A 131443-nucleotide genomic window follows, 5' to 3' on the forward strand; every position below is an offset into this window, starting at 1 on the left:
GCTTTCCCATTGTCAGTTTTGTTTAGTTTCATATTGCATTTCCTGGTTTGTGCGAAAACGTAAATGCAAAATATAGTTTCAGTTTTGTTTCTTGGTTAGTGTAATAGTTTGCTTGGTTAGTGTAATAGTTTGCTTATTTGTCTGTGTGTTATTCTGTTGGCATATATGTCACTATATTATCATGTACGTTCGCCACACCACTAACCTACTGGCCCGCACCCCCACTGTGAAGCGTTCACGTCTTTTGTCTTGCTAATGAAACAGACTGCGCTGCAGCCTTCCACCCCCACATCCACAAAAAGCTTGTTCGATACTCAGAGTAGCAAAGTGAAGCCCGTAGACCGAGCTAAAGCAAGTTTGTTTGTATACTCAATGTTACGCCATTTCAAGTTTTAATGTCTAAAAGTTGTGTATGTTAGTGAATTGTAGGCTATGGTGAACATAACAAATCTACAAATAAATGTCTATAATGTTTTGTGTTAGACAAAGAACAAAAAGCATAAATAGGCAAAATAATTACAAAAATATCATTATAAAAGGTAGGCTATGTACCTTTGCGTAACAAAACGCAAAATTATTAAAATGATACGGATGGCTTCACGAATATAGTTGCCTCTGTCCTCTCTAATGTTCACTTTTTTATCTTGCCGTATTGTGTTGCCGTTTCAAATGAGGTGTTTGATCGGTGAATAGCCGATGTGTGATCCCACGTCCTAACGACCGTGTTATCACCGAGCGTTATCACCATTCTGTGATTTACATGTATCGTATATTGCATAAGTTTCGTTCCCCACCTCAAATTAAGTTCCATTTATGTAGTGAATTGTGAACTTGAGAATAAACCTCCGCCGCTGTGGTTAATGTTCATGCACTGTTTGAACAATATTTATTAATTACAGCCAGGTTTTGGAGGTTGTAGAACACAGCTACAGGCCAACAACGGGTGCATCCCGTCTCTCTTTAGCGTATATTGCATAAGTTTCGTTCACCACCTCAAATTAAGTTCCATTTATGTAGTGAATTGTGAACTTGAGAATAAACCTCCGCCGCTGTGGTTAATGTTCATGCACTGTTTGAACAATATTTATTAATTACAGCCAGGTTTTGGAGGTTGTAGAACACAGCTACAGGCCAACAACGGGTGCATCCCGTCTCTCTTTAGCGTATATTGCATAAGTTTCGTTCACCACCTCAAATTAAGTTCCATTTATGTAGTGAATTGTGAACTTGAGAATAAACCTCCACCGCTGTGGTTAATGTTCATGCACTGTTTGAACAATATTTATTAATTACAGCCAGGTTTTGGAGGTTGTAGAACACAGCTACAGGCCAACAACGGGTGCATCCCGTCTCTCTTTAGCGTATATTGCATAAGTTTCGTTCCCCACCTCAAATTAAGTTACATTTATGTAGTGAATTGTGAACTTGAGAATAAACCTCCGCCGCTGTGGTTAATGTTCATGCACTGTTTGAACAATATTTATTAATTACAGCCAGGTTTTGGAGGTTGTAGAACACAGCTACAGGCCAACAACGGGTGCATCCCGTCTCTCTTTAGCGTATATTGCATAAGTTTCGTTCACCACCTCAAATTAAGTTCCATTTATGTAGTGAATTGTGAACTTGAGAATAAACCTCCACCGCTGTGGTTAATGTTCATGCACTGTTTGAACAATATTTATTAATTACAGCCAGGTTTTGGAGGTTGTAGAACACAGCTACAGGCCAACAACGGGTGCATCCCGTCTCTCTTTAGCGTATATTGCATAAGTTTCGTTCACCACCTCAAATTAAGTTCCATTTATGTAGTGAATTGTGAACTTGAGAATAAACCTCCACCGCTGTGGTTAATGTTCATGCACTGTTTGAACAATATTTATTAATTACAGCCAGGTTTTGGAGGTTGTAGAACACAGCTACAGGCCAACAACGGGTGCATCCCGTCTCTCTTTAGCGTATATTGCATAAGTTTCGTTCCCCACCTCAAATTAAGTTACATTTATGTAGTGAATTGTGAACTTGAGAATAAACCTCCACCGCTGTGGTTAATGTTCATGCACTGTTTGAACAATATTTATTAATTACAGCCAGGTTTTGGAGGTTGTAGAACACAGCTACAGGCCAACAACGGGTGCATCCCGTCTCTCTTTAGCGTATATTGCATAAGTTTCGTTCACCACCTCAAATTAAGTTCCCTTTGTTTTGATTTGTGTGTCAGCTTCACACAACTCAACATTCAAAACACAGCTTAGGTGCAGTCTTTGCACATTTGCCACAGACCAGTCGCTTACATGTCTGGCAGATGTCATACGTTTTGTTCCCTGAACATCTGCCGACTTGGCATTGTTTTCTTTTTGAGGGCGGGCAAGGAGCTTCAGGTAAAATTCGCTTTTGTGCCACTGCCCTAGCCGCTTTCGCCATTTTCTGCTGTGCACACAGCTCCTTTACCAACTCGAGAATAAACCTTCGTCTGCTCAGGTTAACGTTCATGCACTGTTTGAACAATATATGTGCATTTATTGCAGCCAGGTCTAGGAGGTTGTAGAAAACCGCGACAGGCCAACGACGGGTGCCTCCCTTCACCGAATACAGTCGTGCCATTTGATCCATAACATCAACGCCACATTTAGTCGTGTTGTAATATGAAACAGTTTCAGGCAGTTTCTTTGCGCCATTATCAATTGAAACTGTCTGATGCATTGAGCTCAGGATGCATACATTTTTTTTAGGTTTTGCCTGGTAAATCGTTAGAGTTATTTTTCCAGCCCGCAACACCTTGGTGGAAAATCTTTCAGACTGTGCCTGTATACATGGGGGCATCTCACATCTCATTTTATTCATCGTACCAACAATAGTGGTTTTGTTCACCAAAAGGGTGTTTGCAAGTGCCAATGAAGTGAAGAAATTGTCAGTCGTTACATTTCTTCCTTTACCCGTGAAAGGCTCCATCAAACGCAACACAATATTTTCAGACAACCGTTGACCAGCCGGCCTGCTTTCATCTTTCCCTAGATAGGGAATGGCGTTCAACATATATTTTGTTTCAACATCAGCGGCCACCCAGAACTTAATCCCAAATTTATCGGGTTTATTGGCCATGTACTGAGTGAAACGACAGCGAGCTTTAGTTGGGAACAGTTGCTCATCAACAGTTATGTTCTCACCGGGCGTGTAAGAAGCAATACTGTTTTTCACAAATTTATCAAATATCTCCGAGATCATAGCAAATTTATCAGTCGCAAGGCGGGCAGCCCTTGTGCTCTTGTCATCAAAGCGCAGATAGCGCATGATATCTCTGAATGTCTGTCTAGACATTGTCTCTTTGAAAATGGGATTTCCTAAGTCAGCAGACCAGTATTCATCAAGTTTCATGCTTTTACCGGCTGTTATACCTCTCAAATAAACGAGACCCACAAATGCTGTTCGATCACCCAAACCGAGCTTTCAAGCAAACTGTGTTGCTGTTCAATCACCCAAACCGAGCTTTCAAGCAAACTGTGTTGCTGTTCAAACGCCCAAACCGAGGAGTCACGCAAACTATGTTGCTGTTCAAACGCCAAAACCGAGCTTTCAAGCAAACTGTGTTGCTGTTCGATCGCCCAAACCGAGCTTTCAAGCAAACTGTGTTGCTGTTCAAACGCCCAAACCGAGGAGTCACGCAAACTATGTTGCTGTTCAAACGCCAAAACCGAGCTTTCAAGCAAACTGTGTTGCTGTTCGATCGCCCAAGCAGAGTTTTCACTCAAACTGTGTAGCCGCGTCCCGACGAATTTATAGCTCACGTTGCCTCATGAATGCTATTGTGAATAAAGTGTTCATAACAGCACCGCCCATGCCATCATCTGTTTCGCTCGCAAAGGTATGCATTTACATACGTAACTTGCATTCTGCTTAATTCTTTTGTAATGCCAGTGTGTCAAAAGCAGCCATACATAATGTATGTATCTAACAGCTAGCCCTGGCGAAGAGGGATTATACCCGAGAGATCATTTCTTTGAGATATTGACTTGATAAGTAGGCTAATTACCATTCGCAGAATTCCTGCAAACTACTAAAGCATTTATTAGGCAAAGCAAGACGCTCTCACGGTTTGAAAACCATTGATGTAAACTTATATATAGTATATATTAAATAATATTAATAAATAAAGTATATATTTTAAGACTTTGGAAAGTGAAACACTTTCACTTTCGTTCAACGGACGAATTCCGTTTTGTCTTTACACAATAATCAGTTTGAACTTTGAATAATTTAGTTTTGAAAACTATTGATCTTTATTTAGTTATACTAAATATTAAATGACATACGAATCTTTGCGACACCCGCTGGCAGAAAAGAGAATCACAGTCTTGAAGTGTAGGCGACGACGACAATATTACAGAGATACGAGCGAAATCGATTGAAACTAGCATGTGCAGGGTTTCTTTTAACAATGTAAAAATACTAGTTTATTAAAAGGACAATTCTGGGAAAAGTCATGAAAGGAGGGTTCTGAAATTGGATCCAGTGCAAAGATATTATTATTTTTTGTGCTACTGCGGTCAAGTGACCGGTGCTCGGCGCTTCTAGGTATAATTAGGTCGACCAGAGGCGGCGCTTCTAGTAGACGTCACAGCGGTCAAATGACCGGAGCTTTGGCGCTTCTAGTGTTAATCAGTTCCGAAAGATTGGACTGGTCGTCCTTACAAGCCAGCTCGGCTTTCAAAGCGTCGTTCAAGCTACGAAAATATACTGTCTTTAGAGCTTGGACGTCCCAGCCACTCTGGGCAGCGAGTGTCCTGAATTTGGTAGCGTATTCTGAACCAGGTGTTCTGTCCTGGTGAAGTTGAAGCAGTTGATCCCCAGGGTCCTGTCCACTCTGAGAGTGATCAAACACATCTCTAAATAGTTTCTCAAAACTGGAATAACTTTGGATCTCTGGAGCTTGTGCCTCCCAGATGGCCGTAGCCCAAGAGACAGCTCGGCCAGTGAGCAGTGACATAACAAAGGAAACTTTATTCACGTCGGTGGGAAAACTTTTTGAGTTATTGTTGAAATAGAATGAGCGTTGTAGTAGAAAGCCTTTACATAGCCTTTACATGGCTCTGTTACATCATATAAAGGACAGTTTGTGTATTGTAGGGTTTTTACCTACTCTGTGTTCAACATATTCAAACACCATCTGGTGAGAAAAATAATAGATAAATAGTTTGTGTCTCTAACACACAAACATCAATCACTATATTTACCTCTGTTTGTGCGCATGTGTGTGTGTGTGTGTGCATGTGTGCACATGGACGAAATTTTGATTTCATAGGTGGGGGGGACACAAATGGCTTGAGAACTGGGGCGCAGGGTTTACCAAAACCGGCTTTTGAAAAAGTGCAGGGGACATGTCCCCCCCCCATCCCTCCCAAATTACGTCCGTGTGTGTGTGTGTGTGTGAACTGCAGGTCATGATCACCACAGCAGGTGCTGTGTGAGACAAGAACTCTGAACAGCACATGTTGAGCTCAAGATCACATGATCTCCATCCACCAAACAACAATCATTCCCAGCATCTCAGTCCCACTCAGAGATCACAGTGTACCATAATTTGCTGTGTTTCATTTACACTGTTCCACTGTTTTAATCTACACTGTGCAACTCACACTGTTCCATTTACTGTGTTTTAATCTACACTGTATATCTTACACTGTTCCATTTACTGTGTTTTTAGTACCTCACAAAGCTTGATTTACAGTTTCATTTACACATTACTTATTTACGAATGTTTAATGTAAACCTCTTATTTTGCATAATTTCAATGTAGAAATAGCATACTTTTAGACTAACAGATCCAGGCCCGAGGTCCAGTTTTCATTGGCCCGCAGCAAATTCTTTAAATAGAGTTGAATATGGCCCACACAAGAAGCTTGAGCTCAACTCTGTTGCACTTCTCAGTTTCAACACTAGTCATGGAAACGGTGCTTCTCCACTAAACAAAATTAAGCAAAGAAAAAAAAAAATTCGCGAGTCACCAGAAATGGCAGCACTGAAAAATTCAAAATATCAAGTGGATGTAGAAGATTTCAAACACGGTGGGAAAGAAATCAACAGAAAGTATATCTGTTTAATTTGCAATGAAGCTGTCACTGTGATGAAAGAGTATAGGCCCTTTTCACAACAAAGCGGAAATACGTCACCGCCGGCTAAAACATGTTCCGGTACTCACAGAAGATAGTTGTTGTCAGTTCACCTCAGCATGGAGCGTGTATTTACTTCATCCCTGTCGTCGCTGCCGAGACTAAATTTTGAAGACGTTTTCAGGATCGTTGGAGAACATTCAACAAAGAAGGGTTCCAAGTTGAATATAGGCTAAAAATTGTTTGTAGAAGAATTTATTCACTCATACCAGGGTAAGGTGACACCAGCTAGCACTAGCGAGGTAACTATTATTTAACGTATAGCTGGTTCCATTAGTCATCCTATGGAGTGGTAAAACAGTCCATATTATGATATACATTATAATATTACGAATGATACTGACAGCTTTAGTGAACAATATCTAGCTAGGTTAGCAAGCCGAGTCAGCTATTGATTGTTTGGTTTACATCAGTAGCCTATCAATAAAGTTCATGACACACACCAAGTTAATAAGTGTTGTTGTTTATTCAGTGTCCAATATAGTTGACAGCAAAGTGGTGGTCAGAGCTAGATGAGCTAGATGCTAGCGGATCACAGCTAGATGCTACCGATCAGAGCTAGTTTCAGAGCTGGTTTCAGTGGAACAGTTGCTGTCCGCATTTGAAGAGCAAACTCTCGGCTGGGAGTACACGTACGTCCACCACGAACATGTACTCCCAGCCGAGAGCTTGCTCTTTTCTAGCTAGATGCTAGCAGATCGGAGCTAGATGCTAGCGGATCGGCGTTAGATGCTAGGGCAAATGCTCAAATCTTCCATAACCTCCACCTCTGGTGGACGTACGTGTACTCCCAGCCGAGAGTTTGATCTTTCAAACGTGGACAGCAACTGTTCCACTGAACCCGGCAGGAAACAGTAACAGTACCGGGGACAGTAACCAGGAACAGCACCAACTTTTAGCCGTGAGCTTCCTACTATGTAGTCTACAGCAGTGAAATGCTGGCTACACACAAAGATGCTCCGTATCACAAAGTTTTCCCCTTCATCTCTCCTAATTGCACAAACCCATTTTCTTTTCTGCTTGTCGTCAGCCAGAAAACCATGGAAACTGAGATACGGCTGTTTTTGCTTTGAGATCGAACACCCTGGTGCACTGCAAAAGCTCTTGTTATTGGACTCTGCCATTGTTTAGTGTGTAACGGAAGTAACTTTACCCTGCGACGAGAGCTTCCGGAAGAAAAAATGCGGAAGTGTGAAAAGGGCCTATAAATGTTCGGCGGGATTATGAGACCAAACATCAGTTCTACACATCGTACACCAGTCCAAAACAAACACAGAAAGTCTAGCAAATGACAGCTAGCCTAAGAGCTCAACAACAGTTTTTTACGTACTAACAAAATACAGGAAAACACCACAACAGCAAGCTATGAAGTCTCTAAACTTATTGCCCTGCATGGTAAACCATTCTTAGTCAGTGATTTCATAAAGCAGTGCCACATCAAAGTCACAGAAATAATGTGCCCAGAAAAAGTGCAGATTTGTGCAGATTTCAGAACGTGCAGAACATGTTTGTTCTGCATTTGTGCAGAAATGCTTAGCAGCATTTTAGATTTCACCAAAAGATGGGAGTAGACTCGAAAAAGCTATTTTATATTTCATCAGAAGATGGCAGTGTATACTATACTAGACTATAGCGGCAGATGGGAAAATGCCATGGTTGGACATCCCTCCCTGTCCCCAGAATGCCAGGCTGAATGTTCGGCCCCCACACATGTTCACCTCACCAATTCTGGCCCTCATTGCAAAAAGTTTGATCACCCCTGGACTAACTGATTTCAAGGATGAATGCTACAGGTTTAATTTCATTCTACTACAGCACAAATAGAAAATAATGAAGAAAAAGTACAAAATTAGTATATTGTACAGTTTTCACATTAATGTTTTTTAACCCAGTATTCCTAACTAACTGTCCACTTGTCATACAATAATATTTGGCCTAATAAATCTTTCTAAATAACATGTCTAACAATCCATTGTCACGTTACAGCCCCGGACCCCTCCCTTCAGGTGTGTGTATGTGTAGTCCACGTCTATATATGTACTTCCTGTGGGTGTGACTGTTTATGTGTTCACCTGTCTCATTAGTCTAATGTGCTACACACTGTGCTCGTTATGTGTTGTGTATATATTGTGTGAGTTAGTTTTGTCCCGTGCTCGTTTTTTGAGTCCTTTGTTACGTTTCATGTTCATTCCATGCTACTTGCTGTAGTCGCCAATACGATCATTAAACTACGTGTATTCCAGTAAACTCTAAAAATTATGTGTGTTCCAGCATACTCATTAAACTACATCTGTTCCAGCGTATGTCTCTACATACCAGAGGTGGGGACTCGAGTCACATGACTTGGACTCAAGTCAGACTTGAGTCATTAGTATTAAGACTTTTGACTTGACTTGAAAAAATATTCAGAGACTTAGACTTGACTTGGACTTTTACACCAATAACTTGGGACTTGAATTGGACTTGAACCTGTTTACTTGCAAATACTTGATTTTTTTTTTACCCCAAATCTAAATTTTAAAACGCATATTAATATTTATAAAGTGCGCCCCAGTAATTTCATTTCCGTCCTTCTGACGCAGACCGGCGTTACACCAGATTCTGTGACCGTCGAGTTTTGTGACCACAGGGGGTGCTATTTCACAGTTTCTGTTCAGAGGCACAAACGCTTTACAAATGCTACGTAAACTACGCTGATGCACTTTCTTTACTCGTTTTGTTGGTGTCCACGAGTCAAAATATGACAGATGTTTATATTTACATTTATCGTCTCTTAATTACATAAATCTACTTAAACAAGATTTACCATCCCCTCACCATTGCAGCCAACAAAGAAATCATGAATGGGATGTACAGGTGAGCCTTTTTAATTGGGGTCACCAATTCTGACGGCAGCCATCAGAATATGTGACCCCACTGAATCTCCAGGTAACAATAGTAGCCTATACCGTGACCCCACAATAACAGAAAACAATGAAAAAAATAACCCTAACCTTTTATTAGTCTATATTTAAACATTTTATCCAAATATTTAGAATAACCATTCGTAATGACAGCATCTTGCTTACGATGAAGCTTGCTATTTTCGTGTAAAATGATGTAACGAAACATTCTTGTTTAAGTGCATTTATGTAATTAAGAGAAGATAAAATGTAAATGATCTGTCATCTTTTGGCTGGCGGACACCAACAAAACGAGTAAAGAAATGCATCAGCGTAGCATTCGTAAAGTGTTGGTGCCTGTAAAAATAAAGACTCGAAAGGACTTGAAATTCCAAGTTTCAGACTTGGGACTTGACTTGACGGTTGCCTGTCTTGACTCGAGACTTGACTTGAGTTGACTGTCTTTGCTTGAGACTTGACTCGGGACTTGAGGATAAAGACTTGGACTTACTTGAGACTTGACTCGGGACTTGAGGATAAAGACTTGGACTTACTTGAGACTTGACTCGGGACTTGAGGATAAAGACTTGGACTTACTTGAGACTTGACTCGGGACTTGAGGATAAAGACTTGGACTTACTTGAGACTTGACTCAGGACTTGAGGATAAAGACTTGGACTTACTTGAGACTTGCAAAACACTGACTTGGTCCCACCTCTGTTACATACTGCCTTACCTCTATCGTGACATCCATCTTTTAGATTTTCTCCTCTTGTGAAAACATATACAAAATAATTACCTTATCTACTTTGATATTTTTTAAAAAGTACTCAGTCGATTAGGTTCATTTCTCAGATTAGAATCAATATTCTCAGAACTGTTCATTCCATCTCCACATCTCCTTGTTTCTTGTGCACATCATAATTGCATTTCTCAATGTGTTCCAAATTTTGCAAATGCTTTTGTACATTCATGCACATCGTCATGGACAATTATCTGCTGTTTTTCCCATTATTAATTGTTTCTCATGTTTATCAACTTGTGTTCTACTGATTGTCTATTGAACTGTCTTATGCGCCAAAACATTTAGGCTTTAGGTCATCACCTAGGACATTATATGCAGAAGTGCTGAACATTGTCATAATCTCTCAAGCATCATTTGTACTTTTCTTTTACACTTTTTAAAAACCTTTTTGTTAAATTTTAGTAATTTATCCTAAATTGTTTCAAACTGTTCATTCAATCTCCACATCTCACATTTGTGAACGTTTAGATCAATCAGTGGTCTCAACCATAGGTCAGAGGCGCATTCGAACTTGGAACTGTTCAAAAGAGAAGATTCACATTGGCCAGAGACCTGCAGCTGGTGACTGGGTGCAGCTAAATATTGGAATTTCATGGAGAAAACGTATGTAATTCAGAAATGTGCATTTTGCTGTAATGCTGCACATTGACATCAATTCTGAAATGTTATTCAATTTTAAGTTTTGCATAAAATTATACCATATAGAACATCAAGACTCACTCATGTGTTTGAAATTCTGAAACCCTTAAATGGTGAGCACAATAAAAGTCAGAAGCAGTTGGGTTAGATAATAAAGTACAATGATTTATTTTAACAAAGCATGGATTAACCCAGAGATCTCATTTACACACACACAAGGTGTCTGTTGCAGAGAGCTAATTCCCCACTCCGAACTATCATCTTTTATACTTTTAATCATCAATACACACGGTGTCCACGAGGTGAACATGAGGTGATTAACTAAACGTGATTGGACAATACATGAAATAATTAACACTGATTTGATGCCCCCTCCACGCTCAGCATCTGTGCTAGACTGGATGTCGTCGTAGTCCCTTCCAAGTAGAGATTAGGCGTCTCCAGCGAGGTCAGTTTAGGAACACCAGAGGAACATCAGATTAGGACTGAGCCGAGGCCGTCCAGAGAGCACACACACACACACATCTGAGGCCTACTGAAGTCACGAGAATGGCTTCAGTGCCATGATCAACACACGTATATGTAAAAGATCTCTAACCCCTATATCTAATGTGTTAAATGTATACTAAGAAAGCCTGACATAAATGGAAATCACCAAATTTCCATCACATTTCCCTCCTTTTTGTCCTTTACAAATTACAACGACTACAGATCATTCCAATACAGGCTTTCGATCGTAGCGTCACTTACAGGAAGTACATGGATGGTCAAACAAATGACCTCATTACAACATTGTTCAAAAATTAGTTAACTGTATCATCATCATCATCATCATCATCATCATCATTGACAGTAAATGAATCAACATCAGGTGGTAGATTGGTGACCTTGACATTTGTCCTCATCGTGAGGTCCTTAGGTGTTAGCGCCGTGTCTGCAGCCTGCAAGACACAACTCCTCAGGTGAGACAGCAAACAAGGTACACAGAATAAAATCAATAGTTAAACAACAATCACTGGGGTACACACAGTCGCCAGCCAGGATCCCCAGTTTGCTACTATGTTCCCCCTCCCACAAAGTTACGGTGTCTTGTTTACCTGCTCTTCCCTCCTGGGGAGGTGCCACCACCCCCCACAGGATGAGCAGGAGTATAGGGTTCATGGTGGGTGATCATTGACCTTTCTTGACAGTTGCTGTGCTTGGAGTGCGGGCACGCCCAATCTGCACTTCCTCCCACTCAGCTGAGGTGCCCGAACACCCTCCTTTCACCCTGTACAAGCTGGGATGCATCAGGGCTGCTCTTTGTCTGCTCAGGTACTGGAACCTTCTTGCAATGGCTGGCGTAAATCCACGTTGCCCTCTCGGCCACCATAACAGCTGTCGGAGTTGTTAGGAGGATCTGGAATGGGCCTCTCCACCTCTGTGCCCTCTAGTTCTTCCTCCTAAAGTCTTTCACAACCACCCAGTCTCCGGGTTTAGGTTGTGTTGTAGACCTTCCCGTGGCTTAGTCAACGCCTCCTTCACCGCACTGTGTACTTGTGACAAGACAGAGGACCGGTTTGCACAATAAATCAACATGACATCATTGCACTCAATCGTAGTGAGAGAGAGAAGTATAGGGGGGCATATTCAAAAACTTAAAAAAAAAAGTGATTTACGACTTTGACCTCTAGTTGACCCCGCCCCTTACCCCCCCCTCCAACCCCCCCCCCTCCACCCCCCCTCCCCCCACACTCCCCCTCCGCCCCTCCACCCCAACTCATGACATCATCATCCCATCAATCACGTCAAGACGACCAAAGAGTATTAAGTTGTGCTTTGAAATTTTGCTTGATAAGGTTATTTAAATCATTATTGTGATCTTCTTTGATGTTGACTCACCGGAGCCGTATAACCCTAGACACCTGCGACACACACACACACACACAAACAAACACGTGCACAAACCCTAGTCACACAGACCAGCGCTAAAAGATAGGGATCTCAGACACACACACACACCCGTAGTCTCACACACACACACACACACACACACCCACTCCCCTGAACAGAACAGGAGGATCTCAGACACACACACACACACCCGTAGTCTCTCACACACACACACACACACACACACAGAACCGCGCATGCGCACACAAATATGCTTACTTTGAATAACTTCAAACAGTTAACAAAACTCTGATGAACCAATGAGGAGGCATTCTCAACACACCAATCCGGGGTGCGTGTTTAGCGCGCGAGCATTTAAAGAGAGAGAGGGGAAACGTTTCCTTGAGGAGTCACCATGCAGTCTATGGTGGTATTATCCATACAAACCATTTTTTTCCTGAGAGAGGCCTCAACCTCTCATACTGACTTAAAGCTGTAACTCTGAGGGTCCTCGGCACGCTGAGTTGACCTTGGCACCTTTCTCCAATGAATTAACTCAGGTCTTCCCACACACACACACACACACACACACACACACACACACACACACACACACACACACATACCGATGCACTCGCACATGACCTTGACTCACGCTGTAGGGAAACCTCCGTCCACTGCCCGCGACACACACACACACACACACACGCGCCCCCTAGTCACACACTCCCCTAGTCACACAGAACAGCGCACACACAAATATGCCTACTTCAAAGTAGCGTACTTCAAACAATTAGCAAACTCTAATGAATCAATGAAGAATCATTCTCAACCCTATTATGCAGAAGCGCCCCCTAGTGGGCCCGCCGGCGGGCCCAGCTCCTTTACGGCGATATAAAACATATTAAACATTAATGAATCTCCGAACAAAAGCGCTTAAATCAAAATTTCCTATCCCATCTACATGCCTACCGAGTTTCAGCCGTCTACGTGCAGCCGATCGCGAGATATCCGGCTTTGAAGTTGACCACAAAAGTGCACCCCGCGAGGGGGTCTCCCGACATATCCATTTACAAAACATATTTATGTTGTGAAATGTCTTAATGTTTTGTCACCTAAAAATCGTTTACTAATAAGGCTTTAATTTAAGACCTTAACAGCGTAGATCCGTTGTGGTTAAGTACCTTAAAAAGCTTGCTCACCTCACTGCAAAATTTTCCAAAATCCGCTTCCTGAATGAGACACTCCGACAAATCTGCCCCCTAAGCGTCACAGAAGCATTCTTAACGCTGATTTGACCCCTCATTACAAAGCTGCAGCGGTTCTGCTTTGATTTGAGTGGTTTTTATTGGTCTAAAGTGGGGTAGTGACTTTGAGTGACAGGTTTTACAACCTCTCCCACGGCGAGGTGCGAAGGGGAGGGGGGGAGGGTGAACCAATAAGCCCACAGAGACAAGCTGGCGCCTCAGAAGTGATTGAAAGCTGTTCTAACCAATAGTGTACATCCTTCCGAAGCTAGCCAGCCCTCATATGACATGATTGGTCAAGTATATTTTTAAATTGAGCCCTCGGAAACTGGCGCTTCATTTCCAATTTCGGCCGCTAGCATAGCAACATAAGCTAACCCTTTGCTAACCTAAGCTAAGCTCCCCAGAACACACTGTTCGGCGAAACTGAAGCAGCCATGGATTATTTTGTTCGTTTTTATGCGGATTGTGGATACTTTTGAACATAAACGGATTACTTTGTGTGGAATATATGAGCAATTTTCGGAATTTTCGCCAACCCGGAAGTGAGACGGTACACCGGCTACGACGCGATTCTACGTACTGTGAGTAACAATGGATAATTTTTCATAAGCGATATTGTACAAAATATATATTCTAATACTAAACATTAACTAAGCGTTAGATTATAAACAGTTTTAGAGCGTTTGAGTGCTGCAGCACTCTGTATCGTGTCGGATGCTACCGGAGTTGGCTACGGTAACCTAGCTTATGCTGTCGGACTATATTGGACATAAATATGATATCATAACGTTCATATTTGGACATGAAATTTAGTCATTGGAATTTTCTGGTCTTGCTGTAATATGTGCAGCATTGTTGTTTGTCGTAGCTCCTCGGTTTCGTGTAAGGAATTTGTTGGCATGTTAGCTTAGTTGGCTAATGGTGTGTGTCGGGTGTGGCATATTTAGACATGGGTGTGGTGCACTTGACATACCTTGGATAAAGCTGAATAACTTTTCAATGCTTGCATGGATTTGCTCCATTTTTTCTGTGTTGTTAGAAAAGACCCTAGCGAAATTTATTGTAATTTCTGATACCTAATTTGAATAACTATGTGAATATACATTCCAGTCATGTTCAAGTTCAAGTCAGCATTTGTGACATTCCTGGCATATTAGCATCTGCAATAGAGGCTCTAAAATAAACCAAATTATGTGAATATGATACTGAAGTGTATTAATATGTTCCCCCAACTGCCTACTTCAGTTTGAGCCATGAATGATAATTTTCCTATATGTACAACTTGAGATATCTAGTTTTAATGTGAACTATGTCAAAAATGTTAAAAATGGCCACCGGGCGTGCGAATCTGCAGTATATTTGCGCATATTTGGGGTTCAGTAATACACTTCAGACTTTTCAGTTCAGTTGTTATCTGGAATATTTACACATTTATTGCACAGTAGGAATGAATTTGTGCAGTGTAATATATAATGATTGGAAGATCATCTGAAGCTTTTCATCACTTTGACAAAGAACATAGTTTTAAAAGCATACCCCGGCATTTGGAGGAATTCAAGCTCGGTTCATGGGGCATATTGTCACGTTGAGGACCCCGGCCCCTCCCTTTTGGGCGTGTGTTTACGTAGTCTACGTGCATCGTCTGCGTCTGTGGATATTTCGTGGTGATAGCTATGTCATGTGATAATCCGTCTCACCTGTGAATCGTCTCGTAATCACCTGGGGTTAATGTGGTTTGTCTATTTAATGTGCGCTCGCGCAGTGTCCTGTGCTCGTCGTTGTCTAAAGTCTACCCGTTGAGTGCTTGTATGTGTTTCTCGTGCGCTATTGCGCAACTCCAGTGCGACAATAAAGTGACGTTTGCCACTAAAGTACGGATTCTGTGTCTCGTCCGTCTACCGCCGCCCAGCGTCACAGAACGACGAGCCGACCAGAGACACCCATCATGCCGGGCTACAAAGGCAAGCCCAAGAAGGGCAAGAAGCCTAACAAGCGGCATCCCCGCTCTTCGTCTTCTTCCCCACGCCGCGGGGTTTCGCCGACACTGGCGCAGCTCAGGGAGGACCCGGAGTGCGCGTACCTGCTGTGCGCAGCTCGGGAGACCTCCATACCCGAGCTGGCAGCGGAGTATCGCCAGACGGCTGCACGGGTGTGGCGGGAGAGACATCCCTCGCCTGCCCGTGAGCTCTCGCCTATACGGGTCAGCGTCCCCGAGCTCTATGGCGAGACAGGGACGTCATCAGAGGGCGAGCTCGGGGAGGACCCTCCCTGCAGTGAGGAGGAGGGAACACCCCCGCACCGCGACGCCGCGCCAACGCCAGGACAGCTGGAACAAGACCCGCAGTGCGCCGCCCTGCTAAAGATGGCTCGGGAGACCTCCAGCCCCGAATGGGCGGTGGTGTTCCGCTAGGAAGCAGTGAGGGGCTGGCTGGACAGACACGTGTCTCCTCCCCACGCCCTCTCGTCTCAGAGGGTAGACACCTGCGCCGTCAGCGCTACCGCGTCAACCCCGGAGGAGGAGTTCGGTGAGGGGGATTCCCCTGGCGAGGGGGAGGAGCAGGAAGAGGTGGAAGCCGCCTACCCTCCGTCGTTCGATGACGCGTCCACCGTGGACTACGGTGGAGAGGGAGCGGACTACCCCCCCTCGCTCGACGACGCGTCCACCGTGGACTACGGTGGAGAGGGAGCGGACTACCCCCCGTCGCTCGACGACGCTTCCACCGTAGACTACGGGGAGGAGGAGGAGGAGTCCGAGGAAGAGGACTATCCCCCTCCGCCCGTAGGTCCCTCTTCCGTCAAAGAGGGCGGGGAGGAAGACGACCGTCCTCTGTCCGTGTACTCAGGCGTCTCTGAGTACACGGACAGCGAACTGTGCTCGGAGGAGGAGGACGGTCCACCCTCCTCTGAGTGTTCTGCGGGGACTGTAAAGGGGAGATGGACCCCGTCCGCGGATCGCTCAGGAGGAGAGAGCATGGACTGCTCCCGGGGTGGCAGCCCGGAGCAGCCCATGGAATGGAGCCGTGGCAGCGAGACGGAGGAAATGGAGGTGGACCTCCCAGAGGGCCAGCCGAGGGGAGAGTCCGTCCGCCGCGCTGCAAGGGGCGCGCCAGCCCGCCGCGCCGCACCCGGTGGAGGGAACGCAGCGAAAGCAGGAGGAGGACTGCCCAATGCAGCACCAGCAGCGCCGGATCTCTCTCCTCTGCTCGCGCTCCTCCTGGCGCGAAGCCTGGTGCCTGTATCCTGTTTGTCAGTCCCAATGTTTGTGAGTGTTCCCGTCTGTGTGTCAAATCCCCTTTTCCCGTTTATTCCTCTGTGTGTGAGCGTGCCTGTTTGTGTGTTTGTGAATGTGCCGTTGAATGTGTTTAACGTCTTTTCCCCCGTCTTCCCAGGGAGGGTGTGCTAGGCGATTCGTGATGGACGCTTCGCCAAGGGCAGTCACCTCCCAGACGCAGGACTGAGCGCGTCGGATCCGCCCATCGTCGTGGGTTCGGGGCACTCGGTCCTGTTGGCACCCCGGGACGGGTAGTGCCCTTGGAGGGGGCGTCTGTCACGTTGAGGACCCCGGCCCCTCCCTTTTGGGCGTGTGTTTACGTAGTCTACGTGCATCGTCTGCGTCTGTGGATATTTCGTGGTGATAGCTATGTCATGTGATAATCCGTCTCACCTGTGAATCGTCTCGTAATCACCTGGGGTTAATGTGGTTTGTCTATTTAATGTGCGCTCGCGCAGTGTCCTGTGCTCGTCGTTGTCTAAAGTCTACCCGTTGAGTGCTTGTATGTGTTTCTCGTGCGCTATTGCGCAACTCCAGTGCGACAATAAAGTGACGTTTGCCACTAAAGTACGGATTCTGTGTCTCGTCCGTCTACCGCCGCCCAGCGTCACACATATATGGAATATAAACTCATAAACTCCAGTTCATTTTATTTATTATTTACTATACTGTTTGTATATACTGTAGAAAAATGTAAAATATTGACTTCTTAAGTCGCTTCATTTTAGTGAAGATTGCAGAGGGATATTCTCAGGTGTAAAATGCAAATGTGGGCCATGTTTTGGCATTCCTTATGTAGAGAATTAAACAGCATCACACAGCATTCATTTAGTTCAAAATTCAGGATACATCCATCCACCCATTCTCATCCTCTTATCTGGGGCCCTGGTCGCGGGGCAGTAGCCTGAGCAAAGAGGCCCAGGTTTCCCTTTCCCCAGCCACCTCTTCTAGCTCTTCTGGGGGGTGTCGAGGTGTTCCCAGGACATCTGAGAGATATAATCTCTCCCACGTGACCTGGGTCTCCTCCCTGTTGGACGTGCCCGGAGCGCATTATTTTAACTCTCCTGTTATGACCGGGAACATGATTATAAGAGGTGCTTATGGCGAGACACGGCAGGCAAATACATAGTTTTATCATGTGCCGGTCAATTTTGAGGTTTTAGGCTATTTTGATTCCGTAACATGTCTTATTTCAAGCTGATGGAAAGAAAATGTGCAAAATAAACATTAAAGTGTTTATTTATCTACACTTTATCTGGATGCGCCTGTAGATTTTTCATAAGTTCACGAAAAGTTAGCGTTCTTACGGAGCATGAACCGCCGCTCCCGTTATCTACCTGTCATCATCATGGGTAGGGCTGCACGATTAATCGTATTTTTATCGTTATCGCGATGTGAAGTTTCACGATAAACACATCGAAAGAGCCACGATAACTCCTTGAATAACAGCAAACTCAAATTGCATTATCCTCTTCCAGCAATAGAGGGAGCTATTCGCGCTGCAGACTATGATCACGTGACGTAAGTAGGCAAGAGGCAGAGTGAGGCAGAGTTGCCAGGTTCGCGGTTTTCACCAAATTGGGCTTGTTTGAAAATCCAGCCGCGGGTAAAAATTCTGGGGCCGCGGGGTGCGGTTTTTTGGGCTAATTTTGAGTTGGGCTACTGCGGAAGTTACAAGTCAACACTAAGAATCGATCGCGATATAATACATAATTTGTCTCCATTTCACACTCGCCACCCCCCCCCCCCCCCCCGCCGACAACTTACACTCGCAGATTTTGTGCGGAAAATTTTTGTAGGACCTGGCAACCCTGGAGTGAGGTGAACACGCTCATCAGACACGCGATTTGGTTTAAGCCTGGTTTACATTTGATGCGGCGCGAGGGTCCGGGAGGCGAAAATAACGTAATCGCGGTGGCTTCGTCCGTGTGCAATTGCCTCGCGCGCTGTCAATTCACGAGGTCGTGCACCTCTCGAATTTTGTAAGTTCGCGCGCGCCGCGTCTCGGCGCAATGAGAACAGTCATGTTTGCAGGGTTCATACACCTATACAAGGTGGAATTCAAGCACTTGTACGTCACTTTCAAGGTCCATTTCAATAATTCCCAGCACGTTATTGAATTAAATATTTATACATATACTCTAAATGATTCGAAATAATTCGCTTTTTTATCACATTATTTAATGTTATTATTTATTTAAAGTTCGCGCGCGCCGCGTCTCGGCGCAATGAGAACAGTCATGTTTGCAGGGTTCATACACCTATACAAGGTGTAATTCAAGCACTTGTACGTCACTTTCAAGGTCCATTTCAATAATTCCCAGCACGTTATTGAATTAAATATTTATACATATACTCTAAATGATTCGAAATAATTCGCTTTTTTATCACATTATTTAATGGATATTTATTTTCAAAACGCCCAATCTTAACGTCTTCACGTTCTCTCATGTTTCGTCCTGGAATTACATTTGTTAACGTAATACGAGAGAATTGTTCAGTCAGACAGATATTTGTTGTGAAACGAAGTAGTTACAATTTCAAGCCTTTTCAAATACTTTAGCCTAAATTCCAGCACTTTTCAAACCTGAAACACAAAGCAACATTAAAATTGGTCAGGTAAAAGTTCATTCCCCTGTATTTGAGGGGTGTTTTTTTATACTACTAGGCCTACATATCGTCTCGGACAACACTGCAAAGAATGTGACACGGCAAGATTAAACGCTTCCGCCGTTCGCGGAGGTTAACGAGGTGTGCGGAGTCGCTCACTCGTGAAAGTATAAACCTAGATTGAATCTATTGTTGAATAAACCTGCAAAATATTTGGAATTATTCTGGATTCATTACACAGTAAAAAACAAAATAAATGAACGTGCTGCTGTTGAGAGAGACACTACATTTCTGTATTTTAATCTTAATTTATCGTGGTTCACATCGATATCGGGATATCCAACAACGTTATCGCACATCGCAATTCTAGTCCATATCGTGCACCCCTAATCATGGGTATCGTTGTAAAACTCTCTCTCTCTCCTACACGAGTACATCTGCTCCAAATATGATCATTTCCTTTCTAACAGCAACAGATCGTGAAAGAATAAAAGGGTGATTTAAACGCAAGCTTGACATCTCGTTGGCCGGTGTCGATTTCTGAGAATGTGAAACCTGAGAGCGTCACGTGGTCACATGCGGTCACACTTTCTGGTTTAGCATTTCAGTATCTTTATAATATAAAAACGCCGAAAGTATTGCTTTTAACAGCTTCTCAGAAAAGACAACAATTGTCACTTGCGAGAAGAAGCAAGGTGAAACTTGCAAAAATCAATTAGATAATGAAATGCTTACACGCATTTAGACTTTAGATAGCGGGTCGGACCAAATGCGCCGCACAGCAAAGCGCGTTTGAACTAATTAGTGGATTAATTTGTCCTAATTGTGTAGGCACAGGGCTTAAAATTAATATCAGACCACGGATTTTGCAGCAGTTTGTTTTAAGAGTGCAGTCTGTGTGAAAGAGATGGGTACCGCAAACCTGTATATACATATACGCGTCTTGGGACATGCAGGTTTACAAAAGATAATACAGGTATGGGACAGGGTTGAGATAGAGACAGTTTTATATAATGACATTTAAATAATGTCAGTTTTACCCTACAGATTTTTTCTTTAGTGGTAGAATGGACAAAATATTAATAAAAGTGAATGAATACAATGTTTTGTGACTAAAGGTTTTAAACTCATACCTATGTTATGTAAAAGTAAAAAATAAATACACCAATTAAACGTGAGGAGATGAACAGGTAGTGATATCCTATACATTTAATTGTGTTGGTAAATGCAGGGTTGAGGCAGCAACAGGTATGGCCATTTCTACCTTTAGTGAAGGTGCCTCTGCTATGATGACTGATATGGAGAGATTGTGGCTGCAGAGCCCAGTCTTACTGTCAATGTAATGAAGCTGATATGATCAGAGCCCAGTCTTACTGTCAATGTAATGAAGCTGATATGATCAGAGCACAGTCTTACTGTCAATGTAATGAAGCTGATATACTCAGAATATCAAAAGCAGAGGTTGTCGCATCTGACATGTCTGCCGGTGTGAAACACAAGTGCAAACCTGAGCACAGCTAAAAAGCTGAAAAGACATCATGAGGAAATGTGTGAGGGACATACATATGGAGCAGGGATGGATGACTAGGTTGTAAACAGGACTGGGGAACTATTGTGCAGGACAGACATACAACAATCTAAGGTAAAAGTTCTACAGGTTGCAGTGTGTGCGCTGTGATTGCGTTTTATTGAAGTTAAACTTAGTCATTACATTGCTCTGTTTTGCTGTTGTTTGTCCTTTTATTGTTGGGGATGCTCTAATGATATGATTAGATTGAGAGTAAGTAAACAGTTTTTTTCTGATTTATAAAGATATTCAGAATCTCAAAACAAGAATTTTGAACCTGACTTTATGCATTGTTTAGATTTCTGTTTTTGAAATATATGCAAATTAACATATATTTAATTAGATAACGCCTAAGTTGCATATTTAAACATAACATTTCAGAAAACTTGTAATTCTCTTAATGTCAATAATCAATGTGGTAAGTTTCATAGTGATTGCTAGATGACATTTTTACCCTATTCACCTGTAGTGTCTTACCTTAAACGAAGAGAATGTTTGGCCGCAATCATCTCAGTTACATATTGTTTGGTGAAAGGTGTGTTTGGAGGGTTTGGTTAATTTTGACTAGATATGCAAAACTCAATAGAAAAACAAGGAACGTGAGCTCATGTTCATGGTCAGGTTTCCTATGTAGAGTCACAGTAGAACGTGTGATTGATGATGGGCTACATATTAAGGGACCAAAAGATAAAGATTTAACAGCACAAAATAGCAACTATCCAGATATTGATGTTCTTCACTGCTCGACGGTAAACAGCTCACTTTTAGAGGTTGTAATGAGGGTAGAATCTACTAACAAGGGCAATTACTGAGAATATCCGTGTACGATGATGTCTTAACCACTCCAGTCATCCTCTGTTTTCTGGGATGTCCAACTACATTCAGAGTTATTTACAACTGTAGGCTCTGCTATTACAGCCTCTGGCCTTAATGAAATCAAAGATGAAGTTCCATCTGCTTACATTTTTGACTGGCGAGTAGATAAGACAACTGACATTTTCATGTCATGCACAACAGTCTGATAATTTGTTATGTAAATACCGCAGGCCCAAACTTAGTAATGATTTGTGGATGTTTTATATTTCAGAATGACAAAATGTCCAATCTGTCTTTGGTGTTTTAAAATAACAGATGCAGCACTTTGTGATGTAAAAAATGTGATGTACATTGTGACTACTATCATGGCTCCCGCTAAAGGACTTTAAGATAAAGTTAAAGAAATTGCCCCAGAAGCAATTTTTGTGAACTGCTATGCACATAGATTAAACTTGGTGTTAAACTGGTGCACAATTCATGCCTCGGTCCAGTGTTTTTTTTTTGCAACTTTCTATGGGTTTGTCACATTTATTGATAAACCCACATTTACTGTTAAAGGACGGCCTTTCCTAAGTCTTCAGGAAGTTCCCTGAAACTCTGCTACACAGTGGAGCTTCACATAACGGATATTAAGCACTATGACCCAACATGTATCATAGGCTCCTGCAGACTTTGGAAAGGATATGTTTTAAAAGAGTCGGGTGATTCCTGAGGAGATATTCCAACATTTGATAAAAAGTTATGGCAGTTTCTTTGATATAGGGAGACTGACATCTGAGTTCCATGTTTTCAGAAAAAACAGTGAATAAAACAATGTATTAAACTTTTACATATATTTACATTGTTTTAAGATTGTCATTATAAACTTGATAGTTTAACAAGCTTCTCTACATAAAATTTTAAAAGAGGTAATTTTATTGTTTATACAGTGTGGTTTAACTCGGTTGAGAATGATTCTTCATTGATTCATTAGAGTTTGTTAATTGTTTGAAGTACGCTACTTTGAAGTAGGCATATTTGTGTGTGCGCTGTTCTGTGTGACTAGGGGAGTGTGTGACTAGGGGGCGCGTGTGTGTGTGTGTGTGTGTGTGTGTCGCGGGCAGTGGACGGAGGTTTCCCTACAGCGTGAGTCAAGGTCATGTGCGAGTGCATCGGTATGTGTGTGTGTGTGTGTGTGTGTGGGAAGACCTGAGTTAATTCATTGGAGAAAGGTGCCAAGGTCAACTCAGCGTGCCGAGGACCCTTAGAGTTACAGCTTTAAGTCAGTATGAGAGGTTGAGGCCTCTCTCAGGAAAAAAATGGTTTGTATGGATAATACCACCATAGACTGCATGGTGACTCCTCAAGGAAACGTTTCCCCTCTCTCTCTTTAAATGCTCGCGCGCTAAACACGCACCCCGGATTGGTGTGTTGAGAATGCCTCCTCATTGGTTCATCAGAGTTTTGTTAACTGTTTGAAGTTATTCAAAGTAAGCATATTTGTGTGCGCATGCGCGGTTCTGTGTGTGTGTGTGTGTGTGTGTGTGTGAGACTACGGGTGTGTGTGTGTGTGTCTGAGATCCTCCTGTTCTGTTCAGGGGAGTGGGTGTGTGTGTGTGTGTGTGTGTGTGTGTGAGACTACGGGTGTGTGTGTGTGTGTCTGAGATCCCTATCTTTTAGCGCTGGTCTGTGTGACTAGGGTTTGTGCACGTGTTTGTTTGTGTGTGTGTGTGTGTGTGTCGCAGGTGTCTAGGGTTATACGGCTCCGGTGAGTCAACATCAAAGAAGATCAAAATAATGATTTAAATAACCTTATCAAGCAAAATTTCAAAGCACAACTTAATACTCTTTGGTCGTCTTGACGTGATTGATGGGATGATGATGTCATGAGTTGGGGTGGAGGGGCGGAGGGGGAGTGTGGGGGGAGGGGGGGTGGAGGGGGGGGGGGGGGGTTGGAGGGGGGGGTAAGGGGCGGGGTCAACTAGAGGTCAAAGTCGTAAATCACTTTTTTTTTTAAGTTTTTGAATATGCCCCCCTATACTTCTCTCTGTAGTGGGTGCAGAGGGTTGTTCTCTCCCGATGCCTGTATTTGGCGGCCTGCCAAATAAGATCTCAAACGGACTCAGGCCCGTTCTCCCCCTCGTCCTCATGTAGAATAACACCAAGGGTAATGCTTTTACCCACGACAAACCTGTGTCAGCACAACACTTCATCAGCTTATTCTTTAACATACCGTTCTCTCTTTCTACTGCCCCACCACTCGCCGGGTGATAGGCACAGTGTTGTTTCAAATCAAAACCCAGATGTTCGCTTACTTGTGTTAGAGCTTTATTTACAAAAGGGGTGCCGTTGTCACTACCTATCCTCTCAGGGATTCCCCACCTGGGGATAATCTCCGTGAGGAGTGCCTTTGCCACAGCTGATGCATCTTGATTTGACGTGGGGAAGGCTTCAATCCATTTGGAGAACATGTCCACTATTACCAGACAATACTTCTTCCCCTGGGCTTAACTCAATAAAGTCCATCTGTAAGTGCTGGAAAGGGAGATCAGATGCTGGGTGAGCGCTCTGAAGCGCCTTCACTCCTCTCCCTATGTTGTTATTCGCACATATCATACATCTTTCACAGTATTTCACAGGACCCTTAGCAAAAAGTAGTATACTTAAAGTTCATTTTATTAAGTATACTTCAGTATAAGTATAAGTATAGCAAGTACTGTATACTACAGACCATATACTTTAAGTGTACTAGAAAGTATAGCCTACCAATTTTATACTTTTTCGGACTAAATTGGAACGTTTCTAGTTTATAAAAGTATACTTTAAATTTCATTTTAATATTTCAAAAGTACACTTTATAGTATAAAACTAGTATACTCATCTATATGCTATCAATGTACTTGGTATATCCTTCTTGTATGCTTAAAGTATACCACAAGTACACTTATCAATATACTCCCATTGTACTAGTTATACTTCAAGTCTATTTTTATTATATACTTTAAGTATACTGCTATTTCACTAGTTTACTTTAAGTTTGCTTGGCACATTACTTGTAGCTTACTATTTATGTACTTGAAATATACTCCTTAAAGTATTCTTAAAGTTTACTGTATATAGACAAGAGTGTGATGCATTTACAAAATCACAAGACAGAAAGTTTGATATATTTTCAAACATTTCAAAACCAAATACATATGAAATAAAGTCCTTCCTTACTGGAGAAAAGAAAGTGCACATTTGCATGTAAAAATATATAAACATAATGGTCTGTCCAAGATCAAGTCCTTGTTTGTAAAACGTGGTAATGTGACGCTGGGGTGCGAGATAAGGACGAGGCACGGAGGCCTATCTTGCGGTACAAACGGTACTTTATTAAACACATGAAAAGCGCAAACAGCGCACATGAAACACTTATACATGTAAACATGATCAACTCTGACAAAGACGAGCACTGGACACTGCGCGAACGCACATTACATAGACAAACCACATAAGCCCCGAGTGATCACTAGACGAGCCACAGGTGAGACCAATTAACACACTCAGACACAACCACACCCACGAAGATCCACAGACAACTAGACATAGACAACATAAACACATGCCCAAAGGGGAGGGGTCAGGGGCTGTAGCGTGACAGGTAAAGCAAAACTTGTGCATATGCTTGTTAAAACATAAACATAACATTTTAAACTCCAGCATTATACTATTAATATATAAATTAAAAGTTAAGCATGAGTCAATGACTTGACCTTATTATGCACTTGGAGCAAGATATAGTAAGTATTAGTACTTTGTGGCAGAAAGATGTAAAAAGTATACTAAAGTATAAGTATTAATGTACTTAGTCTTAGACTTCTGTTTATAATTTTCAGTATAAGCCAAGTATACTTCACTATACTATTCTTAAGTATCTAAAATATAGTTTATAAAAAGTCACCTTCAAGTATACTTCCTCAGTTTTAGTAAAAAATAAGTATACTCATAGTACACTTGAATAAACTTATTTTTGCTAAGGGGAAACATGCTTCTAGGAAGACATGGTTTGTCATTGGGCCCAACCCAAAGGCCCCCCCTCTCCACCGCACCCTCCCACTGCCATGCAGACAGCTCCGAGGCGGTTGCTGTCTTCTGGAGTTCGCTTATCTCAGCTGTTGGGGAAACAACGGTGTTATCAGCACACAGAGTGTACATGGTGCCCAAATCCTGTTTAAATGACTGCCAGCTGCCTGCTTTGCAGCCATATCCGCCCGTTCATTACCCAGAGAAACAGGATCTTTATTGTTCGTATGCGCATCAGCAATCAGTTTATGATGTGTGATCAACTTCCCTGATGAAGTGAGAAACCCCCTGTGTTTCCAGATAGCCCCGAAGTCGTGCACTACTCCAAAGGCATACCTGCTGTCAGTGTGAATCGTCACTGTTTTACCTTGAGCCACTTTACATGCCTCAGCCAGAGCCACCAGTTCAGCTGCCTGCGCCGAATAGTGCTCTGGCAGTGGTCCAGACTTAACAGTGTTGTGTTGTGAAACCACTGCATAACCCACACAATTCTTCCCTGTTGCTGGATTACGTGATGCCGATCCGTCCACAAATAGCTCCAGATCTGGATTGTCTAACGGGGTCTCCCTCAGGTCCGGCCTTGGGGAACAAATCTCAGCCACTGCGGACACACAACAGTGTGGTTCACCGTCCTCCTCTGTCTGTAAAAGAGTCGCAGGGTTCAGAGTTGTACACCTTTTAACAGTAACATTTGGCATTCCCAACAAAATGGTGTGATACCTCAACCAGCGAGCTGCTGTCATGTGTGCTGTCTTGCGTTCTAACAGTAACTGGGCCACGCTGTGTGGAACCAGCAACGTAAGATTATTGTAATCTACAATGTCACGCGAGGCGTTCACTGCTTTCTCAGCAGCTGCCACTGCCCTAAGGCAGAGAGGAAGCCCTGCAGCCACAGGGTCCAGCTTGGCGGAGTAGTAGGCTACTGGCCGCAGTTTCCCACCGTGCGGCTGTAGCAGCACTGAGGTCATACACCCCTGCTTCTCATCTGCTGTTTGGACAAACGGAAGTTCAGAGTTAGGCAAGCCCAATGTTGGGGGTGATCGTAGCGCTTGTTTTAATGCATTAAAGGCCTGTTCAGCAACCGGTGTTCAGCTAAGTACACTATGGGCCTGTAGGCCCTGTCCATGAGCTATAGCACTCAGTGGAGCCTCGAGGCATGCATAGTCGCGAATAAAAGTCCTGCAATAAGAACACATCCCTAAGAAGGACATTAATTGTTTTTTGGTCCTGGGTTTTGGGATATTCTGAATAGCATCAGTCCTGCTGCTCTCTAACCTTTTACCTGCGCTAGATATTAGGTGACCCAGGAATTTGATCTCTGACTGTACAGTCCTGCTGCTCTCTAACCTTTTACCTGCACTAGATATTAGGTGACCCAGGAATTTGATCTCTGACTGTACAAATTGTAATTTGGACCTGTTGACTTGATGTCCTTCGGCTGCTATGTGTTGTAGTGTTACGTGTGCACTGCTCCTCTGTTGGACAACAGAGGGCGCAGTCATCCACGTACTGGAGCAAAACCGTACCTGGAGACAGTTCTAATGACTCTAGGCTGTGCTGCAGTGCTTCATTGTAAATTGTTGGTGACTCGCAGTAGCCCTGGCATAGGCGAGTGAAAGTGTATGGTCGACCATCAAACTCAAAAGCAAACCAAAATTGTGAGTCTGCATGTACCGGTACAGAAAAGAAGGCGTTGGCCAAATCAACGACTGAAAACCACTTACTGTCAGAAGGAACTTGTGAAAGAATTGTATAGGGATTCGGTACCAATGGGGCTCTCAGTACCACAGCTAAATTTACCGCCTGGAGATCTTGTAAAAATCTCCACTCCTCCGGTTTACCAGGCCCCCTAGATTTTCTCACAGGAAAAATTGGAAATCTCACTGGTGAATTAGCACATGGAACAATTACCCCCGCCTTAAACAATGCCTCAAAGACTTGTCATATCCTGTTGAGCGCTTCTCGCTTCAAGGGATACTGTGGTTTACGAGGCCTGAAGTCTGACTTAGGTGTGATTCTCACAGGCTCACCTCCCCTGATTAAGCCCACGTCACACTTGTTCTTGGACCACAGAGTCTGCGGGACTCCCTCCAGTCCCACACACACACCTTTATCTTTGGACAATGGAATGTTGGCAACATGCCCAGATGCAGCTATACTCCTCTCCCTACCCTGACTACCCAACTCAGTGGTTTAGAAAAAACGTCCATTGATGGACTGTACCGCACGCCATCACACCCACTCTCCCAGTCATGCGCACATAACACTCGCTCCAGCCACGCCCCCAAATCATCCCACTGCCAATCAGTGGGTTTGGCCAAAGAAACATGTGCCACACTGTTTACCATTTGAAACATAGCCTGCTCTCCTCTGCTCAAATCAACCTCCACCGCGCCTATCTGTTGACCCCAAAACATCTGTTTTAACACCAGCATTTCACCCTGCTCACGCTTTCTGAATAACCTACATCTGGTCCTCCCACTACATCATGCGTGTGAGCTGTGCAATGCAACATACACGGGTCCATAAACACAGTGCCCGTGGGGTTAATAGCATTCTGCGCAAATGTTATCAGTTCTGACTTAATATCCCCAGAGGGACAGGTACCCAGCTGCCACTCGTACCCATAACAGAGCGGCCCTAAAGCAAGCTGTACAGCTTGTACCGAATCAGGTAATTCAATTTTCAGGCCATCTGGCTTGCTTTTTATCTGAATACCTAGCTGACACATTAGCACTAGGACTACCAGCATTTTCATTCCAAACTTTTTCTACCTGTCTCCACCAGGGGGCAGTTCTGGGGACATTTGCATCCCATTAGGCCACCCTTTGTTATGTACATGCAGCCACTTATAGGTAGACGGGTGGGGGGGTGGAGGGGGGGGGGGGGTGATGGTGTGAACCATCAGTTCATTGTTCTGCTGGATGTGTTCACTGACTCATATAAAGAAGAAAAAACTCTGGCCTCCCCTTGGGGAGATTGTCTGTGTGGGTAAATATATGAGTAAATTTATGTTGGGATGAAGGTGTGTGGGTGTATGTGTGTGTGGGTGTGTGGGCTGAACATTTTAAGAACCTGTTAAACCAGGATGCTGATGTAGACCACACTATTTTGAATGAGCTGCCTGAACACTCACAATTTGAAAACCTTGATCAGCCCCCAACATTCGGGGAGGTTCTGTCAGCTGTCCGCTCTTTGAAGAACAATAAGTCTCCTGGCACTGACAGAATCCCTTCAGAAGTGATTAAGCAAGGGGGGTACTTCTGTACAAGAACACTCCACCAAGGTCTGGGCTGAAGAGAACGTACCACAGCAGTGGAGAAATGGCTATATTGTCACCATCTATAAGAAGGGTGACAAGGCCACATGTGGAAACTACACAGGTATATCTCTGCTTGCTGTGGCCGGCAAGGTCCTAGCAAAAGTGATGCTCCAGAGGCTGATTATTAACATTACGGAGTCAATGCTGCCTGAGTCACAGTGTGGTTTTAGAAGAAACAGAAGCACTGTAGACATGATCTTTACAGCCCGGCAACTTCAGGAAAAGTGCAGGGAACAATATAGGGACATGTTTATGGCTTTTGTTGACCTCTATAAGGCCTTTGTGGAGTGGAGTTTCCATGTTCTCCCTGTGTCTGCGTGGGTTTCCTCCGGGATCTCCGGTTTCCTCCTACAGTCCAAAAACATGGAGGTTATGTAAATTGGCAGTCCCAGACAAATTCTCCCTGAGTGTGTCTGTGTCTCTCTCTGTTCAATAAAAACAAGTTGTTGTCTGAGTGTGTGTGTGTTTGTATGCCCAGTGGTTGATGGTGCTCTGCCACTAGGGTCTGTCCTCTCTCTCCCCTTCCTGCACCCCATTCAGTCCCCCAGGGGGGTGTGGATCCCAGTAGAGAGTACGCTGTGCGCAATTGGCTGCCGCTTCTCGCCGGTGTGTGATTGGTTGTCTGAGATTTGTAGCTGTGTAAACAATTGTAAAGCGCCTTGGGTATCTTGAAAGGCGCTATATAAATTGAAACATTCATTCATTCATGATTGCTTTTTATGATTGCATACTGAGGGACTAAGAACATGTAACTGATCAATTATTTTTTATTCCATATCAAGCTTCATGTGTGTAAGTAGGAAAAAAATTTACAGCAACTATAGAAAACAAACAAAAACTGCATATAGCAGTGATCAACTTGGTCAAAACATATCAATTCATCTATACTATACTATTCTATACTATACTTTGTTAAAGTACTATAAGTAAACATTTACTACTGAACAGTCAATTTAGGCAAAAGTCAAAAACAAAATCATGACTTTTATTTTAGGAGCGGGTCAAATTTAAGTGATCAGTCTCATAAAATTACGCACAAAATGGCTCCTACAAAGATTAGATAGTATTACATTTACACAACTTTATATAAACTTAATATAACTAAAGTCCCCACTACTTGTGGTCGAATTCCGAATAATACAGTTCGAATAATAGTTCTGGCTTCAGATTATAACTGAGACAATGACTCGGACGACACCATTTAACCAGAAAAAAATTATTAAATACACTCCATAATAAAACAGTATAGCAAACAAGGGGGCAGGGGGTCGACTAGTCTCTGTATAGGCATGTGTGTGTGTCTGTGTGTGGCTGTGTGCATTCATGTAGGTGTGTGTGCGCGTGTATGTGTATTCAGGTACATGCGGGTGCGTGTGTACGTGCCTATGGGGGAGAAGGTCTTTCAGACAAATAGAAACTCGATGGCGCGAAAGCCAAATTGAGATCTCCTCTACAGCCACGGACACAAAGCACAGACAACAGATGAGCTAGATGGGGAATGCTCTCTAGTTCACACAAGGGATTGGTGGTCACTATATATCCCCAACAAGAATATAGCCAGTCACACGCGTAACTGCAATATGTGTTACACTACACTCACTATGGTATGGCATGTATATTCTACGATTATAAGGCGGTTAGCAGCAAATATTTTAGCTGGGCAAAATTAAGTATGGCGAAGCTGTAAAATTAACTGAATAGATTTCCTTGTCGGGATCTACAAGCTAATACCAGTCCAACAGGCTTTGTACAAAATATATCTTGCTGAGACATGCTGATATATACTGGGCAGTGGGGGGGGCGGAGACATGCAGATATATCCTGTGAGGGGGCGGAGACATGCTGATATTTACTGGGCAGTGAGGGGGGCGGAGACATGCCGATATATACTGAGTGGTGTTTCCCTCTCCCAGAATTCCACATTTTTATTTAGAAAATTAACCAAATAGATTTCCTTGTCGGGGATCTACAAGCTAATACAAGTCCAACAGGCTTTGTACAAAATACATATGAGACATGCTGATATATACAGTGAGGGGGCAGATACATCGTGATATATATTGGGCAGAGAGGGGGCGGGGACATGCTGATATATACTGGGCAGTGGGGGGGCGGAGACATGCAGATATATCCTGTGAGGGGGCGGAGACATGCTGATATTTACTGTACAGTGAGGGGGCGGAGACATGCTGATATTTACTGGGCAGTGAGGGGGCGGAGACATGCCGATATATACTGAGTGGTGTTTCCCTCTCCCAGAATTCCAAATATTTCCAGTTCTGTAAGTTCTTGGTCATTTGGAATCACACACACATATACCAAACACACATATACACACACAACCACACACACCACCACACAAACACTCACCACACACACTCACCGCTCTCACACTGACCACACACTCACACACACACTGCTCTCACACTTACCACACACTCACATACAGTGATGTCAGTAACGTGTTACTTAGTAACGCGTTACTCTAATCTTACCACTTTTTTCGGTAACGAGTAATATAACGCGCTACTATTTCCAGTCCAGTAATCAGATTAAAGTTACTTATCCAAATAACTATGCGTTACTATTTTTATTTTCCCTAGTAAAAATATATATTTTTGCTTTCTTCTTGGCTCAGTTCTACTTTTGCGTCTGACCGTAGCGCTCGACTCCGCACGCTGCGCGCGACCCTGTGAGAGCGCGAGCGCGTTTTACAAGTCATTTTTTGCAGTGTCCTCCCGTAACGATGTGTGGTAGTATAAAGAAACACACCTCAAAAACAGGGGAAGGAACATTTACCTGAAGAATTTTAACAGGGGAAGGAACATTTACCTGAAGAATTTTAATTTTGCACTGTGTTCCACGTTTGAAAAGTGCTGGAATTTTGACTAACGTCGCCTACTTTAAAATGCTTGAAATTGTAATGGTATTTCGTTTCACAAGCTGTCTCACTGAACAGGGGTGGGTTTCCTGAAACGTTCGTAGCGCTAAGTACTTCTTAACCTCGTACGTTTCATACGAGGTTACGAAGTACTTGGCGCTACGAACGTTTCGGGAAACCCACCCCAGTGCGCTTGTATTACGTTTACAAATAAATTTACAAATAATACCGCGCAGCTACACAAACGTAATGTCAGGAGAGTCTTGCCCTTTAAGTGACACTGGGGGGGCGGAGCCTGCGCGCGCCAGGGTTGCGTTATCAATAAAGTTTCCCTCCTCGGGATTTTTGGATTAAGCAGTTTCTGCCTCGGTTACCGAACCTGCTTCAATACATTGTTACTGTTAAAAATACACTTCCAATAAAGTGAGTATTGGAAATTTTTATTTTGCTGCTGAATGTAACTACTAAAGTAACTTGTAATCTAACGTAGTTACTTTTAAAATCAAGTAATATGTAACGTAACTAAGTTACTTTTAAAAGGAGTAATCAGTAATCAGTAATCGGATTACTTTCTCAAGGTAACTTAGCCATCACTGCTCACATACACTCTCACATACACTCACACACACACTCGCTGCTCTCTGGGTAGCCAGTGCTGTTTATACCTCCCCATCTGAATATTCAGGCTGTGCTCACTGAGCTGGTACTTCAGGAAATGTCTCTGCTGTGGGTCTTTAACAGTCAGGAGATACGGCTCCAGTCTGTACTCCGCTTGTATTGCATGGAAGCATTCTAGCTTCCTGTGTTTAGTTCTCCCAGTGTTCTAGATAGCTGTTCCTGGGTTTAGTTCTTCCAGTGTTCTAGATCAGCGTTTCTCAACCGGGGTGCCACGGCACCCTGGGGTGCCGTCTATCTTCATCGGGGGTGCCGTCAAAATATTCTGATGTGAAATAAAAAACTATAGTTTTAAAAATTGAAGTTATTATACGCTTTAAAAATCATTAAAATGTATTTCATATGACCAGATCTCTCAAGTTTGGTGGGCGTGAGCTTTTTTTCAGGCGGGGGGGATTGGAATCTGTCGCGATGGTTAGTGTAGCGGCTGTGTGTGTGTGTGTGTGTGTGTGTGGTTGGGGAGCGGGCTGGCAAAAGTCTACCAAGAAACAGCGCGATCTATATTCTGATTGGTTCAACCTGTTATAATATACAACCGATGGATTGGCTGAATATGCTGCGGTGTGCGGCGATTAGATTATTTAAAAAATAAATTAATAATGATAATATTCAAGCGTGAGAAATTCCATGTGTGGCGTGAGAGCGTGTGAAATCGCTAAATATGCGTGAGTCTCACGCTCAAAGCGTGCATATGACCTGCATATGACCAAGGTCAGCACGTGATTACGCAGGTTTCCCACTGACTGTAAGTCACATTTATCTGCTCTCTGTCTTAATAATCACTTTTTTGTGTTATGTTGGCCGGGAGATGGTTGCAGAGAGTATGTTTTCAGGGTTGCCAACGCTCACGCATTGAGCATGAGACACACGCATTTGACCGTTTTCACACGCTCTCACGGCACACTTCCGATATCTCACATCCGAAAAAAAAATCTTGTTTATTTATCTGATCCATATCTATGATTCAATGAGTTACTAGTTCGCTTTGGCGCCAACCATCCGCGATCGATAGATTGCGATATAATACTTAATTTGTGTCCATTTTACGTTCACACCCCCCCCCCCCCCCCCCCCCCCCCCCCCCCCCCGTCAACAACTTACGTCTCCACCCCCCCACCCCCCAAAGCCTGTGTTTTTAACGCATTGTAAACTGGGGTGCCTTAAAATTTTGCATGCATATAAAGGGTGCCACAACTGAAAAAAGGTTGAGAAACACTGTTCTAGATAGCTGTTCTTGGGTTTAGTTCTCCCAGTGTTCTAGATTGCTCTTCCCGGGTTTAGTTCTCCCAGTGTTCTAGATAGCTGTTCCTGGGCAGTGATGTCAGTAACGCGTTACTCTAATCTTACCACTTTTTTGGTAACTAGTAATATAACGCGCTACTATTTCCAGTCCAGTAATCAGATTAAAGTTACTTATCCACGTAACTGTGCGTTACTATTTATATTTTCCCTAGTAAAAATATATATTTTTGCTTTCTTCTTGACTCAGTTCTACTTTTGTGTCTGACCGTAGCGCTCAACTCCTCATGCTGCGCGCGACCATTGCGCACGACCCTGTGAGAGCGCGAGCACGTTTTACAAGTCATTATGTGCAGTGTCCTCCCGTAACGATATGTGGTAGTATAAAGAAACACCCCTCAAAAACAGGGAAAGGAACATTTACCTGAAGAATTTTAATGTTGCTTTGTGTTTCAGGTTTAAAAAGTGCTGGAATTTTGACTAACGTAGCCTACTTTAAAATGCTTGAAATTGTAATGGTATTTAGTTTCACAACAAATAGCTGTCTGACTGAAAAGTTCGCTTGTATTACGTTAACAAATAAATGTACAAATAATACCGCGCAGCAACACAAACGTAATGTCAGGAGACTGTACTGGAGATGACAGGAGACTGTACTGTAGCGACTACTACTGCTCACGGTGAATTCCCTAACGGACAGACACTTGGCCACTCACGGTGTCTTAGCCCTTTAAGTGACACTGGGGGGCGGAGCCTGCGCACGCCAGGGTTGCGTTATCAATAAAGTTTCCCTCCTCGGGATTTTTGGATTAAGCAGTTTCTGCCTCGGTTACCGAACCTGCTTCAATACATTGTTACTGTTAAAAATGCACTTCCAATAAAGTGAGTATTGGAAAAATTAATTTTGCTGCTGAATGTAACTACTAAAGTAACTTGTAATCTAACATAGTTATTTTTAAAATAAAGTAATCAGTAACGTAACTAAGTTACTTTCAAAAGGAGTAATCAGTAATCAGTAATCGGATTACTTTTTCAAGGTAACTATGCCATCACTGTTCCTGGGTTTAGTTCTCTCAGTGTTCTAGATAGCTGTTCCAGGGTTTAGTTCTCCCAGTGTTCTAGATTGCTCTTCCCGGATTAGTTCTCCCAGTGTTCTAGATTGCTCTTCCCAGGTTTAGTACTCCCAGTGTTCTAGATTGCTCTTCCCAGATTAGTTTTCTCAATGTTCTAGATAGCTGTTCCTGGGTTTAGTTCTCCCAGTGTTCTAGATAGCTGTTCTTGCTGTGTGTGATTAGTTGGCTGGTGTTTAGATGGGGCTGTTGGATGGTGCTGTGGTGACTTGTCTGAGGGATGGAGAGTATCAGGACCAGCTGACTGAGGGGATGTCATGCCAAGCTCCGCCCTCCTCCCTTGTCCCACCTTGTTTCCCCATCTGATCTCAGTGTGATGCAAATGCACAAATGTGCATGTGTCTGCACAAACGGTTAGAAACCGACTCCATGAGGATGGTATGAGGGCCCGACGTCCACAAATGGGGGTTGTGCTCACAGCCCAACACCGTGCAGGACGCTTGGCATTTGCCAGAGAACACCAGGATTGGCAAATTCGCCACTGGCGCCTTGTGCTCTTCACAGATGAAAGCAGGTTCACACTGAGCACATGTGAGAGACGTGACAGAGTCTGGAGACGCCGTGGAGAGCGTCCTGCGGCCTGCAACATCCTTCAGCATGACCGGTTTGGCAGTGGGTCAGTAATGGTGTGGGGTGGCATTTCTTTGGATGGCCGCACAGCCCTCCATGTGCTCACCAGAGGTAGCCTGAATGCCATTAGGTACCAGGATGAGATCCTCAGACCCCTTGTGAGACCATATGCTGGTGCGGTTGGCCCTGGGTTCCTCCTAATGCAGGACAATGCTAGACCTCATGTGGCTGGAGTGTGTCAGCAGTTCCTGCAAGATGAAGGCATTGAAGCTATGGACTGGCCCACCTGTTCCCCAGACCTGAATCCGATTGAGCACATTTGGGACATCATGTCTCGCTCCATCCACCAACGTCACGTTGCACCACAGACTGTCCAGGAGTTGGCGGATGCTTTAGTCCAGGTTTGGGAGGGGATGCCTCAGGAGACCATCCGCCACCTCATCAGGAGCATGCCCAGGTGTTGTAGGGAGGTCATACAGGCACGTGGAGGCCACACACACTACTGAGCCTCATTTTGACTTGTTTTAAGGACATTACATCAAAGTTGGATCAGCCTGTAGTGTGTTTTTCCACTTTAATTTTGTCTGTGGCTCCAAATACAGGCCTCCATTGGTTAATACATTTGATTTCCATTGATGATTTTTGTGTGACTTTGTTGTCAGCACATTCAACTTTGTACAGAACAAAGTATTCAATGAGAATATTTAATTCATTCAGATCTAGGATGTGTTATTTGAGTGTTCCCTTTATTTTTTTGAGCAGTGTACAAATCCATGATAATCAAAACACTAATGAACCAACATACAACCAAGCAAAAAGAAACAATCACCACACCCGGGAGCAAGAGCAGTTTAACAATGCTTTCTAATAAATTGCTGATAAATAACAAAATCTCCCAGACAGGTGAACAAACGAGGAGAGCCTGCCTCTCTCTCTCCTCCGTCCACACTCCAGGGAGCCTTTTGTAGCCGCGAACTTAAGTCCGACACGCCCAGAAACACGTGACGTCATAAAGGGAATGTCACCATAATCACACACAGGTGCTCCTGTAAGAGGTCAGCACACCAGTCCACACAATTCATTACTTAACAGTAGCCTACATTAAATAGACAAACCACATACGTCCCGAGTGATCACGAGACGAGCCATAGGTGAGACCGATGAACACTCAGACACAACCCACGAAGATCCACAAACACAGACGACTAGACGTAGACAACATAAATACACGCCCAAGGGGGAGGGGTCAGGGGCTGTAACATGACAATAATGTTTGGTCTAATAAATCTTATCTAAGTAACATATCTAAATATCCATCATTTACTTTTCCTCTTCTTGTGAAAACATGAAAAAAATTTACTTTTACTTACATTTACATTTGCTTTTATATTTGATTTGACATTAAAATACTATTATATTATTAATGTGATTTAAATAAATTAGTATTAGAAAGTGTTGAATATTATGATTGGTTCTTTGATGATTGTGAAGCATGAAGATTTATGTGCTTGCTGTGGAACTGAATTTATTAAACATTTAAACAAGTTAAAAAGTAAATAGTATCATACAGTAACACAAGCCTCCATGTTGTTAAAGAGTTGTTACTCTGTGGTGTTGAATGACACCAGCGTTAAGGTGGAAACATACTTGCTGTTTGCCCATGCGTTCGCGTACACAACCGGCTGCGTTGTGAACGTTACTGAGAACATACTAGCCTATGTGCAACGCGTGAAACTGGAGGCGTCCACTAGAGGGCAGAACGCAGAAAGGGCTTCGGTATTTTAACGATGCAAACATGGCAACACTCGAGGAGATTAGCCTTTGGGTAATTTTACGGTCACGGCAGAAAAAACGACGACAGCGATCCCTTCGTAGGTGGTATATAAGGCCGTTAAATCAAATACGTTGTGAGAATGGCAAGTTTGTGTCGTTGGATATCGTTGTGTCCATCTTGATGCTGGTTAGCGGCTACACTGCCCCTAGCGGTTTTGTGTGTATTGCACCTCGCGTACGCGTCGCGTTAACTTTTGGAGAACGTGCAAGACCTACGCGCCAAACCGATGCAGGATACGCGAAGCAGCCATGATGCGTACGCGAACGCGTAGTTAACAGCAAGTATGTTTCCACCTTTACACCAGCAATATTAGCAGGAGGAAACACTGCCCCCTGCTGTTCAAACATTTATTTTTTAGTTTTTCCTCACTAGCAGAAATGTGGTTGCTGCTCCATTATGTGAACAAAGGCTCATAAAGATCTTGACCTGTTTGTGTGTGAATATCTGTTCATATGTGAAATCATTCTGGTCTTTTAAATCTGTGTTCCTACCTTACACAGGTTCCCCACATTTAGTTCAGCTGTTGTCACCCAAAGACCAAAACAGTTAACTCAGACTCCACAGTCAACTCTGATTCTGACTCCAAGGTCTCCACTCAGAACTACTGCCAATCACTTAATTCACCACTAGATGGAGCCAGAACACATATACGTGTATAACACGTATATATAAGTGGACTGGACGACACGAGTGAAAAGTGAAGCCTCCGTGTGTCAGCTGCCCTCTAGTGGCTGGCTGCAGTACAACTTTTAACCGCGCCCATTCCCATGTAAGTGAAAGGGCCGGACGATAAACTTGGAATTTTTATTACACGTAAAATACGTTTTTTGAGCAATTATATTTTGTAAATTCTATAACACCCCATTGCATTAGTATCTCTCCCAGTGTTTTTCTCTACGATAAACAGATTTTATAGAAGTTATTAAGTGTTATTTAAAGGGGTGTGGCGATAAGGTGATTGACAGCTGCGTTGGTTGACATCCAATACCAGACGCTCAAACGTGAACGCGCTCAACAGCAAAACTCTCTACAGCAGTATTAAAACCCTTTATCTTTGTTTATTTTGTAAAACGTCAAAAGTGTCTATACTGGTGGGCGTATCCTAATGAATGTTGGGGCGGAGATACGGTCTCTGGCGGAGATACTGTCCTGCCTACCGGTTCTAATGCGCATGCTCTGGTGGAGATACTGTCCTGCCTACCGGTTCTAATGCACATGCTCTGGTGGAGATACTGTCCTGCCTACCGGTTCTAATGCACATGCTCTGGTGGAGATACTGTCCTGCCTACCAGTTCTAATGCGCATGCTCTGGCTCCAATTTTCATCTACTGCGCAAGCGCATCCAAGATGGCAGCGTCAGTGCGGCCATCTTGGTGGCTTCAAAAGTTCACAATGGGAGTCAACGGAAACGTACCATCCATTATATATACGGTCACTGATATTAACATAAACACGTCTTTACTGTAGGGCACAAGGTCTGACATTGTGACATGAACATCAATAAAATAATAAATAATATATATCAAAATACATATATCAAAATATAGTGTAAATGCTCAAAATAAGACTGCGTGTAATGCAGAGTTAAATGTGAAATTAGACAGATCTCTATGGATCTTACTTGACTGTGTAGAAGAGATGTGTGATCTGTGTTCAACAGTGTTGCTACTCAGTAAGGTCAGTGTATAAGGAGCTGAATTTACCTCTACAGTCTTGATATTAAATGTGACTCTTTTTTTAACATTCATGTCTTTGAACAATTTACATTGTATAATCAAACATTATTAACTTATTTGACCGTATAAACAGTAAACAAATGTAAATTATTCTTTCTGCACTCTGAAGTGCTTTTTACATTTAGTATCACTGATGAATTTTAAAAAATGTGTTCTTGAAGTGTTATGAAGGATTACAAATGTAGAAAGATGTGGAGTTATGAAGGATTAAAAATGCCAGTTACACATCTTACACTATCAAAGTGGAACTGCTAGACATGCGAGAGACAGACAGACCAAGAGAGAGAGAGAGAGAGAGAGAGAGATAGATAGAGAGAGAGAGAGGGGGGGGTAGTAGTTTTCTGATGGCTATTGGAGAATTCTCTAGGGTAAAAAAAAAACTTGTCATGTTTCACACTACAGAGGGATGTGGTGTTGTGCAAAACTAAATATGTCAGTTACACGTCACATTATAAAAGTGGGCTAAACATGAGAGAGAGAGAAAGAGAGAGAGAGAAAGAGAGAGAGAGAGAGAGAGAGAGAGAGAACTAGGAAGCAGTGTGTTTCCAGAGCTCCACACCTGTTTGAGTCTCTTGATTAAAGATGCTGGTGTGTGTGTTTCTCCTCTACTGTGGACTACAGGTGACTGCAGGTGAGTTCTACATGTGTATCTGTGTGTGTCTTCATGCTGTGTGTGTGTAGCACTGCTGTGTGTACGATAGAGGACATGGAGACAACCCCAGCACCTGGGTTTAGTTACTAGTGTTTGATATTGACCTGTCCTCTGGGTTTAGTTACTAGTGTTTGATATTGACCTGTCCTCTGGGTTTATATACTAGTGTTTGATATTGACCTGTCCTCTGGGTTTATATACTAGTGTTTGATATTGACCTGTCCTCTGGGTTTAGTTACTAGTGTTTGATATTGACCTGTCCTCTGGGTTTAGCTACTAGTGTTTGATATAGACCTGTCCTCTGGGTTTAGTTACTAGTGTTTGATATTGACCTGTCCTCTGGGTTTAGTTACTAGTGTTTGATATTGACCTGTCCTCTAGGTTTAGTTACTAGTGTTTGATATTGACCTGTCCTCTGGGTTTAGTTACTAGTGTTTGATATTGACCTGTCCTCTGGGTTTAGTTACTAGTGTTTGATATTGACCTGTCCTCTGGGTTTAGTTACTAGTGTTTGATATTGACCTGTCCTCTGGGTTTAGTTACTAGTGTTTGATATTGACCTGTCCTCTGGGTTTAGTTACTAGTGTTTGATATTGACCTGTCCTCTGGGTTTAGTTACTAGTGTTTGATATTGACCTGTCCTCTGGGTTTAGTTACTAGTGTTTGATATTGACCTGTCCTCTGGGTTTAGTTACTAGTGTTTGATATTGACCTGTCCTCTGGGTTTAGTTACTAGTGTTTGATATTGACCTGTCCTCTGGGTTTAGTTACTAGTGTTTGATAATGACCTGTCCTCTGGGTTTAGTTACTAGTGTTTGATAATGACCTGTCCTCTGGGTTTAGTTACTAGTGTTTGATAATTACCTGTTCTCTGGGTTTAGTTACTAGTGTTTGATAATGACCTGTCCTCTGGGTTTAGTTAGTAGTGTTTGATAATTACCTGTCCTCTGGGTTTAGTTAGTAGTGTTTGTGTGTATGTATGTATGTATGTATGTGTATGTATGTATGTATGTGTATGTATGTATGTATGTACTGTATGTGTATGTATGTATGTATGTATGTGTATGTATGTATGTATGTGTATGTGTGTGTATGTGTGTGTATGTATGTATGTATGTATGTATGTATGTATGTATTTATGTATTTGAACATGTTTCTAGTCGAGTCTATGAGGTTCTTCTCATCTTACAAAAGACTTTAAGAGAATGTTTATAGAAACATTAGATAACACAAGAGATTTGATATGAGGAATATCAAGGAGGCGGAGCCAGTGCTCCAGGTACAGAGTGGGTGTGGTTTATGGCCACACCCACAACCCTGTGTTGTGTGTGGGGTATTTAGTGTGTGCAGGTTCTCCTGACACTGTTCTCTCTACATTATTTCCTGCAACAGGAAGGTTGTTATGTTGATGTGTTAATCTTTGTGATACTCTGATGAACATCTGTACAAGTATTTACACCACTATGTGAACGTGTGTTGTGGTGTCTCTGGTGTGTGTGTGTGTGTGTGTGTCCACTATGTGAACGTGTGTTGTAGTGTCTCTGTTCTGTGTGTGTGTCCACTATGTGAATGTGTGTTGTGGTGTCTCTGTTCTGTGTGTGTGTCAGGGCTGGCTCGGATGCCGTGCCATCTACGTCCACTAGGGGCACCCGAGCCAGTTCTAGACTCCAGCAACGCAATCAGCAATGATCCGTCTCACCTGTTGCCATGGCTTCTTAAGGAAGCCCGTGGAGACGGATCATTGCTGATTTGTTGTGGTTATGCCGTTACGATCTCAGCCTCTTGTTTCTTTCTCTGTTGCAGCGTTTGCCTCTGTTGATGTCTCGTCACCTATCTCCTCTGTCTATCTTCTCTGTCTTTTTTCGAGTCCTCTCCTGCGTCGCTTACTGACCTCCCTCAAGTTTTCCTCACCTGTTTATCTTCCTATCCTGTTGCTGTTTGTATGGGAAGGGTTTTTTGTTTGAGTAGCCATTTTGCTATTAGTCAGCTCCTTCCCCTGACGTCCTTGTTTTTGCCTTATTTCTTTTTACGCGTTGAGCAGTCCGCGATTATTCAGGCGCTCCTTTTAGTTCTGTTATTTTTTGTGGCACTTGGTTCCACCTCTCTCTCGCTCTCTCTAACACGGTGTGTGCGTCCCTACCACCGTCGTTACAGTGTGTTCATTTCTCTTCTTGTCTCATGTGTTAAACTGATCTCATGATCATCTGAAGATTCATCCTGGTCATCCTCCTCCACACAGTGGATCTTCTCAGCTCTCCTTGTTCATTACAAACCTTCACAAAGTTCTTCACTGGGACACACTGTTCTTACTGGATGTTGTTGTGGTGTCTGTTTGTCTTCACATCATGAATGACGTCTGATCTCCACACACCCCCGTCCTTTACGCACTTTCTGCCAGTTTGTTACTTCCTGATCATTTTTGATACATGAACTGTGTCTCTAACAGACCAGATGGTGTTCCTAACAGACCAGACTGTGTCTCTAACAGACCAGACTGTGTTCCTATCAGACCAGACTCCATGTTCTTCATTCTGCTCTATGTTCTTGTCTTGTCTGGTTCAGTCTGTTCCAACATCAGTTCCTCCTCCAGAACAGTGCATTAGAGATCACTGAATGTGTGGTACACTGCAGGTAGAAGGTGATGATGGTTTTATTGCACTGTGTCTTCTGCAGGTTGCACCTGGATGGATCCTCAAGAATTAATTGTCAGTCGTTCTCCAGGAGAGTCTGTACTGCTGTCCTGCCGTTGTCCAGACAACCATTACATCATCAAATGGACCGTTGGATCTTCATTTCAGTCTACAGGTCGCACTGTGGTGTCTAATGAGGCAGGACGCTACAGGGGCAGAGTCTCCATATTTGATCAAACACCCTCCAGTAACTTCTCTCTGCTCATCTCAAACCTCAGTGAAGAAGACTCTGAACAGTTCTGGTGTGGAGAGTCTAAATATGTCAAGCTAAACGTTAGAGGTGAGTCACTCACATCCCAGTTCCAGCAGTGTGTAGAGGCAGTTTAGAAGTGTTCAGATGGTTTATGTTAGTGGTCAAGAGTCTAAGGACACATGCTGGAAAGGTTTTTCTTTAAAACAACAAACTGCACAAAAACACAAAATGACAATGTAGGCAAGTAAAGGCAAGTTTATTTCTACAGCACCTTTCATACTAAATGCTAAACAGACACTAGACTGGGCTGCTGGAGGAGAGAAGGAGACACGTTCAGGGTGCAGCAGACTGGCTCTCTCAGGACAGACTGGAGGATTCACACCACTGAACGGAGGGACTTGTAGACATTTATAGACTGATACATGAGAAACAGGAGAGGTAGATGATAGGGAGGTGTGTCAGTGGGTGGAGACTGTGAATGGGGGTGTGTCCTTGTGTAGGTGTGTCCATGGGTGAGGACTGTGAGTGGGGGCGTGTCCTTGTGTAGGTGTGTCAGGGGTTGGAGACTGTGAGTGGGGGCGTGTCCTTGTGTAGGTGTGTCAGTAGGTGGGGAATGTGAACGGGGGTGTGTCCTTGTGTAGGTGTGTCAGTAGGTGGGGATTGTGAGTGGGGACGTGTCCTTAGCTCGTTGTGTCAGTGGGTGGGGACTGTGAGCGGGGGCGTGTCCTTGTGTAGGTGTGTCTGGGGGTTGGCGTCTCCTCTGTGCTCCGAGACTGGCCTACCGTGACAACTGCCAATAAAATATAATACATAAATAGATAAACTAGATACACTGGTCCTACACCATTAAGTGATTTATACATCAGTAATAACACCTTGAAGTCTCTCCTGAATTGTACACGTAGCCAGTGTAAGATCTTAGGAATGAGGGTGATGTGATCACTTCGTTTGCTCCTACAGTTTGAATCAGTGTGATGTGCGGGCAGGGCGAAGGACGAGACACGAGTCCTCGGTTGCAGCAGACGTCACCTTTATTAACGTCACACGAAATAGCGCACAAAGTGAACGTAGAAACACTTAACACACACGGTAACGTGTAGACTCAGACAACGACGAGCACAGGACACTGCACGAGCGCACATTAGCCCCACGTGATTACGAGACGAGCCACAGGTGAGACGGATTATCACAAGACACAACCACACCCACGGAGAGCCACAGACACAGACGAATAGATGTAGACAACGTAAACACATGCCCAAAAGGGCGGGGCCGGGGTCCTCAACGTGACAATCAGCTGTAGCTGTTGTAGCTGTTTGTCTTTTTTGGGAGTCCTGTTAGGAGGTTGTTACAGTAATCAACCTGCTAGAGACAAAAACATGGATGAGTTTCTCAAGATATGGTTTCAACAAGAAATCTCTGATCTTATTGATGTTCTTAACATGATAAAATGTTGACTTAGTTACTGATTTCATGTAACTGCTAAAACTGAGATCAGAAGCTATTAGTACGCCTCGGTTTAGAGTGTACAGTTTAAAACAAAATAGTTATAACATTTGAATAAGGCAGGTGTGATGCAAAAGCAAGATTTGAATCATTTAATAGTTAAACAAACTCTATAGCTATAAAGAACAGGGAGAGAACCAGGCAAAAGGGAACAATGAAACCACTTTGTACGTAATAACAACAGGTAACGACAGGTATTAAATACAACTGATATAAAGCTAGTGGGGAACAGACGAACGAGATAAATGCAAAACCTAGGGCATTAAACATAACAGGAATCGAGAAGAATATAAAGGACTAACGTAGAGCAACTAAACAAATCAACCAGCAAATCACAGTACGGGGAGTACAAGATTACACGAGAAAACAGGCAGAACTAATAACATGGAAAATTAAGGAACAAACTACGCGGCATAAGGGGAAAAGGCAAACCAGAATATAACACACGGGATCACACCGGGAGAAGGAGAGAGGGAGAGAGAGCGTGAGGAATAAAACTAAGGGAAACACTGACAACTGCAAAACTCACACGTAGACTAACTGGAATGAGACAGAGGGAAAGTAAACGAGGAAATCGCAAGAGTGGAACACAGAAACAACTAAACACAACTTCAGAATGAGTGTAACTGGGAACAATGACTGACGGGGAACACTAGACACGATGGGGAATAAATACACAGAAACACCAGGAATAAACAAGACACAGGTGTAGTAAAGATAACGTGTGTGAAAGACAAAAGGGAATCTATGGAAACGGGGAAAACAAGGTGGGGCTAAAGCAGACAACACAGGACTGGGAAGCAGGTGGACGTCTCAATAGTAGTGTAGTGTCTAAGCCTATGTAGTACTTTACGCAGTGATTAGGTTAAGTGTTTAAAATTAATTCCTCTTCTTCTTATGGTGAGTTGAGCTGGACTAAGAGGTTTAAAATGCAGCGTTTGAGAGAGGAAGATTCATACTGGCCCGAGACCTCTCTCAAGAAAGACCCGGGTGCTTGATCTGATGATCTTTTTGTAATAAACATATTATTGACAACTGTCAGCAGAGATTTCATCATTCATCATCACAGCATTGTTAAAGAAAAAATACACCTCAGTATCCAAGCAATGTTAAAAATAAAAAACACTATTGAATTATAGATTAATCAAATGTAATTTAATCATTACAGGATTTAATTGTGTCATTGTATCATTACAACTTTAAGCATTTCCTACAGTCTTAAAAATTAATGTTAAATACTTAAGGTTCAAAATATGAACAACATGACTAATATCTGTCAACATACAATGTTTTTGTAAATGCATGAAGCATTGCTGGAAATTCAGGAGAGACATTTAAAGAAATTCTTTCTCCCTCCCTCTCTCATTCTCTCTATCCCCATCTTCCTCCCTCTCTATCACTCACTCTCTCTCTCTCTCTCTCTCTCTCTATCTCTCTCTCTCTCTCTCTCTCTCTCTCCAGGCTGTAGTCTGTCAGAGAATAAGCAGCATGTTGAGGTCAGTAGATCTCCAGGAGAGTCTGTGTTCCTGTCCTGTTCCTGCACTCATCTGAAGGACCACACGTGGAGTGGAGAGTTGAGAGTGGAGTGGAGATCACCACACCATAAAGATCTCCACTCTACTCAACTCAGTCCCCACTACAGTGGCAGAGTTCAGATGTTTAATGAGGAATCTCCAGAAAATCTATCTCTACTGATCTCGGACCTGACTGAAGAGGATAGTGGATTATATTCATGCTGGATTAATCACAATCAACACAGGAACTTCACTCTCACAGTTAAAGGTACACTGATGATTTTTGACATATTTTGTTACAGCTGCACAAATATATATGTAACAGGGTGACAGAAGCAGCTGACACAGGTTGTGGTGCTGAATCCATTTTAATCTCAAAGTCCATTATAGACACAGCACAGATCAAACATGTAAAGTCTCTGAAAGTCACATAACACTCGGTGAAGGGCAGATGCAACACACAGCACTGTGTGGATGGACCTGTGGGTGACACAGTGATGTGAAACAAGTGATAATGACCTAATAACTGGGGGATTGTGATGGAGGGAGTGATACAAGTGATAATGACCTAATAACTGGGGGATTATGATGGAGGGAGTGTACTGGAGGTGGGGTGTGTGGAAGTGGCCTACCCTGCCAATATTATACAATTTACAGTGAGAGGATAAGCAAAGAAATAATATCTTGAGTCTGTGACATTTCCGTAAAGCAAAACTGAAGCATTTTATGTAATTTAAATCAGGCTAGGGTCAAAACCAGAACAAGAACAAAACCAGGGAGCATAACAAAACATTTAAAAACCAGTCTGAGATCAAAACCAGATTAAGATTAAAACCAGTCTAAGATCAAAACCAGGAAGCAAAAGGGTAAACGGAGACCAGTACATGTGGATAATGACAGACAGGCAACATGGAGAAACCATGAAGTTGGAGAACTGGAGACAGTTCCTCACAGGGAATCAAGTTCTCCTTAATCCTGCTTCTAGTTAAAAACATCTAAAGAGGCTTCATGTGTGTCAGTGTGTGTTTGTGTGTGTCAGTGTGTGTTTGTGTGGGCCAGTGAGGAAACAGTGCTGTGTGAACATTGATAATCAAATGTGATATTAGAATCAAGCTTCATTATGTTTTATAATGGAACAAATGCCCCTTATGAAGACCTCACACTAGAGACCAACTACACCCAGCACAAGACCTCACACTAGAGACCAACTACACCCAGCACAAGACCTCACACTAGAGACCAACTACACCCAGCACAAGACCTCACACTAGAGACCAACTACACCCAGCACAAGACCTCACACTAGAGACCAACTTCACCCAGCACAAGACCTCACACTAGAGACCAACTTCACCCAGCACAAGACCTCACAAAAGAGACCAACTACACCCAGCACAGGACCTCACACTAGAGACCAACTACACCCGGCACAAGACCTCACACTAGAGACCAACTTCACCCAGCACAAGACCTCACACTAGAGACCAACTACACTAAAGACCAACTACACCCAGCACAAGACCTCACACTAGAGACCAACTTCACCCAGCACAAGACTACACCCAGCACAAGACCTCACACTAGAGACCAACTACACCCAGCACAAGACCTCACACTAGAGACCAACTTCACCCAGCACAAGACCTCACACTAGAGACCAACTTCACCCAGCACAAGACCTCACACTAGAGACCAACTACACCCAGCACAAGACCTCACACTAGAGACCAACTACACCCAGCACAAGACCACACACTAGAGACCAACTACACCCAGAACAAGACCTCACACTAGAGACCAACTACACCCAGAACAAGACCTCACACTAGAGACAGAGTCAGCTACACCCAGGTCAAGGTGGTTGTTAGGGTAGAACATTTGACTGTGACTTGTTCCTGATGGAGCTCCTGTTATAGAAGAAGATCTAGAAGAAGATTCAGATCTAGGCAGGATGGGATGTGTTTATCTGGTCATACATACATGTACACGTGTGTATGGTACACTGTGTATGGTCTCTCTTCAAGTATCCCAACTTCGTGAGCTCAGAGGGGTACAACACCTACTTCACTTGCCAACAGCTGATTATCAGGTTAATGTAAATTGCTTCAAATGAAAGACATGACATCTTTGTGGTCATGTGACTTCGAACATCATCTATTTACATAAAGCTTAACACTGGCTAAATGTAAAAAGGGAGGGTCCTGTGCATTATGTAAATCCAACAGATGTAGCTACTACACCTTGTAGGTGTACAGTGAGAGACTAAAGCTACTACACATTGTAGGTGTACAGTGAGACTACAGCTACTACACCTTGTAGGTGTACAGCGAGAGACTACAGCTACTACACCTTGTAGGTGTACAGTGAGAGACTACAGCTGATATGTTGTCATGGATGATTTTGTGTTAGCCATCCTCTAACAGTCCATCAGTGGACATCTGCTATTGGCTGGATATTTTGAGTGACAGTCCAGTCAACCCATCAAATTTATAATTCAGATTACAAAAATGCCATGCCAAAAAAATAAATCTAAAGGTGCCTAAGATGTCTGCAAATTCATGTATTTCATAAATAAATTCAATCTCCAGTAAACAGATAATGTATGTTTGGCAGGCTGCACACTGTCAGAGAGTCCAGGGGCAGAACTGATCAAATACCCCGGAGAGTCTGTTCTCCTGCCCTGTTTCTGCACTGACCACCACACCAAACCTGCCAGTGTCAAATGGGAGCATCTGATCTCCAGTACTGAGTCTGTATGGACAGAGGTGTCCAACGGGACCAGACACCACAGAGACAGAGTCCACATGTCTCACCAGAACCATCCAGCAAATCTCTCTCTACTCCTCTCTAACCTGACTGAGGAAGACCAGGGAACATACAAGTGTACAGTCAACAACAACAAGCAGTCCATCAGCATCCGCCTCTCCATTAAAGGTAAAAGAGTTCAAGCTCAACTAAAACTTTCAGCACTGTGGTTCTGAGAGGGAGTGGCAGACAAAAACCTCACCATGTGGATCTCACAGTGCAACTTAACAGCAGTTTGGTCAGCTCAGGGGAAATATTGATATATTTTGGTTTGATTAACTACAAGTTGCATATCAGAATCACACATGGATCACTATATTAAGCCAAAATAGCAGAAGTATCAAATGAAGCCTGATAATGTAGAGTAGTATTGATCTACAGCCAGTCATGCACACCCTGTCATATAAGGACATGTCCCCACACCTGTCATATAAGGACATGTCCCCACACCTGTCATATAAGGACATGTCCCCACACCCTGTCATATAAGGACATGTCCCCACACCCTGTCATATAAGGACATGTCCCCACACCCTGTCATATAAGGACATGTCCCCACATCCTGTCATATAAGGACATGTCCCCACACCTGTCCCCCTCTACACTGACCAGTCAGACAAGTACAGTCCCAGTGTCTCAGACATGACTGGGGTCCCCATGAGCACCACAGCACTGAAACCAGTACACACTGGTTCAGAAGGTTTTCATTTAACACCACCGAGTGTTCCTTTAACAGAACAAGAGTCAGCTACATCCGGCTCAAGGTGGTTGTTATGGTAGAGCATTTGACTGTAGCTTGTTCCTGGTGGAGCTCCTGTTATAGAAGAAGATCTAGAAGAAGATTCAGATCTAGGCAGGATGGGATGTGTTAATCTGGTCATACATGTACATGTGTGTCTGGTACACTGAAATGTCTCTCTTCAAGTATTCCAAGTTCTTTATGAGCTCAGAGGGGTACAACACCTACTTCACCTGCTAACAGCTGATATGAATATGATTATCAGATTAATGTAAATGACTTCAAATGAAAGACTTAATATTAGGTCATATGACTTAGAACATCATCTATTTACATAAAGCTTAACACTGGCTAAATGTAAAAAGGGGAGGGTCCTGTGCATTATGAAAATCCAACAGATGTAGCTACTACACCTTGTAGGTGTAGAGTGAGAGACTACAGCTACTACACCTTGTAGGTGTAGAGTGAGAGACTACAGCTACTACACCTTGTAGGTGTAGAGTGAGAGACTACAGCTACTACACCTTGTAGGTGTACATTGAGAGACTACAGCTACTACACCTTGTAGGTGTAGAGTGAGAGACTACATCAACTACACCTTGTAGGTGTACAGTGAGAGACTACAGCTACTACACCTTGTAGGTGTACAGTGAGAGACTACAGCTACTACACCTTGTAGGTGTAGAGTGAGAGACTACAGCTACTACACCTTGTAGGTGTACAGTGAGAGACTACAGATACTACACCTTGTAGGTGTAGAGTGAGAGACTACAGCTACTACACCTTGTAGGTGTAGAGTGAGAGACTACAGCTACTACACCTTGTAGGTGTAGAGTGAGAGACTACAGCTACTACACCTTGTAGGTGTACATTGAGAGACTACAGCTACTACACCTTGTAGGTGTAGAGTGAGAGACTACAGCTACTACACCTTGTAGGTGTACAGTGAGAGACTACAGCTACTACACCTTGTAGGTGTAGAGTGAGAGACTACAGCTACTACACCTTGTAGGTGTACAGTGAGAGACTACAGATACTACACCTTGTAGGTGTAGAGTGAGAGACTACAGCTACTACACCTTGTAGGTGTAGAGTGAGAGACTACAGCTACTACACCTTGTAGGTGTAGAGTGAGAGACTACAGCTACTACACCTTGTAGGTGTACATTGAGAGACTACAGCTACTACACCTTGTAGGTGTAGAGTGAGAGACTACAGCTACTACACCTTGTAGGTGTACAGTGAGAGACTACAGCTACTACACCTTGTAGGTGTACAGTGAGAGACTACAGCTACTACACCTTGTAGGTGTAGAGTGAGAGACTACAGCTACTACACCTTGTAGGTGTACAGTGAGAGACTACAGATACTACACCTTGTAGGTGTACAGTGAGAGATTACAGCTACTACACCTTGTAGGTGTACAGTGAGAGACTACAGCTACTACACCTTGTAGGTGTACAGTGAGAGACTACAGCTACTACACCTTGTAGGTGTAGAGTGAGAGACTACAGCTACTACACCTTGTAGGTGTACAGTGAGAGATTACAGCTACTACACCTTGTAGGTTTACAGTGAGAGATTACAGCTGATCTATTGTCATGGATGATTTATGATAGCCATTGTCTAACAGTCCATCAGCGGACAGCTGCTATTGGCTGTACAGTTTGAGTGGCAGTCCAGTTAACCTATCAGAGACACTGACGTGTGTGAAAAGACTCAAGTATTTGTAATTCAGATTACAAATAAAATGCCATGCTAAAAAAAAAAACAATTCTAAAGGTACCTAAGATGTCTGCACAAATGTGTAATTCAATCTTCAGTAAACAGATAATGCATGTTTGGCAGGCTGCACACTGTCAGAGAGTCCAATGGCAGATTTGATCAAATACCCCGGAGAGTCTGTTTTCCTGCCCTGTTCCTGCACTGACCCCCACACCAAACCTGCCAGTGTCAAATGGGAGCATCTGATCTCCAGTACTGAGTCTGCATGGACAGAGGTGTCCAACGGGACCAGACACCACAGAGACAGAGTCCATATGTCTCACCAGAACCATCCAGCAAATCTCTCTCTACTCCTCTTTAACCTGACTGAGGAAGACCAGGGAACATACAGGTGTACAGTCAACAACAACAACCAGTCCATCAGCATCCGCCTCTCCATTAAAGGTAAAAGAGTTCAAGCTCAACTAAACCTTTCAGCACTGTGGTTCTGAGAGGGAGTGGCAGACAAAACCCTTACTATGTGAATCTCACAATGCCGTTTAACAGCAGTTTGGTCAGCTCAGGGGAAATATTGATATATTTTGGTTTGATTAACTACAAGTTGCATATCAGAATCACACATGGATCACTATATTAAGCCAAAATAGCAGAAGTATCAAATGAAGCCTGATAATGTAGAGTAGTATTGATCTACAGCCAGTCATGCACACCCTGTCATATAAGGACATGTCCCCACACCTGTCATATAAGGACATGTCCCCACACCCTGTCATATAAGGACATGTCCCCACACCTGTCATATAAGGACATGTCCCCACATCTGTCATATAAGGACATGTCCCCACACCTGTCATATAAGGACATGTCCCCACACCTGTCCCCCTCTACACTGACCAGTCAGACAAGTACAGTCCCAGTGTCTCAGACATGACTGGGGTCCCCATGAGCACCACAGCACTGAAACCAGTACACACTGGTTCAGAAGGTTTTCGTTTAACACCACCGAGTGTTCCTTTAACAGAACAAGAGTCAGCTACATCCGGCTCAAGGTGGTTGTTATGGTAGAGCATTTGACTGTAGCTTGTTCCTGGTGGAGCTCCTGTTATAGAAGAAGATCTAGAAGAAGATTCAGATCTAGGCAGGATGGGATGTGTTAATCTGGTCATACATGTACATGTGTGTCTGGTACACTGAAATGTCTCTCTTCAAGTATTCCAAGTTCTTTATGAGCTCAGAGGGGTACAACACCTACTTCACCTGCTAACAGCTGATATGAATATGATTATCAGATTAATGTAAATGACTTCAAATGAAAGACTTAATATTAGGTCATATGACTTAGAACATCATCTATTTACATAAAGCTTAACACTGGCTAAATGTAAAAAGGGAGGGTCCTGTGCATTATGAAAATCCAACAGATGTAGCTACTACACCTTGTAGGTGTAGAGAGAGAGACTACAGCTACTACACCTTGTAGGTGTAGAGTGAGAGACTACAGCTACTACACCTTGTAGGTGTAGAGTGAGAGACTACAGCTACTACACCTTGTAGTGGTACAGTGAGAGACAACAGCTACTACATCTTGTAGGTGTACATTGAGAGACTACAGCTACTACACCTTGTAGGTGTAGAGTGAGAGACTACAGCTACTACACCTTGTAGGTGTACAGTGAGAGACTACAGCTACTACACCTTGTAGGTGTAGAGTGAGAGACTACAGCTACTACACCTTGTAGGTGTAGAGTGAGAGACTACATCAACTACACCTTGTAGTTGTACAGTGAGAGACTACAGCTACTACACCTTGTAGGTGTACAGTGAGAGACTACAGCTACTACACCTTGTAGGTGTACAGTGAGAGATTACAGCTGATCTATTGTCATGGATGATTTATGATAGCCATTGTCTAACAGTCCATCAGCGGACAGCTGCTATTGGCTGTACAGTTTGAGTGGCAGTCCAGTTAACCTATCAGAGACACTGACGTGTGTGAAAAGACTCAAGTATTTGTAATTCAGATTACAAATAAAATGCCATGCTAAAAAAAAATAACAATTCTAAAGGTACCTAGGATGTCTGCACAAATGTGTAATTCAATCTCCAGTAAACAGATAATGCATGTTTGACAGGCTGCACACTGTCAGAGAGTCCAATGGCAGATTTGATCAAATACCCCGGAGAGTCTGTTTTCCTGCCCTGTTCCTGCACTGACCCCCACACCAAACCTGCCAGTGTCAAATGGGAGCATCTGATCTCCAGTACTGAGTCTGCATGGACAGAGGTGTCCAACGGGACCAGACACCACAGAGACAGAGTCCACATGTCTCACCAGAACCATCCAGCAAATCTCTCTCTACTCCTCTTTAACCTGACTGAGGAAGACCAGGGAACATACAGGTGTACAGTCAACAACAACAACCAGTCCATCAGCATCCGCCTCTCCATTAAAGGTAAAAGAGTTCAAGCTCAACTAAACCTTTCAGCACTGTGGTTCTGAGAGGGAGTGGCAGACAAAACCCTTACTATGTGAATCTCACAATGCCGTTTAACAGCAGTTTGGTCAGCTCAGGGGAAATATTGATATATTTTGGTTTGATTAACTACAAGTTGCATATCAGAATCACACATGGATCACTATATTAAGCCAAAATAGCAGAAGTATCAAATGAAGCCTGATAATGTAGAGTAGTATTGATCTACAGCCAGTCATGCACACCCTGTCATATAAGGACATGTCCCCACACCTGTCATATAAGGACATGTCCCCACACCCTGTCATATAAGGACATGTCCCCACACCCTGTCATATAAGGACATGTCCCCACACCTGTCATATAAGGACATGTCCCCACACCTGTCCCCCTCTACACTGACCAGTCAGACAAGTACAGTCCCAGTGTCTCAGACATGACTGGGGTCCCCATGAGCACCACAGCACTGAAACCAGTACACACTGGTTCAGAAGGTTTTCGTTTAACACCACCGAGTGTTCCTTTAACAGAACAAGAGTCAGCTACACCCAGGTCAAGGTGGTTGTTAGGGTAGACCATTTGACTGTGACTTGTTCCTGGTGGAGCTCCTGTTATAGAAGAAGATCTAGAAGAAGATTCAGATCTAGGCAGGATGGGATGTGTTAATCTGGTCATACATGTACATGTGTGTCTGGTACACTGAAATGTCTCTCTTCAAGTATTCCAAGTTCTTTATGAGCTCAGAGGGGTACAACACCTACTTCACCTGCTAACAGCTGATATGAATATGATTATCAGATTAATGTAAATGACTTCAAATGAAAGACTTAATATTAGGTCATATGACTTAGAACATCATCTATTTACATAAAGCTTAACACTGGCTAAATGTAAAAAGGGAGGGTCCTGTGCATTATGAAAATCCAACAGATGTAGCTACTACACCTTGTAGGTGTAGAGTGAGAGACTACAGCTACTACACCTGGTAGGTGTAGAGTGAGAGACTACAGCTACTACACCTTGTAGGTGTAGAGTGAGAGACTACAGCTACTACACCTTGTAGTGGTACAGTGAGAGACAACAGCTACTACATCTTGTAGGTGTACATTGAGAGACTACAGCTACTACACCTTGTAGGTGTAGAGTGAGAGACTACAGCTACTACACCTTGTAGGTGTACAGTGAGAGACTACAGCTACTACACCTTGTAGGTGTAGAGTGAGAGACTACAGCTACTACACCTTGTAGGTGTAGAGTGAGAGACTACATCAACTACACCTTGTAGGTGTACAGTGAGAGACTACAGCTACTACACCTTGTAGGTGTACAGTGAGAGACTACAGCTACTACACCTTGTAGGTGTACAGTGAGAGATTACAGCTGATCTATTGTCATGGATGATTTATGATAGCCATTGTCTAACAGTCCATCAGCGGACAGCTGCTATTGGCTGTACAGTTTGAGTGGCAGTCCAGTTAACCTATCAGAGACACTGACGTGTGTGAAAAGACTCAAGTATTTGTAATTCAGATTACAAATAAAATGCCATGCTAAAAAAAAAACAATTCTAAAAGTACCTAAGATGTCTGCACAATTGTGTAATTCAATCTCCAGTAAACAGATAATGTATGTTTGACAGGCTGCACACTGTCAGAGAGTCCAATGGCAGATTTGATCAAATACCCCGGAGAGTCTGTTTTCCTGCCCTGTTCCTGCACTGACCCCCACACCAAACCTGCCAGTGTCAAATGGGAGCATCTGATCTCCAGTACTGAGCCTGCATGGACAGAGGTGTCCAACGGGACCAGACACCACAGAGACAGAGTCCACATGTCTCACCAGAACCATCCAGCAAATCTCTCTCTACTCCTCTTTAACCTGACTGAGGAAGACCAGGGAACATACAGGTGTACAGTCAACAACAACAACCAGTCCATCAGCATCCGCCTCTCCATTAAAGGTAAAAGAGTTCAAGCTCAACTAAACCTTTCAGCACTGTGGTTCTGAGAGGGAGTGGCAGACAAAACCCTTACTATGTGAATCTCACAATGCCGTTTAACAGCAGTTTGGTCAGCTCAGGGGAAATATTGATATATTTTGGTTTGATTAACTACAAGTTGCATATCAGAATCACACATGGATCACTATATTAAGCCAAAATAGCAGAAGTATCAAATGAAGCCTGATAATGTAGAGTAGTATTGATCTACAGCCAGTCATGCACACCCTGTCATATAAGGACATGTCCCCACACCTGTCATATAAGGACATGTCCCCACACCCTGTCATATAAGGACATGTCCCCACACCTGTCCCCCTCTACACTGACCAGTCAGACAAGTACAGTCCCAGTGTCTCAGACATGACTGGGGTCCCCATGAGCACCACAGCACTGAAACCAGTACACACTGGTTCAGAAGGTTTTCGTTTAACACCACCGAGTGTTCCTTTAACAGAACAAGAGTCAGCTACATCCGGCTCAAGGTGGTTGTTATGGTAGAGCATTTGACTGTAGCTTGTTCCTGGTGGAGCTCCTGTTATAGAAGAAGATCTAGAAGAAGATTCAGATCTAGGCAGGATGGGATGTGTTAATCTGGTCATACATGTACATGTGTGTCTGGTACACTGAAATGTCTCTCTTCAAGTATTCCAAGTTCTTTATGAGCTCAGAGGGGTACAACACCTACTTCACCTGCTAACAGCTGATATGAATATGATTATCAGATTAATGTAAATGACTTCAAATGAAAGACTTAATATTAGGTCATATGACTTAGAACATCATCTATTTACATAAAGCTTAACACTGGCTAAATGTAAAAAGGGAGGGTCCTGTGCATTATGAAAATCCAACAGATGTAGCTACTACACCTTGTAGGTGTAGAGTGAGAGACTACAGCTACTACACCTTGTAGGTGTAGAGTGAGAGACTACAGCTACTACACCTTGTAGTGGTACAGTGAGAGACTACAGCTACTACATCTTGTAGGTGTAGAGTGAGAGACTACAGCTACTACACCTTGTAGGTGTAGAGTGAGAGACTACAGCTACTACACCTTGTAGGTGTAGAGTGAGAGACTACAGCTACTACACCTTGTAGGTGTACAGTGAGAGACTACAGCTACTACACCTTGTAGGTGTAGAGTGAGAGACTACAGCTACTACACCTTGTAGGTGTAGAGTGAGAGACTACAGCTACTACACCTTGTAGGTGTACAGTGAGAGACTACAGTTACTACACCTTGTAGGTGTAGAGTGAGAGACTACAGCTACTACACCTTGTAGGTGTAGAGTGAGAGACTACAGCTAAGTAAGTTTCTGCTTTTGAATACATGGCTCTAAAGGTGTCTGGCCAGTCTACCGTAATTCTACTGCTGGTATATCGCCCACCTAAACTCTCCACAGCTGACTTTCTGTCTGAACTCAGTGAACTGCTTACTGCTTACAGTGAGAGACTATAGCTACTACACCTTGTAGGTTTACAGTGAGAGACTACAGCTACTACCATACCTGTCAAGTTTTGTATTTAAAAATACGGGACATTTCCCGTGTACGTCATCGCCTAATTTGCATAATCAGTTATTTGCATATAACCGCAATCGAGGCTGTAGGAGAAACGAAAACATCTTTGGATTGGCAAAAGTGAAGAAAAAACACCCCAAATATGTTTTGAACTACAAATGAATAAAAAAAATAAATAATTTCTAGTGGTATTTCTAGCTACAAATGGGGACATCTCCTGGGCATATTTCTGTGCCTTTAGCCCGCGTTTGTGCTTGGCAGATTGTTCGTGCTGACGGACATCGTTCCTTCCCCCATGAGAGACAGTAAAATCACAGCTACATATCTTACAGAATGAGTAGCTATGCCCCTTCATGCTCCTCTTTAGGAAAATAAATTCCCTGTCGCATTCGTCAAGGTACTCACACGTACGCTTAGCTTTTTAGGCAGGACTGCCTTCTCTCGTTAAATCCTGATTTGTTGTTCCACGTTTGCTCCCACTGTCGACACTAAACCCGCGAGTTTTAATTTATATATTTTTTAAAGCATTCATGTTCCGCGCCAAACAGAATTCTGTCACTAGCCTCGTGAGAACTGCTACCTGCAGTAGTCTGGGTGGCAGTTCTCGCGAGGCTAGTGACAGAATTCTGTTTGGAGCGGCCCATGAATGCTTTAAAAAAATAAAAATTGAAAACTGAAAATATGGGACAAATACGGGAAAATAAAAATACGGGACGTCGCCGGGACAGAGCGGTAAAATACGGGACTGTCCCGGCCAAAACGGGACACTTGACAGGTATGTACTACACCTTGTAGGTGTACAGTGAGAGACTACAGCTACTACACCTTGTAGGTGTACAGTGAGAGACTACAGCTACTACACCTTGTAGGTGTACAGTGCGAGACTACAGCTACTACACCTTGTAGGTGTACAGCAGGGTTGCCAACTTTTGACGTTCGCTTGGAGTGAGATTTTAACCTGGAGCCAGTGGGGAGTGTATTTTGTTGAGTGGGGGGGGGGGGGGGGGGAACGAAAGTTGTTGGGGGGGGGGGGGGGGTGGCGAACGTAAAATGGACACAGATTCAGTGTTATATCGCCGGTGGATGGCGCCAGAGCTAGCGAACTAGTAACGTATTGAATCATATATGTGGATCTGAGGTAAATAAACTGGATATTTTTTTTCGGCGTGAGATATCGGAAGTGTGGCGTGAGAGCGTGTGAAAACGGTCAAATGCGTGTGTCTCACGCTCAGTGCGTGAGAGTTGGCAACCCTGGTACAGTGAGAGACTACAGTTACTACACCTTGTAGGGGTACAGTGAGAGATTACAGCTGATCTGTTGTCATGGATGATTTGTGTTAGCCATCCTCTAGCAGTCCATCAGTGGACAGCTGCTATTGGCTGGATATTTTGAATGGCAGTCCAGTCAACCTATCAGAGACAGTAACGTGTGTGAAAAGAATCAAAGATTTGTATCTCAACTTACACAAGATATGCCATGCCAAAAAAACAATTCTAAAGGTGCCTAAGATGTCTGCACATTCATGTATTTCATAAATGAATTCAATCTCCAGTAAACAGATAATGCGTTTGGCAGGCTGCACACTGTCAGAGAGTCCAGGGGCAGAACTGATCAAATACCCCGGAGAGTCTGTTCTCCTGCCCTGTTTCTGCACTGACCCCAACACCAAACCTGCCAATGTCAAATGGGAGCATCTGATCTCCAGTACTGAGTCTGCATGGACAGAGGTGTCCAACGGGACCAGACACCACAGAGACAGAGTCCACATGTCTCACCAGAACCATCCAGCAAATCTCTCTCTACTCCTCTCTAACCTGACTGAGGAAGACCAGGGAACATACAGGTGTACAGTCAACAACCAGTCCATCAGCATCCGCCTCTCCATTAAAGGTAAAAGAGTTCAAGCTCAACTAAACCTTTCAGCACTGTGGTTCTGAGAGGGAGTGGCAGACAAAACCCTCACCATCTGGATCTCACAGTGCAACTTATCAGCTTGGTCACCACAGGGGAAATATTGATATATTTTGGTTGGATTATATTAGTTATTAATATAATTGCATAATTAATTATTATTATTTAATTATTAGTTGCATGTCAGAACATCCATCACACATGGATCACTGTATTAAGCCAAAATATCAAAAGTATCAAATTGTCATGCCTGGTTCCGCCCCCCTCCTGTCCACCACACCTTCTTTGTATAGTCCTGCCTTTATTTGCCTTCTCAGCTGTTTCTTGTTTGTTTCATTATTGTTCTGGTATTTAGTTCCTGGTTTTCTATGTTCTCATCGTGGGTTATTGTGTGTGTTTGTGACCTGGTTGTTAGCTCTAGTTTATGTTTAAAGCCTTGTAAGTATCGGCATTGGTCTTGGTTATTCTTGCCTCCTTGTCCTTTATGTTTAGACTTTAGTTATTCCTAAAAGCGCTTTCTGTGTTCTTTCTTAGTGTACTCTGGTTTATGCTTTGTGCTCCGTGTTACATTGTCTATCTATCTGTCTTATCATTCGTATCTGTTAGTGTGACGGGCAGGGTGAGCAACTTAAAAAGGAAGCGATCACGCCAAGTCTCAGGGAAAGAGGATGGTTTAATAGAAAGTGTGCAAACCAAAAACCCGTGCATTGTTCCGAATGAAGGAAATAATAACCAGCAGTCAACTGGTACAAAGACAAGACGTATATAGACAAACAAACGACCCTCAGGTGAGACGGATCACGGGTCCCGCCCACCTGAGGGACGAACATCACGTGACCAAAAACAGGACCGCTGCCGCTGTAACCGGGGGCGACCGGTAGGGGGCCCCCCCACAACGTGACAGTTAGTCTAGCTTCTGTGTATTTGGTTCTAGTTCCCTATGGTTTTACCCTGCGTATAGTTCTTAATGGTTCGGTGTTACTGATCGTTATTTTGTGGTTTTGTATCTCTCATTTACTTTAGTCTCTGCTGTGTTTTCTCTGTGCCTTGTATTATTTCAGCATTCTTTTTACATAAACGTATTTTCCTTTCTTAGTCGCTGTAGTCCGTTGTGTTCATTCGCTAGTGTTTCAGTGAAGTGTGTTCAGTATGCCGCGTAAGTTGCGCACTCTCCGTGTGGGCGCAGTTTCTTTAGAGGAGACTAGCTCCGTTCAGGTAGCAGTTCGCTCTTTATCGCGAATGTGTCGAACCCCGACTCCCACCGCGTTACACAAATTAGGCCTGATACTGTAGAATAGTATTAATCTAAAGGCAGTCATGCACACCCTGTCATATAAGGACATGTCCCCACACCCTGTCATATAAGGACATGTCCTCACACCCTGTCATATAAGGACATGTCCCCACACCTGTCCCCCTCTACACTGACTAGTCAGACAAGTACAGTCCCAGTGTCTCAGACATGACTGGGGTCCCCATGAGCACCACAGCACTGAAACCAGTACACACTGGTTCAGAAGGTTTTCCTTTAACACACATTCATTATTCCTTTAACACACACCCAGTCTTCCTTTAACACATACTCATTCATCCTTTAACAGCACAAGTCCTCACACTAGAGACAGAGTCAGCTACATCCGGCTCAAGGTGGTTGTTAGGGTAGATCAGGGGTGTCAAACTCATTTTCACCGCGGGCCACATCAGCATAATCGTTACCCACGGAGGGCCATATGTAACTTATAAATGTACCTACTCCTTAATGTTAAATACCTCTGAATTTATTACTTATTCAAGTTACAAATATTACAGATATATTTGCGTAAATTGCTGTTATTATAACATAAATCCTTTAAATTTGTTAGGTTATGAAACCCACATTACTCCATCAATCAACGATCAAACTATCCAAGTGAATAAAGAAAAATTGACCAAATATAACACATTTACTTTGTTCAAAACTTGAAATATCAAATTATTGAATGAAAATAGCGATTGCTTCAAAAATGCTCCCTCTGAAAAAGACTGAAGTCACATCAAAGCAGCTTTTACTGCCGTTTCGTTTGTGGTTGTGAACACATTCTGTTGCGATCGCAGTTTGCGTTTTAATTCTTTGACAAATCGTCGTTTTTCTTGATGGCAAATTTTGGCATACTTAGCTCCGTGTTTGGTCGCAAAATGCCGACGTATATTATAGTCTTTGGCTTGCTCATTAGGGTTCTGGACCCATAGTATTGTTAACCTTTTAAATCCTGTAAAGCGCTTTGTGACAACATGTGTTGTGAAAAGCGCTATACAAATAAATTTTGATTGATTGATTGATTGACTCTTTGACAACCGCTACCGCTTCATACCCGTTTTTCTCCTTGAAGCACAAACGTATTCAGTTCCCCACTTTTCTTGAAACACCCTTCTATCTGCATCAATGTTTCTCTTCCTGATAATTTTGGGATCATTATTTGTATTTCCCAATTACACTTATTGGGAAAATTGCATTGATATGGAAACATTTTTTTTTGGACAATTTGGCTTTTTAAGCTCTCGCGGGCCACATAAAATGACACGGCAGGCCACATTTGGCCCGAGGGCCTTGAGTTTGACACCTGTGAGGTAGAGCATTTGACTGTGGCTTGTTCATGGTGGATCTCCTGTTATAGAAGACGATCTAGAAGAAGATTAAGATCTAAGCAGGATGGGATGTGTTAATCTGGTCATACATGTAACATAATGGACAACGCAGCCAGGCTTGTGGGAGCTGTGCGTTTTTATTGATCCTCTCAGGCAGGTTCAGCACAACCAAACAGCACTATTGTTCATATGGAAGCCTAGAGCGGACAATTACAAATGTGTTTCAAAACTATCCATATATTAAATTTCCCCTCTTCACCTACAGAAACATCTAGTTCTACAGAACTATCCATACATTACATCTCCCTTCTTCAGCTACAGAAACATCTGCATAATTTCTGCTGCGGTTAACTAACACTGATACATTTGTTGGACAAAGCTTGTACATCAACAATGGCATATATCAGACTGTTCTGTACATAACAAAATATTTGTGTAGCGGATACATATGTTAGTTTATGGATTATGAACGGGGCACCATCCTGATTGCTCAGGAACCAGTATTGTGATAACGGAGATAGGTGGAATATGGTTTGATCAGTCTCATTACTAAAGGGTTAAGTTCTGGTTCCGTGCAGTGACCTAATACCATCGACCAAAATATGCATTTACCACCGTGACCAGATGAATAAATGTCCGCATTTATTAAATGGTTAATATTACAATTGATACAAAGCATATGAATGATTTGGCTCAAATTGAAACTAAACCTATATGTGAATCTACTAATTTAAACCAGGGATATAATAGTGAACAACAAAGAATATAAAATTAAACAACAATAGCGAATGATAAACAACTGTCGGATCATGAGATTTATTTATTTAACTATCCTAAGGCTTGCCTAACTAGCGTAGGACCCAGGGACGGATACGAGGTCTTTAGAGAGAGAATAGAAAAGAAGAAAGAGGAAGTTTGGGCAGGTTAATGGTAACAGTATTTACTATTTTGGACTCCGGGAGAAATAACAGCTGGCAACCCCAAAACAGCATATGAACTGAGCGTCTTACTTCGAAGGAGCGACATGGTTACGCGGACCAAGCGGTGCGCGTTCACGGTTCGTTTCTTGAGGCGGCTGAGCAGGTCATGTGAGACGGCTCGGGTCGCGGAGACTTAGCGGTGACGTCACAGTCGAAGCTTGAGGGCGCAGACAAACTTGTGCAGATGACTTGACTGAGAAAGAAGATGAGCTTGACTTGAACGACTAGACGAAATAAAAGTAATTTTGACGACGAAATGTAGAATAAAGAAAATAAAATAAAGAAGAATCTTCTGTTGGACTCGGTGAGAGCGTTAGTTGCGGTTTCTTGGCATCGCTCTTCTGGACATTGCGGTGTTTGGCGTGAGTCCAGCGAACAGTCGCGATGGTTTGGCGTGTTCGAGTCTTTGAGTCTCGGCGACTCTGGCGAAGTTCTCCAAGTCTTCCCAAATTACCAGGCTGCCAAGCTCATTGTTTCGCTTCGAGCTAGGGCTTTTAAAACAAGTTTTGGGGGCATAATTGTAAGGCACTTTCATGTTCATCAGGCCATTGACCATTGGCCTTTATTAATGAATATTCATGACCTCTGCCCAGACAGGGGAGAGAAAGAGAGAGAGAGAGAGAGAGAGAGAGAGAGAGAGAGAGAGAGGGGGAGAGCGAGGAGTGCCCGTCTTTCCAGGTCTAGTTAATGACTTAACCAAAGAAGACAGATTAACACAATTCGAAGACAAAGTAAACTAATCCTAAATAAATTGTCTTACATACTCTGCCTTACATTAACAAGAATTAATTTGGTTCTATTAGTCTACACATTGAGCCATTCTCAATTTCCACTTTTGGACAACAAATGACATAATGCACAGACAGGCATAAATGTGAGGTCACATACGTACACATGAGAATGATTACATTCGATGAGTAACATACAAACTAATACATAGATATGCATCAATGTGGTGTGTTTATACAGTAACACGTATTCTAATAAGATCACTTAATACTGAATACATGAAAGATCATAAGTTGTGTCTTTATATCAACCACATGGCACAGTGTTCACATTTAAATGGTCTTGTGGTCCTTTGTTCTTAAGGCTGGAATGCTGAATACTGGTTTCAAGAATAATTAATCTTTCCTTGTATGGAAGGTAGTCAAGTTCGGTGTCTCTAGACTGCATTCGCCGAGCTGGTTCCTGTAGGCTGAATCCCAATTCTGTGTACAGTTCAGATTTGGAGTTACAGAGATCTCTGAAATATTTGTATCTTCAGCTCTGGATTATAACACAGGACATAGAGTGGGTTTAAACTGTGGGCAATCAGATAAGGTTGGAATTTAGAGTTCCAACCTGTGGTCCCAACCTGTGGACACTGTGGTCCCAGTGTCCTTCGACGAAGGTTGGTTTTGACCAGCCTCTCTTAGATGGCCTCTCTCCCAAGCTCAGGAGATCATAAGGTCAGCATTGTAGGCTTTTGGGAGGTAAACACCACTATGGATGTGGGTCCTTTGGGGCCTGTTGCTGTTGTAAAGAATCAGTGTTTATCTTTACATACCATTAAAGAAATCTGGGTGAGTCAGTCGCTCAGTTCTAGGCAAAGGATTCCATTTTGGGTGTCACAGTGAAATGGCGTTTAGCTGTCTCCACTACATTTGTCTCTTATTTAAACAAACAAACAGATCCCGAACTTGAACTTTGGCTAACTTAGAAGGAGAGGTTGCTAGCACTTCACTTCCTCAAGGTGTCTTTACCACACCCGCCACTAACTACAACACAGTCTTACAACACAGAAATAACAAATTTAATCTCTCCAGTGGTTTCCCAATTCTCCCACACCTGGTGTCTGCTGGAATGTGTGTGCTTGATCGTGACTAGATGCTTTTGAAAGCCTCTGAACTGGTTCTTGCGGAGCAAGAGACTGTGGCTCTGTCCCATTCAAAGAGTCTGATGTTTCAGTCCAAGGCTTATCAGACATGGGATGGCGAGAGCAGTTAGCACCTGCTGAAGATGTTGACTATTTTGACAATATTTCCACCACTGTCCACAATGTAGGATCGAGGAGCACTGTGTGGCTAGATTACAACACCTGGAGACCACTTGCTGCTACCAGGATATGGGACCATCTTGACCTCATCTCCTGGTTCAAGAGGTGAACATGGACCTGTGGCTTGTTTCCGATCATAATAGACCTTCTGTGCATCTTTGCTCTTGTCTAGCAGCTATTTAACCTTGCGTGTTATTGCCTGCTCGCTTGAGAAGTGCACATGCTGTAGGCAACTTGTTACGAGGTCTCCTGCCCATAAGCATTTGAGCTGGGGATAAGCCTACAGACTCGGGTGGTGTAGTGCGGTAGTCAAGAAGCACAAGATGCTTGTCTGGTGCTTTATGCCATAGTTTTTTGACAATCTGCACTGCACGCTCCTCTTCACTGTTTGAGTGCGGCGTGTGTGGAGATGATGTCCTATGCATGATGCCATACAACTTGCAGAACTGACTCAACTCTTCTGATGAGTTTTGAGGTCCAGAATCAGACCTCAGGGTTGCTGGAATGCCATGTCTGCCAATCTGGGCTTTCAGAGCTCCTATCACGGTATGGCTGTGTGTGTCTTTCAGCTCATCCACTTCAACAAACATTGAGTAATAATCCACAAGTAAAATGTATTCCTTGCCTCCAAACTCAACAGGTCTGTGGCCACTTCCTCAAAAGGTAGTTTGGGTGTCTTTGTTGGTTTGAGAGGTAGAGGTCTGGGCAGTCTATTCTGAAACACTTGGAGCAGTTTCTGTCTACTTTTTCAATCTCAGCACTCATGCCGGGCCAGTACATACCTCCCGACTTCACAGTTTATTCTTCACCATACCAAGGTGTGACTGATGTTTGAGCTTTAACGTATGACTTCACATGGTGGCACTGCTAGGCGCAGCCCTTTGTACACAATGCCATCCAACAAAGCTCGCTGGCTTCTGGAGTCCCAGTAAGGCTGAACTGGAACTGGAACGTCTGTGGTCTGGCCATCCATGCTGAATTATCTGTTGAAGTGGGCCTGACTCTTCTTGTGTACATTCTTGAAGTTCAGCATACTTCTGATCACTGATAGAGATGCAGCTGATCATGGTGACACACACTAAATCATTCAACTCCGGCTCCCTCACTGCAAGCTGTGCCCTGGACAGTGTCAGGACGTTACATGTCTTCCCCTTTTCTGTACTTCACTTTGATGTCATACCACTGAAGACGCAGAGTTGACAGTAGTGATTTCTTGAAGATATCTTTGAGTGACTTGTGGTATATGAAGACTGTTACATGCTTACCAAATATGTAATGGTGAAATGTTGTGCTGTCATGCACAGTAGAGGGCATTTCCTTCTGTATTTGAGCGTAATGAGATTCTGTGTCAGTTAAAAGAGAGCACCATCCTATGTGAATCATAGCAGAAGTTGCTTTCAGTATTCTGGGTGCCAAAGTTTTTTTCAGTTCTGGACACCAAATCAGGATTTCTCCAAATTGAGCTGGATGAGACGTCGTCCTTCCTCACAACATTTAACGCTCAAATAGGCATATTCAGTTGGCTCAGGTTACCTTTTGGCCTCAAATGCGCACCAGAAATCTTCCAACGCATCATAGATGCCAAGCTGGAGGGCATTAATGGGGCTGCTGGAATAATGGATAATATAATGGATGGTATCGTCGAAGCACCCATGGTGGAGCAGCATGACACAATCCTCTCTAAAGGATCTAAACTTCAGCAAATGGCACATTTTGAGTAGTAGTCCAATCGTCCCATCAGAGACACTGACGTGTGTGAAAAGACTCAAATATTTATAATTCAGATTACAAAAAAATATGCCATGCTAAAATAACAAATATAAAGGTGCCTAAGATGTCTGCACATTCATGTATTTCATAAATGAATTCAATCTCCAGTAAACAGATAATGCATGTTTGACAGGTTGCACACTGTTAGAGAGTCCAATGGCAGATTTGATCAAATACCCCGGAGAGTCTGTCCTCCTGCCCTGTTTCTGCACTGACCCCCACACCAAACCTGCCAGTGTCAAATGGGAGCATCTGATCTCCAGTACTGGGTCTGCATGGACAGAGGTGTCCAACGGGACCAGACACCACAGAGACAGAGTCCACATGTCTCACCAGAACCATCCAGCAAATCTCTCTCTACTCCTCTTTAACCTGACTGAGGAAGACCAGGGAACATACAGGTGTACAGTCAACAACAACAACCAGTCCATCAGCATCCGCCTCTCCATTACAGGTAAAAGAGTTCAAGCTCAACTAAACCTTTCAGCAACTGTGGTTCTGAGAGGGAGTGGCAGACAAAACCCTTACTATGTGAATCTCACAATGCCGTTTAACAGCAGTTTGGTCAGCTCAGGGGAAATATTGATATATTTTGGTTTGATTAACTACAAGTTGCATATCAGAATCACACATGGATCACTATATTAAGCCAAAATAGCAGAAGTATCAAATGAAGCCTGATATTGTAGAGTAGTATTAATCTACAGCCAGTCATGCACACCCTGTCATATAAGGACATGTCCCCACACCCTGTCATATAAGGACATGTCCTCACACCTGTCATATAAGGACATGTCCCCACACCCTGTCATATAAGGACATGTCCACACACCTGTCGTATAAGGACATGTCCCCACACCTGTCATATAAGGACATGTCCCCACACCTGTCATATAAGGACATGTCCCCACACCCTGTCATATATAGACATGTCCCCACACCTGTCCCCCTTTACACTGACCAGTCAGATAAGTATAGTCCCAGTGCCTCGGACATGACTGGTGTCCCCATGAGCACCACAACACTGAAACCAGTACCCACTGGTTCAGAAGGTTTTCCATTAGCGCACACTCATTATTCCATTAATACACACTCAGAAAGTCTTTCTTACATTCTCTTTCTCCTTCTAAGAACCAGATTCAACCGTTAATAACCTGGGGGATCATCAATCACCAACCACCAATAACCACCAGACGAGTTCTGTCCCATGGAAGCCAATCAAAATCCTGACCCTGCTGATGTCATTGGTGCTACTGCTAGTGCTGCTAGTGCTGCTAGTGGTTGCTGGAGTTTACTGCACATGTGTGAAAGGTATGAATAAACACACAGTGTGACTTAGTGACAGGGTGAACAATGTGAAAGGGTGAACAGAGACAACAGTGTGATTGTGTGACTAATGTGACAGTGTGAACCGTGTAACAGCGTGAACAGTGTAACAAGATGTGACAGGGTTAATAGTGTGACAGTATGAACAGTTTGATAGTGTAACAGGGTGAACAGTGTGAACAGTGTGATAATGTAACAGGGTAGCAGTGTGATAGTGTAACAGGGTGAACAGTGTGATAATGTAACAGGGTAACAGTGATAGTGTAACAGGGTGAACAGTGTGATAATGTAACAGTGTGAACAGTGTGATAGTGTGACAGTGAACAGTGTGACAGGGTGAACAGTGTGACAGGGTTAATAGTGTAACAGGGTGAACAGTGTGATAATGTAACAGGGTGAACAGTGTGAACAGTGTGATAATGTAACAGGGTGAACAGTGTGATAGTGTAACAGGGTGAACAGTGTGAACAGTGTGATAGTGTAACAGGGTGAACAGTGTGATAGTGTAACAGGGTGAACAGTGTAACAGTGTGGTCAGCTATGTTGACATACACACTGCAGCACCACTGTGGTCTTGGTGTGAGTAAGAAACTGAACCAAGATGTTGACATCAGCAGAATTCCTGAGTGGTGTGTGTGTAGTGATTCATCTTCACACTTACATCCAGTACAACAGGTCAGGGGTCATGTGTGATGATGTAAACAACGTCCCAGCATGTGTGTGAGTGACAGATGCTCATATTCTCATTACTCAGGAAGAAAACAAAACAGTCAAGAGAAGAGAGGAGAAAGCAAACACAACGAGGTAAAACAGCTCCAGAGTGTGTGTGTGTGTGTGTGTGTGTGTGTGTGTGTGTGTGTGTGTGTGTGTGTGTGTGTGTGTGTGTGTGTGTGTGTGTGCATGCGTGTGTGTGTGCGTCCAGTCAAACTTTTGTGTCTAACTGTACTGAAGGGATGACGTTTATTGAAGTTTGATGAAGCAGCTCCATCTGTTCTGATTTCTCTAGGATGACGTGGTATACTCCTCCTTCGATCATGGTAAAAAAGGACAAAGAACCCAAAGAGAGGTGTGTGTGTGTGTGTGTGTGAAAGATAGAGAGAGACAGAAATCATATGTCCAAGCAGACAGTAACATGGGGGGTTAATCACGTCTCTCCAGGTTGAGGAGAGTGTGATATATTCAGACAGTAACGTGGGTGTTAATAATGTCTCTCCAGGTTGAGGAGAGTGTGATATATTCAGACAGTAACGTGGGGGTTAATAATGTCTCTCCAGGTTGAGGAGAGTGTGATATATTCAGACAGTAACGTGGGGGTTAATAATGTCTCTCCAGGTTGAGGAGAGTGTGATATATTCAGACAGTAACGTGGGGGTTAATCATGTCTCTCCAGGTTGAGGAGAGTGTGATATATTCAGACAGTAACATGGGGGTTAATAATGTCTCTCCAGGTTGAGGAGAGTGTGATATATTCAGACAGTAACGTGGGGGTTAATCATGTCTCTCCAGGTTGAGGAGAGTGTGATATATTCAGACACCGTCTTTGGCAGGAAGCGCCCGTCAGCAGGAGAGGAGGTATGTGGTGTCCTTGAGGATCAGTCCAGGAATGAACATCTACCACATGGAATCCACCAGTGTGTTTGTTCTCTTGTAGTGTGAGCTCACCTACTCAACCGTGAGCCATGCAAAGAAGGGAGAACGAGCCCTCATACAGGTGAGCACATTTACCTGACAGGTGAACACATTAACCTGACAGGTGAGCCCATTAACCTGACAGGTGAGCACATTAACCTGAAGGGTGAGTACATTAACCTGACAGGTGAGCACGGTTACCTGATATTTTATACTTCACAGGCACTCTACACCATTGCAAACTACAGCTAAGATTAACATGGTATATCTCCACAAAATACTGTTAATGTAATTTAAGTGGTGTATTATAATCTATAAAGAATTTGAACAAGTGTGTCTGTGTGTGTTTTTATGTGTGTGTGTGTGTGTGTGTGTATTTGTCTCATTCCAGGATAATTCTGAAGAACCAACTGTTTATTCCAGTTTAAAAATAGCCAAAAAGTTACAGGTGGAATAGAGTTTATCACAGCATATGTAAAAAAAAAAACAAACCTTCTCATCAACAATACACACACTGGTAAACACACACACACACACACACTAATGAACACCATCCATTCATCCATTGTCATCCGCTTTGTCTGGGTTCGGGTCACGGGGGCAGTGGCCTAATCAAAGAGGCCCAGGTTTCTCTCTCCCCAGCCACCTTTACTAGCTCCTCTGGGAGGATACGGAGGCGTTCTCAGGGCAGCCGAGAGATATAATCTTTCCAGTATGTCCTGGGTCTTCCCCTGGTCTCCTCCCAGTTGGACATGCCTGGAGTGTCTCCCTATGGAGGCGCCCAGGTGGCATCCGGACCAGATGCCGAACCATCTCAACTGGCTCCTCTGTACATGGAGGAGCAGCGACTCTACTCCGAGCCTCTCCCGTGCTCCGTACCTTATCTCTAAGGGAGCGCCCAGACATCCTGCAGAGAAAACTAATTTCGGCCGCTTGTATTCACAATCTCATTCTTTCGGTCACTACACAGAGCTTGTGACCATAGGTACGATTCGGAACGTAGATTGACCAGTAAATCGAGAGCTTTGCCTTTTGGCTCAGCTCCCTCTTCACCACAACAGCCCGGTACAGCGTCTGTAATATTGCAGCCACAGCACCGATCCGCCTGTCAATCTCTCGTTCCATCCTTCCTTCACTCGTGAACAAGAACCTGAGATACTTGAACTCCTCCACTTGAGGCAAGGACTCACTCCCACCCAGAGAGGGCACTCCACCCTTGTCCACCTGAGTACCATGGTCTCAGTTTTAGAGGTGCTGATTCTCATCCCATCCGTCTCACACTCGGCTGCAAACTGATCCAGCGAGAGCTGCAGGTCTTGGCCCGATGATGCCAACGAAAGGGAGACGCAGAATCTTGAGGCCCCCAAACTGAACCCCCTCCACCACTTGGCTACGCTGAGAAATTCTGTCCATAAAGGTTATGAACAGAATCAGTGACAAAGGGCAGAGTACAACTCCCACCAGGAACCAGTCTGACTTACTGCCAGCCATGTGAACCAAGCTCCTGCTCTGTTTGTACAGGGACTGGATAGCCCATAGCAGCGGGCCCTATACTCCCACAACACCCCCCAGAGGAATCCCTGGGGAACACGGTCGAATGTCTTCTCCAAATCCACAAAACACATGTGGACTGGTTGAGTGAACTCCCATACAACCTCTAGAACCCTCGCAAGGGTGTAAAGCTGGTCCAGAACCCACATTGTTCCTCTTGTAACTGAGATTCGACTATCGACCGGACTCTCTTCTCCAGTACACCGATGTAAACGCGATGTTGCAAAGATGTGTCAGCCAGGACAGTCCCACAACATCCAGAGCCTTAAGGAACTCAGGGCAGATCTCATCCACCCCTCAAGCCTTGTCACTAAGGAGTTTCACAACTACCCTGGTCACTTCAGCCCGAGTGATGGGCAAACCACCGTCCGAGTCCCCCAGCTCTGCTACTAATGAACACATACAGAAGAAAAAAAAGTAATAGTGACAGTGCAAAAGACCTGATCTGTGTTCAGACACACCTGATCTTTTTACACTTCTGATGGTTTCTGATGAAAACTGCTGATGCGAATTGCTTGGGATCACGTGAGATATAGCATCAGTCACATGGCCAAGATCACGTGAGATATAGCATCAGTCACATGTCCAAGATCACATGAGATATAGCATCAGTCACATGTCCAAGATCACGTGAGATATAGCATCAGTCACATGTCCAAGATCACATGAGATATAGCATCAGTCACATGTCCAAGATCACGTGAGATATAGCATCAGTCACATGTCCAAGATCACATGAGATATAGCATCAGTCACATGTCCAAGATCACGTGAGATATAGCATCAGTCACATGTCCAAGATCACGTGTCCACACTTGAGTGTAGAGTGCACAGAGGTATAGTGTTTGAGTTTGTGTGCCAGCTCCTCAATGATTGCACTCTTCAGAGAATGTCCTTTATTAACGCACTCTTCAGAGAATGTCCTTTATTAATGCAATCTTCAGAGCAGTGTCCTTTATTAACGCACTCTTCAGAGAATGTCCTTTATTAACGCACTCTTCAGAACAGAATGTCCTTTATTAGTGCACATTTCAGAGAATGTCCTTTATTAATACACTCTTCTGAGAATGTCCTTTATTAACGCACTCTTCAGAACAGAATGTCCTTTATTAGCGCACTTTTCAGAGAATGTCCTTTATTAACGCACTCTTCAGAGAATGTCCTTTTTTAAACGCACTTTTCAGAGCAGAGTGTCCTTGTCACGTTGAGGACCCCGGCCCCTCCCTTTTGGGCGTGTGTTGACGTAGTCTACGTGCATCGTCTGCGTCTATGGATATCCGTGGATATGGCATGTCGTGTGACTAATCAGTATCACCTGTGACTCGTCTCGTAATCACGTGGGGTTAATGTGGTTTGTCTATTTAATGTGCGCTCGCGCAGTGTCCTGTGCTCGTCGTTGTCTAATGTTTACACGTTGCTGTGTGTTAATGTGTTTGTTGCTCGTGCGCTACTGCGCTGTATCTGTTCGAAATAAACGAAGTGACGTCAGACCCGAGGATTCCGTGTCTCATCCTTGGCTGCGCCCGTGCGTCACAGAACGACGAGCCTGAGAGAGACACCACAAGAATGCCAGGCTATGCCACCCGGCCGAAGAAGGCACAACGCCCCAGCAAGCGGCATCACCGCACGTCTCCCTCCCCCCAGCGCCGCGAAGCCCCGCCGACTCTGACGCAGCTCAAGAGGGATCCTGAATGCGCCTACCTGCTCTGCGCGGCTCGGGAAACGGCGATTCCCGAGTTGGCGGAGGAATACCGCCGGACAGCTGTGCAGGTGTGGCTGGAGAAGCGCCCCTCTCCCTACCGGGGGCTCTCACCCCTGCGGGTGGGTGTCCAAGAGCCTGAGAGGTACCCTCCCGGTCGTAAGGAGAGAGAGAAGGAGGGGAGTTCCTCCCTGCGTCACGAGGCCACGCCCACGCTGGAAGAACTGGAGCGGGACCCGGTATGTGCTGCTCAGCTGGCCGCGGCTCGTACGTGCCAGGACCCCTGCATGGCGGAAGAGTTCCGCGAGGGCGCGGTGAGAATCTGGAGACATTTACACCTGTCTCCTTCCCGTGCCCTCTCGCCTCCGAGGGTGGAAGCCTGTGTCTCCGGCGCCACCTCATCGACCCCGGAGAGCGAGTTTGGGGAGGGGGACTCAGAGGAGGAGCAGGAGGAGAACTACCCGCCATCCGTGGGCGAAGCTCCCACCGTGGACTACAGCGGGGAGGTGGACCCGGCTCCCTCGGTCTACTCCGACCCCACTGTGGATTCTGGGGAGGGCGAAGAGGAGGAAGAGGACTACCCTCCCTCCGTGGGCTCTTCTGCAGAGGACCACGGTGAGGACGAAGGGGACTATCCCTCCTCATTATACTCTGCTCCCACCATCGATTACGGAGAAGGTGAGGAGGACTACCCTCCGTCAGTGGGCTCTTCTGCGGAGGACCACGGTGAAGGCGAGGGGGACTATCCCTCCTCGCTATACTCCGCTCCGACCATTGATTACGGGGAAGGTGAGGAGGACTACCCTCCGTCCGTGTGCTCGGGCGTGTCCGAATACACGGACAGTGAACCTTACACGGAGGAAGAGGGTAGTCCGGTGGCATCGGAACGCTCTGTAAGGACCGTCAAAGGGAGAACCAGCCCGGCGGTGAGAGCTTCCTCGGATCCTTACGAGGGGAGCGCTATGGACTGCTCTCGAGGAGGGAGTTCAGCCACTCCGATGAGCTGGAGCTTGGGCAGTGAGGAGGAAGAGGAGATGGAGGCCAAGGAAGAAGGCCACACTGCTCGCTCCAGAGCGTGGTCGGGGAGCGAAGGAGAAGGTCCCTACGACCTACCAGGAGGGGAGACCAGCCGCGCTGCACAGGGCACGTCCGCCAGCCGCGCTGCACAAGGCGCGTCCGCCAGCCGCGCTGCACAGGGCGCGTCCGCCAGCCGCGCTGCACAGGGCGCGTCCGCCAGCCGCGCTGCACAGGGCACGTCCGCCAGCCGCGCTGCACAGGGCACGTCCGCCAGCCGCGCTGCCCCGGGCACGTCCGCCAGCCATGCTACACCCGGCGGAGGATTCGCAGCGAGGGCAGGAGGGGGACTGCCCACCGCAGCACCTGCAGCTCCCGACCTCTCCCCTCTCATCGCTCTCCTCCTGGCGCGTAGCCTGGCGCCTGTTACGTGTTTGTATGTCCCAGTATTTGTGAGTCTTCCCGTGTGTATACCAAACCCATTTTTCCCGTTTGTTCCTCTATGTGTTAACGTTCCTGTGTGTATGTTTGTGAACGTCCCGTTCAACCTGTCTAACGTCTTTTCCCCGGTCTTCCCAGGGAGGGTGTGCTAGGCGATTCGTGACGGACGCTTCGCCAAGGGCGGTCACCTCCCAGACGCAGGACTGAGCGCGTCGGATCCGCCCATCGTCGTGGGTTCGGGGCACTCGGTCCTGTTGGCACCCCGGGACGGGTAGTGCCCTTGGAGGGGGCGTCTGTCACGTTGAGGACCCCGGCCCCTCCCTTTTGGGCGTGTGTTGACGTAGTCTACGTGCATCGTCTGCGTCTATGGATATCCGTGGATATGGCATGTCGTGTGACTAATCAGTATCACCTGTGACTCGTCTCGTAATCACGTGGGGTTAATGTGGTTTGTCTATTTAATGTGCGCTCGCGCAGTGTCCTGTGCTCGTCGTTGTCTAATGTTTACACGTTGCTGTGTGTTAATGTGTTTGTTGCTCGTGCGCTACTGCGCTGTATCTGTTCGAAATAAACGAAGTGACGTCAGACCCGAGGATTCCGTGTCTCATCCTTGGCTGCGCCCGTGCGTCACAGTCCTTTATTAACACACTCTTCAGAGCGGAATTTGTCTCCTATGTTTACGTGTCATTTAAAGAACAATCTAAGTATGGCTCTTAGAAATAATTAATAATCAATAACAAAATAAATAATCAATAGTAAGTGATACAACCATGTGATAGTGATTCTATGAATCATTAAAGAAGTGTAAGCCTGCACATGTAGAGGTAGAGTGTAGTCTGCACATGTAGAGGTAGTGTGTAGGCAGGACACTACGACACACTGGGTCTGGGCTCCATGTCTCTCCTGTCACAGTTCCTCACAGGTACAATAACAGAGTAATAATCAACAATAATCAGATCTGATGATGTTAATGAAGGGACCCAAGTAGACTAAACCCCATATTCCTGAACACACAGTGCTAATGCAGGACTGAAGTCTCCAGTGCTGTTACTATATTAACGTCTGTATTGGAGTGTCAGTTTCTACAGTTAATATTATGATGTGAATTAATTTTCCACTGTAAGACCACACCATCTCTGTGATGTCATAGCTGAGTTTGATTGTGTTACAATGTGATCAAGTATTTGATATGACAATTTGAACTACAATTACTTAAACAAATATGTCCTTTTGTTTTTATGAGTTCTGGTTTTATTTGAGTTTCATTCACATCCTTGATCAGGAGTTTTGTAAACTGAATTCTGGGCTGTTTCATCCTCAGTAGGTATCAGTGTTCATGTCTCTCTCTGATAGGTCTCAACAGACTACAGAGATGTCATTCAAGAATAGATTTAGCCGTGTTTCCTTTACACTGAGTAAAATACTCAAATACATTGTGATGGAAAATGCCATGTTGCTGGTTTTCTCATATGGACATTATTTTTTAACATTGCGTGTGACAGAATGAGGAAGTCTTAGGTGTTACAAAACTTGTTCTTGACAGACGCTAAATCCCCCCCCCCTAAATAATGAGAAGATTGTGCTTATGCAGACATATTGATATTAACGAATGTCTGTTCTGTATGTAAATGACCCAGCCCTCAATTTATATAAGGACTGGCAAAATGAAATGTGGAGGTGATTATGTGACGTTCGTGGGTCGCCAAAGGACGAGACACAGAATCCTCCTTTTGACTGACGTCACTTTTATTTTACTCAACAAATAGCGCGTAAAGCGCACGAAGAACATGTAATGATCACGGATACGTGTACACTTTAGACAACGACGAGCACAGGACACTGCGCGAGCGCACATTAAATAGACAAACCACATTAGCCCCGCGTGATTACGAGACGAGCCACAGGTGAGACGGATATTCACAGGACATAACCACACCCACGGAGATCCACAGGCGCAGACGAGTAGACGAAGACGACGTAGACACACGCCCAAAAGGGAGGGGCCGGGGTCCTCAACATGACAGATTACAGCACACACATAATTTGAACTAAAATTAATAGGTCTGTCAGTAAGAATAGTCAAATGGGCACCACCTATTGTTAATTTATGATAAACTAAGGACACATCATTGCAGTACACAAAAGCATAATAATTTATTTTATTTATCTTTTACTTATTCTAATTTTCTTTTTTATTTTCTCTCAGTTTCCAGTTTTATTGCTTTTTATTATCTTCTTATATTATTTATCTCTTAATCATTTTATCTTAAATCATTTTATCTTTAAATATTGTAAACGTTTTAATTTCTATATGATTTTATTATTTAAATAATTTTGATTTCTATTTTCATTCTGTGAAAAATCTTTTAATCTGTTTAAAATTTTTATGTATTCTATTTTGTGGGCAATGGCCTTCCCAAGGTGACAGACCTCGGGTCGTAATAAGCTTCTTCTTTTCTTGTGTGAAGCACTTTGAATTGCCAGTGTGTATGAAAGGTGCTGTATAAATAAACTTGCCTTGCTTTACCACGTAATGTTAATTTATGATAAACTAAGAACACATCATTACAGTACACAACACCACCTAATGTTAATTTATGATAAACTAAGGACACATCATTGTAGTACACAACACCACCTAATGTTAATTTATGATAAACTAAGGACACATCATTACAGTACACAACACCACCTAATGTTAATTTATGATAAACTAAGGACACATCATTACAGTACACAACACCACCTAATGTTAATTTATGATAAACTAAGGACACATCATTGCAGTACACAACACCACCTAATGTTAATTTATGATAAACTAAAGACACATAATTACAGTACACAACAGCACCTAATGTTAATTTATGATAAACTAAGGACACATCATTACAGTACACAACAGCACCTAATGTTAATTTATGATAAACTAAGGACACATCATTACAGTACACAACACCACCTAATGTTAATTTATGATCAGTGATGGCTAAGTTACCTTGAGAAAGTAATCCGATTACTGATTACTGATTACTCCTTTTAAAAGTAACTTAGTTACGTTACATATTACTTGATTTTAAAAGTAACTACGTTAGATTACAAGTTACTTTAGTAGTTACATTCAGCAGCAAAATAAATTTTTCCAATACTCACTTTATTGGAAGTGCATTTTTAACAGTAACAATGTATTGAAGCAGGTTCGGTAACCGAGGCAGAAACTGCTTAATCCAAAAATCCCGAGGAGGGAAACTTTATTGATAACGCAACCCTGGCGCGCGCAGGCTCCGCCCCCCAGTGTCACTTAAAGGGCAAGACTCGCCGTGAGGAGTACGAGTTGCTACAGTATCTCCTGACATTACGTTTGTGTAGCTGCGCGGTATTATTTGTAAATTTATTTGTAAACGTAATACAAGCGAACTGGGGTGGATTTCCCAAAACGTTCGTAGCGCCAAGTACTTCGTAACCTCGTATGAAGCTACGAACATTTCGGGAAACCCACCCCAGTTCAGTCAGACAGCTTGTGAAACGAAATACCATTACAATTTCAAGCATTTTAAAGTAGGCTACGTTAGTCAAAATTCCAGCACTTTTCAAACGTGAAACACAAAGCAACATTAAAATTGGTCAGGTAAATGTTCCTTCCCCTGTTTTTGAGGGGTGTTTCTTTATACTACCACATCGTTACGGGAGGACACAGCAAAGAATGACTTGTAAAACGTGCTCGCGCTCTCACAGGGTCACGTGCAGCGTGCGGAGTCGAGCGCTACGGTCAGACGCAAAAGTAGAACTGAGCCAGGAAGAAAGCAAAAATATATATTTTACTAGGGAAAATATAAATAGTAACGCACAGTTATTTGGATAAGTAACTTTAATCTGATTACTGGACTGGAAATAGTAGCGCGTTATATTACTCGTTACCGAAAAAAGTGGTAAGATTAGAGTAATGCGTTACTAAGTAACGCGTTACTGACATCACTGTTTATGATAAACTAAGGACACATCATTGTAGTACACAACACTACCTAATGTTAATTTATGATAACTATGGTCCAGAGCGAGTAGAGAAAGTTCCAGAATGTGTGTCAGTCTTTGTGTTCTCAGACTTTGTGATCCAACTACAAGCTCCACTGGCCCCGCTGAGTCCAACTGACTAGAGATGTGGGGGGAGCGCCACAGAGAATGGATCAGACCAACTGACTAGAGATGAGGAGGGAGCGCCACAGGGAACGGATCAGTCCAACTGACTAAAGCTGAGGGGGGAGCGCCACAGGGAACGGATCAGTCCAACTGAGTAGATATGAGGGGGGAGCGCCACAGGGAACGGATCAGTCCAACTGTCTAGAGATGTGGGGGGAGCGCCACAGAGAATGGATCAGACCAACTGACTAGAGATGAGGAGGGAGCGCCACAGGGAACTAATCAGTCCAACTGACTAAAGCTGAGGGGGGAGCGCCACAGGGAACGGATCAGTCCAACTGAGTAGATATGAGGGGGGAGCGCCACAGGGAACGGATCAGTCCAACTGACTAGAGATGTGGGGGGAGCGCCACAGGGAACGGATCAGTCCAACTGACTAGAGATGAGGGGGGAGCGCCACAGGGAACGGATCAGTCCAACTGAATAGAGATGAGGGGGGAGCGCCACAGGGAACGGATCAGTCCAACTGAATAGAGATGAGGGGGGAGTGCCACAGGGAACGGATCAGTCCAACTGACTAGAGATGTGGGGGGAGCGCCACAGGGAACGGATCAGTCCAACTGACTAGAGATGAGGGGGGAGCACCACAAGGAACGGATCAGTCCAACTGACTATAGAGAGACAGAGCAGGTAAGACACAATTTTCTTTTAAAAATACAAACACCACATCTATTGATACATTCCAAGATAACAATGTTGACGTGTGGTTTGTAGTGTATGACACTGAAACGTTTAGGGAAATGCCTGTGATCTCAATAAATGTGTTTGGTCATGATATGATGTTTGTAGTTGATTCAGGGAGGGTCAGTCATTGATTAGGAAGTAGGACCTTATTATTAATGTGCCCCCATTTTCATGCAGAAAATTAAGCACAAAAGGGGCATCAGGGGAGTCAGAGATCAGATGTGTGTGTGAATCAGGACGAGAGATCCTTCATAGTTCTTTACTTCCCAGTGTTTGTCCTGTAAACTTGAACGGGAGAGATTTGATGTGTGTAATGGCTGAAACACGAGAGACTGAGATGTTGATGGCACCAAACCGTGGATTGCGTGCGAGGCTGTTTGCATGGAGGCAAAAGACCGCTGTATGTGTGTAATTGTAAACTGTGAACTAACACTCTAACACGAGTGACTGAGATGTTGATATCACCAAACTGAGGAACATGTACAGAACTGTCCACATAGTGTTATGAAGACAGAGGACCTTCATGTAAGTGTCATAGTGTGAGATGGACCTGATGAAATGTATGAAAAGATGTTGTTTAAAGATAAACAGTCCAACCGTGAAAGGCTGTGACTGGTGGACGTGTACTGGTCTCCTAAGAACTCACTCAGCTATTGTGGTTCAACACTCTGATGGTGCAAGAACTGAGTTCTCATTCACACCCTCAGGTCCTTTATCTGTACAACACTGTGAGTGATAGTGTGTTGCTTTCAGCTTACTAACATTCCTCCCCATGTCTCCTTAATTGAAAGTGTGCAAAACAAAAACCCGTGACATAGTTCCAAATTAAGGATATAATTACCAGCGGTCAACTGGTACAAAGACAAGACATATATAGGCAAACAAACGACCCTCAGGTGAGACGGATTACGGGCTCCGCCCACCTGAGGGACACACATGACGTCACCAAACAACAACAAACACAGCCGCTGTGGACGGAGGCGACCGGTAGGGGGCCGCCTCACCGTGACAATAGGCAATGACACACAGACTACATATTCTAATGGCACTGACAAGTTGATTGACCTAAATATTTGCTTTGGGGCAAAAACAAAGAATGTTGAGTGAAGTATCTGCTTTTGCAGGTATTTCATTGAGTTTTGCTGTTTCCACTTTTGAGAAATGAACTTGTTGTGATGCCAATGATGAACGATGATGTGAGAAATGTACTAAATCAACTGAGTTAAAAATATAATGTAATTTAAATAAAATAGTATTGTAGAATGTTGATTGTTATGATTGGTGCTGTTATTAAAACTACTGTTTTACTTCTATTTCTGTGATGGTTGTGAAGCATGAAGATTTAGAGAAGTTTAGAGACATTTAGAGAAGTTAAAAAGTAAATAGTATTCTACAGTAACACAAGCCCCATGTTGTTAAAGAGTTGTTAATAAGAATGACACCAGTGTTAGACCAGTAAGATTAGCAGGAGGAAACACCGCCCCCTGCTGTTTTAACATTTATGTTTTTCCTCACTAGCAGAAATGTGGTTGCTGCTCCATTATGTGAACAAAGGCTCATAAAGATCTTGACCTGTTTGTGTGTGAATACCTGTTCATATGTGAAATGGTTCTGGTCTTTTAAATCTGTGTTCCTACCTTACACAGGTTCCCCACATTTAGTTCAGCTGTTGTCACTCAAAGACCAAAACAGTCAACTCAGACTCCACAGTCAACTCTGATTCTGACTCCAAGGTCTCCACTCAGAACTACTGTCAATCACTTAATTCACCACTAGATGGAGCGAGAACTCAACAAAAGCTTTCAGCAGCATAAATAATGTATATTAACATAAACACATCTTTACTGTAGGGACAAGGTCTGGCATCATGACATAAAAGTCAACAAATTTACAAATAATTGCTCAAACATATATCAAAATATAGTGTAAATGCTCAAAATAAGACTGTGTGTAATGCAGAGTTAAATGTGAAATTAGACAGATCTCTATGGATCCTACTTGACTGTGTAGAAGAGATGTGTGATCTGTGTTCAACAGTGTTGCTACTCAGTAAGGTCAGTGTATAAGGAGCTGAATTTACCTCTACAGTCTTGATATTAAATGTGACTAAGTCTAATGTCTAATGTGTTTCACACGGTGCTTGTTAGATAAAGTGTATAATGTGTGTGTGTGTAGCATGGTATTGTGCAAAACTAAATATGTCAGGGACACACTTCACACTATAAAATTGGACACTGCTAAACATGAGAGAACAGAGAGAGAGAGAGAGAGAGAGAGAAAGAGAGAGAGAGAAAGATATAAGAAGCAGTGTGTTTCCAGAGCTCCACACCTGTTTGAGTCTCTTGATTAAAGATGCTGGTGTGTGTGTTTCTCCTCTACTGTGGACTACAGGTGACTGCAGGTGAGTTCTACATGTGTATCTGTGTGTGTCTTCATGCTGTGTGTGTGTAGCACTGCTGTGTGTACGATAGAGGACATGGAGACAACCCCAGCACCTGGGTTTAGTTATTAGTGTTTGATATTGACCTGTCCTCTGGGTTTAGTTACTAGTGTTTGATATTGACCTGTCCTCTGGGTTTAGTTACTAGTGTTTGATATTGACCTGTCCTCTGGGTTTAGTTACTAGTGTTTGATATTGACCTGTCCTCTGGGTTTAGTTACTAGTGTTTGATATTGACCTGTCCTCTGGGTTTAGTTACAAGTGTTTGATATTGACCTGTCCTCTGGGTTTAGTTACTAGTGTTTGATATTGACCTGTCCTCTGTGTTTAGTTAGTAGTGTATGTATGTATGTATGTATGTACGTATGTGTGTATGTATGTATGTGTGTGTGTGTGTGTATGTGTGTGTATGTATGTATGTATGTATGTGTGTATGTATGTATGTATGTGTATGTATGTATGTATGTATGTATGTATGTGTGTGAGTGTGTGTATGTGTATGTATGTATGTGTGTGAGTGTGTGTATGTGTATGTATGTATGTATGTATGTGTATGTATGTATGTATGTGTGTGATTGTGTATGTGTGTATATGTATGTATGTATGTATGTATGTATGTATATGTGCATGTATATATGTGTGTATTTATGTATTTGAACATGTTACTAGTCGGGTCTATGAGGTTCTTCTCATTTTACCAAAGACATTAAGAGAATGTTTAGAGAAACAATAGATAACACAAGAGATTTGATCAGAGGTGGGTAGAGTATTCAACAATTTTACTCAAGTAAAAGAACTGTTACTTGAACCAAATGTTACTCAAGTAAAAGTAAAAGTATGCATCCAAAAATTTACTTGAGTAAAAGTAAAAAAGTACTTTGATTAAAAGCTACTCAAGTAGTGAGTAAATGCATGAGTACTGTCTCGTGTCAGTAAATTACATCATGGGAAATTGAATTACTGGAAACAATGACTTTTATTGATAACAAAAATTATTTATTATAAATATAATATATAAAAAATATTATTTATAATACGTATTTTTGTTTGTTCCTAATTATTAGGCATGTGTAACTTTAATGTGTTCCACAAAGGCACTAACTGATGAGACTGTCAGCCAATACGTGTAGCTACAACTTGACGCCAACTGAATCAATTTATAGCAAACTAAATCATCATATATTGCTAGTGTGTACACTCAGAGTGTGAACTGGTTTTTAGTATTGCACTGCGTTACATTTAATAATTAGGGGAGACCGGGTATGGTTGTAAGATGGGGAGAGTTGTAGCATCATCAATTCCATCGATTACGGATAAGATAGGAGTCATATGATCATTTCAGTATTTACCCAATTCCTCCCTGATCCCACATGGTGAATATCAAGGCTGTAAACAGGCACACGCAGATTCCATCGAGAAAAAAAACTGATTTTGAGGTGAGAAAGTACATTTCTGAATCAAGACTTTATTTTGTTTAGTACTTATACTATTGCAGATAAAACCATATGAATTATATTAAACTGTAGTTTCTCAGGTAAATTGTGTTGCATTCCCCTGTTAATTTCAAATCACCTTGCTAATACAGCTAGTTAAACACTGGCTGATAGGGGTGGGGATGGTTGTAACACAGCTTTAAAACGTGTTACAGCCATCACCTTACATACAACTCAGAAAACTATTGATTTTTTTATAATTTTAATGAAAGACTGACAGAGGTGTGCCTGCAAATGTTTTTAAAAGAAGCATCTGATGAGGTCACAAATAAGGGCAAGTCAGTCAGATCAGTTGCAAAGGCACATGGAACACACACACACACACACACACACACACACACACACACACACACACACACACATTGACGTTGGTTATTATTTGACCTACATGTTCTTTACACAGGTACATTGTATTAGTGTTCATTAAGCATACATATTGTTAAATAAGTTTGTTCTAGTACACTAATTTACACACCCACACACACTCCTGAGTAAAACAGAAAGTGCATATGAGTTATGGTCAGTCACAGAGAGAGATACATTGTTCTGGATTGTTATTTTATTTTAAAAATATATAATTTTTGAAGCATTTTGCATGGCGTGGCATCTGTTTTTGCTTCTTTTGTCTAATTGTTACAACTTACCCAGCATGTGTTACAACCTACCCCAATTCAAACCTTCAATTGAAGTTTGAATTGGTGCCATTTGTAGTAAACAAATGGGTGTACTTTGTATAAAAGTTTGAGAAGTCTAGCTCAAAAATTCAGTGAGTTACAGGTGCTGAAGCAAAAAGTGTTACAACCATACCCGGTCTCCCCTACATCATACAAACGTCGTACCTCAGAGATATAGCATTACACATAATTATACATACGGCAAACTTATTGCATCATGTTTCCTCAAATTTGATGTTGAGTTCTTGTAGGCTGAAATGTCCACACGTTTGGCAGACACAACTGACAGCGCATTATATAAATGTCCTTTTACACGTTTGTAATGTAAACATTGGCTGTATGAGGTCTGGGATGCTCGGTAGGTTTTTCTGTCACTTTCTTGCTACTGGTGAAGAAAGTTTGCGTATGTGATCACGTGACTGACCGGCTTCATTTGATTGGTCACTCGTACTCGGGTGACGAAACGTTGGTCAGTCTTCTCACTGAAAAGACGAATTATTTACAAAACTAAAGTAACGGTAGCACGTGACGCAAATCCGATTGTAACGGAGTAAAAGTCGCATTTTTCTCAGCACATATTTACTCAAGTAAAAGTAGAAGTCGTTCATATTAAAACTACTCCTACAAGTACATTTTTGTCCAAAAAGCTACTTGAGTAAATGTAACGGAGTAAATGTAACACGTTCCTACCCACCTCTGGATTTGATATGAGGAATATCAATGAGGCGGAGCCAGAACTCCAGGTACAGAGTGGGTGTGGTTCATGGCCACACCCACAACCCTGTGTTGTGTGTGGGGTATTTACTGTGTGCAGGTTCTCCTCACACTGTTCTCTCTACATTATTTCCTGCAGCAGGAAGGTTGTCATGTTGATGTGTTCATCTCTGTGATACTCTGATGAACATCTGTACAAGTATTTACACCACTATGTGAACGTGTGTTGTGGTGTCTCTGTTCTGTGTGTGTGTGTGTGTGTGTGTGTGTGTGTGTGTGTGTGTGTCCACTATGTGAATGTGTGTTGTGGTGTTTGTTCTCTGTGTGTGTGTGTGTGTGTGTGTGTGTATGTGTGTGTGTGTCTGTGTGTGTGTGTGTGTGTGTCCACTATGTGAACGTGTGTTGTGGTGTCTCTGTTCTGTGTGTGTGTTCACTATGTGAACGTGAGTTGTGTGTGTGTGTGTGTGTGTGTGTGTGTGTGTGTGTGTGTGTGTGTGTGTGTGTGTGTGTGTTCATTCCTCCTCTTGTCTCATGTGTTAAACTGATCTCATGATCATCTGAAGATTCATCCTGGTCATCCTCCTCCACACAGTGGATCTTCTCAGCTTTCTTTGTTCATTACAAACCTTCACAAAGTTCTTCACTGGGACACACTGTCCTTGCTGGATGTTGTTGTGGTGTCTGTTTGTCTTCACATCGTGAGAGACGTCTGATCTCCACACACCCCCGTCATTCTTTACGCACTTTCTGCCAGTTCGTTATTTCCTGATAGTTTTTGATACATCAACTGTGTCTCTATCAGACCAGACTGTGTCCCCAACGAACCAGACTGTGTCCCCAACAGACCAGACTGTGTCACTAACAGACCAGACTGTGTCCCCAAGGAACCAGACTGTGTCCCCAACGAACCAGACTGTGTCCCCAACGAACCAGACTGTGTCCCCAACGGACCAGACTGTGTCCCCAACAGACCAGACTCCATGTTCTTCATTCTGCTGTGTTTTTGTCTTGTCTGGTACAGTCTGTTCCAACATCAGTTCCTCCTCCACTCACAGAACAGTGCATTAGAGATCACTGACTGAAGTAATGAATGTGTGGTACACTGCAGGTAGAAGGTGATGATGGTTTTATTGCACTGTGTCTTCTGCAGGTTGCACCAGGATGGAGTCTCAAAAATTCCATGTCAGTCGTTCCCCAGGAGAGTCTGTACTGCTGTCCTGCCGTTGTCCAGACAACCATGACATCATCAAATGGACCGTTGGATCTTCACTTCAGTCTACAGATCGCACTGTGGTGTCTAATGAGGCAGGACGCTACAGGGGCAGAGTCTCCATATTTGATCAAACACCCTCCAGTAACTTCTCTCTGCTCATCTTAAACCTCAGGGAAGAAGATGCTGGAAATTACTACTGTGGAAAGTCTACATATGTCAACCTAAACGTTAGAGGTGAGTCACTCACATCCCAGTTCCAGCAGTGTGTAGAGGCAGTTTGGAAGTGTTCAGATGGTTTATGTTAGTGGTCAAGAGTCTAAGGACACATGCTGGAAAGGTTTTTCTGTTTGTCAACTGAACATTAAAACAAACTGCACAAAAACACAAAATGACAATGTAGGCAAGTCAAGGCAAGTTTATTTATACAGCACCTTTCATACACACTGGAGACTCAAAGTGCTTCACACACAAAAGAAAGAAGCTCATTAGGACGGTGTAGATACCATGCTAAACCAGCAGGTGGCAGTACCACCGGCAACACATTGAACTAGCTTGCCTTGATGGAAGAAAGGGTGTGTTTATAGTATGTGGTATTGTCGTGGAAATTTTCTGGAAATGGATGAGGACTCAGACGTGGTTAAAATGATTAATTTATTACAAAAATATAAATATATAAATAGGAAAAACACAGATACAAGACAGACACAGACATGAGAGTCTAATTCAAGCATGACAACTCTGAAGGCAGGGGGGCAGTCCCCCTGCTTATATACAATCTTAAACACAATTCAGCAGTTCTAACAAGCAGGTTATCTTTAGCACAGCATGTTCTAAAATATAGGCGCCCAGCAGGCTTCTTTGTCTCACGTGTGTGTATCTCCCAATATGGACTTCCGTAGAGTTAGCGGAAGCAACTGATGTATCAGTTGAACACAGAGAAAGCTAAATGACCCAAGACTAGTAGCCTAATGACTACCAGTTAACAGAGTGCTCTTACCCTCAGCACTCTCCCTGACCTGGGTCACAGTATAGCACACATGCATAATATGAACTAAACATGGTTACACTGAAACACACTACTTCATTATTGTAGTCCTTCTGCTTAATCAGAATGGACATGTACTAAATCATAAAGTTCATAATGATCTCTTATAATCTAAACATGATCTAATAAATAACTTCTGTCACAGTATCCAGGTGTTTAAATACCCTGATCAACCAACCATCTCTCTCTCTCTGGTTTGACCTGAACCTAGGTTAGACCTATTTAAGAGAGGCTCATCCATGTCTATCTCTGGTTTGACCTGCACCTAGGTTTGTCAGGGCTGGCTCGGATGCTTTTCCTCCAGCCGCCACTAGAGGCTCCCGAGTCAGTCCCAGTGTTTTGCCTGCTGCCAGTCTCTTCCCCTGGCATCCTTAGTTTAATTTAATGCGTTGAGTTTTTCAGCGTCTTTTGATTGCCTTTGTTAATTTTCTCCCGTCTCTCTACGGTTGAGTTTTCCGCATTGCTTTTTGTTCTCTATTGTCCCGTGTACGTATGGTTTCGTTTTATTTTCTGCGCATTGATTTTTTTTCTCATTGATTTGCGTTGGTGATTCTTTGTTGGGAGTGCACGCTTCTCTCTCACACTGTCTACTGGCTCTGCAACTCTTACTCTGCAACCCTTCTCTCTGTTTTTACACGCGGTGTGTACACTCCCACGTTACAAGGTTAGGCCTATTTAATAAAGTCAAAGTCAAATTTATTTATATAGCGCTTTTCACAACACACGTTGTCACAAAGCAGCTTTACAATCGTATGGGTCCAGATCCCTAATGAGCAAGCCAAAGGCGACAGTGGCGAGGAAAAACTCCCTATAGGGTGGGGATTAGGAAGAAACCTCGGGAGGACCAAGACTCAAAAGGGAACCCATCCTCCATTGGGCGGCCCGTTAACACAAGTCTGTGGTTGCAGGGTGGTTCCACAGTTTCACAGCAACAGTCAAGGCTCCTGTTCCCTGGCCAAGCAGCCTCAGTCCCCTCAGTGCAGGTGGTGGGCCTCAGGTGGTGGGCCTCAGGCGGGCCAGCATCAGCACGATCCCTCGTGGCAACGACTCATCCAACCCCGGCATCAGCACATCCACCGGCAAGCCAGACCATCCCCCAGGTGCCTGGATCCAATCATCTTGGGTGGAGGCATGCAAGAAGATAGAAATACAGACTGAGTGGACATGGATTTAAACCACCATTAATTTAAATGTACATAGCTCACGTGCCAGTGATGAGCATGTGGCTCCAGCAGGCTAATCTATAGCAGCATAACTAAAGGGAGGGGTTCAGAGGTGACCACAGTCATGAGGGCTCACTAAGACATTGCTTTCCAGTCAAGTCATTGTCACAAATAGAGTGATGCCATGACACAGCTGGATGACAGCATCAACATCTCAGATCACCAGAAATCTCAACGTCTGGGGGCCCCCAAGCCCCTACACCTTAGAAGGGGAATATTAGCTTAAGACTTGATTAAATAGGTGAGTCTTAAATCTAGATTTAAAGATTGGAACTGTGTCAGAATCTCAGATTGGAGCTGGAAGGCTATTCCATAATTGGGGGGCTTTAAAGGAGAAAGCTCTGCCTCCGGCTGTAGTCTTACAAATTTTTGGAGCTAGGAGAAATCCAGCATTTTGGGAGCGCAAAGGGTGAGATGGGTTGTAGTAAGCAATGAGTTCACTCAGATATTCTGGGGCGAGACCATTTAACGCCTTATAGGTTAACAGAAGAATTTTTAATTCAATGCGATATTTAATCGGAAGCCAGTGTAATAGCGCGAGAGTGGGACTAATATGATTGAATTTCCTAGCCTTAGTTAGGACTCTAGCTGCAACATTTTGTACAAGTTGTAGCTTCTTTATGGACTGTTTAGAGCATCCAATTAGAAGACTATTACAGTACTCCAATCTCAACGAGACAAAAGCATGGACCAGTTTCTCTGCGTCAGCTAATGAAAGTAAGTGTCTCAGCTTGGCAATATTACGTAAATGGAAAAAGGCAGCCTTAGTGACATTGCATACATGTCTGTCAAATGAAAGATCAGAATCAATAGTGACACCTAAACTTTTTGCAGTAGATTTAGGTGTTACTGAAAAACCATCTAGGGTAAGGGGAATATCAGCCCAATTGCTTCTAGCAGCTTTAGGCCCAAGAATCAGCACCTCAGTCTTGTCAGAATTCAGTTGAAGAAAATTAGATGCCATCCAGTTTTTAATGTCCTGGACGCAGTTCTCAATCTTGCGAGTTGTAGTGATATCATCTGGATTAGAAGATATATACAACTGAGTATAATCTGCGTAGCAATGGAAGCTAATACCATGCCTACGAATGATAGTGCCCAGTGGTAGCATATATAATGAAAATAATATGGGGCCCAGTACAGATCCTTGTGGGACACCATACTTTACTTTAGAATGCTCTGAGCATTCATTATTTACTAGTACAAATTGGTAACGATCTGTCAGGTAGGACCTGAACCAGGAGAGTGCTTGACCTCTTATGCTAATGAGTGTCTCCAGCCTAGTAAGTAGAATATTATGGTCAATGGTGTCAAAAGCAGCATTGAGGTCTAGCAGTATGAGAAAAGAAATGTGTCCTTTATCAGAGGATATTAAGAGATTGTTCAATACTTTAGTCAGTGCCGTTTCAGTGCTGTGATGAGCTCTAAATCCAGACTGAAATAACTCTTAAGACATGTTCTGTCTGTAAGAAGGAAGAGAGTTGAGAAGAAACTACTTTCTCAAAAATTTTGGATATGAATGACAGATTAGAAATTGGCCTATAGTTGGACAGTTCCTGGGGGTTAAGATCAGGTTTTTTAATTAGCGGCTTGATGACCGCAAGTTTAAATGAACTGGGAACGTAGCCCAGGCTCAGAGAATAATTTATTATAGTAAGCAACGGTTCTACATTGCTGTGCAGTAATTCTTTAAGTAGATGGGTTGGTACAGCGTCTAGTATGCATGTGGAGGGTTTAGCAGATTTCACCAGTGAAATAAGCTCCTCACGACCAGGGCATCGGAGGACTCTAACAGGGCATCGGAGCTGACCAGACAGCTGTCAAGGTGCATTGGCATGTTGACAGGCTCTGAGATAGCACTACTAATTTTTTCCCTAATTTTATCAATCTTATCATTAAAGAACTTCATAAAATTGTTACTGCTACACTCTAGTGCAGGCGTACTCAACTAAATTTGTCCGCGGTCCAATTTTGGCAGATACCTGTGACCTGAGGTCAGGTACGGCGGGGGTGGTGAACGTAAGTTGTTTAGCGGGGGGGGGGGGGGGGTGGCAAACGTAAGTTGTTGAGCTGGGTGGCGAACGTAACACTCATGACGGAGTGTTTTTTCAATAGCCCTGAAATAAATGCTACGGTTTTGTTTTGGTCCGTATACAGTTAATCAGGAATGAGATTGGGTCCAGACAGGACTGCGTTCGGGTCCGGATCCAGTTGAGTACCCCTGCTCTAGTGGAATTAGAGAATTGATTTGTTTGTGACTCCTCGTAAGGCTGGAAACAGTTTTAAAAAGGAGTCCTGAATTGTTTTTATGTTTTTCTATTAAGGCCGATAAGTATAAGGACTTTGCCGTATGGAGGGCATGCTTATATTCAATAAGGCTGCTTTTCCATGATAGTCTATACACTTCTAACTTTGAATTTCGCCATTTACGCTCCAGGATACACGTGGCTCGTTTGAGACTACGCGTGTGCTCATTGTACCATGGTGCTATTCTTCTCTCAGTGACTCTCTTATATCGTAATGGCGCAACTTTGTCTAAAGCTGTACGAAGGGAAGTCTCGACGTGCTCGGTGAAACGCTCTAGTCCTTCCGGAGCTACAAGTGAATCAGTGTTTGTCAGACCCGGTAAAATATCAGTGAGCGTGGCTATGGTGCTGGGTGTTATAGCTCGTTTAATTTGGTAGCGGGGTGGCCGATGAATACAGTCAGTTAAACACAACTCGTACGTTATGAGGCTGTGGTCAGAAACAGCCTCATTCTGAGGAAGAATTGCTAAACTGGATATGTCAATACCAAATGACAAGACCAAGTCTAAAGTATGACTACAGTTCTGACCATGTTGGAATAAACATAAACCGGCTGAGCTGCTCTGCTGTTTAAAGTTGGCGCCATTTTAGTTGCTTTGTTCTCCATAGGCAGGGTTGGCAGGTCCTACAAAAATATCCCGCACCCCGCGACCCCAGAAATTTTACCCGCGGCTGGATTTTCAAACAAGCCCAATTTGGCGTGAAAACCGCGAACCTGGCAATTCTGTCCATAGGAGAACTGAAACTACAACCCCAGCCTCCTCACGAGCGCACAAGCGTGCACACACACACTACTCTCCTCCCCTTTTTACACATACACACACACACACACACACACACTAGATACGCTGTCTTCACTGTCAATATACTGATCCTTGTTTATGCTGTTTGTTTTAGAATAGTTGGTTTTAAATAAAAGTATCATTTATTTTGACCAAATTGTCTGTGTTGATGTCATTCAAAAGTGTTTATCAACGAAAGTGCCCTTTTGAAACTTCGGTTTAAAAAAAAATATATTATTATTATCATCATTTTACTGAGGTCGGTTTGAAATGATCTTTTGAAAATCTGAGCGATTAAAAACAATGCCCTGTAATGAGCCACCACCTTGCACACACCCGACCTCTCTCTTCCTTTAACACCAGATGCGCTGCAGCAGCAGTTCAGTTCAGCGAGTGGAAGGAAGCGTCTTTAGCACAGCACACACGGTCACAGATAGACTTCTTCTCCCGTCCCCATCAGCCAGGTCACATACACATCAAGTCAAATCGTACCGTTTGCCCTCTCAGCCCAACGTGAAATCATCTTCTTGTGCATTTTCATGTCTCATACAGCACCAAACTACTAAGCATTTTTAGCCGACTGGTCACCTGATAAACTAGTCGCTCTAGCCCAAATCAATGATAGATAACGTGAGGACGACCACATACAAATAATTAAGGTACAGTTTGCAAATCTATGTGTTAAGCTGAACGTTTTCTGTTGTATAGGTTTTGTTAGGCAATATGAATTAACACATTCGTTTGTGAAAGAAGAAACAGGAAGTTCCCATTACCTGTGAAAAATGCCCATCTGCATTCATGTAATGACAACACTCAGTAGCCTATAACTCCTCCTACTTTTTGGTCTTTTTACTGTCTTAATTGTAGGCCTATATTGATTTACTAATTGCAAAATATATGCAACAAGGCCTGCAGACAGTGGAGGGTAAACAGAAGTTAACTGAAGGACTTAATGACTGTATATGTAACGGTCGGTGCGGCTAGAAGGACGAGGCACGAGTCCACTCCAGCTTGCACAGACGCATGTTTATGTACACACACACACCGCGGATGCGCACGTTTAATTATTACAAATAGACACAGTAACATATAGACTCCAACAACGACGAGTAAACACACGCCCAAAAGGGAGGGGTCGGGGACCGTAACGTGACAGATGCCCCCACCAAGGGCACTACCCGTCCCGGGGTGCCAACAGGACCAAGTGCTCCGAACCCACATCGATGGGCAGATCCGACGCGTTCAGTCCTGCGTCTGGGAGGTGACCGCCCTCGGTGGAGAGTCCACCATGAACAGCTTAGAACACCCTCCCTGGGAAGACCGGGGAAAACACGTTAGACAAACATAACGGCACGTTGACAAAAACACAAACAGGAACATTAATGGACAGTGGCACGAAAGGGAAAAGAGGATTTGGAACGAACACCGGGACAGACACAAACACTGGGACAGGCACACACACAAACGGAGCCAGGCTCCGCACTTGTAGGAGGGCTGTCAGGAGGGGAAACCCCCCAGAGCTGCAGACGCTGCCATAGGCGGTCCTCCTCCCACCCTTGCCGCGAATCCTCCTCCGGGTGCGGCGCGGCGGGCAGATGCGCTGTGTGCAGCGCGACTGGTCTCTCCGGTAGCCCCCGAGGGGCGCGCCGAAGGATGGCTCTGCTGCCGCTCTCTCTCTCGCCCCACCACGGGGCGTCGCCTTCCCCTGGTGAACGCCCCTCTGATCCGGCCTCTTGTGCGGTGCTCTCTCTCTCCGTCTCCGCCCGAACGCCAGATCATGGGCTCCACCAGGGTTTCGCCCCAGGACCAATCCATTACGGATAGGGAAATGGCTCCTCCCTCCGCCCTCTCTTTCCCCTCACCGTCTCTCCAGAGTATTCCGAGGGGGCCGGACTCAAATCCTCTTCCTCAGTGTAGAGCTCCCCTTCCAAGTACTCGTAGAAACCGGTGCACTCGGATGGGGGAGGGGTTACATCCTCTTCCTCTGACGCGGAGGGATCCTCCGAGAACACGGAAGATGGATGGCTCTTCTCTCCTTCCTCACCCTCACCGTAGTACTCGGTGGGGGCGGAGCATACCGAATGGGGATGGTCTTCCTCCTCTTCGCCCTTACCGTAGTACTCGGTGGGGGCGGAGTACACGGAAGAGGGATGGTCATCTTCCTCGACTTTCCCGTCGTACTCAGTGGGAACCAATCATACGGCCGGAGGAGGGTTCTCCTCTTCCTCCTCACCCTCGCCGTAATACTCGGTGGGGCCGAGTATACGGACGGAGGGGAGTTCTCCTCCTCCTCGGAGTCTGTCTCTGACTCCTCCCCCTTGAACTCGCTCTCGGGGGTCTTCTCCGTGGAGCAGAGTTCGAGGGAGCCTACCCTCAGTGGCGTGCGGGCTCTGGTGGGAGCGAGGTGTCGCTCCTTCCACAGCTCTACAGCAGCCTGGCGGAAGTCTGCCATCTCAGCTATCTGGGTCTCTCTCGCCTGACGCAGCATAGCCGCACACACCGGGTCCTGCTGCATCTCCTTGAGGGTCGCGGGGGCGTTGCGGTGCTGGGCAGGGGATGGGGCATGGTGGTGCCTGCTGGGCCTCTTCCCCTTCTTGGCCCGGGTGGCATAGCCTGGCATCATATTCGGCTCGTCGTTCTGTAACGGTCGGTGCTGCTAGAACGCACAGGACGCTAGGACGAGGCACAAGTCCACTCCAGCTTGCACAGACGCACGTTTATTTACACACACACAGCGCGGATGCGCACGTTTAATTAAATAGACACAGTAACATATAGACTCCAACAACGACAAGCACAGGACACTGTGTGAACGCACATTAAATAGACAAACCACATAAACCCCACGTGATGACGAGATGAGCCACATGTAAGACGTAACCGCACCCACAAAGATACACAGACGCAGACGAGTAGACGCAGACAACGTAAACACACGCCCAAAAGGGAGGGGTCGGGGCTGTAACGTGACAGTATATAGTTAATATTGGATATGGATTTTATCAGTTGGCGGTGTGACTTTTTTCCATTGAAAGTTCACTTTTCATTCAACATGTGCATGTAATTTTTTTCATAATGAAGTGTTCCACGTGCGCTGGGAAAAAATTGCCCCCCTCAAGTACTTGCCCCCAAAATGTCTGTGCACGCCACTGTATCTTACATTAAATTACATGTGTAGAATAAATTATCCTTTCATCAAATTTTTTTCATGTTTTGCCATGAAGTTTTTCTGCAGACATCTGTATAAACATACATTCTCTCTTTTTTCCAGCGGTCCTCCCCTCTTGGAGTCGGAGAGGAGGCAAGACATCCCAAACAAGATGACATCATCTTCCTCTCTTCACACCCACCTGTCCACCACAACATGGAACACTCTATTACATGTTCGTCATAAAAATAATAAATATGCAGGGTGGATAAAATGAATAAATAAATGAATACATAAAGGAATAAAACTACTGCTGTTAAAACATGCTTTGCTTATCTTATTTAAAGCAAGAGATACTTCACCATAATCATACTGTCCACAGTTCCCATAGTCTGTTATTTCCACCTGGTTCCAAACCCCAGGCTTCTTATATGCCACGTAAAAGTATTGCCAAGGAGTTTGTATTAAACGAAATTTCCTCTTGCTATGACCTACTAAAAGGGATAAAACATGAACATCATTCAATCTGTTTAAAAAGGCCCACCCCAGTCTGGTCCAATCTCTAGAGTAACCCAGAGGTTGGTGGAAGTGCGCTCCCCTGTCCTGTCAGTCTGCTGGCCCAGCAGAGGTTCTCCCCCTGCCCACTGTCCCTTTTCAGAACACAGTTTCCTCAAGGAACGTCAGCGGGGGCCCAGGCCTGTCTTGGGGTTACGGGGACCTCCCTGCGTGCAGCCTCAGCCCCCTCCTCCGAATGACGATGCCCGGTGCCCCCCGCAGCGTCGATCTTACCTCTTTGCAGCAGAGCGTGCGGTGGCACCGTAACACGTTTCCCCACCAGCAGGTTTCTTGAGGTCCACAGGGCGGTCTTTGCACAATTTAGGGTGAGCCAGAGTGCTGCAAACTCTTTTCCTGGTAACTTTTCCACTCCATGGCCCACTACGTGCACCGCTAGCCGGGCACCTTTTCGGGTGGACCTCACCTGCTGGCAGGTTCGGGCATGATAGGGGGCCGATCTTGGGACCCACAGGTCCATCGCCACCTCACACTCCCAGAAAATGTGCCCCACCGTCTCCAGTCTGCCGCAACCCAGATGTGGACAAATAGCAGAGGCCGCCATGCCCCGGGAGTGCATGACTGCCCGGAGGATCTGGGAGGATCTCATGGGCAACCATCCATGCTAGATCTGTTTCTTTGTTCTGCAGAACAGGGTGCGCTACATTCCTCCACATTCTCTGGGCTTCCAAGCAATTGTGATGCATTAAACATACTGAGACACAGATGTATGCAAATGGGGTAGGAGAGGCCTGTAGGCATTTATAGGCTGGGAAACAGGAGAGTTAGATGATAGGGAGTTGTGTCAGTAGGTGGAGACTGAGTGGGGGTGTGTCCTTGTGTGGGTGTGTCAGTAGGTGGGGACTGTGAGCGGGGACGTGTCCTTGTGTAGGTGTGTCAGTAGGTGGGGACTGTGAACGGGGGCGTGTCCTTGTGTAGTTGTGTCAGTAGGTGGGGACTGTGAGCGGGGGCGTGTCCTTGTGTAGGTGTGTCAGTAGGTGGGGACTGTGAACGGGGGCGTGTCCTTGTGTAGGTATGTCAGTAGGGGGGGGACTGTAAATGGGGGTGTGTCCTTGTGTAGGTGTGTCAAGTACCCAGACATCACACCCACACCCTCCCCACATCACCTACTGCTCCACCCACCCAACGGCCTCAGTCCATACAGTCAAGTATCCAGACATTAACCTAATGACTGCAGTCCATTCAGACATTGACACCCCACTCCCCCACCACCACCTGCTACACCTCTTTTAAATCCTTTAACTGGTGACCCCTCAATCATATAAGCTGAGGCAGCGCAGCCTCCACCACAGCCCATCAACGCTGTACGCACGAGAACATTGTTAGTTTTTTCTATACTGTATTTACGATCAAAGCGAATCTAAATCTAGGGTCACGATGAAAAAACAGGTCTCAGGTATTGAATTGCAGTGCAAGTGAAGGTCTGGGGTGCTGTTCTTGCTGCGTGTGATTAGTTGGCTGGTGTTTAGATGGGGCTGTTGGATGGTGCTGTGATGACTTGTTTGAGGGACAGAGAGTATCATGCAAATACGTTTGCATATTCCTGGTTTCCCTTCCCATGTTATTCTGTCTTCCTTATTTAGTATTACTATTACCTGTGCTATCATTTGCATTTCTCTGTTGCTCACGTATCCCCGTTCACCTGGATCATGTTCACCTGGATCATGTTCACCTAGATCATGTTCACCTGGATCATGTTCACCTGGATCATGTCTTAGTCGTGTGTAGTTCTCTTCTTAGTCCCTGCTTTTGTCTAGTTGTAGTTCATTGTGTCTTCTTAGTAACCTGCTTAATCACTCCATTCTGTTGTTCATTTGTTGAGCTGTGTTCATGTTGTTTAATGCATGTTGTGTTCAGGTTTTTCTGTATTCATTTAGTATGTGTTCCTTGTCATTTCTGTGCTTCGTGGTTTTTAAGTACTCCTCGTTTCGCTGCCCCATCGTTGTAAGCTTGTCTCTGTTATCTGGTTTAGTTCTTCTTTATATCCGTGTTTGCTTTAGTGAGTATTCAGTTCGTTATGTTCTCGCCCCGTGTTAACTTATGTCTATGTATGTGATTCTGTCTCTTGTTGGTTTGGTATTTGTCCCATGCTACTTGGCATTGTCTGCATAGTATGTTTCCCTGTGTCTAGTATTCTCCCGTGCTTAGTTCTTCACTGTGTTTAGAGTTACTGTATTTATTTATTTAAATAGATTTCACTTTCCTGTACCTGCATCATCCCTTTCTCAGTTAAACATTACATAAGGCTAGCAGTTGTGCTTTTGTGAGTAACATGGCAGCTCTTCAAAGAGTGTTGGCTTTGAATAGAAGACATAATTTAAGAAGACGATGTAATCCATGAAACCATGTAGTTCTCCTAAATGCAGAACAGTGTTTAAATACGAACCCCCTAGATCTTCCAGATTATGTGCTGTGTGACAGATTTCGGTTGCGTAGGGGGGAGATCATGGCCCTCCTTGAACTTGTGCAGGAGGTGCTGACTAGAGGAATGAGGAGAAATTTTGAACTCAGCAGTTAACAATCAACAACGCTACAAATGTACCACAAGTGTACCACCCCGAGGCAAAAGAGGGGCCCAGTAGCGATAGTAGCACAACTGAAATTTGTCACATATATGTGTTAAACCAAAAATTGAAGGTAAGACAATTGAAATGGAATTAGACACAGGTGCTGCAGTTAGTCTGATTTCAAGGGAATTGTATGATGGGCTGAAGGTGGAGGCTGAAATTGATTGACTGTGTGAGGAGGGCATTATATCGCCTGTGAAGTTTAGCGATTGGGCCACACCCATTATGACCATTGTAAAAAAGAATGGAGACGTCAGGATTTGTGGTGATTTCAAGGTGCCAGTCAACCCTGCCCTGTGCGTAGAGAAATATCCAATCCTGTGCATCGAGGATTTATTCACATCTCTATTCACAGTAGGAGGACAACATTTCAGTAAGCTGGATTTGTCCCACACATACTTGCAAATGATTGTAGAATAAAAATCAAGATAATGCTTGACAATAACTACATCCAAAGGTATTTTCTGTTATAATAGGCTTGCTTTCGGGATCACATCATCACCAGCAATTTTCCAGCGGACCATAGACCAGGTCCTTCAGGGTCTTCCAAATGTGCACTGCTACCTGGACAACATCCTAATTACTGGCCAGGTCCGGGTTCAACACCTGAAGAACTTGAATGCAGTTCTGGGGTGCTTGAAAGAATTCGGATTACGTGTAGAGAAAGAAAAATGTGAATTCTTCATAATTGATGCCGATGGCCTACACAAATCTCCTGCAAAGGTCAGGGCAATCACGGAAGCTCCTGCACCAACTGACGTGAGTCAACTTCGTTTCTGGGGTTTGTTAATTATTACAGTAGATTAATTCCTAACTTGTCGTCTATCCTTGTCTGTCCACTGAATGCTCTTCTGTGTAAAGGGACGCCATGGCGTTGGACACCAGAATGCGCAACAGCTTTCAAAGATGCTAAAGAACAAGTGCCATCTCAAAGTGTGCTGACCCATTATGACCCACAGCTTCCCAAATGATTGGCATGCGATGCATCCCTCTATGGGGTAGGTAGTGTCATTTCCCATATCCTTCCAAATGGTCCACTGCACCAACAACTCCAGGAATGTTTGCAATTGCATGAAAACCAACTTTGGTTTCATGTAATGCATCCTTGGAAATTCTATATATGTTGCTGCAGGGCGATGCAATGCTTTAGGAACAGCATGCACACATTTAGATACGGCAGCTTTGATTAGTCCGTGGACATTGCCAACACTCTGTAGAAACCCACCTGTGGCATAAAATCAGAGGGTTGTCAGTAACTGCACCATAGGGCTAATGCTTTTCCTGAGCTATGAGGCTTCGTAAAAGTCCATATGTACCAGCATATATTACACGGCTAAAAATTACACAGCAAAACGGCTACCCTTTTATCTTGCTCGATCTCGTTCGCCTCTACGAAGTGCTCGAGTCTTTCCACATAGGTCATCCATTGTTCCACGTTCTCGTCGAACGCATTTATGTGTCCGATATATCTGAATCCAGCCACGTCGTTAGCACTCTTATAACACTCTCTCGCGGCCGGACTTTTCCCGTCCTCCACGCACAGTCAATACCATGGCAGGAACAACGTAGTTAATATAAAATCCCACCTTCATTGCCAATAATGTTATGTTGTGTTGTGGGTTCCTTTAGACAACCCTTCGAGGACACACACACCGTTTCGCTATTGAAACCATATTGCTTTACTAAGGCATCTGCATTGGTGTACAGACAGAAAGCACACAACGGGGCAGCACAGCGCCCAACAGTGGCACGGATGACAAACACCAGTATAGTCCATGGAGACTACATACATCACATGTGGGATGTTTGACATCACTCTCACCTGTTCCTTCATTCTGAGAAGATGAGAGTATCTTCAGACCCAGGAGAGTCTGGGTCCTCTACCAGCACAGGGACTGAGGTGGATATATTATGGTGATCCCTGTACCTCAGTACAGCTGGATCGGTACCACCCACAGCCTGAACACACCAGAGATCTTCTCATGTGTTATTGATCCTGTAATGTATGGATGACACACTGCTGTTTACAGGGCACCTCCCACAGGTGTCCAACATATGACTGATTCAATCATAGAGAGGACAAACAGTCAGTGGATGAAGAGATTTCACGCTGAAACAGCTTAATCCCCAATTTAACATGTCTACAACGGTCAAAGGTCACAACCATTTAAGATTACATAGAATATTGAGCAAGACACACGTCCCCTCAATCACTGGGCCCCTCACACACGTCCCCTCACACACTGTACACTTGATGTCTAGGTCTGATTGAGGTGTGAAACCACCTGTGTTTTCCTCACAAATGCTCCTGCTTACACGTCCTCTCAAGATCACCACAGTCACTTTAGACACTAAACTGAAGGAAGAGACACAGAGAAAGAACCAAAATCAAACATGTTAAATGTTCTTCTCACAGACCCAAGACAGCCCAAATAATTTAGTCTCTGTAACAAATGTATGAATACAGTCTTCACATCTGCCTTACACCATTTGTTTAATTAATTTCAGGTCGAAGTCAAACCAGTTTGTGTGGTATATTAGTGTGTGACGGTGAGGAAGCAACAGAAGAATAGAGCAGCAAAGGGTTTAATGTCCATTACTGCAAACATAAAACATTACGGAAAGCAAACATAAAACATGACGGCAAGCAAGCATAAACCAATACAGCAAGCAAACATAAAATGGTTCCCAAACCAGTTTGTGTGATATATTAGTGTGTGACGGTGAGGAAGCAGCAGTAAGCTGGAGCAACAAATGGTTTAATGTCCATTACTGCAAACATAAAACATTAGGGCAAGAAAACATAAAACTTTTCCTAAAGAACTTATCGTTGCTTAACCTACATTTTTTTTATTTATGAGTACAATGAAAATTAAAATCATGATTTCATAATAATGTAAATATTTACTTGCTGCACTCCTATTTAATGAATAAATATTAAAACCAAAGTTGAGTTAGCGGACGTTTCCCTGATTCAGGAACTTGATAGTAAACTGGCGCCATATGGTGGAGAAATCACACTTTTTCAACTCCTTTATTTCTTTACAAAAGCTCCTCCTCCCTGTGAACACCTGCCTGTTTGAGAAGGTAAATCTGGGAGTGACACACTAGTCTGAAAAAATTGGCCGCATTGTTAGAGCCTGTTGAAACCGGAAGTCAAGGCACCCTGGAGAAAAGAAGGAGCAAAGTCATGGTAGTTCACGAATGCAGCGATCACATAAAGTTAGTGATGAGATGGATGCAGCAGAAGCTGATGAATGTGCCTTTTCATTGTACAGTTTGAAAAGCACTGGTGTGACGGGCAGGGTGAGCAACTAAAAAGGAAGCGATCACGCCAAGTCTCAGGGAAATAGGATGGTTTAATAAAAAGTTTGCAAACCAAAAACCCGTGCATGGTTCCAGATTAAGGAAATAATAACCAGCAGTCAACTGGTACAAAGACAAGACATATATAGACGAACAAACGACCCTCAGGTGAGACGGATCACGGGTCCCGCCCACCTGAGGGACGAACATCACGTGACCAAAAACAGGACCGCTGCCGCTGTAACCGGGGGCGACCGGTAAGGGCCCCCCCCACAACGTGACAATTATTATATAAGTACAGCAGCGTCTCCTACCATGGCGCACACTCCTCCTCCTTCAGCGCCATCCTGTTCTGCTCTGACATCATTCGTAGTGCAGCTCAGTCTTGATGCTTTCTGTTGCAGCAATAATGCTGTTCACAAATGTTGCCAGTCTGTAATGCACTCTATTCAAGTCCTTGCGGATGTTGCCCACTCCGTACATTGGTAACAGTGTCGGGGCAGGCCCCAGCACTGTCCCGCCTATGACCACCAGAGGGCGCTCACAATCTACGTCACGTAGACGCAATCAGCGAAGATGACGTTCAGCTGCCTTGCTCCCTTCTTAGGGAGGCTTGCTGCTGTGTCTCTTCGCTAAGTTGTTTGTGTTCTCTCGAGCAGCCGGTAACTCTTTTTGGGTATGCTTCTCATGGTTTTTTGCTCTCTCTCTCTCTCTCTCTCTCTCTCTCTCTCTCTCTCTCTCTCTCTCTCTCTCTCTCTCTCTCTCTCTTCTGTCGCTGCTATTTCAGGTGTGTTCACTTCTGCGCCCTTTTGGGTCTATCTCAAGTTTTCCCCCCGCTGTATTTTTCTCTAGTTTCTCTTTCAGATCGTTTAGGGAAGTTTTTGTTTTTTCGCCGTTTAGATTGGTGAGCCGGTTCTTCCCCTGGCGGTTTTTGTTTCCTTTTTGTAATTTACCTCACGTTGACATATTCCGCATTTCATTTGTTTGCGCGCTGTATTTTCGTAGGCTACTTTCTGAACATTGAGTTACTTCCACGTCTGTTTTTTGTTTTCTTCTGTTTGTAGTTTTCCTTCGTGCTTCCTTCACGAAGATGTTTTTCTTTTCTCTCTTTTCCCGCGATCGTTTTGGCGGTGGTCTCAGTTTTTCATTATGTTTGTGGTTTTGGTGTTTGGGTTTGTTACAGCCCTACGCGGTGTATGCACGTTCGCGTGCCGCCGCATAACAAAAACAGTATTTCTATAAATCGCTGGAACTCTTTGGTCAGTCGGTACTCCTCGGGAACAGTTTGCAGATTGGCCCTCGGAAACCTTCTCCTTTTAGGAGGATTGTAAGTGGTGATCACCTTCAGATGTGCCTCTACTGCCACCAGTGCACATCTTCCTCTTTGCGTTCATGGCAGAAATAAATACAACTGACTTCCGCACCACCACTACCAGTCCGGAACCCACGGCTTACAGTCCGTATTAAAAAATGGTCCAGCTTCCGCTAAGTGAGGGTAATTCCATCTTTTCAGGTTCAGTGAATTGACACACTGCTCGCCACTTAACCCCCTCTGGGACGGTGCTACGCCTTTTGTGTAGACACAATCCTCACCCCCACCAGCTTTTCCCACGCACTCAATTTGGCTCTCACTGTCAGGGCTCCTGCCGTTACTATCGTTTCTATAAACACACAAAGGGAAACGGGTCTTGGCCCCAGGCCACACTACCTTAGGGTTGCGTTACCTCTGGCTTGTGCTTTTCACTTCCTCCTTCTCCTGCGCAATCCACCAAACTGCTGTAGCTAATCCTGCAATGGTGGCAATTCCTATTATCACAGAAGCCACTTGCCGGCAGATGACCCGACTTCTGGATCTCTTCTTCCCAGAAGTCCGCAGTGCCTGCCGTGGACCCATGTAGCTCGTCCTGTCACCTTCACAGCCGTCTGGGTCACCAGGAGGACTTGAAAATGCCCTCTCTACACCTCGGGTTGTTCCACCTTGCTCTGCTGAAGTACTTTATAACCACCCTGTCACACCCAGCTCTGCCCTCCTTCCCAGTCTCATGTCACATGCCCTAACCCCGCCTTGTTTTTCAGTTTCTTTGGTTTCCCTTCTGTTTATCACGTCCCTGTTCTCAAGTGTTTGCACCTGCATCTCGTTCTCCTCCCTGTTTCAATGTATTTAATCCCTTCTGTTTTATCCCCTCATTGTCTGTCATTGTGTTTGTACGCTGATCTCGCCATGCCTACTTACCTATTCTCCTTCGCTTCCCCAGTATTCTGGTTTGGTTAATTCTGTTTAGTCTTCCTTATGTTCCTTGCCGTGTTTTCTCCTTGCCCGTGATATTTTTTCCTCTGTCCTCTTTGTCTGTTGTCATGGTCTGTATTCCCTATTCTCTTGCTGTTTATGCTCTTTCTGTCATTCCACTCTACTGATAAAGGTGTTCTGTGTTTAGTTACTGTGTTCGTGTTGTGAACCCAGATTCCCGCGTTCAGTACTCCTCAGTGTTTAAACTTTATGTTTTACTCTGTTCTGTTATTTCTGTTGGCTATATTGGAGTATTCTTTCGTAGTTGCTTGTATGTCCATTATCGCGATTTGGAGTATGTCTCTGGTAGCATGTTAATGTTGTTGTGCTGGCAGTGTGTTGCTTAGTTGCCGTATCGTTTTGTTTATGTTCCCTTTATTGTACATACCCCTTCTACCTGGTTGTTCTTCTTGGTTCTGTTCTGTGTTTCTTTCATTTAATAAATTATTTAAAAACTTGCGTCACACCCGCCCCTCCATACGTTACACACCCACCCTCCATACGTTGCACACCCGCCCCTCCATACGTCGCACACCCACCCCCCATACGTTACACACCCACTCTCCACACGTTACACACCCGCCCCTCCACACGTTACACACCCGCCCCTCCACACGTTACACACCCGCCCTCTATACGTTACACACCCGCCCCTCCATACGTTACACACCCGCCCCTCCATACGTTACACACCCGCCCCTCCATACGTTACACACCCGCCCCTCCATACGTTACACACCCGCCCTCCATACGTTACACACCCGCCCTCCATACGTTACACACCCGCCCCTCCATACGTTACACACCCGCCCCTCCATACGTTACACACCCGCCCCTCCATACGTTACACACCAACTCTCCATACGTTACACACCCACTCTCCATACGTTGCACCCCCACTCTCCACACGTTACACACCCGCCCCTCCATACGTTACACACCCACTCTCCACACGTTACACACCCACTCTCCACACGTTACACACCCGCCCCTCCACACGTTACACACCCGCTCTCCATACGTTGCACACCCGCCCCTCCATACGTTGCACACCCGCCCCTCCATACGTTACACACCCACCCCTCCATACGTTACACACCCGCCCTCCATACGTTACACACCCACTCTCCACACGTTACACACCCGCCCCTCCATACGTTACACACCCGCCCCTCCACACGTTACACACCCACTCTCCACACGTTACACACCCGCCCCTCCATACGTTACACACCCGCCCCTCCATACGTTACACACCCACTCTCCACACGTTACACACCAGCCCCTCCACACGTTACACACCCTCCCCTCCACACGTTACACACCCGCTCTCCATACGTTGCACACCCGCCCCTCCATACGTTACACACCCACCCCTCCATACGTTACACACCCGCCCTCCATACGTTACACACCCACTCTCCACACGTTACACACCCGCCCCTCCATACGTTACACACCCGCCCCTCCATACGTTACACACCCGCCCCTCCATACGTTACACACCCGCCCCTCCACACGTTACACACCCACTCTCCACACGTTACACACCCACCCCTCCATACGTTACACACCCACTCTCCATACGTTACACACCCACCCCTCCATACGTTACACACCCACTCTCCACACGTTACACACCCGCCCCTCCACACGTTACACACCCGCCCCTCCATACGTTACACACCCGCCCCTCCATACGTTACACACCCACTCTCCACACGTTACACACCCACTCTCCATACGTTACACACCCGCCCCTCCATACGTTACACACCCGCCCCTTTATACGTTAAACACCCACTCTCCATACGTTACACACCCACTCTCCGGGCTGGATGTCGTGCAGCGGGCCAGTGGCTGGATCAGAAAGTGCTTCTCTAAGGTGCTTGTGGTTATATATATAAATATAGGAATATAAGAATAAATTCTGAACTCTTTGGAAAATTGAGCACGGGCACACGTCACCTGTCTGGAACACGTCACCTGTCTGGAACACGTCACCTGTCTGGAACACGTCTTCACTCCCGCCTTCTCCCTGTCTAGTCCCCTTGACCCAAAGGGTGACCTCAAACTTCCTCATTTAGTCGCATGCTATGTTTAAAAATACTACTCTGAGAAAGCAGAGTTTCAGCATGTTCTATAACAACCTGCTCTCATCTGTGAAGAGCACAGGGTGCCAATAGACAATCTGTCAGTCTTGGTGTTCTCTGGTAAATGCCAGTTGCCAGAAAACGTTTTTGCTTTAGAAAGATTGGATTTGGTGCCAATAAGTAGAACTTCAGTTTTTTCACCATTTAATTTGAGAAAATTAAAAGTGAGCCAGGTTTTAATTTCAGCGAAGCAGTCAGTAAGGTGAATAAGTAAGTGAGGGAAAACAGTAAGTGGGCTTACATGAGAAGTAGAGCTGGGTGTCATCAGCATAACAGTGAAAATTGATATTATAATTCCACAATTATGTGGTATAATGAGAGAGAGAGAGAATAGTTCTCTAATGGCTATGGGAGAATTATTTTGTGTAAAAATAACATACTTGTTATGTTTCACACTGCAGGGGATGTGGTATTATGCAAAACTAAAAATGTCAGTTACACACGTCACACTATAAAATTGGACACTGCTAAACGTGAGAGAGAGAGAGAGAGAGAGAGAGAGAGAGAGAGAGAGAGAGAACTAGGAAGCAGTGTGTTTCCAGAGCTCCACACCTGTTTGAGTCTCTTGATTAAAGATGCTGGTGTGTGTGTTTCTCCTCTACTGTGGACTACAGGTGACTGCAGGTGAGTTCTACATGTGTATCTGTGTGTGTCTTCATGCTGTGTGTGTGTAGCACTGCTGTGTGTACGATAGAGGACATGGAGACAACCCCAGCACCTGGGTTTAGTTACTAGTGTTTGATATTGACCTGTCCTCTGGGTTTAGTTACTAGTGTTTGATATTGACCTGTCCTCTGAGTTTAGTTACTAGTGTTTGATATTGACCTGTACTCTGGGTTTAGTTATTAGTGTTTGATATTGATCTGTCCTCTGGGTTTAGTTACTAGTGTTTGATATTGACCTGTACTCTGGGTTTAGTTACTAGTGTTTGATATTGACCTGTACTCTGGGTTTAGTTACTAGTGTTTGATATTGACCTGTCCTCTGGGTTTAGTTACTAGTGTTTGATATTGACCTGTCCTCTGGGTTTAGTTACTAGTGTTTGATATTGACCTGTCCTCTGGGTTTAGTTACTAGTGTTTGTTTTTGGTAGGTCTTACTCTCTCTCTCTTAGTGAGTATGTATGTGTGTGTATGTATGTATATGTGTATGTATGTATGTGTGTATTTGTGTATTTGAACATGTTACTAGTCGGGTCTATGAGGTTCTTCTCATTTTACAAAAGACATTAAGAGAATGTTTATAGAAACATTAGATAACACAAGAGATTTGATATGAGGAATATCAAGGAGGCGGAGCCAGTGCTCCAGGTACAGAGTGGGTGTGGTTCATGGCCACACCCACAACCCTGTGTTGTGTGTGGGGTATTTAGTGTGTGCAGGTTCTCCTCACACTGTTCTCTCTACATTATTTCCTGCAGCAGGAAGGTTGTCATGGTGATGTGTTCATCTCTGTGATACTCTGATGAACATCTGTATGTATTTACACCACTATGTGAACGTGTGTTGTGGTGTCTCTGTTCTGTGTGTGTGTGTGTGTGTGTGTGTGTGTGTGTGTGTCTCCACTATGTGAACGTGTGTTGTGGTGTCTCTGTTCTGTGTGTGTGTGTGTGTGTGTGTGTGTGTGTTCTGTGTGTGTGTGTGTTCTGTGTGTTTGTGTGTGTGTGTGTGTGTGTGTGTGTGTGTGTGTGTGTGTGTGTGTGTGTGTGTTTGTGTGTGTTCATTCCTCCTCTTGTCTCATGTGTTAAACTGATCTCATGATCATCTGTAGATTCATCCTGGTCTTCCTCCTCCACACAGTGGATCTTCTCAGCTCTCCTTGTTCATTACAAACCTTCACAAAGTGTGTGTGTGTGTGTGTCTCCACTATGTGAACGTGTGTTGTGGTGTCTCTGTTCTGTGTGTGTGTGTGTGTGTGTGTGTGTGTGTGTGTGTGTGTGTTCTGTGTGTGTGTGTGTTCTGTGTGTTTGTGTGTGTGTGTGTGTGTGTGTGTGTGTGTGTGTGTGTGCGTGTGTTTGTGTGTGTTCATTCCTCCTCTTGTCTCATGTGTTAAACTGATCTCATGATCATCTGTAGATTCATCCTGGTCTTCCTCCTCCACACAGTGGATCTTCTCAGCTCTCCTTGTTCATTACAAACCTTCACAAAGTTCTTCACTGGGACACACTGTCCTTGCTGGATGTTGTTGTGGTGTCTGTTTGTCTTCACATCGTGAGAGACGTCTGATCTTCACACACCCCCGTCATTCTTTACGAACTTTCTGTCAGTTTGTTACTTCCTGATAGTTTTTGATACATCGACTGTGTCCATAACAGACCAGACTGTGTCCCTAACAGACCAGACTGTGTCACTAACAGACCAGACTCCATGTTCTTCATTCTGCTCTGTGTTCTTATCTTGTCTGGTTCAGTCTGTTCCAGGATCAGTTCCTCCTCCACTCACAGAACAGTGCATTAGAGATCACTGAATGAAGTAATGAATGTGTCTGTTTGTCTTCACATCGTGAGTGATGTCTGATCTCCACACACCCTCGTCCTTCTTTACGCACTTTCTGTCAGTTTGTTACTTCCTGATAGTTTTTGATACATCGACTGTGTCCATAACAGACCAGACTGTGTCCCTAACAGACCAGACTGTGTCCCCAACAGACCAGACTGTGTCCCCAACAGACCAGACTGTGTCCCCAACAGACCAGACTGTGTCCCCAACAGACCAGACTGTGTCTCTAACAGACCAGACTGTGTCCCTAACAGACCAGACTCCATGTTCTTCATTCTGCTCTGTGTTCTTATCTTGTCTGGTTCAGTCTGTTCCAGGATCAGTTCCTCCTCCACTCACAGAACAGTGCATTAGAGATCACTGAATGAAGTAATTAATGTGTGGTACACTGCAGGTAGAAGGTGATGATGGTTTTATTGCACTGTGTCTTCTACAGGTTGCACCAGGATGGATTCTCAAGAATTCTTTGTCAGTCGTTCTCCAGGAGAGTCTGTACTGCTGTCCTGTCGTTGTCCAGACAACCATGACATCATCAAATGGACCGTTGGATCTTCACTTCAGTCTACAGATCGCACTGTGGTGTCTAATGAGGCAGGACGCTACAGGGGCAGAGTCTCCATATTTGATCAAACACCCTCCAGTAACTTCTCTCTGCTCATCTCAAACCTCAGTGAAGAAGACAATGAACAGTACTGGTGTGGAGAGTCTACTTATATCAGACTAATTGTTAGAGGTGAGTCACTCACATCCCAGTTCCTGCAGTGTGTAGAGGCAGTTTGGAAGTGTTCAGATGGTTTATTTTAGTGGTCAAGAGTCTAAGGACACATGCTGGAAAGGTTTTTCTGTTTGTCAACTGAACATTAAAACAAACTGCACAAAAACACAAAATGACAATGTAGGCAAGTCAAGGCAAGTTTATTTCTACAGCACCTTTCATACACACTGGAGACTCAAAGTGGTTCACACACAAAAGAAAGAAGCTCATTAGGACGGAGCTCCATCATGTTGTGAAGGTCACTGCAGTGAGGAGGCAGGAGCAGCAGGTGGAGAGAGTGGAGCTGTTACGTCTTTAATGTCCAGAACAACAGAGAAGCACCTACACAGATCACCAAACTAAAGGAAGACGCTAGACGCTACAGTAAGGGCTCCCAGCACAGAGCTAAACAGACACTAGACTGGGCTGCTGGAGGAGAGAAGGAGACACGTTCAGGGTGCAGCAGACTGGCTCTCTCAGGACAGACTGGAGGATTCACACCACTGAACGGAGGGACCTGTAGACATTTATAGACTGATACATGAGAAACAGGAGAGTTAGATGATAGGGAGGTGTGTCAGTGGGTGGAGACTGTGAGTGGGGGCGTGTCCTTGTGTAGGTGTGTCAGTGGGTGGAGACTGTGAGTGGGGGTGTGTCCTTGTGTAGGTGTGTCAGTGGGTGGAGACTGTGAGTGGGGGTGTGTCCTTGTGTGGGTGTGTCAGTAAGTGGGGACTGTGAGTGGGGGCGTGTCCTTGTGTAGGTGTGTCAGTGGGTGGAGACTGTGAGCGGGGGCGTGTCCTTGTGTAGGTGTGTCAGTAGGTGGGGACTGTGAGTGGGGGCGTGTCCTTGTGTAGGTGTGTCAGTAGGTGGGGACTGTGAGCAGGGGCGTGTCCTTGTGTAGGTGTGTCAGTAGGTGGGGACTGTGAGCAGGGGCGTGTCCTTGTGTAGGTGTGTCAGTAGGTGGGGACTGTGAGTGGGGGCGTGTCCTTGTGTAGGTGTGTTTGGGAGTGGGTGTGTCCCCTGTGCTCTGGGACCAGCCTATCATGACAACTGCCAACAAAATATAACACACAAGATAAGATAAGATAAGATAAGATAAGATAAGATAATCCTATATTCATCCCGCCACGGGGAAATTTGCAATGTAACAGCAGTGGAGAGGAAGGAACAGAGAAAGGAAGTATTAAAAAAATATATAAGATAAAAATTTAAAACTGAATCTATATGTATAAAGGTTTACAAAACATAATGAAACTAAAAAATATAATTTGAATTTAGAGATATTGCACATAGCCGTATTGATTGCACATTATTCTGCATGTGGTAGCAATGTTAAACATTAACTACAGTCTATTGAGTGCACTACAGTCTGCTCTGGCCCTTCCTGTAGAGAGCAGCTGTGTTGTCAGTCCAGTCCAGCTTGTTGTTAAGGTGGACACCAAGTTATTTGTAGGACCTCACAATCTCTATGTCTGTGCCCTGGATGTTTACAGGAACAGGATGAGAGTGTTTAGTCCGGCAGAAATCCACCACCAGTTCTTTAGTTTTGCCTGCATTGATCTGCAGGCAGTTCTTCTGGCACCATGTCACAAAGTCCTGCGTCAGTCCTCTGTACTCCCCGTCATCTCCATCACTGATGAGGCCAACGATAGCAGGGTGGGTGTGGGAGTGGGGGGGGGGGGGGCAGGGTGGGTGTGGGAGAGGGGGGAGAGCAGGGTGGGTGTGGGAGAGGGGGGAGGGCAGCGTGCTGGTAGTGCCAGACAGGGAGAATCCAGCAGTGGTGTTTGTGTAGTGAGGGGAGCAGGAGAATGATCAAACCTATTGAAGAAGAGATTGAGATCATTCACCCACTTCTGGTCCCCCACTGTGAGTCAGACTTCTTGTGACCTGAAGTAGTGTTGAGATTATTCCAGACTCCACTGTGAGTCAGACTTCTTGTGACCTGAAGTAGTGTTGAGACTATTTCAGACTCCACTGTGAGTCAGACTTCTTGTGACCTGAAGTAGTGTTGAGACTATTCCAGACTCCACTGTGAGTCAGACTTCTTGTGACCTGAAGTAGTGTTGAGACTATTCCAGACTCCACTGTGAGTCAGACTTCTTGTGACCTGAAGTAGTGTTGAGACTATTCCAGACTCCACTGTGAGTCAGACTTCTTGTGACCTGAAGTAGTGTTGAGATTATTCCAGACTCCACTGTGAGTCAGACTTCTTGAGACCTGAAGTAGTGTTGAGACTATTCCAGACTCCACTGTGAGTCAGACTTCTTGAGACCTGAAGTAGTGTTGAGACTATTCCAGACTCCACTGGGAGTCAGACTTCTTGTGACCTGAAGTAGTGTTGAGACTATTCCAGACTCCACTGTGAATCAGACTTCTTGTGACCTGAAGTAGTGTTGAGACTATTCCAGACTCCACTGTGAGTCAGACTTCTTGTGACCTGAAGTAGTGTTGAGACTATTCCAGACTCCACTGTGAGTCAGACTTCTTGTGACCTGAAGTAGTGTTGAGACTATTCCAGACTCCACTGTGAGTCAGACTTCTTGTGAGCTGAAGTAGTGTTGAGACTATTCCAGACTCCACTGTGAGTCAGACTTCTTGAGACCTGAAGTAGTGTTGAGACTATTCCAGACTCCACTGGGAGTCAGACTTCTTGTGACCTGAAGTAGTGTTGAGACTATTCCAGACTCCACTGTGAGTCAGACTTCTTGAGACCTGAAGTAGTGTTGAGACTATTCCAGACTCCACTGTGAGTCAGACTTCTTGAGACCTGAAGTAGTGTTGAGACTATTCCAGACTCCACTGTGAGTCAGACTTCTTGTGACCTGAAGTAGTGTTGAGACTATTCCAGACTCCACTGTGAGTCAGACTTCTTGTGACCTGAAGTAGTGTTGAGACTATTCCAGACTCCACTGTGAGTCAGACTTCTTGTGACCTGAAGTAGTGTTGAGACTATTCCAGACTCCACTAATGTTGTTCTGCTGCAGTTGGTCCTCCATCTTCCTCCTGTAGTTTTTTCCCTCTCTGATCTTCCTCCTCAGTTCCTTCTGCACAGACTTCATCTCCTCCTTGTCACCTGATCTAAAAACCCTCTTCTTCTCCTTCAGGAGAGCCTTTATATCAGGGTTAATCCAGGGTATGTTGTTGGAGAAACACAGCACAGTCCTGGTGGATACAGTGTTTCCACACAGAAGTTGACATAGTCCGTTATGCAGTGTGTGAGGCCCTCAATGTCGTCCCAGTGAGGAACACACAGTTCCTCCCACAGTATTGTGCTAAAACAGTCCTTCAGAGCCTCTTCAGCCTCTGTAGTCCATTTCTTCACTGTGAAGCACAGCTGGCTCTCTGTGTACGAGGGGTTTGTACACAGGCAGGAGATGAACCAGGTTGTGATCTGATCTTCCCAGGGGAAGGACCCAAAGAGGACACACTTCTTTATAACTGTACATAGTTTTAAGGTAATTTTAATGGGATCAAAAGTCACTCGTATGCATACTAGTAAAGTTTGTTTCACGTTCACATATTCTTAATTCATTCTTCAATATCTTTGACAGTATTAGCAAAAGTGCCAGAATATGAAAATTCTTATTTCTGGCAACTAAGACAAACATCTACAACTTTGTTTACGTCAGGAATAGACGTATTTTAAATAGCAGACAACAAGTTATTTTAAATGTGCAACTTTCACCACTGCAACGTCTAAGGCACCGTCTACAAATTACCTTAACACGGACGCAAGGGGCGGTCGTGAAGGCCCCAGAGCACTACATACTCTGTTTTTTTTAATAATTTCAATAGCTTTTAAAAGGTCCTTCATAAGACCACCAAACAAGTTGTATTACATAAAGTGCATGGTGTATGGCAACCTACAACTTTTTTTTCTTTAATGGATCGCGACTTAATGACAATGAGAAAAAGTGGGTCCCGGGCTGAGACCAGTTGAGAACCCCTGAACTAGACACACTGGTCCTACTGATTTATAGACCAGTGATAACTAGACACACTGGTCCTACTGATTTATAGACCAGTAATAACACCTTGAAGTCTCTCCTGAATTGTACACGTAGCCAGTGTAAGATCTTAAGAATGAGGGTGATGTGATAACTTCGTTGTAATGTAAAAAAATTAAAAGGAAATGTTAAATGCTAAAGATTTAAAATATGAACATACATGACTGAAATAACAAAACAAACATGACTGTAATATCTGTCAACATACAATGTTTTTGTAAATGCATGAAGCATTGCTGAAAATTAAGGAGAGACATTTAAAGAAATTCTTTCTCCCACTCTCTCTCATTCTCTCTATCCCTCTCCAATTCTCTCTATTCCTCTCTCATTCTCTATCCCCCTCTTACTCTCTCCTCTCTCTCTCTCTCTCTCTCTCTCTCTCTCTCTCTCTCTCTCTCTCTCTCTCTCTCTCTCTCTCTCTCTCTCTCTCTCTCCAGGCTGCAGTCTATCAGAGAATAAGCAGCATGTTGAGGTCAGTAGATCTCCAGGAGAGTCTGTGTTCCTGTCCTGCTCCTGCACTGATATGAGTGGATGGTGGAGTGGAGAGTTGATTGGAGAGTGGAGAGTGAAGTGGAGATCACCACACCATGAAGATCTCCACTCTACTCAACTCAGTCCCCACTACAGTGGCAGAGTTCAGATGTTTAATGAGGAATCTCCAGGAAATCTCTCTCTGCTGATCTCAGACCTGACTGAAGAGGATAGTGGATTATATTCATGCTGGATTAATCACAATCAACACAGGAACTTCACTCTCACAGTTACAGGTACACTGATGAATTTTGTTACAGCTGCACAAATATATATGTAACAGGGTGACAGAAGCAGCTGACACAGGTTGTGACAAATCCATTTTAATCTCAAAGTCCATTATAGACACAGCACAGATTAAACGTGTAAAGTCTCTGAAAGTCACATAACACTCTGTGAAGGGCAGATGGAACACACAGCACTGTGTGGATGGACCTGTGGGTGACAGTGATGTGAAACAAGTGATAATGACCTAATAACTGGGGGTTTGTGATGGAGTGAGTGTACTGGAGGTGGGGTGTGTGGAAGTGACCTACCCTGCCAATATTATACAATTTACAGTGAGAGGATAAGCAAAGAAATAATATCTTGAGTCTGTGACATTTCTGTAAAGCAAAACTGAAGCATTTATTGTAATTTAAATCAGGCTAGGGTCAAAACCAGAACAAGAACAAAACCAGGGAGCATAACAAAACAGTTAAAAACCATGGGTGAGTTTCTCAAAACGTTCTTAGCGCTAAGTACTTCGTAACCTCGTTCTTACGTACGAGGTAAAGAAGTACTTAGCGCTAAGAACGTTTTGGGAAACTCACCCCAGTATGAGATCAAAACCAGTCTAATACCAAAACCAGTCTAAGATCAAAACCAGGAAGTAAAATGGTACACAGAGACCAGTACATGTGGATAATAACAGACAGGCAACATGGAGAAACCATGAAGTACACTTGGAGAACTGGAGACAACTCATCACAGGGAATCAAGTTCTCCTTCATCCTGCTTCTAGTTAAAAACATCTAAAGAGGCTTCATGTGTGTCAGTGTGTGTTTGTGTGGGCCAGTGCTCTATCTGGACTGTGTAGCAGCTGTTAATCACCGTCTGAATTCTTCAGATCACACACACTGTGTGTGAACACTGATGTGTGAACACTGATTATCAAACGTGATATTAGAATCAAACTTCATTGTGTTTTATAATGGAGCAATTGCCCCTTCACAAGACCTCACATTAGAGACCAACTACACCGGTCGATCGCGAAGGAATGTGCGTAGATTGCGTCACATAAAATAGTAGTAGATGAATTGCACATCTGCACTGACGGTTGTATTTTGATTGACATTCACGGTAGCCAATCTGCAATCCACTCAACAAATTACGTTCGCCCCCCCCCCCCGCTCAACATATTACGTTCGCCAAACCCCAACCACCCCCCCCCCCCCCCCCCCCCCCCGCTCAACAAATTACGTTCGCCGCTAGATCTTTCTGACTTGGTCATCTTATAAGTAGCTCGCAAGCTGAAAACTGTGGGCACCCCTGAACTACACCCAGTACAAGACCTCACAATAGAGACCAACTACACCCAGCACAAGACCTCACATTAGAGACCAGCTACACCCAGCACAACACCTCACACTAGAGACCAACTACACCCAGCACAAGACCTCACACTAGAGACAGAGTCAACTACACCCAGCTCAAGGTGGTTGTTAGGGTAGAACATTTGACTGTAGCTTCTTCCTGGTGGAGCTCCTGTTATAGAAGATCTAGAAGAAGATTCAGATCTAGGCAGGATGGGATGTGTTTATCTGGTCATACATGTACATGTGTGTCCGGTACACTGAAATGTCTCTCTTCACGTATCCCAATTTCTTTATGAGCTCAGAGAGGTACAATACCTGCTTCACCTGCTAACAGCTGATATGAAGTGTGATTATCAGGTTAATATAAATGACTTGAAATGAACGATAGTACGTCTTTTATTATTAGGTCATGTGACTTCGAACATCATTTATTTACGTAAAGCTTAACACTGGCTAAATGTAAAGGGGGAGGGTCCTGTGCATTATGTAAATCCAACAGATGTAGCTACTACACCTTGTAGGGGTACAATGAGATACTACAGCTACTATACCTTGTAGGTGTACAGTGAGAGACTACAGTTACTACACCTTGTAGGTGTACAGTGAGAGACTACAGCTACTACACCTTGTAGGGGTACAGTGAGAGACTACAGCTACTACACCTTGTAGGTGTACAGTGAGAGACTACAGCTACTACACCTTGTAGGTGTACAGTGAGAGACTACAGCTACTACACCTTGTAGGTGTACAGTGAGAGACTACAGCTACTACACCTTGTAGGTGTACAGTGAGAGACTACAGCTACTACACCTTGTAGGGGTAAAGTGAGAGACTACAGCTACTACACCTTGTAGGTGTACAGTGAGAAATTTCAGCTACTACACCTTGTAGGAGTACAGTGAGAGACTACAGCTACTTCACCTTGTAGTTGTACAAAATTACACATTTTTCAAATTACTAAAAAGCATCAGAAATTGAGTTAGCAGATTTAGTCCTAGACCACCATAATAGTTGGTGCTTTAGCAATGGTAAATAATAGAGACTGAAAAATGAAGAATCTATGCTCAATATGCCGTTACTAAAATAACAGTAATCTCCAGTAAACAGATAATGCATGTTTGACAGGCTGCACACTGTCAGAGAGTCCAGGGGCAGAACTGATCAAATACCCCGGAGAGTCTGTTCTCCTGCCCTGTTCCTGCACTGACCACCACACCAAACCTGCCAGTGTCAAATGGGAGCATCTGATCTCCAGTACTGGGTCTGCGTGGACAGAGGTGTCCAACGGGACCAGACACCACAGAGACAGAGTCCACATGTCTCACCAGAACCATCCAGCAAATCTCTCTCTACTCCTCTCTAACCTGACTGAGGAAGACCAGGGAACATACAGGTGTACAGTCAACAACAACCAGTCCATCAGCATCCGCCTCTCCATTAAAGGTAAAATAGTTCAAACTCAACTAAACCTTTCAGCACTGTGGTTCTGAGAGGGAGTGGCAGATAAAAACCTCACCATGTGGATCTCACAGTGCAGCTTAACAGCAGTTAACCAAACCTTAACACAAACACCCAGTTTTCCTTTAACACACACTCATTATTCCATTAACACACACTCAAAATGTCTTACACCATTATTTCTTACATTCTGTTTCTCCTCCTAAGAACTGGAGCCAACTGTTAAGAACCTGGGGGATCATCAATCACCAAACACCAAGATGTGGAAAGAGATACTGCTGTCATTGGTGCTACTGCTAGTGCTGCTAGTGCTGCTAGTGTTTGCTGGAGTTTACTGCACATGTGTGAAAGGTATGAATAAACACATAGTGTGATAGTGTGACAGTGAAAGGGTGAATAGTGTGATAGTGTGACGTAGCCAATCACCCCCAGACGAGTTCTGGCTCGTGGAAGCCAATCACCATCCTGACCCTGCAGTTGTCATTGGTGCTACTGCTAGTGCTGCTAGTGCTGCTAGTGGTTGCTGGAGTTTACTGCACATGTGTGAAAGGTATGAATAAACACATAGTGTGACATAGTAACAGTGAACAGAGTGAAACGGTGAATAATGTAACAGGGACAACAGTGTGATTGTGTGACTAATGTGACAGTGACAGGGTGAACCGTGTAACAAGATGAACAGTGTGACAGGGTTAATAGTGTGACAGTATGAACCGTGTGATAGTGTAACAGGGTGAACAGTGTGATAGTGTAACAGTGTGAACCGTGTGATAGTGTAACAGGGTGAACAGTGTGATAATGTAACAGGGTGAACAGTGTGATTGTGTAACAGGGTGAACAGTGTAACAGTGTGGTCAGCTATGTTGACATACACACTGCAGCACCACTGTGGCCTTGGTGTGAGTAAGAAACTGAACCAAGATGTTGACATCAGCAGAATTCCTGAGTGGTGTGTGTGTAGTGCTTCATCTTCACACTTACATCCAGTCCAACAGGTCAGGGGTCATGTGTGATGATGTAAACAACGTCCCAGCATGTGTGTCAGTGACAGATGCTCATATTCTCATTACTCAGGAAGAAAACAAAACAGTCAAGAGAAGAGAGGAGAAAGCAAACACAACGAGGTAAAACAGCTCCTGAATGTTTGTGTGTGTGTGTGTGTGTGTTTGTGTGTGTCCCTCGTTCATGGTACAAAAGAAGAAAGATTGCAAATACAGGTGTGTGTGTGTGTGTGTGTGTGTGTGTGTGTGTGTGTGTGTGTGTGTGTGTGAGTGAGAAAGATAGAGAGAGAGACAGAAACCGTATATCCAAGCAGACAGTAACGTGGGGGTTAATAATGTCTCTCTGGGTTGAGGAGAGTGTGATATATTCAGACAGTAACGTGGGGGTTAATAATGTCTCTCCAGGTTGAGGAGAGTGTGATATATTCAGACAGTAACGTGGGGGTTAATAATGTCTCTCCAGGTTGAGGAGAGTGTGATATATTCAGACAGTAACGTGGGGGTTAATCATGTCTTTCCAGGTTGAGGAGAGTGTGATATATTCAGACAGCGTCTTTGACAGGAAGCGTCCATCAGCAGGAGAGGAGGTATGTGGTGTCCTTGAGAATCAGTCCAGGGATGAACATCTACCACACAATATCCACCAGTGTGTTTGTTCTCTTGTAGTGTGAGCTCACCTACTCAACCGTGAGCCATGCAAAGAAGAGAGAACAAGGCCTCAGACAGGTGAGCACATTTACCTGACAGGTGAGAACATTAACCTGATATCTTATACTTCACAAAGTCACTCTACACCATTGCAAACTACAGCTAAGATTCACATGGTACATCTTTGCAAAATACTTGTTCATGTAATTTAACTGGTGTACTACAATGTGCAAAGAATGTAAACAAAAACACTGGTGTGTGTGTGTGTGTGTGTGTGTGTGTGTGTGTGTGTGTGTGTGTTTGTATGTGTGTGTTTGTGTCATTCCAGGTTTATTCTGATTATTAGGAAAAGAGCCATCTGTTTATTCCAGGTTGAAAACAGTAGTTTATCACAGAACATGTATAAAACACCATCACAAACACAATAGTGTGTAGGAGTTGTGGATGTTCCTGTGGGGGATACAGGATCTGGTGTTCCTCCATAAAACCATGGGAGGCAACAAATGGTGGGTTACCTCAAGAGGTTCCCATAGCAATGGGATAAAACTGACCATTTGTATTTTAGTTATATCAGTGTGTTTGTGTGGCATGTTTAGTCTCATTTTGCAGCTTGTTGTGTACTGGGAAAGGTGATGCTAACAGGGTAAGAGTTCCATCACTCCATGAGAAGGTTTGTAGACTTCACCCCAAAGGTGGCAGTCCTGTGTGGAAATGCACTCTGTAGGCAAATGTACTCTGTTGTCTTTACCAACATCCTGATTCCCATTGGTTAACCTGGTTTTTGTGACTGTTCCTTTGAGATGCTGGGGGGTATAAAGAGAGATGATTGTGGGTGCAGGACTCTTCCTCTTTCTTCTCTTTTCTTCTTCCTCATCCTCATCTTCTTCCTTTGCACCGTGAGGTAACCTGCACCGGTCGGTATTTCTGTTTCCATTTGGGATTATCATTGTTATAGTACAATGGTTGTGTTATTGTTTTATATTTTGTTGGATATTGAATAAATCTGGTTAACTGTGTGGCCACAGTCTTCCTTATTAGTATCAGTTAAAGGTAAATCAATGCTAATACCAATTCCCTCTAAAGTATCACATCTGCTGCGCATGTTTATGATAAACCTGTGACAAGTGTGTTGCTTTAAGTTTCTAACATTCCTCCCCATGTCTCCTTAGTAAAACCTGTTGAGACATGGCAGTGTCACGTAGGGCTACGCCCCCCTCTCTAACTGTCACGTAGGGTTCCTGCTCTTCGTGTCTGTGTTGTTCCCTGCGTGGTTGTAACCATAGTTTCCCTCTGTTTCCCTCTGTGTGTCTTGTTTAGTTCCATGTATTTATAGTCTCTGTGTTTCCCTAGGCCGTTGTCCGTAGTTTTGTGGATTGGTGTGATCACGGCTATTTTGTCATTTGCGAACTCTGTTGTTTTGTTCCGTCCGCTTGTTTTACTCTCGTCTGTTCTGTGTTACTCTGCCCTGTTTGTTCAGTATGTCACTCCGTGTTTCATGTCCTGACTCCTTGGATAATCTGACCTATGCCTTTCTGTTTGACGACGAGTTTGGAATTCCCTTCATTAAATCTCGCTCTCCTCAGGGTTTGTGTCCGCCTCCTCGCTCTATGGCGAGCTGTACGTTACACAGTGTAATTGTTGTTGTTTGTTATAGGCAGAGAAAAAAATCCAGAGTTCCAAAAACAAAAGTACAAAAAGAACAAGGCAAAAGGCAAGGTCAGAGAATCACAGGTCAAAGGTCAGAGAATCACATGTTTTTGTGATGCAATTGTGATGATTGGTGTCAGTGCTACCAGGCGGAAAAGTCATTGAGGCGGGTTTTGGGTGATTTTTTAGAGACTGGGATGATGGTGGCTGATCAAGGACAAAGTGGGATTAGTTTTGCACTAGGGCCCCATGCAACAAACAACCATTGCAAGAAGAAATTAGTTTGCTAGTTTATTTCTTTGGCGAAGATTTTAATACTCAACCGCTTCAGCTAGCCATCCGAAATCAAGAACTGTTTTGAACATTCGTGTGACGGCCAGACCTCCACGAATTCATCTTAAAGTCGACTGCAAATCCTCACACAACTGATCGTCAAGGGGCCACCGACTGACCGGCCACCACAACTTCCCCTGAATGGAGCAAGGTGATCCAGCAGGACTTTTCTTCCAAAAGCACCCAAAGGAGTCTTCATCAAGAGGATGCCTGGCCTTCAGTGCAGGCCGTGGATGGACACAATCAAGTAAGACTGTGGATCTGGGCAGACCTGGAGTGATACTGTGTACCTCGTTGTAGCTGGAAGTAGTTGGTTCTCTAAAGCGAGAAAAGTGCAAATTAAAAACCCTTTCCAAAACAGCGAAGAAAAACTTGAAATAGGCCAGAGAGCAGCGCAGGAGTGAGAGCAGTTGAACAAACAGAGAGCGAGAAAGAGAATGTGGTGACGAGACACTGAGGAACGCAACCCTGTACCAAAAGAGACGACCGGCTGCAAGCACATAGCAAGATGCAGCAGTCTATAACAAAAACAGTGATATGCATCTATTGATGCAGTTTAAAAATATAGCATGCACAGTATGGTTATTAACGTTAGGTACTACTACAAGCATTTCAATCACAGATTAGCAAGTTTGTGCTTGTCTTTGACATCAGCCATTCTTATCTTTGCATGCCAAGCAAATGTTAGCCATGCATTTGCCACATACAGGACGTTTGCAAACATTGCAGATGGTAACGGTTCTGTTGCAGCTACATGCCACTCCTATCTGTATGCTGTGAGTGCCAAATATTTTGCTTTCAGTTTACTAACATTCCTCCCTATGTCTCCTTATTAAAACCTGTTGAGACATGGCAGAGTGTAGCTGTTGGTTGGGGAAAATGAGCCAATTGAGTAATTGTGAAGAGCCTGAAGGTCCTGTCACCTTGTACAATAGTGAATTATCAGTGTTTAAGTGCATCTGGGTTCTGTTGTTGATGCCTATAACTGGTCAGAATCACGAGACATATTGGGATCCACATGCGGGTTTATTATAATGAGGGACAAAAAGTGTAAAAATATCCAGAGATCCAAAAACAAAGGTGCAAAATGAACAAGACAAAAGGAAAGGTCAGATTCACAGAGATTCACAGGTCAAAGGTCAGAATCACAGGTCAAAGGTCAGAGAATCACAGGCAGAATTCAATACACAGGAAAACAGGCTAGAGTATGAGTAGAGTACGTTCGGTATGCGAACATTCACAAATAGAGCCATGTCCAAACTCTCCAGTCAGAACTCTTATTTTCCTGTCAAGAAGGTCAGACAACGCCCTCAAACAGATGGATGGAGATTTCTGCAGGAACTGCAGGCTCCTAATTATTCATGGCACTGACAAGTTGATTGACCTAAATATTTGTTTTGGGGGCAAAAACAAAGTGTTCTGAGCGAAGTTTGCAGGTATCCTCTGTTTTGAGAATTGGACTTGTTGTGATGCCAATGTTTTAAATCAACTGAGAAAAATTGTAAAGTGACTTAAATAAACGAGTATTGTAAAATCTTTATTGTTATGATTGATGCTGTTAAAACTATTGCTTTACTTCTATTTCTGTGGTGGTGAAACATGAAGATTTATGTTTGCTGTGGAACTGAATTTATTAAACATTTAGAGAAGTTAAAAAGTAAATAGTATTCTACAGTAACACAGGCCTCCATGTTGTTAAAGAGTCAGTGTTAATAAGAATGACACCAGCGTTAGACCAGCAAGATTAGCAGGAGGAAACACCGCCCCCTGCTGTTCTAACATTTATTTGTTTTTGTTCCTCACTAGGAGAAATGTGGTTGCTGCTCCATTATGTGAACAAGGGCTCATAAAGACCTTGACCTGTTTGTGTGTGAATTTGTGACTTAGACTCAGACAATCTTTATTGCCATTCATTGTACACGGGTGTACGCAAAACGAAATTTCGTTGCATCTCACACAGTGTACAACAGAATTTTATATATAAAAATATATCAACAGATTTTTCAGTAACCCAGGTTTAAGATAAGATTACAAGAATGTGACATATGGCATTACAGGATTAACCAAAATATGTAATAATGTGTAAAAATATAGAGATGTAGAAGTGTAGCAGCAGGGATAATTAAATATGGGTATGTGGGATAGATATATAATGTATATCTGCATATATATCTATACATATATACATATCTACAAATAAAATAGAATAGCAGCACAAATAAATATCAGTAAAGTGACACAGTGTTATCAGGTAGTCCGGCAGTAGTGCACAGATGGCATGTAGCTCAGCCATTTCCTGCCCTCGTCCAGGGTGTCGAGTTCAACAGTCTAATGGCTTGAGGGAAAAAGCTGTTGCAGAACTTGGAGGTCCTTGGAGGTCCTGCATCGAATTCTCCTGAATCTTTTACCAGCAGCGTGAACAGTCCACAGTGAGGATGTGAGGGGTCACTGATGATGTTGAGTGCTCGTGATATGCAGCGCACTGGTGCGAGGTCCTGGATAGGTTGAAGAGAAGACCCGATGATCTTCTCCACTGTCCTCACCACTCTCCTCACATTCTTCCAGTCAGAGGCTCTGCAGCCTCCACACCACACAGAGGTGCAGCTGGTCAGAATGCTCTCTATTGTGCTTCTGTAGAATGTGATAAGGCTGGTGGGGGCAGGTGGACCCTCCTCAGTCTGAGTAGGAAGTGCAGACACTGCTGTGCTCTCCTAACTATAGACGTGGTGTTGGCAGACCAGGTGAGGTTGTCTGTTATGTGCACCCCCAGGAACTTAACGCTGCTGACCACTTCCACTTCCTTAATGAGGCCCCCCACTGTAGTGTCGTCCATGAACTTCACGATGTGGTTAGTGTCAGACCTAGGGACACAGTCGTGCGTCAACAAGGTGAACAGTAGGGGGCTCAGTACGCATCCTTGAGGGGATCCTGTGCTGAGGGTGATGACACCAGACATGTTCTGACCAACCCTTACTGACTGTGGTCGTTCAGTGAGGAAGTCTAGCAGCCAGTTCCTCAGGGGAGTGTTGAAGCCCAGAGATTTCAGTTTGTTGACCAGATGTTGCGGAATTATGGTGTTAAACGCCGAACTGAAGTCTAGGAACAGCATCCGCACATAAGTGTTCTCCTCCTCCAGATGTGCAAGGCTCAGCAGAAAAGCAGAGGAGATGGCCTCCTCCGTGGAGCGGTTTGGCCTGTAGGCAAACTGGAAGGGGTCAAAGGTGGTGGGTAATCTGGAGGTGATGTGCTTCTTGATCAGCCTCTCAAAGCACTTCATCATGATTGGTGTTAGCATAACAGGCCGGTAGTCATTTAGGGATGAGATCTGGGGTTTTTTTGGCACTGGAATGATAACAGCGGACTTGAAACATGCAGGGACCTTGGCTAGATCCAGTGAGGTGTTGAAAAATTCAGTTATAACATACGTCAACTGGTCTACATTCCCTGAGCACCCAACCTGGTATGTTATCAGGGCCGGGGGTCTTCCTGTGTTGACACTCCTCAGAGTCCTCCATACATCATCAAGTTCGAGGCAGAGCATGTCTTCATCCTCATGGGGAATGGCTCTTACTGCAGGGGTATTTAGTATATTTAGTGCCTCAAATCTCCCAAAGAAGTTGTTTAGAATATTTTAAAAGTCCACATAGTCATCAAGAGGGCTACCTTGTAATTTGTAATGGTCCGTATGCCGTGTCACATGACTTTGGTGTTAGTGGAGTTTTGAAAGAGGTCCTGGATTTTTTCCTGCGAGCATGCTTTGCTAATCTGTTAGCACTGTTTAGGTTTGCCCTCACTGATCTCAGTGCCTCTTCGTCACTGGACTTTTAGGCTGAGTTCTTAGCTTTCAACATTCTGCATACTTCATTGGTCATCCATGGTTTTTGGTTGGCACGGGTGGTGATGGTCTTTGTGGTGCTGACGTCTTCCATGCATTTGTTTATGTAGGCCGACACAGTCATGGCGTACTCATCCAAGCTGATGTGGCCACTGTAAGTGGCACCCTCCTTGAACACATCCCACTCAGTGGGTTCAAAACAGACCTGTAATGCCTCCATAGCTCCCTCAGGCCACACCCTCACCTGCCTCACAGTAGGTTTCTCTCTGATCCGCAGGGGCTTAGACGCAGGAATTATCATAACAGATGAATGGTCTGAGGAGCCAAGGTGGGGATGGGAGCTGCTTTGAATGCATTCTTCAAGTTGGTATAAGCCAGATCTAGTGTGTTCATACCTCTGGTTGCACAGTCCAAATGCTGGTGGAAGTTTGTCTTCATATTAGCCTGGTTGAAATCCCCAGCAACAATGAAAAAGCCTTCAGGGTGGGCTGACTACAGCTCACTGATGGTTCGGTAGAGAACACTCATAGCTTCCTTGGTATTTGCATCAGGAGGCATGTAAACAGCATTGATAGAAACTAGTGTAATCTCTCTGGGCAGATAGAATGGCCTGCAGATTACAGTCATGAACTGTTGTTGAACAATGGCTTGGGATAGATTTAGTGTTCCTGAGCCAGTTATCATTTATGTAGATTCACAAACCTCCGCCTCGGGATTTAACGCTGAGAGTGCAGCTCTTATAAGCATGGAATGTAGTTAGCCCCTCAATGCTAACAGCGTTGTCCAAGACTGATGAATTAATCCATGTCTCTGTCAGAATTATTGTGCAGCAGTTCCTCATCTCTCCATTTGTTAGACCCAGCTGTAGAAAATCCAATTTGTTCTCCATGGAGCGAACGTTGGAGAGAAAGACAGATGGAAGTGGCGATCTGTAAGAGTTTGTTTTTAGCTCATCTGTTAGTCCCACGCGACAGCGGCACTTCTGCTTACGGACACACCGCCTCCGCCTGCATCTCTGTCGGCTCATGCCGCTGGACGAGTCCAAGGCTCCGTGGGCCTCTGGGTCTTTCCGTAGCACTCCGAAGCTACGCAACCGTTCCTGTGTGATCAAGGTTATGAAGCCAAAGTCGAAAGTGTGTAAATTCCACAATCGTTAACAATCATACACCAATATATACACATTTTATTTTGGCTGATTCTGAAATCCTGTGCGGCATATTCTGATTAAAGCAGGGTACCCGTGGGTCCTTAAAAAGTCTTAAAATGTCTTAAATTTAGTTTTACATATTCAAGGTCTAAAAATGTCTTAAAATGTCTGGAATTTTAGGAGGGGAGGCATTAAATAACAACATATTGCTCAGTATTTCTGTTTAATTTTACCGATGTATATCCCACAATAATTATCATTTCCACAACGGCCGTATACTCTGCCTGCTAAATGGCAGTGGTACGTCACCTAACAGGTGGAAACAGCAGACGATGCTTTAGCTGCCTAGCAAGCTGCTTTTCTTATTTGAGGGGTGCGGCGGGAACAACAATACAAGGATGCAGACATGGGTAAATGTCCATTCAGTGAAGTGGCTGGAGGATGAAAAATATTGTGGCTAGCTGAAACCTTCCAGTGATTCGAATGAAGCGCAATGTGAACTTGCCGAAAAACATTCAAACTTGGTACAATGGGCTGTAAAGCGCTGGGTTCTCATATGAAATCTGAAAAACACAAGCGATATGATGGCACTCGTAATAGTAATATGCATATCGAGTCATTCGCTGCTAACTGCAGTTTAACTGTAAGTGCCAAAAATGATTTGTCTACTGTGTAGGGCGACCAAACGTCCGTATTTCCCGGGACATATTTCACGTCCTGTCCCGGGTTTTTTTTTTAAGTGAGGAAATGTCCTGGTTTTTAAATTACCTTCATTGGACCATTACAATTTAATATGTCATATACTGTCTGGATGAAAATGTAATGTGTTTTAATGAAACCTTTTAAAGCATATTTCTGCACAATTAAGTCAAAGAAAAATTTCCTTCTGTCAGAAAATGTACATTAGTCATTTAGATTACTTAGGTCCCCAATACCATGGGTGTCACGTTGAGGACCCCGGCCCCTCCCTTTTGGGCGTGTGTTTACGTCGTCTACGTCTCCGAGTCTGCGTCTGTGGATCTCCGTGGGTGCGGTTATGTCTTGTGATCATCCGTCTCACCCGTGGCTCGTCTCGTAATCACGTGGGACTTATGTGGTTTGTCTACTTAATGTGCGTTCGCGCAGTGTCCTGTGCTCGTCGTTGTCTGAGTCTACATGTTCTGTGTGAACCTTGTTGTTATATGTGCGCCGTCTGCGCATTATATGTTAAATAAAGTGACGTCTGTGACACCAAACCAGCGGACTCTTGTCTCGTCCGTCAGCTGCCGCAAGCGTCACAATGGGATTACAGAAATCACCATGATTTAAAGATATGTTAATGTTAGAAAATTTATTTAATCTGAATTTCTCACCCCTTCCTGTCCCTCTAAATATATAAATGAATGTAATATGTAACAATTATAAAACAATCAAAGCATTAAACAGCAATGTGCTCTAACATTAGCCTAAAGTTGGTCGCTATATGTTCACAATAATCCTCAAATCTCAATTCTGTCTCTGTGTTTATGCGCTCAAATTGAACTTTCTGGAACTATCTGAAGCCTCCGTGAATCACGTGACCATCAAGCGTTTTGAACTTCCGTTGTTGTGACTCTCTCTCTATATGGCTCTGACTACTACTAACTGTATTTTTATTATAACGATGTTATTTAACCATTGTTTTGAGGTTGTTTATGCATTTTCAGCATTTACCAACCTGTGAAAACTGTCAAAAAAGTTGGCAACCCTGCTGAACACTAGTGATGGGCAAAGTGATACCGAAGCTTCGGAGCTTGTGTCGAGAAATCCAGGAAGTCGTTTATGAAGCGTGTATCGAGGCTTGCTTCGTTTAGGGCGAGTGACGTCACTGATGACGTCTGAAGCCTCGCCGGTTCAGGATGTGATTCGAGTATTGGCGTGATTTTTGAACATATATAAAGCGCAATTAATTCCCGCAAAAGTTGCGTGTTAGTATTCATGTTGGAGTTTCGCCAATTTGTCCGTGATATCGATGAACTATAGATGAACTTGTTTTCATGGAGCCTGGTAAGAAGAGAAGAGTTTCCCCTGTATGGAAACACTTTGAACAGATCTCTCCCGTTAAGGTATTACACATAATATGTCTGAATATAATGAAATGTTTTACTACTATAATGTTCACAGGCTATACAGGCTTGCTGTGGGATACTTGTGCACCCCTGCCTCCTCAGTACCATGTGAAAGGGTTTTCTCCAAAGCTGGAGAGGTCCTATCAAAAAAGAGAAACCGCTTGAGTCCAAGCACAGTGGAAAAAATACTCTTTCTAAATAAAAATGAATAAAGTCCATCACACCAGTATTCACAAGCACAATCCTATAAAAACACCACTAAAATTTAAACATGAATAGACATATATTACTTTTACCCACTTAACAAAAATCATATATGAAATCATGAATGAATGAATGGATGGATGAATTAACCACATAAAATCATGTTAAGATGTTTTTATTTCTATTTTTGGCAGTGATTATTCCCATGTTAACACTTGCATGGGAGGCAGGGGTCATCACATCAGTTGAAATGACAATAATAGTTTTGACCAGCAGGGGGTTTGTGTGCAAATGAAGCCTCGAGAAATTAACCTTTTCTCGAACCAATTTGATGGAAAGCATCAAGCTTCACGAGGCTTCATCAGCCCATCACTACTGAACACACACGCTCTTCAGTTGCTGTCCTATGCGGCGGGTGCTGCCGTGAGCCCCGCCCACAACACTCAGTGCAGTCTCACACTCAGAGCAGACCCTCACCGCTGCACGTCCACACTGCAAATGAACTGCGCATGCCCAAAGCTGCCGCTGACACCCCGCCCCGTATTTACAGAGCGGGACATAAATATAAATGCTTTACACAAAGTACTGAACAACAGCCTTTTATTTGAAATGACATTTAAAGCCATCTAAAGCAACAAGTTTAAAACGCAGTACTGCTCCACTCTGCTCAAGCAATTGAATAATATAAAATATTTGCCTCAATCCCGGGCAATCAAGGCCTTTTCCTGAGGAGGCGCAAAGATATAAGGCATTAGGAGATTTTCTTCAGAAAGGCCCATAAGATAATCTGTTAATTAGTGTGTGTGTGTGTGTGTGTGTGTGTGTGTGTGAGAGAGAGAGAGAGAGACTGCAGACATCCCAAGTCTCCCTGAAGTTGCGGGAGTCTCCCGCATTTTGGTAGTGGCTCCCTGATGCCCGCGAGTCACATATAATCTCCCGGAATTCAGAACGAGTGCCCCAAGAGTGCACAAATATGCACACGGGCGACAGACATTTTTCCCCCCCCGCTCAACAACTTACACTCGTCACCCCCCCCGCTCAACAACTTACACTTCTGTGTGGTGATTGGACAGAATCGTGGGTGCGTTGTCTGTTCAGCCAATGAATGCCGAGAATCACTAGTTTGAATTTGAGTGCCAGTTGCCTGGAGACGTTACGTTCAGTTATTCACAGAATCGCAGGTAAAGGCGAGCACGACTGAAGCAACGAAGCATCAGTTCACGCCAAGTGTCAGTGTTCAATATCAACTGAAGGTACGTCTTAGTTTTATTTTTTCAAAAATCGCTGCTTTTCCGGGAGTGTTTAGTTATTTTATTATGAGTAGCATACTTTTTTTTTTTTTTTTTTTAATATATTATTATTATTTTTATTATTTTCAGAACCTTACAACAAGCAAAACGACAGGACTTAAAACATACATAATATAGAAAAAAGAAAAACTTGAGACAATTGACCAAGATAATGTTGATTCATTTGTTAATTACAAATAACAATCGTAGCTAATAATAAGTGAAGGGCAATAATAATGATAAAAAAATAATAATAATAATAATAAAATAAAATAAAATATAAAGAGAGTGGGAAAAAAGGGGAGAAGAAAGAAAAGAAAAAGGAAAGGAATAGGGGAAAGGATATATATTAGGGGATGGAATTATTCAAGTCCTCCTCAGGCATTTGTGGGAAAGACTCAAAGTAATTTATAAAGGGTTTCCAGTACCTATAGAAATTGTCTGTTGAGCCTCTCAATCCAAATTTAATTTTTTCAAGGCGCAAGAAAAACATGACATCCTTAAACCAGATTGAATAAGAAGGGGGGGAGATAGACTTCCAACTTATAAGAATTCGTCTTCTTGCCAGCAAAAGAGTAAATGCTATGTTGTCTAGCTCCTGGGTGCTCCAACTCGTTCTATCAGAGGGAACCCCAAAGATGGCTAGTAAGGGGCAATTAGTTACCCGTTTATTAAATACTGCAGAAAGGGATGAAAACACAAAGTCCCAGAAATTTGCCAGCTTATGACAAGACCAGAACATATGACAGAGCGTTGCTTGATCCTCACTGCACCGAGGGCAATTTGACTTCGTTCCTGGGTATATTTGGGCTAATTTTGAATTGCACAGGTAGGCTCTGTGTACAACTTTTAATTGCATTAAATTCAATCTAGGGCAGGAAGATGAGGAGTTAATTCTGGCAAGAGCCTCCATCCACCAATTGTCTTGTATTATGAGTAGCATTCTGACGACAAATTGATGTCTGACACGTTGTGATATAGTAGTTTTGGTTTCAAATGTGTTTTAACCAGTTTATTTTAATCTGTTCATGGTGTTTTTTATCACATTATTTAATGGTTGTTTATTTTCAAAACGCCCAATCTTAACGTCTTCACGTTCTCTCATGTTTCGTCCTGGAATTACAAGAGGCTCGTATTTGTTAACATAATACAAGAGAACTGTTCAGTCAGACAGCTATTTGTTTCAAGCATTTTCAAGCACTTTAACCTAAATTCCAGCACTTTTCAAACCTGAAACACAAAGCAACATTAAAATTGGTCAGGTAAATGTTCCTTCCCCTGTTTTTGAGGGGTGTTTCTTTATACTACCACATATTGTTTCGGACAACACTGCAAAGAATGTGAGACGCGGCAAGTATGTAAGCCACCACCGTTTGAGCAGGGTCGCGCGAGGTGTGTGGACTCGCACGCTACGGTCACTCGCGAAAGTATAAACCTAGCTTAACAACGAATCTGGCCAAACACCTGAAGGCACACAGATTTGTACAAAACATTCCAAGAGGTTGGTGATTATTCCCATTTCTAGTATTATAGCATACAAAATTATGTGTCCGTTTATGGTATCCTAACAAATGTTTGTCATATTCTTGGTTTAAGAGCCGTAAGTGCGACAGCATACAGGGAGAAAAAAAGTGATTGTACTACAACGGATCAATCATCTATGAATACTGAACTCTACTCTAATACTGAAGTTTTAGTTACTTAAAGACTTAAAGTTACTTAACACTTTAGTTCCTGAGATCTCAAGGTCCTGAGGACATCACCCCTCCTTCTCCTGCCCAATTAGCAGGACCATACATATGTTAATTTCAGAGAAAGACAGGAGGAGGAAGACAGGCAGAGCTCTGTGGTGCACCAAGTCTAGTTTGTAGTCTGTTACTACTAATATGCTGTGTAAATATATTACATACTGCTAAATGTTTGTTGTATTCAGAGCAAATCAGATTAAAACAAATACAGTGGTACCTCGAGATACGAGTTGCTCTATATACGAGCGATCCAAGATACGAGCACCGAGATGAGCAAAATTTCTGTTCGACACCCGAGTGCACGCTCGAGATACGAGCATGAACCACTCGGTGGCAGTACAGTACTATATGGAAAAAAAGAAAAAAAAGAAAAAAAGCTAATTATTTCAGATCATTTCGAATATATGTATAAATATTTAACTTAATTAAGTTTAACGTGCTGGGAAATATTGAAATTGACCTTGAAAGTGACGTATAAATGCTTTAATTCCACCTTGTAAAGGTGTATGAACCCTGCAAACGACTTTGTTCATTGTGCTGAAGCGTGCGCGCGAAGTTACAAAATTCGAGAGGTGCACGACCTTGCGAATCGACAGCGTGTGAGGCCCTCCGCCACCGCGATTACATAATTTTCGTCGCGCGAACCCTAGCGCCGCTCGCGCCGCGTCAAGTACAAACCTGGCTTAAACCTAGCTTTAAAGCACTTCTACGGCACTTTCAATGTCCATTTAAATATTTCCCAGCTGACTCAGGTTCTCTCTAAGCTCGGGATATTGAACGGAAAACCTGAATACCCCCCTGTTCAGTCATCTATTTGTTGTGAATTGAAATACAGTTACAATTTCAAGCATTTTCAAGTACTTTAGCCTAAAATCCAGCACTTCACTGGAACACAATGCACAATTAAAATTCGCCACGTAAATTTTCCGCCGTTTGCGGAGGTTCGCGCAAGGTGCAACGTTCACTCCCAAAAGTAAATTCAGCCTTAACTTGTCGCTGATCACCTACAGTGTTTCTCACACAGCTCACACACACACGTAGGTACGTCCACACGGAATTAACACAAACGTAGCGCTTTCAAAATAAAAGCGTCACAGTTGTATTGCACGCACGACATAGATATTTGTTTCATTTATGATTGGCCTCTCGCGGGCCGGACAGGGACGCACAACGGGCCGGATGTGGCCCGCGGGCCGTTGTGCGTCCAGGTCTGTTCTACACCAATAAAGCTACTTAAAGAGACATTGCATCTTGGCATCCTGCCTTTCTCCTTCATCATTAGTATAACTTATAAGCAGTACTATACAAAAGTCATGGACCACCCTTGATTTAATTATTAATCAAAACAGGCCTCAAGGAAGTCATAATTTTGTATTTCACAGATCGACTGTGTGTAAGATCGGCTGATGCCATGAGAAGACGTCTCAGAGTACATCTCCAGTTATGGCCACAGACTGGCAGCGGCTGCCTTCAGTCACAACTATCAGCGGACTTTTATGTAGAGTCTGGCTTCAAATCACATCCGCCGCACATCCAGACCATAGACACACCTGTCCGATCTTGTTGACTTTCACAGGTATGATTCACTACATCATCCTGATCGTTCTTATGTATGTGTCTTGGTGATCAGTAGGTGACTTATTACATCACACTCTCTCTTAAATGAATAAAACTCTCATTAACTACACATTACATTTTTTCTATTTTACCAATTAATGTGAGTTAAATCAATTTCTCATTTTGATTTTTCTAAATGTCTTAT

At 43.9% G+C, this 131443-nt stretch overlaps 3 protein-coding genes across 5 annotated transcripts; all 3 read left to right on the forward strand.

The window, feature by feature from the left end:
• The first annotated feature begins 39828 nt into the window (after positions 1-39828).
• LOC143486705 (protein turtle-like) lies at positions 39829-55612 on the forward strand. Its single transcript, XM_076986066.1, has 7 exons — positions 39829-39938; positions 42633-42929; positions 45810-46130; positions 48476-48796; positions 51255-51575; positions 53264-53584; positions 55245-55612. Exons 1-7 carry the CDS (start codon positions 39890-39892, stop codon positions 55610-55612), a joined length of 1998 nt encoding a protein of 665 aa, XP_076842181.1. The 5' UTR covers positions 39829-39889.
• Positions 55613-58483: 2871 nt separating this feature from the next.
• Positions 58484-69919, forward strand: LOC143486769 (uncharacterized). Its single transcript, XM_076986199.1, has 8 exons — positions 58484-59018; positions 66586-66906; positions 67584-67763; positions 68533-68582; positions 68785-68844; positions 69285-69350; positions 69430-69489; positions 69799-69919. The coding sequence occupies exons 1-8, from the start codon at positions 58664-58666 to the stop codon at positions 69862-69864; spliced, it is 1158 nt and encodes a 385-aa protein (XP_076842314.1). The 5' UTR covers positions 58484-58663; the 3' UTR covers positions 69865-69919.
• Positions 69920-81283: 11364 nt separating this feature from the next.
• LOC143486767 (CD276 antigen homolog) lies at positions 81284-120876 on the forward strand. 3 transcript variants are annotated; one of them, XM_076986189.1, is made up of 13 exons: positions 81284-81394; positions 85465-85761; positions 94155-97544; positions 97648-97930; positions 98033-98169; positions 107852-108148; positions 112614-112943; positions 115410-115727; positions 115950-116093; positions 116817-116866; positions 117265-117330; positions 117410-117469; positions 117720-120876. In XM_076986189.1, the coding sequence occupies exons 5-13, from the start codon at positions 98139-98141 to the stop codon at positions 117735-117737; spliced, it is 1314 nt and encodes a 437-aa protein (XP_076842304.1). In that variant the 5' UTR covers positions 81284-81394; positions 85465-85761; positions 94155-97544; positions 97648-97930; positions 98033-98138; the 3' UTR covers positions 117738-120876. The 3 variants fall into 3 exon arrangements, with proteins under 3 accessions (XP_076842304.1, XP_076842303.1, XP_076842305.1); XM_076986188.1 differs by lacking the exons at positions 81284-81394; positions 85465-85761; positions 94155-97544; positions 97648-97930; positions 98033-98169 and adding an exon at positions 105416-105541; XM_076986190.1 differs by lacking the exons at positions 81284-81394; positions 85465-85761; positions 94155-97544; ... (1 more) ...; positions 98033-98169; positions 107852-108148 and adding an exon at positions 108319-108553.
• Positions 120877-131443: the final 10567 nt, after the last annotated feature.

The sequence above is a fragment of the Brachyhypopomus gauderio genome, unplaced genomic scaffold (genome assembly GCF_052324685.1).
Source record: "Brachyhypopomus gauderio isolate BG-103 unplaced genomic scaffold, BGAUD_0.2 sc45, whole genome shotgun sequence".
NCBI lineage: Eukaryota > Metazoa > Chordata > Actinopteri > Gymnotiformes > Hypopomidae > Brachyhypopomus > Brachyhypopomus gauderio.

Bases quoted from the DNA above. Each gene is read 5' to 3' on its own strand.
- LOC143486705 (XM_076986066.1), top strand. From the start codon at position 39,890: ATGCTGGTGTGTGTGTTTCTCCTCTACTGTGGACTACAGGTGACTGCA. The intron at 39,939-42,632 runs GTGAGTTCTACA...TGTCTTCTGCAG, and splicing joins TGGACTACAGGTGACTGCAG to GTTGCACCTGGATGGATCCT. The intron at 42,930-45,809 runs GTGAGTCACTCA...CTCTCTCTCCAG, and splicing joins TGTCAAGCTAAACGTTAGAG to GCTGTAGTCTGTCAGAGAAT.
- LOC143486769 (XM_076986199.1), top strand. From the start codon at position 58,664: ATGAATTCAATCTCCAGTAAACAGATAATGCGTTTGGCAGGCTGCACA. The intron at 59,019-66,585 runs GTAAAAGAGTTC...CATGTTTGACAG, and splicing joins CATCCGCCTCTCCATTAAAG to GTTGCACACTGTTAGAGAGT. The intron at 68,583-68,784 runs GTAAAACAGCTC...TGATTTCTCTAG, and splicing joins GAGAAAGCAAACACAACGAG to GATGACGTGGTATACTCCTC.
- LOC143486767 (XM_076986188.1), top strand. From the start codon at position 105,493: ATGCTGGTGTGTGTGTTTCTCCTCTACTGTGGACTACAGGTGACTGCA. The intron at 116,867-117,264 runs GTAAAACAGCTC...ATGTCTTTCCAG, and splicing joins GAGAAAGCAAACACAACGAG to GTTGAGGAGAGTGTGATATA. The intron at 117,331-117,409 runs GTATGTGGTGTC...GTTCTCTTGTAG, and splicing joins GTCCATCAGCAGGAGAGGAG to TGTGAGCTCACCTACTCAAC.